Genomic DNA, 101813 nt, shown 5'->3' on the forward strand with positions numbered 1-101813 from the left:
AGCAACTCGGAATAAGTGGGAAGGTTCATGAATTACTTTCATATTAAGATGTTCTGGAGAATTTGACTTGGTAGCTCAGATATGGAGATAGTTAAGAGGTTTTCTTCTTAACCTTTTCCTGAAGTATAAGTGTTTCACCCTCTTACTTTGTTCTCGTATATCCGTTCTCATACACATTATTCTCTTGTACTTGTTCACGTACAACTTCTTTTTTTGTACATTTTCACGTATATCTTTTTTCTATTACCTTTTACTTCTTATTACATCCAATTACAGTAACGGTTACTCACATTAATATTCTTCATAATAATGTCATTCATTAGGCGCATTAAAACTTATTCTTGAGTAATCGTTACTTTTAGTACTATAGATAGAGCCTCACAATTCATTTAAAGGGGCTCTTCTCTCCCTAAAAGGGCTAACACATTCTCCTCCAGAGCTTCTCTCTCTAAATTCTCTCTCTAATTCTCTTTTATTTCTTAATTCTCTTCTTATTGTTTTTCACCTGCAATAACACTCAATACTTCAGAAACTGCTCTAATATTCCTTTTCGTCACCTCGTGTGCATCCTTTTACTTGTTTACAACGCTTCCTTTTACTATCACAAGAACTTTTTTTACATGTGTCATTTGATTTTTACTAATTTGAGATCAAATTAAAAAATAGACATGAAATTAGGTAAAATCAATAATAATATTTTCTAAAATATTTAACTATATCTATAACTATACATGAAAGGAAGTCTTTTCATGCCTTATCTTTGCGCCATGTGGAGTGATAATTTTGTGCCGTGAAGAGCTCCAATTGATTGACATGTGAGCTAGTTGAGTTTGGAGGCTTCTACGCATGAGTTTGGTCCTTTGGTCTTTTGCTCTAAACGTGTGGGCTTTGTGTTTTTCCTTGCCTTTTACCTCAATCACATTTTTTTTCTAACTTGTAAGGGTTATAGGCTTTAAGATATGGGACAATAGTAGAAGTTGGATGGATGCATGGCCTGTCAACTTGATAGTCACAACTCTTTTGCATGCATGTGGTGTATAGTACTTTCATCATCTGCTCTGTATTCTTTGGGTAAATTATCTTCCTTTCCTTTGGATGAAAAAAAGTTTACAGTAATTAAATTGATTAAATTTGAGTTAATAAGTGTTTATAGATATCAGTTAAACATGCTCATATCTGAGTACTTTATTTAATAATTAGTGCAATACAATCATTCATACGACCCTTAGCTCTTATTCACTATTAGTTTATAATTATAGTAAGCTTTAATTTTTTAAAAAAATTTCTATCTCATCACTTTTTTACCATAACATTAAAAAATATAAGTATTTTATCAATTGTGTAAAATATCTAAAACCTATATTTATATGTATTATCATTGAAATATTTTTTATTATAATTATTAGTAAAATTTATTCAATTTATAAATAAAAAATTTAATTGCATTGAATGGTTTCATTACAAAATATATTTTTATTTTAATAGTATTGAATTATATAAATACTAATTTTTAAGTTAAAAATTTTTTAAATTAAATATTAATAGTCATCAAATTTATATTCCTAAACTTGGTATAATTTTTTTTTTGTTCTTTGAAAAATGTCTTACGCCAAGCGTAAGCGTAAGACAATTTTTGTGATTCTTGGCTGTTTTTTTCATTAACTCGTAAAATATTTTACATTTAAAATAAATTTTTCATGTTTCCAAAACAAACTTAAATTACTTTCATGCTCCTTTGCTAAGAGAAAATGTGTAGAGATGTGAGATGTACCAACCAAGTCCAAAGTGATTGTTAATGCATGGACAATTGGAAGAGATCCCAACTCTTGGAATGGCATGCAATTTGGTGTGGCTGTTTTTGAGCTATCCCTTGCACATTTGCTGTTCCATTTTGATTGGGAACTCCCTAATGGGATGAACATGAACGCTCCAGATATGATTTGAGGCCTTCGGCTCTATTGTCAAAAGAGAAAGAGATCTGTATCTGATTTCCCATTCCCTACTGTGCACCATGGGTGCAGTAATCAGTAGCTTGAAGAAAAATATCAGACGATCACGTGGTAAAGCTAGTGACAAGATTGTCAAATCACATTTCACATGGCAGCTTTCGCTCCTGATGTTGAGCTCTAAAGTTCCACTTTGTACCGTAACCATAACCATGTTTATGCTACTTTTATTAATTCCTTGTAGTTTAGAGCATTTTAATAAAGACTAGTCTGATGTTTTTCAATTATTTGAGGATCTACCAAGACTGAAGTGACTGAGCTTGGTTGGGGAGCATTGGAAGTGTAAAATTGCTTGGAAGTGCTTACATTCAATGTCCTGGACCCAAAATAAGCAAAGAGGGAAAAGGACAATAATGATAGAGAGTAAAGAAAGCAGAGAAGATAAGAAGGACATGAGACATTGACACCATTGTCAATCACATTTCTCGAAGGAGAATCAGAAATTGATGAGCTTTAACTGCCAGTTTTTAATTGTTTTTGTTATGCTCAAAACCTCTTTCCTGTGACCACGTTTAAGTCATGGGCTCATGGCAGTTTCTTTGGGCTTCTTGCTCAATTTTTTTGATGACCATTTCCAATATTTCAGTTTTGACTTCATCCGCAGAGAAATAAATAAAATTTATTATCACTCAGCCTAGGCTTACACTAACAGACAAAACTATGTTTCAGAAAAACATTATCTTGTGTGAACTCAATTGTAGTTTAAGACAGACATGAGAATCTGGTAATATTAAGATGCCATTGCACTAGGAAACAAACTGAAGTCAATGGAGAACAGTTTCCAACACATCACCTACTAATTAGAATTGAATGGAAGGCAACTTCAGTAACAAAAACCCATTAGTTTCTCCAATTTTCTACATTGATGGACCACCCTTTCTTCTCCTTTCCAATGCTGTTCACTTCCATTATCTTTCTGTTCATGTTGCTGAAACTAGGGAAGAGATTCAGAACCAACAACTTGACTCTAAATCTACCACCAGGGCCATGGAAGTTGCCTGTCATAGGGAACATGCACCAACTTGCCGGCTCTCTGCCCCATCATTCATTAAGTGATCTGGCCAAGAAATATGGCCCCTTGATGCACCTTCAGCTTGGAGAGGTCTCAAACATCATTGTTTCTTCTCCAGAAACTGCTGCAGAAGTGATGAAAACACATGACATCCTTTTTGCCAACAGGCCGTATCTGCTTTGTGCAAATATTGTATCTTATAATGCAACAGACATTGCATTTTCACCTTATGGAGCCTATTGGAGGCAGCTGCGGAAAATTTGCACGTTGGAGATGTTAACTTCAAAACGTGTGCAATCATTCAGTCCGATTAGGGAAGAAGAGGTATCAAAGCTGGTTAGAGCAATTTCTTCCAAAGCAGGATCACCAGTCAACCTTAGTAAGATGCTATATTCTCTCACATATGAAATTGTTTCAAGGACTGCTTTTGGTGGGAAATGCAAAGATAAAGGGGAATTCACATTACTTTTCAGGGAAGCTATAAAGTTGGGTGCAGGATTCACAGTTTCAGACTTGTTTCCTTCAGTCAAATTGCTTCAGTTCCTCAATGGGTTGAGGCCTAAACTTGAGAGGCTGCACCAAAAAGTTGATAAGATTCTTGAAAATGTCATCAATGAACATAAAGCTAGCAAGGGAATGGCAAAGAGTGGTGAGGGTGAATCAGATGACCTTGTAGATGTTCTTTTGACTCTTCAGGAGCATGGTAACCTAGAATTTCCTTTAACAACTGACAACATCAAAGCGGTTCTGTTGGTTAGTAAGTCTATTTTTCATATATTTTTACATATTGCAGTGCACAATTCCTTGATTGCTTTATGATCTTCTGAAGTTACTCCTGACCATGATCCCAAGTTGTATCCCTTTAGCAGTGGGAACAACCGGACATATAGCTCAAGAATGGAAATTATTTTAGTCTTTTTATTCATGTAGAACTTGTTTAATACTATTTCAGGATATTTTCATTGCTGGGAGTGATACATCATTCACAGCAGTAGAATGGGCAATGTCAGAAATGCTGAAAAACCCAAGAGTTTTGCAGAAGGCTCAGGCAGAGGTGAGGCAGGTTTTCAATAGAAAAGGGGATGTTGATGGTGAAGGGCTTCATGAATTAGAGTACTTGAAGCTTGTCATCAACGAAACTTTGAGGCTGCACCCTCCTATTCCTTTGCTACTTCCGAGAGAGTGCTCTGAGAGATGCAAAATTAATGGATACGATATACCAGTCAAGTCCAAAGTCATCATTAATGCGTGGGCGATTGGCAGGAACCCTGACTATTGGACTGAAGCTGAAAGGTTTTATCCAGAGAGATTTCTTAACAGTTCAATTGACTATAAAGGGGCTCATTTTGAGTTCATCCCATTTGGTGCTGGAAGAAGGATGTGTCCTGGCATGTTGTATGGTATTGCCAATGTTGAGTTACCTCTTGCACAGCTGCTGTATCATTTTGACTGGGAACTTCCAGGTGGGAGAAAGATAGAAGATCTAGACATGGATGAGGTTTTTGGGGCAGTAGTTAGAAGAAAAAATGATCTGTGCTTGGTTCCAATCCCTTATTGTTCTCAAACAACTGAATAAAGGCTGCCTGGAGGCAGTTGTTTTCTATAGTTGGTCAAGAACACAAATATCTGATGTCTAGTAAGCAGAACTACCAAATGCCACTATGTCATGATTCCTACTTATTTGAGTGCTATGGATTTCCTTATTAGACACTTTTTCCCCAATAATTTTATGTTAATTGGCTAGATATTCCCTCCCCTCTCTTTTTTGCCTTCAATGCTGCAAGGTTGTGTAATTCCCTAAGTGGAATTGAATTGAGACAAAGGAGCTTTGTCATCAGAGCTAGACACCAAGGAAGTATATATCATGGCCCAAACAGTGCATAATATCACTAATATTAATTTCTGAACAGTACCCAAGTAAGAAATATCCAAGTTCAAAAATATCTGTGAGAGCTTGACTTTCAATTTCCAATATGAGATCTTGATTGTTTATGTTCGTCAGGTTAACTGGTATAAACTGAAGGTATGCTCTCATTTTGGTATGAGTGAAATATATAAATATTTCCAAAATCTGTAGAACTGCAACAAGTGATTTAAAAGAAAATGAAAGCCTGAACCCTGTGAGGTGAACTGGTGATGTTTTGGATGTATGCAGCAAAGAGTTAATGTGTGATATAATAAACCTGATTCGAAGCATTGTGAAAATCTTTGATGAGAAAGATGGTTTGGCATCTTGTGGTTTATTTAATTCCTTTATGCATCATTTGTTCATTTAATTAGTGAGAGAGATTGGTTGGCTTTCAATTTCCAATGCAACCGCTTTATTTACATAGCCAAACCAGATAAATTTGTAGAAAAATAATAGGATACTGAAAACAAGAACAATCTAGCTAAAAAGAATTCAGGAATCTTTTTGAAATCTTAACCCAATCTGTTTGTCAGAAAGCTGTCTTTGGGTACATTCATAATATTCTACTTTGAACTATGACAAAAAAGCAACGAGAAAACTAATCTCTAAACTGAATCAGAGCTTTATCTTCACATATAATATATTCCATGAATGAGTTTTTATATGGCATCATCTGCAATGTTTTACACAAAAAGAGACCCTTACAAGATCAGGGAAGATCTGAACTCTGATGATCTATTTTTGTTTTCTAGCCCAATTGCTGGGCCATACAACGTGCCTATCATTTTTTTTGTGAAAAGCCATACAACAGGCCTATCTAATCTCATCCATCATGCAACCAGGCCTGTCCTTCCGATTCCTTGTAAAGGTCTGCATACCCTCATTCAAGATCTAGACATCACCAAGACCTTTGGCTTGATGGTTAGGAGGAAAAATGAGCTTCTCCGAATGCAGTGGCCGCCAGGGAAGATTATTATGCTGTGCATTATTGTATGTCATATAGGCCACTCGCCTACTACTATAGCTGAAGAATGTTCAGTTCAGTAATATTACCTTTTTATGTTTGAAAGAGTCATAGCTGCAAAACGAAGAAGTTACTAAAAAATGATTATGGAGTTTCAAACTTAACTAAAAGAAATAGTTTGAGAAAATGATTCAGAATCTGAAAATCAAAGTTTTGATTTTTGGGAAAATATGTTTAGTTAAATACATATATACAGCCTTGACAGCATCTGAGAAAGAATTGAACTGATATCAGTTCCCACTTTCCATCGATTTGATGATCATGAAATTCATTTCTCAGGAATTAATTAGGTATAGATAACACAAAGATTAATCAGCTTAAGGAAACCACCCTGTAGTATAAGAAGGGTTCAATCTATCAGAGAATGGTCTTTCATGGGGAGTATACTCTTCAAAGCAAACCCAAGGTTGGTGAGAGAGGCAGGTTTTTGAAGCAAAAGGAAAATATAGACGAAACAGCTATACATAGATGAACACAAGTATTTCAAAGGTGGTTGTTGAAGAAACAATGGGGCTATACCCTGTTGTTCAGTTCTTTGTGAACATAATACTAATGTTGCATTTGTGATTGTTAGGAAGTCGATTGTCAGGAAGATAATATTACAACGTTTGGTAAATTTGAGAAATTACTGATTAAAATCCTGAGAAGATAACATGATAGCATTTAGTTCACAAGCACTGCTAGTTAAGTTCTTGGTCCCTGAATCTTGAGTTCCTGACTGCTATTTTGGTGAAGGATTTACACTAGAACTACTGTTAAGGATAACAACTTCTACAACACAAGTTTTGCAAGAAGCTAAACAACAACTCTTGGTTACCATGGGAAAAGGGTTACACTGGAAGTACTGTTAGAATTGGTGGCTTAGACCAACTGTGCCAGAATTTGGATTTGTAATGTCATAGTTTGACTGGAAGAGTTTGGTGTCAATTTGCACATAGAGAACTTAACCATAAGAAAATAATTAATCATCATGAATTCTATACCAAAAGTCACACAAGATAGAGTAAATTAGTTAGAATCAAAGCAGCCTTTAGTAGTTTGTTGATTCTACTGCACTAATTAAACTTATTCTCAATCAGAGACAGACAGATCTATATTCAATATCTTTGGCTAAACCTTTCATCTGACTTAAAGCTAGCAGCTATTTGGGAAAATTCTGATAGAAAGAAGTACAGTACACATAGCAAAATTCAAGATGACAACAACATTTTGACCAAGCTGGCCTGTGTTTTCCTCATGATGCTATATCCATCCTTCTCAATTCTTTCCTTTGTATGCACGTGGTGCTGGAATATGGGACTATGGTGACTGACAGAGTCAGCAACAATGACTAAACCAGAAAGCTGCCTCCATAGAATATCATTTCTTTATTAGTAAATTTCACTTGCTACTGTTTTTCTGAAATTAATTTTTTTTCCATGACATCTTGTGATTTGAATTGAGAATGATTTTAGTAGACAAAATTAACCGCAAAACCACAAAAAATATAAGTGGAGTATTGTAGCAAACAGTCCCATTTCTCATGTAAGAATTGTCAAAGGACCGTAAGTCCAAAATATGGACATGGGTTCTGATAAACTATGTAGACTAAATGCATGCAGTTGTGAATGAAAACAAACATCTTGGTACCATGGAGAGTGAGAAATTTGCAGAGACCTTCTGTTCAAATTGTTGGAATTTAGCAGAAGAAAACAGTAAGCATTCAGCAAAAGTTTGCTGACTGTGACAATGTAGATAAATTTTAATAATGAAGTCATGCTGTCACCTTTGAAAAGATGATCACACTATTTCAAGTTGGTCATAGATTTTGAGCTCATGTCTTTGGACTGACCAAAAAGCTAATTTTGGGTTCTTAGATGATCTGAAGCTTACACCCATATTGACTTATATTTCTTGGGAAAAAACTGATGACTACCACCTTTGCCTACCAAATACTTAGTGAAGCCAGAAATATTGAATTATACAAATCAAAATTATTTTTCAATCTTGTAAATTTGGTATGCATTGTCACGATTCATAAAATTTGAATTTCGAGATATCTAAATTAAAATTTCGACCAAATGAATACGATATTTAATGTTAACACTTTCCATATATAATCACTTTGTTAAAATTTACTAATTAAGTTAGCTATCGCATCTTAACTATATTTTTTATGCACGTCGGAATATAAAAATAGATGAAAATTCAACTTAAGTTAATGTTCTATAAAGGGGGTCAACATAAAATGTTGAAATTGGACTCAAAGGTATATTTATTTAAATCTTTCAAAATGATGATCCCACCAAAATTGGATGTGTCTCTCTGCTCTTGTACTAGGAGAGTTCTATAAATTTACAGCAAGGGATGTTAGCTAACACTCATCCATGACAGACAGAAGCTGATAAAAATCTGCTTTAGTGTCATTCTCTTTCAGTCAATACATCATGGAGCTTCATCTGCCTTCCTTCCAAGTTATGTTCACCTTCCTCGTTGTTCTCATCATGATAGTCAAGAGTTTAAAGAGATCGATCAAAAGGCAAGAATTCACCCCAGAAGTCCATTCCAGGGCCAAGGAAATTGCCTGTGATAGGAAATTTGAACCAAATTGCCAGTGCTCTACCCCACAAGACCGTGAGAGACTTGGCCATTAAACATGGACCCTTGATGCACCTGCAGCTTGGTGAAGTCTCGACAGTAATCGTTTCTTCACCCGAAGTTGCCAAAGAGGTCATGAAAACTCACGACATCAACTTCTCTTACAGGCCTGCTCTTGCTGTTCCCAAGATCACTACTTATGTCTTCACAAACATTGCCTTTGCACCTTACGGAAACTACTGGAGACATCTGCAGAAAGTTTGCACGACGGAGCTTCTGAGTGAGGCCAGGGTCCAATCGTTCCGATCGATAAGAGAAGAAGAGGTGTTGAATCTCATCAAAACGATAAACGAAAGTAATGGGAAGCCTTTCAATCTTGGTGAGAAGATTTTCTGAATGACATATGGGATAACAGCAAGGGCAGCGTTTGGTAAAAAATGCAAAGATCAAGAAACATACATTGCCATTATTACAGAACCCACGAAGCTCGTATCTGGTTTCTGTTTAGCTGATTTTTTTCTTTCAGTGAAAGTGCTTCAGCTTTTCAGTGGTCTAAAGCAACAAGCTGAGAAGTTCCATAAGGAGAATGATAGGATTGTGGAAAACATCATCAAGGAGCATAGAGAGAAAAGGGCAAGAGCGAAAGGGGGTAATGAAGAAGCAGAGGAAGATCTGGTTGACGTGCTCTTACGGCTTCAAGAGCAGGCTGAGTTTCAGTTTGAAGACAAAAACCTCAAATCAGTCATCTTGGTTAGTAAGCTGTTATTTGTTACATAAATTTTGCAGTTTCAAATACCCTTTTCTTCCCATTGAATTCTTTACATAACTAGAGAACTTATATTATCGTTTTCAGGACATTTTTGGTGCTGGAAGTGAAACTTCATCAACAACAGTAGAGTGGGCACTGTCAGAAATGATGAAAAACCCAAGGGTGATGAGGGAGGCCCAAGCTAAAGTAAGGCGAGTCTTTGAAGCAAAAGGAAATGTGGATGAAACTGGCCTCCATGAACTCAAGTACCTGAAGGCAGTGATTAGAGAAACATTCAGGATGCGCCCTTCTATACCATTGTTGCTTCCTAGAGAATGCCACCAGGCTTGTGAGATCAATGGCTACGAGGTTGCTCCCAAAACTAGAGTTCTGATCAATGCCTGGGCACTCGGAAGAGTTTCTGATTACTGGAAAGAACCTGAAAAGTTTTACCCTGAGAGGTTTCTCAATTCTTCAGTCGATTACATGGGCACAAATTTTGAGTTCATCCCATTTGGTGCTGGAAGGAGGATATGTCCAGGCATACTGTTTGCATCACCCAATTTATAGCTGCCACTTGCTCAGTTGTTGTTCCATTTCGATTGGAAGCTGCCAAATGGAATGAAGCCTGAAGATCTAGACATGACTGAGGTCTTTGGCATGACAGTGAAGAGGAAAAATGACCTTGTCCTAGTTCCAACTCCTTACCATGGTTCTACCGTTGTGCAGTAGAACCAAAAATGAAAGAAAATCTTTGGATCCCTTGAGCTCACCACGGAAGACTGTTGGATTAATGACTTGTTTCCTAATAGCTTATGCTCTCATCTCATGCATGTAATCCCCCATAAAATAAAGCTGAGGTTGTCATGCAGTGGAAAAAGAATAAGCTAGTGCTGTCATTTTCTTGCTTGAATTGCATGGTGAAATGTTGAACTATTTCAAAGATTCAATAGCTAAAAATATTAAATCAAAGAACAACAAATTCTTAGAGACGTAAAAAGTATAAATTTGACTATTAAGTTAAATTGTATAAAGTTTTACTAAATAAATTTGTCAATATTGATGCAAAATCTTTATTTTTTTGCTCTTAATGTGTTAAAGTAAAACACTTTAGACCAACTAAACTTAAATCAACCCATGCTAGAATTTGGATGATCCAATTTTTTTTTCCTATGATGAAAGAAGCTTTTACGTACTATGTCTATGTTTAAATCCTTTTAAGCTTCCCTTATGGTCCAATCCATCTCCTCCGAAAAGGCTCAATGACTTGACTTTCTTTGGGAACAGCAATGCACCAAAAAATTCAAAGTTTAGCCAAATTGTCCGTCATTGGAAGGCAGATAAGGTACCAAAATTTAGTACCAAAAACACGAAAAGTACAAAAAGTTTAGCCGACTTCCAATTCAAAGCACCAAAAGTCAATTGCACATTCAAGGTTCAAAGTGAAGCCAAGCCTAACCAGCATTAATGGATTGTGATAACGTATCTTATGTAATTATTAAGATTTATATAATAATTTAAATTTATTATTATTAGTAACTTGAACTTGAGTTCTTAATGATCACGTAGTTTAAGCTTAAAAAATTACTGATCAGTTCTTGAAGTTGAGTCGTTACATGAAGGATGTCTAAAAATCTCATTTTCCTTTATCTCATCAGTGAATATGCCCTAAGCATGGCCATGAAACTGAGATTGACAAAGAGCTTGCACATAGCCAACCAGATTAATGGGACTTTAAATCTCAAATTAAAATGAATCAAAATTCAACATATCAAATTGCATCTTCTGTATCATGAAGGATGATGGAGAAACTACTTTTCAAGTTATAGATTTTATATATGAATTCTATATATACAGATTAATCCTTTTGATTAATATATATGAAATCTATGCCTAAAGCAAGCAAAGCATTCCATGACAGAGAGAAACCAGGACGGTCAACCCTCTCATGAAAATGGTCATCAAGCTCCCACTAATCCACCCTTTAGCTCACAGAATCTAATTTTTTTTAGCATATATGTAACATATAATATAAATTTAATCCCTATATATCCCAGTTAATGCGAATGGGGGAGTAACCCCTTGGCTTGAAATTGTTATATATATACTCTTGCTTCCTGAAGATATACCTTTAAATAAATATTTCACCTAACAAAAACACAAATAAATAGTTATGTAACCTTAAAAGTTGTATTTGAATATTTAATTCAATCATGTATGTAAATATCTTTTACTCAAACATCAAGTTCAAACCTAATTTTTTTTCGATAAGAACACAATAAAACAATTATTATCCCTGCGGGTAGATAGGTTTGGTGGCATATGTGCCCTATATTATAAATTTTTTAATCTGATATCTAAGAATGGTCATGAAAACTAAGGATTAGATTAGAAAGAAAATATCTTTCTAAGCTTATAAATAATTTGCCTGCTACAGATAGCCCCATCAACTTTTTATTTTCCAAGGGGACAACAAGTTAAGGTTGTATTTCCTTGAGTTCCATGGAGCTAGGATTTTCCTCTACACTTTTACTTACTTTCTTTTTCTTGTTCATCATTGCTAGAATATTGAAAGGAAAAGAGGCCAAAAACACCACTGTAAAGCTACCTCCAGGACCCTGGAAACTACCTCTTATAGGGAACTTGCACCAGATCATAAGCCCTTTACCCCATAAAAAGCTAAGAGACTTAGCCAACAAGTATGGACCTCTGATGTGGTTAAAAATGGGTGAAGCTCCTACCATTATAGTATCATCACCAGAAATTGCAAAAGAGGTTTTGAAAACTCATGGTGCTAAAGTTTCCCAAAGACCTCTTCTTTTTGCCAGAATCAGGGCATATGATTTTACTGGCATTGTTTTTGCACCACATGGAAACTATTGGAAACAAATTCGGAAGATTTGCATGATGGAGCTTTTGAGCACAAGCCGTGTCCGATCATTCCAACCAATCAGGGAGCAAGAGGTTTCAGCTCTGATCAGAACCATGTTCATGAATGAAGGATCCTCGGTCAATGTTAGTGAGAAAATATTTTCATTGACATATGGCATAACAGCAAGAGCAGCCTTTGGCAAGAAAAACAAAGACGAAAAGGAGTTCATAAGGATTGTTTCGGAGATGTCGAAGCTCGTAAGTGGTTTCTTCTTGTTTGAGCTGTATCCTTCTAACAAGTTTTTTAACTTGCTTAGTGTCTCAAAGTATAAACATGAGAAATTACATCAAGCTTCCAACAAGATACTTGAAAACATTGTCAAGGAACACAAAGAGAGGAGAAGGTTACAGACGTCAAACACTGGAAATGAGCATGTAGAGGAAGATCTGGTTGATGTCCTTCTCAAGCTTCAACAGATTAGTAACCTTGATTTTCCTCTAACAAATGATAACATAAAAGCAATAATCCAGGTTTGTTTTCTTTATTTATTGTTACATTACTTGGTCATGGATTAAAACTCAAAATGACCAAATATTGAATTTCTTTTGAAATATTAAAGGGTTTTTAGTTGAAAATTTATATTAGTGTATTTTACTCATTTAAGTAATCATGTCATGAGTAATTCATAGCCGAGTAAATCAAAGAAAGATGCTAATATCATGAATATGATATTCTTAGGACATTTTTGCAGCTGGAGGTGAGACTTCGTCAACAACTGTAGAGTGGGCGATGTCGGAAATGATTAAAAACCCTAGAGTGATGAAGAAGGCACAAGATGAAGCAAGAAGGGTTTTCAATGAAAGAGGAAGAGTGGATGAATCAGGGATCCATGAGTTGGAATATCTAAGCTTAGTAGTTAAAGAAACCTTGAGATTGCATCCTTCCGGTCCTCTTTTACCAAGGGAAATGTAGTGAAGATTGTGTGGTTGATGGGTACGAAGTACCTGCTGGGACCAAAATCATTGTAAATGCATGGGCAATCGGGAGAGATCCTAGGCTGTTAGGAAATTGCGGAATTATCTCTAAAGAATTACCCAAGATCTAACCCAATCAATAGAATAAAGAAAGAAAGAAATCAAGCACACCCACAAGAACACAAGAATTTACGTGGTTCAGTCTTTTGATGACCTACGTCCACGGGCACAACAACAGAGAAAAATTCACTAAGAGAAAAATCAGGAGATTACAAGAACAGTCTCAAACTCATAACCCTTATCCCACGTACACCTAAATCACTCTCTCTAAATCTAGGTGATAATTATTCTTTAACCCATAGGGTCCTTTTATAGTGCCAAATACAATAACCTTATCCTAATATAATTAGGAATCTTATCCTAATAGAATTAGGAATTGTTATTCTAATCTAACTAGATTTAAAGACTATTTTATAAGGTATACTAATTTAATTAGAATTAAACAATCCTAATTAAATCACAATTCAAGACTATCCTAACAAATCTCCACCTTAGGCTTGAATTCACCAAGCTCCACCTTACGAACCAATCTCTGTCGACACCGCCACTGCCCCAATGAGCCTCAAGCACTACGAACACCGATCAAGTCCAAGCAATGCTTGAACTTTATCCCAGAAATTGACTTAGTTAGCATATCTGCCGGATTTTCATCTGTAGCTATTTTCTTTACTACAATCTCACATCTAGATTCTTGTCCAAAACAAAGATCACTAACCAAGTCTCGAAGCCATAAGGCCTCCTTCACAGTCTCGGTCACAGTCATATATTTAACTTCAGTTGTAAACAAAGCAGCTACTACTTTCCAACTGATCGCAGACCCTGAGAGAGTGAACACATACCCCATTCGAGATCTTTTACTATCTAGATCACCAGCAAAATCTGATTTGGAGAAGCCAACCACATTACGACTAATGTTTGCACCTCCTTCACACACTAAGCCAACTTCAATAGTAACTTTAGGTGTTTTCACAAGCTCCCATGTTTGATCCCAGTGTAGAGACTCAATCTTCTTAGAAGACTCGACATATATAATTTTCTCATGATAAAAGTAAGGCTCATCAATCTCTACTTCCACAAATAAAACATAAGAATCAAAATCACCATCAATACAAGTAATGCTTCGTTGAGATACCAATTCTTGTACCTCTTGCAATTCTTTCTGGATTTCACTATCATCTCGCACTGTCACAAGAGCATTGATTTCAAGCTCCACCTGCTTGCCAACTTCTTGGTCTGATGTGTTTGCAATTCTAGACTTTATCCCACAAAGTAATGCAGACTGTCAAAGGTAACATCCCGACTCACAATAAACTTGGGGAACTTACAATCAGTACACCACAACCAATAACCCTTCACCCCATATGCATAGCCTAGGAATATGCACTCTGTCGCCCTCAACTCAAGTTTACCATCACTCACATGAACATGAACAGGACAACCAAATACTCTCAATATAAAGTAATCAACGGGCTTACCAGACCAACCTTCCTTGGGAGTCTTAAATTCAATTGCAGTTGATGGAGACCGATTTACCAAGTAACAAGCCTTGTTGATAGCTTTTGTCCATAATACTTTGGTTAGGCCAACATTAGAGAACACGTATTTTGCTCTCTCCAGAAGTGTTTTCTTCATCCATTCTACAATACCGTTTTGATGTGGTGTTTTGACGACAGTGCAATGTTTAATGATTTTTTCATTATTGTAGAATAGACCAAACTCACCTTTGCAAAATTCCAAACCTTTGTTTGTTCGAAAGCTCTCGATCCTTTTCTTAGTCTGCTTCTTGATCAATACCTTCCAATGCAAAAAGGTGGTTAACACTTCACTCATAGCCTTTAGAAGATACGTCCACACCTTTCTTGAAAAATCATCAATAAAGATCCACATGTATAATGATCCACCTTTTGATGCCACCGGATAAGGATCCCACAAATCTAAATAGATGTAGTTTACTGTACTCCTGGTTTGATGAGTTTTAGTGCTAAATTTCACTCTATGTTGCTCACAAAAATCTAGTTTTCCACTCTTTTGACCACACAGCAAACTACGCTTACTTAGTTTTCTAATCCCTTTCTCGCTCATATGACCAAATCTCATATTCCATAAACGTGTTACATCATCTTCAGGATCATTAGATGAGACCACAGAAACAGTTTCAATGACCGTGTTTCCCACTAGACAATAAAGGTCACCGGATAACTTGCCCTTCATGATAGTTAAGGCTCCTTTAGATACATTCAAGACACCATCTTGGCCACTATATTTGTAGCCCTTCTTATCTAACAAACTCAAGGATATTAAATTCTTTTTCATGTCAGGGACATGTTTTACCTCAAGTGTTCTTACCATACCATCAAACATCTTGATTCGAATTGTGCCAATCCCAACAACTGAGAGAGAGAAATCATCTCCTAATTGTACAGTGCCCGTATCAACAGATTGATAAGTTGTAAACCAATCACGCCTAGGACATATATGAAAGCAACAAGCCGAATCCAAGATCCATGTATCCATCAGGTTACAATTTGTAATTGCAAGAACATTATCAGTTTCCTCAAAAGTATCAAAGTCATCTCCAACCACGTTTGCAGTATTCTCAGACTTATTGAACTTTTCATCATCCTTGAATTTGGTACAGTCTTGACGAAAATGCCCTTTCTGACCACAATTCCAGCAAGTTTTCCCTTTTGCTCTAGATTTACCTTTTCTGTCTAAGCCTTTCTCTTTACCTCTACCTCTATTTACAACCAAACCTTCTGCTTGATTTTCATTCCGAATACCACCAACTTTCTTATTTAATTCCTTGGAATTTAAAGATGCCCTTACATCCTCGAAAGTGAGAGTGTCTCGGCCATATAGTATAGTATCCACGAAATTTTCATACGATGGAGGCAAAGAACATAAAAGAATTAGGGCTAAGTCTTCATCCTCAATTTTAACATCGATATTCTTTAAATCAAGAATAACTCTATTAAATTCATCAATGTGGGTATTAACGGACGTACCTTCACTCATCTTGAGAGTATACAATCGTTGCTTCATATAAAGCCGATTCGTCAAGAACTTGGTCATATAAATACTTTCGAGTTTAAACCACACTGCAGCAACAGATTCTTCATCCGTGACTTCTCTTAGCACCTCATCAGACAAAGCAAGGAGAATAGCACTATGTGCTTTTTCCATAAGGTCATCTTTCTCACCATCAGATAAATTCGAGGGAAGATGTTCTTTTCCCTTCAGTGCCTTCAACAGTCCTTGTTGCACTAGCAATGCGCGCATCTTAACACGCCACAGGCTGAAATCGTTTCTTCCATTAAACTTTTCAATCTCATACTTGGTCGACGAAGTTGTCATAGCGAGATTCAGATTGACCCAAGACCTTGAAGCTCTGATACCAGTTTGTTAGGAAATTACGGAATTATCTCTAAAGAATTGCCCAAGATCTAACCCAATCAATAGAATAAAGAAAGAAAGAAATCAAGCACACCCACAAGAACACAAGAATTTACGTGGTTCAGTCTTTTGATGACCTACGTCCACGGGCACAACAACAGAGAAAAATTCACTAAGAGAAAAATCAGGAGATTACAAGAACAGTCTCAAACTCATAACCCTTATCCCACGTACACCTAAATCACTCTCTCTAAATCTAGGTGATAATTATTCTTTAACCCATAGGGTCCTTTTATAGTGCCAAATACAATAACCTTATCCTAATATAATTAGGAATCTTATCCTAATAGAATTAGGAATTGTTATTCTAATCTAACTAGATTTAAAGACTATTTTATAAGGTATACTAATTTAATTAGAATTAAACAATCCTAATTAAATCACAATTCAAGACTATCCTAACACAGGCATTGGAAAGAAGCTGAGAAGTTCCATCCTGAAAGGTTCTTGGATACTTCTATTGATTTCAGGGGATTAGATTTTGAACTCATCCCATTTGGTGCTGGAAGAAGGATATGTCCAGGAATATCATTTGCTCTGCCTAATATTTTGTTGCCACTGGCACAGTTGTTGTATCATTTTGATTGGGAGCTCCCAAATGGAATGAAGCATCGAGATTTGGATATGATTGAAGAATTTGGCATGACTGTGAAAAGGAGAAATGATTTGTTCTTAATCCCCAATTCTCGTTATCATCATCCCTTCTGAAGAGACTATGCTATACTATTAAGCTAAGGTTTGGCTGGTTTGCTGATGATTATTGTAATATGATACCATATGTTATAGACTACCTAGAAAACTTTCAAAGTCAAAGATGTAAAAGGCTAGAGCTGCCAAACCTATCCCTTAATAATGGGTACAGATTTGTACCATATATAGTTATGAAACTAAAACATTTCAACCTATCCATGGGACCTTTTTTTTTTAATTTTTGAAAAGTATAGGAATTTGATTAATGAGCGATTAACAAAAAGCTACCCTATGAACTGGTAGTGATACAGGATTAACATCGAAAGAGACATAACCCTCTTCTATGTTTCACCTGTTATGATCACTTCATTTAAAAAATAAAAATCGAAATCCGGTTGCAATGGGATCAAATAACAACTCACGAAAGAGTAACCAGATACTCCACGCAAAAAGCAGAATGGTGCAAGAGAAACGTACAAAATCATCCCACTGCAACCAGAAAACATCCTTCCTGTGTACAGTTGGAGTTACCATCCATGGAATGTTGGTTAAAGGAAATCTCATCACATTGTTTAGATATAGGCATAATTAGTTCATCGATTTTGAATAGATTTTAGTATAAATTCTCCCTCTCGACTCTAATGTCATGTGTTCATAACTCGATCCATTATCTATTCATTTGTTTACATAATCACTAACCTAATCATATGACTATTTTTATTATATATATACACACACAATTTAAAATTTTAATAATAATACATAGTTATTGAACTCTTTCTTATCAGCTTAATATTTTTTACATAATCACTTACCTAATTATATGAATATATTTATTTTTATATTAAATTGAAGAATTTTTCTTGATTTTTTTGAATTTTGTTTGTTTATCATTAAAGACAATATCCTAATTGTAAATTGCAAATAAAGTTTGTAATTGAATTTAAAAATCACATTTATTTTTCTATAATAAATTCACAAACTCCATTAATTATTGGCAGCCAAAAATTGAAAACAACACTGCTGCAAATTAAGAGCCTTTACTCAATGTTTTTTGTAATTTTTTTCTGAGAGGCAATAAGAAAATTCATTAGAAGAATATAAGATCATACAAAACCCTGCACCAATAAAACAACCTGCAGGAGATGGAGTGCAAGCCCAGATGAACAAAGCAACCTATACAAGAAAGGCCAAAAGAAACCAACAGTGCATGGAAGCATTTTATACAAATTGAGATCCAAGCACAAAAGTCGGAAATACTACCAAAAACCAGGCCTCATAGTCATTGAGAAAGTCAAAAAACAATGGCCCAAGAAGAAGAGAGCCATCAGAAACCTTTACTCAATGTTAAATATGGTCAATTAAGTATATATGGTTTAGTCATACGCTCAATTCAATAAAATTGGAGGTCGAGCCCTACCTTTATCCGTATAGGAAAGGTTAAGTACTCTATATTTAGCCCCTTAAATATTATTCAAAAAATCACCTAATTTGGCATATGAAATCTATTATACATTAATATATATTAGTATAGATAAATATTATATAAAATAAAATTTTATTTTCTTGCATAATTAACTTAGAATTTCAGTAGGGTTATGTAAAAAGCCTTGGTACCGAGCATAGAACAAGTATGATTCAATCAACCATAGTAACGATGTAGCTATTTATTTTTGACATAGCAATAAAATAAGTCCTGAAACTATAACGGGTATTGAGAAAATTAGAACTAGGAAAAGATTTTCACATCAGTGATGTACTCAAGAAAATGATTTCGGAAAACATTATAATAAAATTAGTCCGACATTTTACATTAAATTTGAACTTATACAATTCAATATCTTGAACATTACTCTCCAACTACCTTCCATATATGGACTTTGGGAACATCATATATGTCTAGACAGCAACAAGTCGAGGATAGTTGGCATTTAGTGCCATAAATTCGCATGCTTCCCACCTAATATATCCATCTTTTTTTCCCATTTTTCTAAAGGTTTTTGAAGCATGCAGGTCTCAAACTCTCAAGCAATAATTTAGTTCAATAATTTAGTGATACAGGATTAACATAGAAAGAGACATAACCCTCTTCTATGTTTCACCTGTTATGAATACATCATTTAAAAAATAAAAATCGAAATCCGATTGCAATGGGATCAAACAACAACTCACGAAAGAGTCAATTTTTGTTTTGCTATGCTTAATCAAGGATTTTGCTTTTATATATATATATATATATATTGAGAAACTGAGCTTTGCTTAGTAAACTCCAGGTGCTTGAACTACCCTGTTTCCAACTTGGCTTAACCTTGGACCATGTTGAGAACAACACTATGCATAGTTACCAAATCTACTTGCCATGGCTTCACACTTACAACTTTGACTGGCCATTACTAATGGAGCCAAAACTTTCCCATGATTTCAGTTGTTCATAATAAAAGTGTTGTTATTTTCAAATTCAATTCATAATTCATTTTTCCGCTAGTATTCAGTTGGACTGGAGTACGTTGGCATAATTAATAAAGCATAAACATTTGAACCTAGAAGGTGATTGTCTATTTCTCACTCTATTTCAATGTAAATGCAATTGGAAAATAAGGGGAAAATTTTGAAACTAGAAGTATATGGTATAAACAAAATGCAAAATTGGCTTTGTTGAAGGAAATTCTAATTAATATAAAAGTAGTTTCATTTTTGTGATCCTAAACATAATAATGTCTTCTCTATACAATTTAAAAAAACTAAATCTTTATAGACCAGTTGAAAGCAGAAAAAAAATTCAACAAGCTTCCTTTGAGAGTTTTAACCTCAGGCTGAAGCTCATAGAACTTTGATGTATCTTATTTTAGCTAGTATAATTCGTGAAGCTAAACAATTTACTTAAAGACTACCATTCGTATGCAAACAGACAATTTTACGAAACCAGTCACTTGTAATCTGCAATCAAAATTATCATTATTCAAAAAGGCAATTAATCTGTATTCAAATTTATGAACGTAAAGAATGAATGAATAAAGTCGAAATTAATATATTATTTGATTAAAAAAGAAGAATAAAAGAGAGGAAGATAGAAAGAAAGAAAACAAGAATCACGTGGAAGAAAGGGCCCCAATTAACATCTTTTTGCCATTATTTCTTTATAAGTATTGGTTTAATGTGACAATTTGGGATCAATACATTAATCTGAGACACATATTTCACGTAAGAATGACAACCTTTACTTACGTGAAAGCAAATTATGCCAATAATAAATTGATGCATGAAATGATTGATATGTGAATTAGCATAAAGTTTTCCAATCGATTCAAATATAAGAGCAGACGTCGGAAGGAGATTGTCTATTTCTGACTCTATTGCTATGATTGATTTTTTTTGTTAGCATATGACTCAACTGTTTCATCGCTTGGAGACTTATTTATCAGTTATTACGCAAACATAAAAATTGTGCAAGTAACCCAACAAGGTTATGAAAATTTTAGCATATACATAATCATTTTCTCCCATCACAATCTCTTCTATTGATTACTTAATTGTCATGAGCCCTTCAATAGTTTACTTTCTAATTGGAAATCTCCATTTTGCAATTGACAAATGTAGGAAAAAACTTACAATTGAAAAATGTATAGGAGACGGGAGATCATGGGACAGTTAAAATAAGATACAGTTGATTGAATGAAGCCTGCATATCAAATACTTGTACAGAGGATAGCAGGTCAAGGTTTGAAGAAGAGAAGGCATAGGCAAGCAGACGATACGCACCGTTTAAATGAATGCCTTGCACTACTGAAGCAAAGTGCACCGTTTTGTTAATAGTGTTTTTAAAAGTTAGGTGAAGTTTAATTGTTAGTTAGATTGGCGTTAGTTGTCCATTCTTTTCTCTGACTTAACAGAGATCCTACGTATAAATACAATGGTAAATATTCTTTCCCTGTAGAGAGAATTGACTGACATTCTCTAACTCTCATGCGTCGTCCCTTTCCTTTCTCATGCTTAGCATTTGTCAAGACGCTATTTCATTTTCCTGGCTGCTGCATGGTTGACCGTTGGCTCGAGTACATTTTCAGGGGACCGTTGCCTTGAGATTTTGTGTGGATTTTTGTTTTTCATTCCTCTTGTCTAGGGGCTGTTTTGCTGTCTTTGAGAGGGGTGTGTTCTGATGAGTCTGGACTTTTTGTTAAGAATAGCGAGCTCTTTTTGTTAAGCTCAGATAGGCAAGGAACTGCTTCTATCTTGAAGCTGCTTCTTAATGCAAGTGTACAGCTCTCTTCTTCTGCATAAGCTGGAGATTTATGCCAAAAAAGTCTTTAGCAAATTGCTAGACTTTTTCTCCAATCTCAATCTTATGTATTATTTATTTAATTGTCATGAGCCTTCATTATCTTACCTTTTAATTGCAGATCCCCACTTTGCAACTGGAAAATCTAGGGAAAAAAATGCACAACTACAATTTTTCCACACAATTATTTCAACACGTTGAAGATCATTAATTTACAGAATTAATATAATAAAACCTATCAATAGACATCAAATATATATAAAAAAATAAGGTAATAATAATTGAATAATATATAGGAGTCTTCAATTCTCTAAACGCCAATCTAGTTGACTAGATCACGGGAAAGTATATCTGTAAACCAATCGAAAACGAAGGTTTTCATGTTGAATTCAAATCCAGCACTCTCTCAAACTCAATTATCAAGGAAAGAAAAAGTAGAAAGCTCCTTAGAGACCACTTGCATGTTCCTCCAAAAAGCTCTTCGTGGCTGCTATCAATAATTTGTACTAGTAATTAATAAGGAAGATATTGTTGATGAAGTTTACAATAACACCTCAATGCTCGTGGTAGTCCACAAGATGGATTGGCTCTTCTTGTGCCCGTGTTATCAAAAAAACTAATTTTGCTTTTGTTCTTCCATGGAGTTTTTTTGTTGGGGGATCAACTCTCAATCTCTTTGTTGGGGAATAAAGAAGGCAGGATCGAACAGATTGCCAACAGGGGAAGGGAACGCTTGATGGCTTTAATATTTAGTTAAGCAGTAGAAAACTTTGCAGAGCAGACAAGAGATGATGGGACAGTTTGAATAGGAAATACATTATTATTCAACTGTTGTTTACTTTGAAAGTTTGAAGAAGCACAGGAAAAGGTCAGAGAGACTTGGTAAACGAATTTGTCTTAAATGCACCGATGCGAAGTTTGAACACTCCATGCAAAAAAAAAAAAAAAAAATGGTGCAAGAAAAACATACAAAATCATCCCACTGCAACCAGAAAACATCCTTCCTGTGTACAGTTGGAGTTACTATCCATGGGATGTTGGTTGAAGGAAATCTCATCACATTGTTTAGATATAGGCATAATTAGTTTATCGATTATGAATTGATTTCAGTATAAATTCTCCCTCTCGACTCTAATGTGACATGTCCATAGCTCGACCCATTATCTATTCATTTGTTTTCATAATCACTTGCCTAATCATATGAATATTTTATTATATATATACACACACGGTTTAAAATTTTAATAATAATACGTAGTTATTAGGCTCTTTCTTATCAGCTTAATATTTTATACATAATCACTTACCTAATTATATGAATATGTTTATTTTTATATTAAATTGAAGAGTTTTTCTTGATTTTTTGGAATTTTGTTTGTTTATCATTAAAGACAATATCCTAATTTTAAATTGCAAATAAATTTTGTAATTGAATTTGAAAATCACATTTACTTTTTCTATAATAAATTCACAAACTCCATTAATTATTGGCAGCCAAAAATTGAAAACAACACTGCTGCAAATTAAAAACCATGATAAGATATAAAAATCATATTAAAAAATATATATTACTTTATTTACGTTTTAATTGTAATTAGCTAATATATGTAAATTAAGATTGAAGTTTTATAATAAACTTATTAATATTTGTGCTTAAAAAATATCATTTTATTATATCTATGTATTCATGCAAATCTGACCGAGAGCTATAGAAAATATATATAAATATATATATATATATATATATATATATATATATATATATATATATAGATAAACAAGTATGATTTAAGAAAAAAATCGATTAATAATTGTATTAAAATTAAAGTACAAGTTATATTTTTTAATTGAGATATCTTTATAACTGAATATATATATATATATATATATATATATATATATATATATATATATGAGATATATTAAATAAGGGTCTACATATATATATTAATATATAATTTATGTAAGATTATAGTAAATTTCATTTAGATGATTATAATTATTAATGTAATAGGATCCAAATCATACATATATATATATACACACATTTTATAGTTACTATAACTTGTAATGTCCTTTAAAACATACACTTTCTATTATATATTATGTTGCTATTACTTGTAATTACTATTATATAAATGAATTACTAAATAATATATATACCTTTGTTTATATAAATTTACAATATATGAAGTTAATTATCTAAAAAAAAGTTGTGAGATTAAAATAGTTTTGAAACTGAACTATTTTTTTTAAATTTCATGTAACTAAGAGCAAATTCACATAATTAATAAAATTATAATTATTAATTAAATTGTAATATCTTTTAATATCTATACTTTATATACATTGGGTTAATTTAAAAAGAATATAATTACGGTTTTCGTATATACACTATAATACTTATAATATATATATACTTTATAATATAAAACTTGTAATGTCTTTTAACACATACATTTTATATTATATATTATGTTTATTTATAAAAAATATAATTACTATTGTATTATAAAGTAATTACTAAATAATATATATACTTTTGTTTATATAAATTTATAATATACAAACTTAATAATTTAAAAAGAAGTTGTGAGATTAGAATAGTTTTTTTACTTAGCAATTTTTTTTAAATTTCATGTAAATAAGGACAAATTAATTCATATAATCAATAAATTTATGATTATTAATTAAATTATAAGGTCTTTTGATAACTATGTTTTATATATATTCGATTTATTTAAAAAAACATAATTACTATTTTGTATATACACTATAATACTTTTAATATATATTTATTTTTTATTTTATATTAATACTATGAAAATGATAATTTTAATACTTATAAAATTTATATAGCAAAATGTGTTTTTTGCACATTAATCCAAATGTTAAATGTTTATGTAATAGTAATTGATGTTAAAAAAATAAAAACCCTACCCACCCCCCGACCCCTCTTTTTCCTTTCTTTCTTCTTTTCTAATCGGGTGCCACTCCTTGCCTCCTTTAGCCTAGTCCTTCATTTGGTGTTCTTCCCAGACCCCAGCAACAAGCGACCTGCAGCTCTCTCTCTCTCAACTCTTTCCTTTTTCAGTCGGCGACACTAGCCAGAAGCCCCAGTTCTCTCTAGAACTGGTGGCACAGTAACCCAGATCTTCTCTCTCTAGCTTCTTCCTTTTCCAACCGATGATACAAGCCCGAAGCCCCAGCTCTCTCTAGAACCGACGGCACAGGAACCCAGATATTCTCTTTCTCGCTTCTTCCTTTAGCCGGCGGCAAGCTCGAAGCCCCAACCCTCTCTCTAAAATCGACATCACAAAAAACCCGAGGCTCTCTACCCTTTTTTAAGTGATGGCACAAACCCCAAACTCCCTAAACTCCCACCGACGGTTGGCAGCCCTTCACCCAAAGCTCTCTTTCTCTATGTATATATTATTTTAATTCTTTTTTTTGGTATTGTTTGGTATTTTTTGGTTTGTGGATTGAGGTTTTTGGTTGGTAGACTAGGGATTTGATTTTGGCTTTCTGTATTTTTGGGTTGCTAGGGATTCTTAAGAATTTTTTTGATTCAGTTTTTGGCCCCTGGATCCCCTGTGCTACAGTGGCCTTTTATATTTGGTTGTGGTCTCTGCGAGGCTTCGTTCCACTACTCTGCCAGACGCGAGTTTTTCGCGTCTGGCACTATAGTGGTGATATTGGTACTGGCAGGGTGTCCGCGGAACAAAATTTTTTATATTGGTACTGCCAGACTATAATTTTTCGTTGGAAATTTGCAAAGAAATTTTTTTCCAACGAAATTTTGGTTGGAAATTTTCAACGGATTTCTAAAAAAAAGGGGCAAAATTTCAAATTTTCAACGGAATTTCTGTTGGAAATTTTCAACGGATTTCTAACGGAATTTTTCATTGGAAATTTCCAACGGAAAGTATTACCTACAAGGCTTGTACCGACGGAATTTTCAACGGGACTTTTCGTTAAAAATAAACATTTTCAATGGAAAAAGGCCTATTTCCAACAGAAATTTTCGTTGAAAATAGCCAAATTTTTTGTAGTGATATGTATTTAAATCTCTAACAACTATTTTATCTCTATAAGGACTTTGGGAACATCATATATCTCTAGACAGCAACAAGTTGAGGATAGTTAGCATTTAGTGCCATAAATTCGCATGCTTCCCATTTAATATATCCATCTTTTTTTCCCATTTTTCTAAAGATTTTTGAGTCAAACTCTCAAGCAATAATTTACTTCAATTAGATAATGACAAGTTGATAATATCGTCTGAAACTTATAATTTGCTGGAAATGGACTCGCCAAGTTTCTTCTGCCAACTGCTTGCAACCGCATTAAATATCCATTACTCCATATTGTTTAATTATTCCAATTTTATCTCTAATTCTCTAAAAATCAAGCTGGATTTTTGTACTTATCAATTACACCTGCTCATAAAGAGTTCAGTCAGAAACATACCATGGAGCATACCCACCAAACCCCCCGCCGACCCCCCCCCCCCCCCCCCCCCCCCCCCCCCCGATTTAGACGTTAGAACTACTATAAAAAGGACTTTGAAATTAATAATTAAATAAGTTACAGATTTCCTTCCTTTTGATTAATATAATATGAATTCTATGCGTAAACCAAGCAAAACATTCCATGACAGAGAGAAACCAGCAGGGTCAACCCTCTCATGAAAATGGTGATCAAGCCCCTACTAATCCACACTTTAGCTCACAGAACCTAATTTTTTTCTAGCATATGTGTAACATATAATATTAAATTAATCTCTATACATCTCAGTTAATGCAAATGGGGGAGTAACCCCTTGGCATGAAATTGTTTTTATATATATATATATATGAAATCTTGCTTTCAGAGGATATCCCTTTAAATAAACAATTCACCTAACAAAAACACAAACAAATAGTTATGTAATTTAAAAGTTGTATTTGAATATTTAACTCAAGGATGTATTTATATATCTTTTACTCGAACATTGGGTTCAAATCTAATTTTTTTGATAAGAATACAATAAAACAATTATTACCCCGGTAGATAGGTTGGCGGCTTATGTGCCCTATATTATAAATTTTTGAATCCGATGTTTAAGAATTGTCATGAAACCTAAGCATTAGATTAAAAAGAAAACTTCATTCTAAGCCTATAAATAATTTGCCTGCTACCAATAACCCCATCAACTTTTTCTGTTCCAAAAGGAGAAGTTAAGGTGGCATTTCCTTGAGTTCCATGGAGCTAGGATTTTCCTCTACTCTTTTACTTGTTTTCTTTTTCTTGTTCATGATAGCTACAATATTGAAAGGAAAAAAGGCCAAAAACACCACTGTAAAGCTACCTCCAGGACCCTGGCAACTACCTCTTATAGGGAACTTGCACCAGATCATAAGCCCTTTACCCCATCAAAAGCTAAGAGGCTTGGCCAACAAGTATGGACCTCTGATGTGGTTAAAAATGGGTGAAGTTCCTACCATTATAGTATCATCACCAGAAATTGCAAAAGAGGTTCTGAAAGCTCATGATGCCAAAGTTTCCCAAAGACCTTCTCGTCTTTTTGCCAGAATCATCTCATATGATTGTACTAACCTTATTTTTGCACCACATGGAAACTTCTGGAAACAAATTCGGAAGATTTGCATGATGGAGCTTTTGAGCACAAGCCGTGTCCGATCATTCCAACCAATCAGGGAACAAGAGGTTTCAGCTCTGCTCAGAACCATGTTCATGAATGAAGGATCCTCGGTCAATGTTAGTGAGAAAATATTTTCATTGACATGTGGCATAACAGCCAGAGCAGCCTTTGGCAGGAAAAGCAAAGACGAAAAGGAGTTCATAAGGATTGTTTTCGAGATTTCGAAGCTCGCAAATGGTTTCTGCTTGGTTGACCTGTATCCTTCTATCAAGTTTTTTAACTTGCTTAGTGCCACAAGGTATAAACTTGAGAAACTACATCAAGCTTCCGACAGGATACTTGAAAACATTGTCCAGGAACACAAAGAGAGGAGAAGTTTACAGACGTCAAACACTAGCAATGAGCATGTAGAGGAAGATCTGGTTGATGTCCTTCTTAAGCTTCAACAGAATGGTAACCTTGATTTTCCCCTAACAAATGATAACATAAAAGCAATAATCCAGGTTTGTTTTCTTTATTTATTGTTACATTACTTGGTCATGGATTAAAACTCAAAATAACCAAATATTGAATTTCTTTTGAAATATTAAAGGGTTTTTAGTTGAAAATTTATATTAGTGTATTTTACTCATTTAAGTAATCATGTTATGAGTAATTCATAGCCGAGTAAATCAAAGAAAGATGCTAATATCATGAATATGATATTCTTAGGACATTTTTGCAGCTGGAAGTGAGACTTCGTCAACAACTGTAGAGTGGGCAATGTCGGAAATGATAAAAAACCCTAGAGTGATGAAGAAGGCACAAGATGAAGCAAGAAGGGTTTTCAATGAAAGAGGAAGAGTGGATGAATCCGGGATCCATGAGTTGGAATATCTAAGCTTAGTAGTTAAAGAAACCTTGAGATTGCATCCTTCCGCTCCTCTTTTACCAAGGGAATGTAGTGAAGATTGTGTGGTTGATGGGTACGAAGTACCTGCTAGGACCCAAGTCATTGTAAATGCATGGGCAATCGGGAGAGATCCCAGGCATTGGAAAGAAGCTGAGAAGTTCCATCCTGAAAGGTTCTTGGATACTTCTATTGATTTCAGGGGATTAGATTTTGAACTCATCCCATTTGGTGCTGGAAGAAGGATATGTCCAGGAATATCATTTGCTCTGCCTAATATTTTGTTGCCACTGGCACAATTGTTGTATCATTTTGATTGGGAGCTCCCAAATGGAATGAAGCATCAAGATTTGGATATGGCTGAAGAATTTGGCATAACTGTGACAAGGAGAAATGATTTGTTCTTAATCCCCATTTCTCATCATCATATCCCTTCTGAAGAGACTATGCTATACTATTAAGCTAAGGTTTGGCTGGTTTGCTGATGATTATTGTAATATGATACCATATGTTATAGACTACTTAGAAAACTTTCAAAGTCAAAGATGTAAAAGGCTAGAGCTGCCAAACCTATCCCTTAATAATGGGTATAGATTCTCCCTCTCGACTCTAATGTCACATGTCCATAGCTCGACCCATTATCTATTCATTCGTTTACGTAATCACTTGCCTAATCATATGAATATATTTACTATATATACACACACGGTATAAAATTTTAATAATAATATGTAGTTATCACGCTCTTTCTTATCAACTTAATATTTTTTACAGAATCACTTACCTAATTATATGAATATGTTTACTTTTATATTAAATTGAAGAATTTTTCTTTATTTTTTGGAATTTTGTTTGTTTATCGTTAAAGAAAATATCCTAATTTTAAATTGCAAATAAATTTTGTAATTGAATTTGAAAATCACATTTACTTTTTCTATAATAAATTCAGAAACTCCATTAATTATTGGCAGCCAAAAATTGAAAACAACACTGCTGCAAATTAAGAGCCTTTACTCACTTTTTTTTTTTTTTGAGAGGCAAGAAGAATATTCATTAGAAGAATATGAAGTCATACAAAAACCCTGCACCAATAAAAACAACCTGCAAGAGATGGCGTGCAAGCCCAAATGAACAAAGCAACCTATACAAGAAAAGCTAAAAGAAACCAACAGTTCATGGAAGCATCTTATACAAATTGAGATCCAAGCCCAATAGTCAGAAATGCTACCGAACACCAGGCCTCGTAGTCATTGAGAAAGTCGGAAAACGATGGCCCAAGAAGAAGAGAGCCATCAGAAACCTTTACTCAATGTTAAATATGGTCAATTAAGTCTATATGGCTTAGTCAATAATGTACGCTCAATTCAATAAAATTGGAGGTCGAGCCCCGCCTTAATCCGTATAGGAAAGGTTAAGTCTATATTTAGCCCTTTAAATATTATTCCAAAAATCACCTAATTTGGCATATGAAATCTATTATACGTATAATATATATTAATATAGATAAATATTATATAAAATAAAATTTTATTATCTTGCATAATTAACTTAGAATATCAGTCATAGGAGGGTTATGTAAAAAGCCTTGGTACCGAGCAAAGAACAAGTATGATTCAATCGATTATAGTATCGATGTAGCTATTTATTTTTGACATAGTAATAAAATAAGTCCTCAAATTATAATGAGTATGAAAAAAATTAGAATTATGAAAACATTTTCACATCTGTGATGTACTGAAGAAAATGATTTTAGAAAACATTATAATAAAATTAACCCAAGATTTTACATTAAATTTGAACTTATACAATTCAATATCTTGAACATTACTCTCCAACTACCATCTATATATGGACCTTGGGAGCATCATTTATGTCTAAACAGCAACAAGTTGGGGATAGTTGGCATTTAGTGGTATAAATTCGCATGCTTCCCATTTAATATATCCATCTTTTTTTCCCATTTTTCTAAAGATTTTTGAGTCAAACTCTCAAGCAATAATTTACTTCAATTAGATAATGACAAGTTGATAACATCGTCTGAAACTTATAATTTGCTAGAAATGGATTCGCCAAGTTTCTTCTGCCAACTGCTTGCAGCCGCATTAAATATCCATTACTCCATATTGTTTAATTATTCCAATTTTGTCTCTAATTCTCTAAAAATCAAGCCGGATTTTTGTACTTATCATTTACTCCTGCTCATAAAGAGTTCAGTCAGAAACGTACCATGGAACACCTCTCTCCACACCCTCGCCGCGCCCCCCCCCCCCCGCGATTTAGACGTTAGAACTACTATAAAAAGGACTTTGAAATTAATAATTAAATAAGTTACAGATTTCCTTCCTTTTGATTAATATAATATGAATTCTATGCCTAAACCAAGCAAAACATTCCATGACAGAGAGAAACGAGCAGGGTCAACCCTCTCATGAAAATGGTGATCAAGCTCCAACTAATCCACACTTTAGCTCACAGAACCTAATTTTTTTCTAGCATGTGTAACATATAATATTAAATTAATCTCTATACATCTCAGTTAATGCAAATGGGGGAGTAACCCCTTGGAATGAAATTGTTTTATATATATATATATATATATAATCTTGCTTTCAGAGGATATCCTTTTAAATAAACAATTAATCTAACAAAAACACAAACAAATAGTTATGTAATTTAAAAAGTTGTATTTGAATATTTAAGACAAGAATGTACTTATATAACTTTTACTCAAACATCGGGTTCAAAATCTAAGGATGTCAACAGGTCGAGTACCCTATAATTTCAAGGTATCCGAACCTTAACTCTATTAAAAATTAACTATCCTAACTCTATTAACTACCCGAATAATTTAAAAATTACTACTCTAACCCTAACCCTAACCCTAACCCTAACCCTAATACATTCCTACTACCCTATAATTACCCTAATCTGTTTAAATACCCGATTAAATAAAAAAATTATTAAAATTTTTTTCATGGATACCCAATTATCCAATTAACTTTTTTAATCTTATAACTTCTCTTTAGATTTATATATTATAAGTTTATATAAACAAAAGTATATATACTGTAATTAATAATTTTATGAGTTATAATTTTTGCAATATTAATACAAAATAAAAAATAAATATATTTATATTTAAAGTACATATATATATACACACAAATAAAAAATATTTTAATATACAAAATAGTAATTATATATCTTATAAATTAACACAATATATAAACTATACAAGTTAATTAATAATAATAGTTTCATGAATTAATTTAATTAATTATAAGCATTTGTTCTTAATTTCATGAAATTAAAAAAAAATATTTAGGTTCCAAAACTATTCTAATATCAAAAGCTTTCTTTAAGTATATATATTATAAGATTATATAAATAATGGTATATATATTATAATTAATAATTTTATAAGTCATAATTTTTGTAATTTTAACAAAAAATAGAAAGTAAATATTGTTTATTAAAAGTATATATATAATAGTAATTATATTTCTTTATAATATGATATAATATTCAAATTATTTAAACATAATTAACAATCTAATAAATTTTTAACTTAAATATATTAATGTCATCATATTAATAATTAGAGTAACCATACATTTCATATATTTGTTAGTTTTTAACAAAAAAATTACTCGTAACGTTGATAGAAATTGTAAATTTTTAATTTAATTATTAAAATAATAATAAAATATTTATAAATAGTAATCGGGTTCGGGTAACGGGTACCCAAGGGATGGTACCGGAACCCTACCCGAATTCGATTCGGGTAGTAAAATCACTATTCGAACCCTACCCGAACCTTTTTGTGGAGTACCCTAACCTGGTGTAACCGGGTAGGGTATCCGTTGACATCCCTATTCAAATCTAATATTTTTGATAAGAATACAATAAAACAATTATTACCCCGGTAGATAGGTTGGCGGCTTATGTGCCCTATATTATAAATTTTTGAATCTGATGTTTAAGAATTGTCATGAAACCTAAGCATTAGATTAAAAAGAAAACTTCATTCTAAGCCTATAAATAATTTGCCTGCTACCAATAACCCCATCAACTTTTTCTGTTCCAAAAGGAGAAGTTAAGGTGGCATTTCCTTGAGTTCCATGGAGCTAGGATTTTCCTCTACTCTTTTACTTGCTTTATTTTTCTTGTTCATGATAGCTACAATATTGAAAGGAAAAAAGGCCAAAAACACCACTGTAAAGCTACCTCCAGGACCCTGGCAACTACCTCTTATAGGGAACTTGCACCAGATCATAAGCCCTTTACCCCATCAAAAGCTAAGAAGCTTGGCCAACAAGTATGGACCTCTGATGTGGTTAAATATGGGTGAAGTTCCTACCATTATAGTATCATCACCAGAAATTGCAAAAGAGGTTTTGAAAGCTCATGATGCCAAAGTTTCCCAAAGACCTTCTCGTCTTTTTGCCAGAATCATCTCATATGATTGTACTAACCTTATTTTTGCACCACATGGAAACTTCTGGAAACAAATTCGGAAGATTTGCATGATGGAGCTTTTGAGCACAAGCCGTGTCCGATCATTCCAACCAATCAGGGAACAAGAGGTTTCAGCTCTGATCAGAACCATGCTCATGAATGAAGGATCCTTGGTCAATGTTAGTGAGAAAATATTTTCATTGACATGTGGCATAACAGCAAGAGCAGCCTTTGGCAGGAAAAACAAAGACGAAAAGGAGTTCATAAGGATTGTTTTCGAGATTTCGAAGCTCGCAAATGGTTTCTGCTTGGTTGACATGTATCCTTCTATCAAGTTTTTTAACTTGCTTAGTGCCACAAGGTATAAACTTGAGAAACTACATCAAGCTTCCGACAAGATACTTGAAAACATTGTCCAGGAACACAAAGAGAGGAGAAGTTTACAGACGTCAAACACTAGCAATGAGCATGTAGAGGAAGATCTGGTTGATGTCCTTCTTAAGCTTCAACAGAATGGTAACCTTGATTTTCCCCTAACAAATGATAACATAAAAGCAATAATCCAGGTTTGTTTTCTTTATTTATTGTTACATTACTTGGTCATGGATTAAAACTCAAAATAACCAAATATTGAATTTCTTTTGAAATATTAAAGGGTTTTAGTTGAAAATTTATAGTAGTGTATTTTACTCATTTAAGTAATCATGTTATGAGTAATTCATAGCCGAGTAAATCAAAGAAAGATGCTAATATCATGAATATGATATTCTTAGGACATTTTTGGAGCTGGAAGTGAGACTTCGTCAACAACTGTAGAGTGGGCAATGTCGGAAATGATAAAAAACCCTAGAGTGATGAAGAAGGCACAAGATGAAGCAAGAAGGGTTTTCAATGAAAGAGGAAGAGTGGATGAATCCGGGATCCATGAGTTGGAATATCTAAGCTTAGTAGTTAAAGAAACCTTGAGATTGCATCCTTCCGTTCCTCTTTTACAAAGGGAATGTAGTGAAGATTGTGTAGTTGATGGGTACGAAGTACCTGCTAGGACCAATGTCATTGTAAATGCATGGGCAATCGGGAGAGATCCCAGGCATTGGAAAGAAGCTGAGAAGTTCCATCCTGAAAGGTTCTTGGATACTTCTATTGATTTCAGGGGATTAGATTTTGAACTCATCCCATTTGGTGCTGGAAGAAGGATATGTCCAGGAATATCATTTGCTCTGCCTAATATTTTGTTGCCACTGGCACAATTGTTGTATCATTTTGATTGGGAGCTCCCAAATGGAATGAAGCATCAAGATTTGGATATGACTGAAGAATTTGGCATAACTGTGACAAGGAGAAATGATTTGTTCTTAATCCCCATTTCTCATCATCATATCCCTTCTGAAGAGACTATGCTATACTATTAAGCTAAGGTTTGGCTGGTTTGCTGATGATTATTGTAATATGATACCATATGTTATAGACTACTTAGAAAACTTTCAAAGTCAAAGATGTAAAAGGCTAGAGCTGCCAAACCTATCCCTTAATAATGGGTATAGATTCTTCCACTCGACTCTAATGTCACATGTCCATAGCTCGACCCATTATCTATTCATTCGTTTACGTAATCACTTGCCTAATCATATGAATATATTTACTATATATACACACACGGTTTAAAATTTTAATAATAATACGTAGTTATTAGGCTCTTTCTTATCAGCTTAATATTTTTTACAGAATCACTTACCTAATTATATGAATATGTTTACTTTTATATTAAATTGAAGAATTTTTCTTGATTTTTTTGGAATTTTATTTGTTTATCATTAAAGACAATATCCTAATTTTAAATTGCAAATAAATTTTGTACTTGAATTTGAAAATCACATTTACTTTTTCTATAATAAATTCACAAACTCCATTAATTATTGGCAGCCAAAAATTGTAAACAACACTGCTGCAAATTAAGAGCCTTTACTCACTTTTTTTTTCTTTGAGAGGCAAGAACAATATTCATTAGAAGAATATGAAGTCATACAAAAACCCTGCACCAATAAAACAACCTGCAAGAGATGGCGTGCAAGCCCAAATGAACAAAGCAACCTATACAAGAAAAGCTAAAAGAAACCAACAGTGCATGGAAGCATCCTATACAAATTGAGATCCAAGCACAATAGTCGGAAAAACAACCAAAAAACAGACGTCATAGTCATTGAGAAAGTCAAAAAAGGATGGCCCCAAAAGAAGTCCAAGAAGAAGAAAGCGATCAGAAACCTTTACTTAATGTTAAGTGTTGTCAATTAAGTATATATGGCTTAGTCAATACTGTACGCTCAATTCATTAAAATTGCAGGTCGAGCCCCACCTTAACCTGTATAGGAAAGGTTAAGTCTATATTTTGCCCTTTAAATATTATTAAAAAAATCACCTAATTTGGCATATGAAATCTATTGTACATATAATATATATTAATATAGATAAATATTTTATAAAATAAGTTTTTATTATCTTGCATAATTAACTTAGAATATAGACATAGGATGGTTATGTAAAAAGCCTTGGTACCGAGCAAAGAACAAGTATGATTCAATCGACCATAGTAACGATGTAGCTATTCATTTTTAACATAGTAATAAAATAAGTCCTTAAACTATAACGGGTATGAAGAAAATTAAAATTATGAAAAGATTTTCACATCGGTGATGTACTCAAGAAAATGATTTCGAAAAACATTATAATAAAATTAACCCAACATTTTACATTAAATTTGAATTTATAAAATCCAATATCTTGAACATTACTCTCCAACTACCATCTATATATGGACCTTGAGAGCATCATTTATGTCTAGACAGCAACAAGTTGGGGATAGTTGGCATTTAATGCTATAAATTCGCATGCTTCCCATCTAATATATCCATCTTTTTTCTCATTTTTCTAAAGATTTTTGAGTCAAACTCTCAATCAATAATTTGCTTCAATTAGATAATGACAAGTTGATAATATCGTGTGAAACTTATAATTTGCTGGAAATCAAGGCAGACTCATGGATATAGCCACCCAAGCAAGAGCTTTAGGCCTCCAATTTGGAGAGGCCTTATAATTTTATAATATTTTATTATATTAAAAATATATAAAAATTAAAAAATATAAAAATAAAAAATAATTGATAAAATTACCTGTTTTCTCACTTTGTTAATTATGTGTTTAGTAAATCTTAATTTTCTATCACTTTCTAATTTCTAAAGTACTATATTATTTTCAATCAACTAATTCTTATATGTATTTAATCATCTCTAACAACTATTTTATCTCTATATGGACTTTGGGAACATCATATATCTCTAGACAGCAACAAGTTGAGGATAGTTAGCATTTAGTGCCATAAATTCGCATGCTTCCCATTTAATATATCCATCTTTTTTTCCCATTTTTCTAAAGATTTTTGAAGCAAGTCTCAAACTCTCAAGCAATAATTTACTTCAATTAGATAATGACAAGTTGATAATATCGTCTGAAACTTATAATTTGCTGGAAATGGACTCGCCAAGTTTCTTCTGCCAAATGCTTGCAGCCGCATTAAATATCCATTACTCTATATTGTTTAATTATTCTAAAATATTATATTATTTGCAATCAATTAATGGTCATATGTATTTAATCATTTTCAACAACTATTTTTTTCTCACTTATTTCTCTTATTTCCAATCAACATATTTAATGATTTTTAACAACTACTTTTTCTCCTATATATAAAACAAATTATTTTTTTTCAATGTATAATATCTACTTTTGAATTCTTCTTTTCTCATTTTCGCTTTCTTCCTTCTTCCTTTAACTTCAATTTTCCTTCAAAGAAAATACAAGAAGTCCGCTATATTATTATTTTTATAAAGCCGTAAACTTCATTTGTGGTTTGTAATAAGTATTCAACAATTAAGTACTATTGTTCTAATAATTACAGACTTTTTTACTTTAATTTTTAATTTATATTATATTGTTATATTACTTTTATTTTATGTGATAGGTGATTTATTTGAGTTAAAACTTTTGATTGTTGATTTTGTATTAGTCATTTAAAAAGTATAAAAATTTTGCATCTCAAAAAATTAGAAAAATAAAAATTTAATAATTTTTTTAATTTCAATAAAAGAAGATCTCATTGAATATTTCGTTTTAGGCTTTTGAACTTATTGAGCCGCCCCTATAAAAATGGATTGCCAAGTTTCTTCTGCCAATTGCTGGCAGCCGCATTAAGTATTCATTACTCCATATTGTTTAATTATTCTAATTTTATCCCTAATTCTCTGAAAATCAAGTTGGATTTTTGTACTTATCATTTACTCCTGCTTGTAAAGAGTTCAGTCAGAAACATACCATGGAAACCCCACCCTACCCCCCACCCCCCCCCCACCCCCCCAAGATTTAGAGGTTAGAAGTACTATAAAAAGTGCCTTGATTTTACCTCTGAGGAAACAAGTTTAACCCCTTTTTGAGCTCTCAACTAGAAGTGAAAAAAGTGTCATGATCACCTTGAGCTTCATGGAGCTTGGATGTCCCTACTTCATCACCTTGTTGCTCACCTTCTTTCTGTTGTTCTTAGTAGTCCAACTTGTTCAAGCTCAAAAACCCAAGAAATCTTTCACAAAGCTTCCTCCAGGGCCATGGAAGCTACCTCTCATTGGTAACTTGCACCAGCTTGTCAGCACTCTACCCCATTACACCCTGAGAGATTTGGCCAAGAAGTATGGACCTTTGATGTGGTTAAAGCTCGGGGAAGTTCCAACACTTGTAGTTTCATCCCTGGAAATGGCGAAGGAGGTTATGAGAACCCATGATGTAACATTTTGCCAAAGGCCTTACCTGCTAGCTGCTAGCATAATGGGATACAATTTCCAAGACATCATCTTTTCACCATATGGAAATTATTGGAGACAGATGAAGAAAATTTGCATGACGGAGCTTTTGAGTACAAACCGTGTCCAATCATTCCAATCAATCAGGGAACAAGAGGTGTCAGCTCTCATGGAAATCATATCTTCGAACGCAAGATCCCCAGTTAATCTCAGTGAGAAAATTTACTCCATGACGTATGGCATAACAGCGAGAGCAGCCTTCGGGAAGAAGAGCGGAGACGAAGAAGAATTCATAAGCATTGCCATAGAGGTTTCGAAGTTAGCAGGTGGTTTCTGCTTAGCTGATATGTATCCTTCTAATGAGATGCTAAAATTGATCAGTGGAATTAGGCTTAAACTCGAGAAGTTACATAAGGCTTCAGACAGGATACTTGAAAAGATAATCGATCAACACAAAGAGAGGAGAAACGGAATGGCAAATACAAAAACAGGAAATAAGAAAGACGAGGAAGATCTGGTTGATGTCCTTCTTAAGCTCCAACAACAAGGTGACCTTGACTTTCCTTTGTTAAAGGATAACATAAAAGCAGTCATCCAGGTTTGTGTGCTTAAATTTTGATGAATCACGGAGTCATGTAATTTCTAACCGATTCCACTTTATATACTTGCAAACGACTGAAAATTCTTCCAATTTATAGGATATTTTTGGAGCCGGTAGCGAGGCATCATCAAACACAGTGGAATGGGCAATGTCCGAAATGGTAAGAAACCCGAAGCTAATGAAGGAGGCGCAAGCTGAGGTGAGAAGGGTCTTCCATGGAAAAGGAAAAGTGGATGAAGTAGGGCTTGAGGAATTGAAATTCCTGAAGCTCATTGTCAAAGAGACCTTGAGGTTATACCCTGCTGGACCTCTTTTAATACCAAGGGAATGTAGTGAGGATTGTGTTATTGGTGGATATGAGATACCTGCCAAGACGAAGGTCATCGTGAATGCATGGGCAATAGGAAGAGATCCAAGCTATTGGAAAGAAGCAGAAAAGTTTCAGCCCGAAAGGTTCATCGATAAACGGATTGATTTCAGGGGAACAAATTTTGAATATATCCCATTTGGTGCTGGAAGGAGAATGTGTCCCGGAATTTCCTTTGCACTACCCAATATCGAGCTACCCCTTGCCAAATTGCTTTATCATTTTGATTGGAAACTTCCAAACGAAATGAAGTGTGATGATCTGGACATGACTGAATCATTTGGATTAACTGTTAGAAGGAAGAATGATTTGTTTTTGATCCCTATTCCTTATCGTTCTTCAATCCAAGGAAGCTAAACTAAGTTCCAGACTGCTTTGAAGCATACTTGGTGTTATTACGCTCTCTCCTATGGTCTTGATTTTGGCAGTGAAAATGGTATTTAATCCAGTTATGTTTAGTCCTTCTGTACTGTGTTTTGTTAACTTCGTAGCAGTTTTGTGTCAATTTATTTTACAGTTCTGATTCCTATTATAATGTGTAATGTAATTAGCTTTCGTTAGTTAAATTCCTGTATTGTTGGCGTTAGGTTAATAATAATTTTTATAGTTCTCTTTTTGTACGTTATATGCAATGCCAGTTTTGGTAACATTATCCATGTATCAAAATAGGGTGTATATACAAACCAAACCAATAATTCCCTCAATTGTTGACCAGACCAGTTGATGAATTGTAATTCTCATAATGTTTTTTTTTTTTTTTGAAAGGCATAATGCTCGTATAGTTATTAAAATCCTATGAGACCACCAGATTGGGGTAAGATTTATTGAACTGATAACCCAATGATATGATCGGTTCATTTTTATGCTGAATTGGTTTATTTTTTGTTTTTGGATTGGATAATTAAATAATTTGATCAAATTCATAATTTTTTTTATTAACTTGATATTGACTTAAATGGTTAAATTAATTTTGACTTGATTTCTTTTTTATTTTGGAAAAGCAATATCATTTGTTCTTGGAGAACATGTGAGTAATCAGAATCCAGGCAGAACATGCTTTAGGTGGCAAGACTTTCTGTTCTGACTTATCTGTCAATGTTGTTTATATTTCTCTGGATGGAATTGATAGACTAGTAAGACGTTTTAGTTAACTGTACTACTGTTTTACAAGTTACAATTTTTTTTCCTCAAATTTTTTGTCTCTTAGATTGTTAATTATTTTTATATTGAAAAAAAAATTTCAGCTCTAGTAGATAAGTAAAAGAAATGGAAATAATATATGTATATTTACACACATGTATTTATATGTTAAGAACATATACTATTTGCTACGTTGATCATCAGAATTTAAAACTGGGTTTTGAAAGATATAAGGTATGATCATAAAACTACTGAAAGATAGGTAAAGGTTTAAGATTTTACCTTTATAACAGAAATATAACTATAATTATTCATGGTGATGGAAATTTGCGTTTGGGACATCTTTTCCATGAGGTTGGGGGTTGTGGAGCCAGTTATGGAGCCAGTTACATCTCATGAGGTGAGCAAGTACACGTACGGTGTCACAATCTAAGAGTTTGGACCAAGCTAGACAGCTCAGTAGACAGCAGCCAGGTTCGGCACATGACATACAGCACCAACCAATTGAATTGAATTGTTGAAAATATTTATGATAGAGATATATACATTTATTATCGAATAAATTGTTTGAATATTTTATAACAGAATATTAAACAATGAGTGGTGTGGGACTGAAAGTACAACCTGATCATGACAGCAATGTGTGGCATGTATACTTCAGTTTGATTTTCTTTGTAGTCTAACTCATGAATCTGGTGGCAATGTTACTATTTACAGTCTTCCATAAGGATCAAGAAATTTGTATTTCTTTATAGGAGAAATTGTCTAAGGAAGGAGAGAATTTGAATTTCTAAACCTCATCAATTTTTTTTGGAGAAATTTATATAGTAACTCTTAGTTAGATCAAGTCTTAATTGTTTAAATCGATTGGTAATAAATGAACATTAATTTAATTATAGTACAATTTTGTGATAGTAAATTTAGGTAGGTAGCATGGAAATTGGTTTTCGACCACACGTACAAGATGGTACACATGGAAAATATCCAAGGTGGCTCCTCCCGTGAACATTTTTGGAACATTGTTTTGTACTCACAGACGACATGTTAAATATTAATGTGGGTAGGCTCTTGCACTGAATTCACAGACAGGAACTTGATGTTTTCTTTTTTTAAATGTAGAAAATGATCTTGCTTTACTTTTACTGATGCGGGTTGTTTTACTGAGGGTTTTTTTTTTTTTGCTTTTTTTGTTCTATGTACATAGAAGGCTAGGAACATCTTCTTTCTTCTTCTCTCTGGAGCATCAGGCCATCAGGTCTCTCTTACCTGAAGCAATGCCTGTCCCCATCCTTGGGGACTCTTTTGGTACCTCCGCAAGTCTCCCTGGTGTAAGGAAACTATGGGAGAAGACAAATTTGTTGAATTATAACAGAGCAAAAAAAACGATAACAAATTCTGCTCTGGTAAGGAGAGGTAAAAGCTGATAAAACAGAGAGGAAAATAAGCTGAAAGTTCTGCATTTCTTTCATTCAACTATATGCAAAATATTTATACAAATTATATAAGCTTAACAGCTGTTAACACAAGAGACAAGTGTTAAGCTGCATCAAAGGATAAGCATGCAAGATGACACATCATAAACACCTGTGCAAAACACTCAACAACCAGAACAACGAAGCAAAGCCATAATAGACAAAATGATAAAGTCAATGCATGCTTCAGCTCTAACACCTGGGACCTCGCTTTTAGCTTCTCCTTGTGAGAATTTATCAGCAATAATATTCTAGCCTTTCAAAAAAAAAAAAAAAAAACTAGAAGTGAAAAAAGTGGCATCGTGATCACCTTGAGTTTCATGGAGCTTGAATCTTCCTCCTTCAACTTGTTCCTCATCACCTTCTTTCTGTTTTTCACGGTAGTCCAACATCTTAAAGCTCAAAAAGCCAAGAAATCTTTCACCAGGCTTCCTCCAGGGCCATGGAAACTACCTCTCATTGGTAACTTGCACCAGCTTGTCAGCACTCTACCCCATCACACCCTAAGAGATTTGGCCAAGAAGTATGGACCTTTGATGTGGTTAAAGCTCGGGGAAGTTCCAACACTTGTAGTTTCATCCCCGGAAATGGCGAAAGAGGTTATGAGAACCCATGATATAACATTTTGCCAAAGGCCTTATCTGCTGGCTGCTAGCATAATGGGATACAATTTCCAAGACATGATCTTTTCACCATATGGAAATTATTGGAGGCAGATGAAGAAAATTTGCATGACGGAGCTTTTGAGTACAAACCGTGTCCAATCATTCCAATCAATCAGGGAACAAGAGGTGTCAGCTCTCATGGAAATCATATCTTCGAATGCAAGATCCCCAGTTAATCTCAGTGAGAAAATTTACTCCCTGACGTATGGCATAACAGCGAGAGCAGCCTTCGGGAAGAAGAGCGGAGACGAAGAAGAATTCATAAGGATTGCCATAGAGGTTTCGAAGTTAGCAGGTGGTTTCTGCTTAGCTGATATGTATCCTTCTAATGAGATGCTGAAATTGATCAGTGGGATTAGGCTTAAACTCGAGAAGTTACATAAGGCTTCAGACAGGATACTTGAAAAGATAATCGATCAACACAAAGAGAGGAGAAACGGAATGGCAAATACAAAAACAGGAAATAAGAAAGACGAGGAAGATCTGGTTGATATCCTTCTTAAGCTCCAACAACAAGGTGACCTTGACTTTCCTCTGTCAAAGGATAACATAAAAGCAGTCATCCAGGTTTGTGTGCTTGAATTTTGATGAATCACGGAGTCATGTAATTTCTAACCGATTCCACTTTATATACTTGCAAACGACTGAAAATTCTTCCAATTTATAGGATATTTTTGGAGCCGGTAGCGAGGCATCATCAAACACAGTGGAATGGGCAATGTCCGAAATGGTAAGAAACCCGAAGCTAATGAAGGAGGCGCAAGCGGAGGTGAGAAGGGTCTTCCATGGGAAAGGAAAAGTGGATGAAGTAGGGCTTGAGGAATTGAAATTCCTGAAGCTCATTGTCAAAGAGACCTTGAGATTATACCCTGCTGGACCTCTTTTAATACCAAGGGAATGTAGTGAGGATTGTGTTATTGGTGGATATGAGATACCTGCCAAGACGAAGGTCATCGTGAACGCATGGGCAATAGGAAGAGATCCGAGTTATTGGAAGGAAGCAGAAAAGTTTCAGCCCGAAAGGTTCATCGATAAACCGATTGATTTCAGGGGAACAAACTTTGAATATATCCCATTTGGTGCTGGAAGGAGAATGTGTCCTGGAATTTCCTTTGCACTACCCAATATCGAGCTACCCCTTGCCAACCTGCTGTATCATTTTGATTGGAAACTTCCAAACAAAATGAAGTGTGAAGATCTGGACATGACTGAATCATTTGGATTAACTATAAGAAGGAAGAATGATTTGTTTTTGATCCCTATTCCTTATCGTTCTTTGTTGAAGATGAAAGTCAGAATGCATTCAGCTTCCTATGGCGTGAAAGGATTTAAATGTTTTGGTAAAGTGAAGGCGTATCCTCTTCATGTGTTGAGCTTTTAGTCACCAGATGTGTTTATGACGTGCTGGTCTTTATTACTTTATTTATTTCATGTTTTTCCATTCGGTTGTTATTTTGCTTTGGTTTTGTAAAAGGTCATGTGCCTATAAATGTTTTGTTTTGATGGATGTTAAGGACCACTCAACGGCATACAACTGTGTGGGTCCTCTTCTATTTTCCTAAGCAAGTTGTTATGCAAAACATTATCGTTTTGCTTCCACAGCCTTAATAGATGTGGTCTTCCTCAAATATTTTCTCTAGTTTTTCTTCTTGGTTCCTTTAAAAACCATTTTGCAGCTTCATTTTCCTAAAAAACATTAGAACTCTAACGTGGTATGTGACGTTATCACTGTTTTGGTTCTCATCTAACTGTTGATTGTTTCAGCTGTCTATCACTTCAATGGCATCGTTAAGTTTCAATATTTCTGCCCCTCCCATATTTGCAGGACAAAATTACCCTATTTGGATGATGAAAATGGAAGCTTACTTGAGAGCATATGACCTATGGGAGATTGTTGAATCTGGTGATGATCTCCTTGTGTTGAGGGTTCCTAATCCGGCCATAGCTTAACTTAAACAACATAATGAGGATTATGTATACAAAAGCTTTCAACTGAAACCATAATGAAGATTATGTATACAAAAGCTTTCAACTTAAACCATAATCCTCATTATGAGCTTTGTATTCATTATGTTGTTTAGACATAATCCTCATTATGAAAGAGCTTGGTGCCTATAAACAAAGCTCCTTCATGTATTCATTCAGATATTTTAGACTTTATTTTTTCTAGAATCATGAACTGTAAAGCATCTACGGAAATTTGGGATAAGCTGAAAGTAGAATTTCATGGGATTGATAAGACTATATAGATTCAAGCTTTGAATCTTTGGAGAGAGTTTGAAATTTTGAGAATAGGAAATGATGAATTGGTTCAGGACTATTCTGAAAAGGTTCTTAAAATTGTGAATTGATTGAGGCTTTTGGGTGAAAGTGTTTCTGAAAAAAGAATAGTGAACAAGCTATTGGTTAGTTTACTAGAGAAATTTAAGGGTAAAATCTCATCTCTAGAGGATTCTAAAGATCTAGGGGCCATTTCTGTCACTGAGTTGTTAAATGCCCTTCAAGCTCGGGAAGAAAGAAGGGCTTTAAGGTAAAAAACTCATGTTGAGGGAGCTTTTATGTTTAGGAATGCAGACAAAGAACAAATAGTGGTAGTTAAAAGAAATCTGGGAATAAGAGAAAAGAAAAAAGGAAGAAAGATAGTGACAACAAGAAAGGAGATCAAAAAAGAAACTTTCCTCCCTGCTCATATTGTAAGAAGACAAATCACACAGAGGGATATTGTTGATACAGGCCAAATGTTAAGTGCAGGGCCTATATCCAACAAGGGCATGTTGAAAAGGTTTACAAGAATCGTGGTGCCAAGGTGGAAGAAAAAGCTATTGTTGTTGAATAGAAAGATCAAGTTGATGAAGAAGTTCTGTTTATGGCAAAAATGACAAAAAAAGAGAAGAGAAAAGACACCTGGCTGATTGATAGTGCTTGTTCAAACTATCTAACTAGATGCAAGCGGATTTTTATTTATTTGAATGACAAGTATAAAACCAAAATGGAGATCGGCAATGGAGAATTCTTGCAAGTCTTTGGAGTTGGAATAGTGAGAGTTGAAACAAGTAGTGGTTTGAAAACTATTTCAAATGTGTTTTATACTCTAGAGGTTAGCCAAAATCTTGTTAGCGTTGGTCAACTTGTGAATGATAGCTATGAATTAATTTTCAAGGACAAAGCGTGCATAGTAAAGGATCCTGCTGGAATTGAATTGTTTATTGTTGGCATCTGAGACAAGTGCTTTCCCTTGGACTAGATGAAAGTAAATCATGCAGTTTATAATTAATGTACCTTGACTGATGCAGAATTGTGGCACAAAAGGTTTGGCCATGTGAACTATTTTTAATTTATGTGAATGGCCTCGAATGAGATGGTTGTTGGTTTGCCAAGATCTCAAAGTTAGATACAGTTTGTGATATATGTCAGTTTGGTAAGCAGAAACGCATACCATTTCCCAAAAACAGAAGATGGTATGTAACACAAAAGCTGTAGCTGCTCCATACTGATCTTGGAAGTCCTTTAAAAACTACATTAGTCAATGGAAGTAGGTACTATATACTCTTTATTGATGACCTTACTAGATTTAGTTGCGTCTATTTTTTTAAGCAAAAATGTTTATAAAATTTAAATCACTGGTAGAAAATCAGATGAGTTTAAATATAAAAATGCTAATAAGTGATAATGGGATTGAGTACACAGCAAAGGAGTTTGAAAGTTATCTAAGTAAGTTTGGAATTGTGCATCAACTAACAGTCACATATGGCTCTCAGTCGAATGGTGTGTTAGAAAGAAAAAAAATAGGACCCCAATGGAGATGGCAATGTGTCTACTGTTCGAGAAAGGTTTACCAAAGACTTTGTGGGTAGAGGCAGTCAACACAACCAACTATTTACTTAATTTATCACCACTAAAAGCCTTGACAAGTAAGACCCCCTATGAAGCATGGCTTAATGTCAAACCAACAGTGGATCACTTGAAAGTGTTTAGTTGTATTTGTTATGCAAAAGTACTAAATAGAAGAAGAACAAAGTTGGATGAAAAATTAGTCACTATAATACATTTGGGGTACAGTGAAACTTCAAAAGGATATAGGTTGTTGAATGTTAAAACATTGAAGTTATTTATCTACAAGGATGTTATGTTTGATGAAAACATGAAATGGAACTGGGATACAAGCACCATAGAAAGCTCACAAAATCATAAAGTTATTGCAGACTATTTTCAAAAGTTTGATGATTTTTTTGACACAGATGAGAATGTTCATGAAATACCTATAAAAGGAACAAGGTCACTCCAAGAGATTTATGCTAGGTGTTATATGATCTTGGCAGAACCTAGTTCATATGCTGAGGTTATTGTTGATTAAAAATGGAAACAAGCCATGGAAGCTAAGATGGCTATGATAAAAAAAGAATCAAACTTGGATTCTAGTTGATAAACTTGATAAGCAGAAGATTATTGGAGTTAAATGGGTGTATAGAACAAAACTTAACTCAGATGGCTTTATCAATAAACACAAAGCCAGGTTAGTTGTGAAAGGTTTTTCTTAGTTATATGGTGTGGACTTTTTTGAAATATTTGCACTAGTAGCCAGACATGACACAATTAGGTTATAGGTGGCACTTGCCTCTAAGGAGGGATGACAGATTTGGCATCTAGACATCAAATTTGCATTCTTGAATGGGACCATCAAAGAAGATATCTATGTGGAACAACCTAAAGGCTTTATTGAACCTAGATATGAAGGCAAGGTTTACAAGTTGATAAAAGCACTCTATGGGCTAAAATAGGCTTTGAGGGCATGGTACATGGTACGAGAGAATGGATAATTACTTGAAGGATCAAGACTTTATTAGAAATGACAGTGAGCATACGTTGTGTATAAAAGTTCAGATAATCTTATTCTTTCAATAGTTTCACTCTATGTTGATGATCTATTCGTCACTGGTCGTGATGGAAGCTATGTAGATGATTTCAAGATTAAAATGCAACAGGAGTTTGATATGAGTGACCTAGGAAAAATGTCATACTTTCTTGGCTCACAAATTGATTAGAGAACATACTAATATTTATACATCAAAGGAAGTATGTCGTTGATTTACTAAAGAAGTTTTGAATGAAAAGTTGCAAAGCTACAACAACACCACTGGTTGCTGGTAGCAAGTTTAGCAAGGATGATGGAAGTGTAGAGGTTGATGAAACACATTACAAAAAACTTATAGGTTGTTTTCTTTACATATTTGCATCTTAGCCAGATATCATATATGCCACTAGTTTATTGTCTAAATATAGGCAAAAGTCCTTAGAAGTACATCTGAATGCAACTAAAAAGATCCTTAGATACTATAAAAGAGGGTTCTTATGATAAGGAGAGGAAGCGTTGAAAACAAGTAAAAGGATGCATCGAAGGCAATGGAGAGTAAGATCGGAACAGTTCTTGAAATACTAAGTATAGTGGTAAGTGGAAGAGAACAAGAAGAGAATAGGTGTTCTAAGTGAGAATAGGCTAGAAAGAGAAGCTCTGAGTGAGAGTAAGGTAGTTTTGAAAGTGAAAAGTCTCCTCTTTGAATTGTGAAGGTCCTATATATAATGCCAAAAGTAACGATTACAAGAAAAAGTTTTAATGCATGTAATGAATGATATTATTAAGGAGAGTTTAATACTAGGTAACCGTTACTAAAAGTTAATGTCGAGTAACGGTTAGTAACCCCTTATGTGACTGTTGAAGTAATTAGATGCAATAAGACTTGTTCTCGAATAGAAGCTAACAAAGAAAAGCTGTATATGAATAGGTATAAGAGAAGAAATTGTATTGAATAGATATAAGAGAAGAAGCTGTATGTGAACAGGTACAAGAGAATAAGGTAAAGAGAGAAACACTTGTACTTAAGGAAAAAGGTTAAGAAAGAAACCTCTTAACTACCTCCACATCTGAGCCACTAAGCCAAACTTTCTAGAACATCTTAAGATGAAAACAACTCATGAACTCTGCCACTTATTCTAGATTACTTTCACTATCATCTAGATGAAGTGATTATTCTATAAAAAGTAGTAGTTCTATTTATATTAGTTGCTCTACATTGAGTAATGCTCCACTTATTCTAATTGTTTCATGTGAAGTAGTAATTCACTTATTGTAGTTGTTCTGCTTGAAGTAATGCTTTACTTGTAATGTTTGTTCTCATTATTCTTGTACAATATTATGCTATAAAGTAATTCTTTAGAGAATAAGTATTAACCAAAGTCGACTATCTACAGATACATTAAAGGAATCTTAAGCTATGGTTTAAAGTTTAGTAGACTTGTGAACCAAAAACTTTGAGGATTCTCAAATAGTGACTAGGTAGGAAGTTGAGAGGATCCCAACAGTACCAGTGGCTACTGTTTCTCTTTTGGAAGTCGTGTTGTTTGCTTGAAATTCTAAAAAGTAAGAAATTATTGCTCAATCCTCAGCAGAGGCTAAATATTTTGCTGCAGCCTCTACTACAAATCAAGCACTTTGGCTCAAGAAGACTTTGTTGGATTTGTAGGTCATTCAACAAGAACCAACAGTTCTTTGGGTGGATAACAAATCAACTATTGCAATAACTTCAAATCCAGTCAATCATGGAAGAATAAAACATATTCGAATCAAATTTCATGCTATAAGAGAAACAGTTAAAAATGGAGAAATTTTAGTCATGTAATGTAGCACTGAGAACCTATTAGTAGATATTTTCACAAAAGGCCTTAGCGAAGAGAAGTTTGAAACTCTAAGAGACAAGCTGGGAATTTGCAGTTCTGACTTGCAAGGGATGTGTTGAAAATGAAAGTCAGAATGTATTCAGCTTCATATGGCGCGAAAGGATTTAATTGTTTCGGTAAAATGAAGGCTGGTACTCTTCAAACGTTGAGCTTTTAGTCACCAGATGTGGTTTTCACGTGCTGGCCTTTACTACTTTACTAGAGTGTAACCCGCGCGATACGCGTGGCAAGACAGGTAATTTTTTAAGTAAATTGAAATTGATATTGACAAGTCTTGTATTCAATGGACATGTAAATAGTGCTATTTGATAATAATTATATACAAAGCTTTTTACTCCAATAGTGTATTAAGTGAGCGAATTAAACAAAGAAAATGATAAAAACTAACCAAAAGAAAACAAATCCAACACGAAAATGAAGAACCCAAGGAGAAGAAAGAACCAACAATAGAGAGCAGAAGACAAAACAACAGACCAAGTAAAAAGAAGAGAAAGCAGCACAATTAAGTGAGAGAAGAAAAATTTGAAAGAACAAATAAAAGGAGAAAATACCCAAAAAGCTCGACAAGAACTCAAAAACCCCAAAGCACCCCCAACATCTTATTTTAACCCAAAACTCTACATCTAAAACAATCAAAACAATTCGAATAATACCAACCATGTCTGAAAACTCCAAAACGACCAAAACAAATTGAATAATACCAGTCATGTCCTGGACGGGTGTCAACAAGGGACTTGCCTCGGGACAGTTTAACTATATGCTATAGATTTCTTTCTTTGTTTAGGCCATGTGCTTATAGACGTTTTGATTTGATGCATGTTAAGGACCACCCAACGACATACAGCTGCATCGGTCCCCCTCTTATTTTTCCTAAGCAAGTTGTTATGCAAAGCGTTATCGTTTCATTTCCTCCTGTTTGCAGCCTTGTATAGGTAGCCTCATTACCGTTAATAGATGTTGTCTTCCTCAAATATTTTCTCTGGTTTTCCTTCTTGATTCCTTTAAAAACCTTAGAACTCTAACATTCTTCAATCCAAGGATGCTAAACTAAGTTCCAGACTGCTTTGAAGCATACTTGGTGTTATTACGCTCTCTCCTATGGTCTTGATTATGGCAGTGAAAGGGTTTTTAATCTAGTTATGTTTAGACCTTTTGTTAACTTCGTAGCAGTTTTGTGTCATTTATTTTACAGTTTTGATTCCTATTATAATCTGTAATGGAATTAGCTTTCATTAGTTAAATTTCTGTATTGTTGGCGTTACGTTTAAAGAGTAAATTAACTCTTCACTATATAACATTTATTTGTTAATACATGTATTTATACAAGAGTTGAATTGAGATACAAGAGTTGGTTGAGATCGGCTAAGCATTTCTAAAGGGATTGGCTAACCTATCGGCTAAAGAATTTGAGAAGATATGTACATATCAATTTGAGAAGATAAAGGAGAGAATTAAGGAGATATGGGAAAAGATAAAGAAGGAGAGGATTAAGGATAAAGGAAATTGCAATTGTTAGCTTCATTACTCCCCCTCAAGTTGGAGTGTGAAGAGTTGAAACACCTAACTTGCTAAGTAACTCATGAAAACGGTCACGCCCAAGTGCCTTAGTAAAAATATCTGCTAGCTGAAATTTTGAAGTGGTAGGTCGAGGAATCAAAGTTTGAGACTGAATATGCTGGTGAACAAAATGACAATCAATTTCTACGTGTTTTGTACGTTCATGAAAAACTGGATTTGCAGCTATGTGGATGGCAGCTTGATTATCACAAAAAAGTGGTACTGGATTAGAACAAGGCACTTGTAGGTCTCGTAGTAATCGTATTAACCAAATGATTTTGGTAGAAGTAGTGGCCATTGCTCTATACTCTGCTTCTGCAGATGAGCGTGAAACAACTGTTTGTTTCTTCAATCGCCATGAGATTGGTGATGACCCAAGAAATATAATGTAGCCAGTAGTAGATCGGCGGGTGGTAGGGCATCCTGCCCAATCTCCGTCACAATATGCCCGAAGAGACAATGAATTATTGGAAGGTAATAAGAGTCCTTGACCTGGAGCATTCTTGAGATATCGAAGCTCACAAAAAACTGCATTTAAGTGTGGTTGCCGAGGATTGTGCATAAATTGACTCAATAAGTGCACAACATAACTAATATCTGTCCTTGTGATAGTGAGATAAAGCAGGCGTCCAACAAGTCATCGATAAAGCTCAGGGTTAGAACAAAAAGGCCCAGTGTCAGATGCAAGCTTGTGTTGTTGGTCTATTGGAAATGATGAAGGCTTGCTGCCCATTAAACCACATTCGGACAAAATATCCAATACGTACTTGTGTTGGCTTAAAACTATGACAGAAGGAGAACGAGCAACTTCTATGCCAAGAAAATATTTCAATTTTCCAAGATCTTTGATGCGAAACTTCTTATCCAAATAACACTTTAGTTTGACAATACGGTCCGAATCATTCCCTGTGATTATCACATCATCTACATATATCAGAATAGCAATGAAAGCTGGCCCTCGATGAAACAAGAAAAGCAAATGATCTGCATCAGATTGATAAAAACCAATGGCTAACAAGGCTGTAGTGAATTTTTTATACCAATTTCTCGAGGCTTGTTTAAGTCCATATAAAGATTTCTGCAACTTACAAACACGTTGTTCCCCCTTTCGAGTGAATCCTTGTCATATAAACTTCCTCGTTTAGGTCTCCATGGAGAAATGCATTATTGACATCCAGTTGATGTAATTCCCAATTCTGTACTGAAGCTACCGCAAGCAAGCATCTGACAGTCACCAGTTTAGCCACCGGTGCGAAAGTTTCATGAAAGTCTACCCCTTCTATTTGAGTATAACCTTTAGCAACCAGACGAGCCTTATATCGTTCCACACTTCCATGTGGGTTGTACTTAATTTTGTACACCCATTTAGAATCGATTGCTCACTTCCCAGGTGGTAACTTACTCAAAACCCATGTTTTATTTTCTTCTAAGGCTGAGATTTCTTTTGCCATAGCATCCCGCCAATGAGCATGTTTTATTGCCTGATAAAAATTAGTTGGCTCATCGGTTGAAAGGATGGCCGCCAAAAAAGCATTGTGATCACGTGAAAATCGAGAATAAGAGATGAATTGTGAAAGAGGATATACCGTTGAGTTGGCCTTGGGTGTGGGAGTGTGCGTTGAAAGGACGATGTGAGAGAGGGAGGCAAGACAAAATCATAATCTGCTAGTTTTCGAGGAATCTGACAAGCTCTTTTTCCTGTCATCACTGAAGTATCTGCTGTAACAGTAGTACCAGTAGCAGTACTTGGTTGCTCTATTTATTGCCCAAGTGACCCATTTGAATCAATGGTACACTCTTCATTGCTTAATGAATGACGTTGCCCAATCTCGTCCAACGTGCCTATATTATTTAATTCGCCAGATCTAGCCGTATCATATGACTTGCATGGCTCAGTTTCAACATGGCTCCCACTGTCTCCGTGTGACTCGATCATACTCGATCCTTGCGCTAATTTATCAGATGGGTTCAGATAGGAACACATGAATGATTCATCAGAAGTGTGAACTTGGATATTAGGATCTGTTGAAGTCCAAGATGCCGGTATGTGTGTTGTTAGAGACCCATCAATTCCATTGCTTCCTTTGGTCAATGCACTAGGGAAAATATTCTCAAAAAATTACACATCATGCGAAGTATAGATTTTCTTATCTTCAATATCGAATATTCGATACCCTTTTTGTCCATGAGGATAGCCCAAGAAAATACCTGGTTTGGAGCGAGGTGCAAATTTGTCGCGTGACTTGTTGGTGATGAGTCCATAACACAAGCATCCAAAAGTTCTGAGATGTTGGTAGGTTGGTGATCTTCCAAACAAGATTTCGTATGGGGTTTTGTTCTTCAAAACTGATAGTGGCATTCTGTTGATTAAGTATGCAGCTGTTAGGACACATTCACCCCAAAATTTTATGGGTAGATGTGCTTGGAATCGTAGCGCTCGTGTAACTTCTAACAAGTGTCTGTGCTTTCTTTCTACTCTCCCCTTTTGTTGTGGTGTGTTTGTGCAGCTTGTTTGGCGTCAATTCCATTCTCATTGTAGTAGGTAAGTAAATCATTGTGTTTGAATTCCATCCTATTGTCGGAACGCACAATTTTCACCTGTGTATTAAATTGAGTTCGTACCCATTGGTAAAAATACAGTAAGTAATCACGTGTTTTTGACTTATACTTCATCAAATATACCCAAGTGGCCCAACTGTAATCATCAACAATGGTTAGAAAGTAAAAAGCCCCAGATAATGACGGAGTTTTATAATCTCCCCAAATGTCACAATGAATAAGTTCAAAAATTCGACTAGATTCATAAGTACTGGCAAAAATAGGCAAACGATGTTGTCGTGCTCTGCAACAAGCATCACAAAATTTATTTTCCTTAACATTAATAGATAAATCCCCAATAAAAGATAAGCGATTCATTGGCAAATGCCCCAGTCTCCAATGCCACATATCTGCATGCCTCATATTGCTTGCCATTAGTGCCTTGCCCTCTCTTATTGGTTCCAAGTAGTAGAGTCCATCACGCACCCTACCCACTCCAATCGGCCTCCTCGAAGGTAAGTCCTGTATAACACAAAATGTAGGCCAGAACGTGAGCACACAATTCAAATCCTTGGTTAATTTGCTAACAGATAACAAATTAAAATTAAAATTTGGAATGCCAAGGACTTGGTCCAAGACCAATTGTTTATTCAATTTAACATGGCCTAAAGCTTGTACGGGGACCATTTCTCCATTGGGTATTTGGATTGGAGGAAAATTGGGATTGGGCTTGTGCTTGACATTAGTGAGAAGGCCCAAATCCTTTGTAATGTGGTCTGTGGCCCCACTGTCTATGACCCATGGATCATTGTGTCTCTCTTTCTTACCGGCATTCTGATTGGTGATATTGGCTGCCTATGATGCCGATTGAAGGTTTGGTGTATTGCCCACACCCAACGCAGCAAGCACTTGAAGAATTTGCTGTTGTTGTGCCTTTATTCCCGAAGTTGGGATCGAGGAATTGCTATCTCCAATTGTGGCTGTAAGAGCCGAATTGTTGCTACTCTGATCCACGCGTCTTCCTCCTCGACTTCGACTCCGATCTTATGGCCGACGATTTCAATTTTCTGGGTAACCAATAATTTCAAAACATTGCTCTTTTGTATGCCTGGGCTTTCCGCAATGAGTGCAATGCACTGGTTCTGTTTTCTCCTCAAGACGTCGATTCTGGCTTCTCTTGTTGTTTGCAATAGCATGCCTTGACGTCATTGCTTGATCTCCGGTCACTTGTCCTGCCAGAAACACAGCACCTTCAATAGTTGGGACTTGATTTGCTACTACTTGTCTTTGTTTTTTCTCCTGCGCTGCTATGGAGTATGCTTTCCCCAAACTAGGCAATGGGTCAACGCTAAGTATCTAAGACCTCACGATGCTGAAGGTGTCATCTAATCCCATGAGAAAATCAAATACTTTCTCTTGTTCTCGCATATCCTCCATTTTCTTTGCTGCTCCACACGTGCAACCACATGTACATACAGGGATAGGATTAGAAGCTTGTAATTCACCCCAAATAGTTTTGAGCTTACCGTAATAAGATGAAATTGATGACTTTTCTTGTTGCAATAGTGCAATCGCACGCCTCAATTCGTATATAAGTGGAGCTATTCCTTGTGTGAATCTTTCCTGCAGATCTGCCCAAACCTCATGAGCTGTGTCTGCATGAGCCGCGCTACTTTGGATCTCCTTTGCAAGCGCATTTGTTAACTAGGAAAGCACAATGGCATTGCATTGGACCCATAAGTCGTAATCTTGGGAATTGACATCCGGTTTGACTATGGTCCCATCTACGAATCCTGCTTTGTTTTTGGATCGTAATGCATTTAGAAAGCTGCGCCTCCAGGTAAAATAATTTTCACCATTCTCGTTAAGAGGATGTGTGACAAAAGTTAAGCCAGGATGATCTGATGAATGCAAAAAGTATGGGGACTTAGTATCAATTGCAATGTTGTGTGATGCGTTTGCAGATGATACCAAGGCCACATTAACTTGATTTGCTTCATTCTCTGCCATGACTTAAAAAAAAATTATGTACCAGGCTTTGATACCATAAAGAGTAAATTAACTCTTCACTATATAACATTTATTTGTTAATACATGTATTTATACAAGAGTTGAATTGAGATACAAGAGTTGGTTGAGATCGGCTAAGCATTTCTAAAGGGATTGGCTAACCTATAGGCTAAAGAATTTGAGAAGATATGTACATATCAATTTGAGAAGATAAAGGAGAGAATTAAGGAGATATGGGAAAAGATAAAGAATGAGAGGATTAAGGATAAAGGAAATTGCAATTGTTATCTTCATTAACGTTAATAGTAATTTTTATACTTCTCTTTTCGTAAGTTACAGGCAATGCCAGTTTTGGTAACATCAGTGAGTAGGCAGTTAATGCCAAGAAGCCACAGTCATCATCCATGAGTCAAGAAAGCATGCATACACAAACCGAACCAATCATTCCCTTAATTGTTGACTAGACCAGTTGATGAGTTGTAATGTTCATATAGTTTTTGTTTTTGAAAGGCATAATGCTCATATAGTTATTAAAATCCAATAGGACCACCGGATTGGACCTGGTAGGATTTATTGAACTGATAACCGGATGATAGGATCGGTTCATTTTTATGTCGGATTGGTTCGGGTTTTGTTTTTTGGAATGGATAAATAAATGATTCGATCAAATTCAATCAAATTCGTGAGTTATTTTTTATTAACTTGATATTGGCTTAAATGGTTAAATTAATTTGGACCTGAGTTCTTTTGTTTTGGAAAGCAATGTCATTTGTCATTAAAAGCCAGAAAAAATATAGAAAATTTCGACTTGAATTTGCTGTCCTGAAACATATCCACTGCAGTTCGATATGGCATTATAAAAACCCCAGCATACAAAGGCGGAGAGAGAAGGGCTACTAGGGGCTTTTGTCAGAGATTTCACATCGATAAGAGATAAGGTGGGTTTTTGGTATATAAATATGAGCTTTCCACTATCTATTAGACATGTTTTTTGGATTAGAAATGTGGGCTCGTAATTTATATGCTTGATTAAACTTCATTTTTAGAGTTTAAGGCCACATGAAATTGGGTTTAAGTTCTGACTCATGAAAAATGGTATTAGAGTACTTGAACCTTCACTGATGTGGGTCCCATAGAGATACAAGGGTCGAGGTAGACTCGAACTAGTGTAAGAGTCCCTATCCTCTATGTGCAATGAAGGCGTTGCACAATTAGGTTGGGTAGTATGTGACAAATCCCACATAAGTAAGATATGGGGTAAGTTTTTGATATATGAACAATGGCGCAGATCCCACATCAATAAGAGATGAGGTGGGTCTTGGGTGTATAAATATAGGCCTTCCATCACCTATTAACATGTTTTTTGAGTTGGGAAGTTGAGGTTGTGATTTATGGATTTATTTAGGCTCTATTTTTAAAGTTTAAGGCCACACGAGATTAAGCTTAAATTTTGACCTGTCACACCCTCACCCTTCAAAGTTTCAAAAGTTTATAATTTTTTCCTTGTTTTGTTTCAAATATTTATAATTTTACCCTTATTTTTAAATTTTTTTTTATAGTTTCACCTGCCAAATGTTGAATTTTTTTTTTTTAACCCCTCAAACTTAAAATTCTAGCTCCGCCACTGCTAGCATATCACATAGGATAAGCTTACTACTTCCCAAAGAGAATTTTGACTTGATTTGATTCATATTTCTGAATTAGATATTTTTATCAAATATTAAAAAATATCGGATATTTTTTTCAAATCAATCTTATAAACTATACTCGTTTACAACAGTCAATTATGGACAGTGTAACCTCAATAAACAAGTGCACTTGTTGCATGTTTAATTTGTGAAACTACAGTCTTAATTCTTAAGAATAAACATTCATTTGTCTACTATAAAATCACAAACTCTAACATCCAAATTAAAACAATAATTTTGGAATTATGATGCAAATCAAGAGCCTTTACTCAATGTTAAATATGACAAGCAACTGTGGAGCTTAATTTTGAGTCCTTGGTTTGAAGAACGATAAGGAAAAGTGATTAGTTACAAATCGTTCTCCTCCTACCTAGTGCCTACATATTGTTCATGATAATTACTTCAGAAGTTTGGTTGGTAGGAAGAGATATTTTTCCACAAGCTGCCTGTTTCCTTTTCTTCTTTTTATTTACCTTTTGAGATAAAACAAAAGCACGATGGGAAGTAATTATTGGAATTACTCGACAACTTGAAACTTTACCTACAAGAACTTTTCAATAAAAAGAATCAGTTGCTGCTTAGTTCTTGATCAATAATGGAGCTGCTATTCCCCTCCTTGTCAATCTTGCTTTCTTCCTTTCTCTTCTTGTCAATAGTTGTTAAAGTTGTGAAGAGACTGATAACCTCAGATGGAAACATCAAGCTGCCACCAGGACCATGGAAATTACCCTTCGTAGGCAACATGCACCAGCTACTAGGCTCACTACCTCATCACATCCTGAAAGACCTGGCCAATCAACATGGACCCCTGATGCAACTACAGCTTGGTGAAATTTCGACCATCGTTGTTTCTTCACCAGAAATTGCCGAAGATGTCTTGAGAACGCATGGTATTGTCTTTGCTCAGAGGCCTCAACTGCTTTCCATGAGTATCATTACTTACGGTTTTAGGGACATTGGCATGGCACCATATGGCGATTACTGGAGACAAGTAAGAAAAATTTGCACGGTAGAACTTTTGACAGCAAAACAAGTCCAGTCATTTCATTCAATCAGACAGGAGGAGGTCTCAGCTCTTGTGAAATCCGTATCTTCAAATGAAGGATCGCAAATCAATCTTAGCAACAAAATTTTTTCCTTGACATATGGAATCACATCAAGAGCAGCATTCGGTAACAAATGCAAAGACCAGGAAACATTTTCATCAACTATCAGAGAAGTAGTGAAGCTGATTTCCGGATTTAGTATAGCAGATATGTACCCATCATTTCGAGTGCTTCAACTGATTAGTGGACTGAGACAGAAACTTGGGACTCTGCATCAGAAGAGCGATAAGATACTTCAAGGCATCATTGATGAACACAGAGAGAGAATGGAGAGTGGAAAAATAAGTGAAGGAGAAGCAAAGGAAGACCTAGTTACTGTTCTTTTAAAGATTCAGCAGCTTGATTATCTTGAATTTCCTCTGACTGACAACAACATCAAAGCAGTCATCTGGGTTAGTATGTCAGCTTTTGCTTTTAGATCATAATCTTACACAAATTAATTGCTTAGGGTCTCAAACAGCGTGTAGTTCATACTGAACTTAGAAGTTGGAACGTATTTTATTTTCCTGTCTCAAAGCCAAGTTACATCAGAACTCAGATTTTGCAAGTTTCTATACTGAGATTGTCTATGTTATTATTATTAAAAAAATTAATTGTGTGGCAAAAACAATTAGCCTTTTTGTTCAAAGGTATTAAATATGTTCCCATGGCATCTGCAAGTGAATCAGATTAATGATTTGTACCAGACAATTTCAATTCTAGTTTTGTTTGGCTTCATCCGGATGATTGTTAAGCATGTTTTACTGAAAATTTTTTATTTATGATGGGATTTTGTATTGGAATTGTTCAGGGAATACTTTCTAATGCGAGTATATTTTGATTTTGCGCAGGGAGAGTGAGCAAGACCCTCCCAATAGGGATATTTATTGTCTTGCTCTGAGAGGGTTATGAAATTTAGTAACCTTCTTTTTAATGAAATTCACAATTTCATGACTTATAAAAAAAAAAAACCTAATCTATCATTAACTTGAACTGATGTTGGGTTCACAATCTGTCAGGATATCTTCAGTGGCGGAAGTGAGACATCGTCAACAATTGTGGACTGGGCAATGTCAGAAATGCTGAAAAATCCAAGGGTGCTAAGAAAGGCACAAGACGAGGTAAGGCAGGCCTTTCATGGAAAAGGGGATGTGGATGAAGCAAGCATACATGAATTAAAATACTTAGCATCAGTAATCAAGGAAACCCTGAGGTTACACCCTTCTTTGCCTCTGTTACTTCCAAGAGAAAGCCGAGAGAATTGTGAAATTATGGGATACCAGGTACCTGCCAAGACCAAAGTCATAATCAACGCATGGGCAATAGGAAGAGATCCAAAGTATTGGAATGAACCCGAAACATTTTACCCTGAAAGGTTCCTGAATACTTCCACTGATTTTAAAGGAAAAAATTTTGAGTATATCCCATTTGGCGCAGGAAGAAGGATGTGTCCAGGCATATTGTTTGCACTCCCTAACATTGAGCTGCCTCTGGCAAAACTGCTCTACCATTTTGATTGGAAGCTTCCTAGCGGAATGAGGCATGAAAATCTAGACATGACTGAGACCTTTGGTGTGACTGCCAGAAGGAAAGATGATTTAATCCTAATTCCCACCACTCATAGCCATTCATCTGCTGAATGATAATTTTCTCTGGACTGCATATTAGTTATAGAAGTAGAGATGTTTTCATGATCTCAATAAAGCTCGGAGAACATGTGAGGTAGATTCCAGGCAGAACATGTTTTAGGTTGCAATATATTCTGTTGTGACTTATCTGTCAATGTTGTATATATTTCTCTTGATGGAATATCATCACTCTTGGCAAGGACTTGCTGGACCATTATTGCCCCATTGGCTGTTTATTTTGTCCTACTAAAATTGTTAATTTGTCATTATTTTAGAATCCAGATTCTGCCAAATTTGACGAATTTCCAAGAATTGATGTCCAAATTAAAAGAAAAAACAATGAGAATTCAGTCTGGAAGGTGCACAACCTAAAATAAAAATCAAGTATATGCTGGCTAGTAGTTTATGATCTTACTTTTAGATGTTAATCATCAGGAATACTATTAATCATACAATAAAAGTAACATTATGGTCACTTGAGTCCAGCTGGTGCGTAAAAGGGAGTAGGAAGAGAAATTAAAACATCGTGCATGAGACTACTGCAAATAATCAAGGGCCAAACCAGCTAGCAGCTGGTTCTTTTGAGTGATTAACCATGACTTAAGTGGTAGACTTGTGTTGAAGGGGAAATCAGCTCAGCAGATATTGGCACGAATAGTTTAAATGAATTGGTAAAGTGACTACCATGTGCTGGTTTTTACATTCTGTTTGGCCTTTGTTTATATTTATTTCTAATTAGTTTGCTGTGCTGGCCACGTGCCTTATTTTCATTTGAGTTGTTGAATCAAAGGATATCTGTGTGGGGTCCATTTTTATTCCTTCAGATGCTATGTATTGAAAAAGACCTTTGTGCTTCAACCTTGGTTTTCTTTTCCATCCGAGTTTTTACCATTTTCATTTTTTGTTCCTTTAAGAATCATTTTGATTTTTCTTAAAAGTGCAACATGGTATCAGAGCATTTAAGTGTTCTTGAGGGACTGCGGTAAGCTTCCAAAGAAGAGGTGGCAAAGAGGTATAAGGCTCAGGATTGATATATACATACATAGCTCAGATCCAGAAGAGACCGCAGAGGGGCTGGGGCTGTACTGTCAGAATATTTATTCATTTTCTGGGATTCATTACATCTTGGATTTTGTTTTCTACTTGCTTTAAATATCGAAATTTCCCACATGATTGCTGCCAGGATCACATGATTAATGAATTCTTGTCTCTGACTGAGAATTATTTAGTTATAGTAGCGTCCTCAAGCTACATATTGTTTTCTTTTCTTTTTAAAATATAGCTACCTAATCATGGAGGATAGGGTAAGGCTACATATTGTTTAATTCTGCCTAAGTTTCTTTCTTAATGATTATCACTCTAATTTTGAATTGACCCAAACTACATCATTGGCACATCTGTGTAAACTTCCAATTTTTTATCTTTATTAGCAAAAAGAAAAGAAAAAAAAAATAAAAGCTATGAACTGGATTGACAGCTGATATAAATTTTGTTTATTTGATTAGTTGACTTCAAGGTTTCTTAGTTTAGCTTCATTTTCCTTTTCATGTGTAATCTATAAACGAAATTCCACTAACAAAAACTCATCAACAATGGAGCTGCAATCCCTTTCCTTGTCAATCTTGCTTTCTTCTTTTCTCTTCTTGTTAATAGTTGTTAAAGTTGTGAAGAGAGTGACAGCCTCAGATAGAAACATCAAGCTGCCACCAGGGCCATGGAAATTACCCTTCATAGGCAACCTGCACCAGCTTGTTGGCTCACTACCTCATCGCATCCTGAGAGACCTGGCCAATCAACATGGACCACTGATGCACCTACAGCTTGGTGAGATTTCGACCATCGTTGTTTCTTCACCAGCAATTGCCAAAGATGTCTTGATAACGCATGGTATTGTCTTTGCTCAGAGACCTCAACTGCTTTCTATGAGTATCATTACTTACGATTTTAGGGACATTGGCATGGCACCATACGGTAACTACTGGAGACAAGTAAGAAAAATTTGCACGGTAGAACTTTTGACAGCAAAACAAGTCCAGTCGTTTCATTCAATCAGACAGGAGGAGGTCTCAGCTCTTGTGAAATCCATATCTTCAAATGAAGGATCGCAAATCAATCTTAGCGACAAAATTTTTTCCTTGACATATGGAATCACATCAAGAGCAGCTTTCGGTAACAAATGCAAAGACCAGGAAACATTCTCATCAACTCTCAGAGAAGAAGTGAAGCTGATTTCCGGATTTAGTATAGCAGATATGTACCCATCATTTCGAGTGCTTCAACTGATTAGTGGAATGAGACAGAAACTTGGGACTCTGCATCAGAAGAGTGATACGATACTTCAAGGCATCATTGATGAACACAGAGAGAGAATGGAGAGAGGAAAAATAAGTGAAGGAGAAGCAAAGGAAGACCTAGTTACTGTTCTTTTAAGGATTCAGCTGCTTGATGATCTTGAATTTCCTCTGACTGACAACAACATCAAAGCAGTCATCTGGGTTAGTATGCCATTTTTTTTTTTTGTTTTAGATCATAATCTTACACAAATTAATTGCTTATGGTTTCAACATGGTGTAGTTCATGCTGAACTTAGAAGTTGGAACTTGTTTTAGTTTCCTGTCTCAAAGCCAAGTTATATCAGAACTCAGATTTTGCAAGTTTCTATAGTGAGATTGTCTATGTTATTATCATTAAAAGTAATTTTGTGGCAAAACCAATTACCTTTTTGTTCAAAGGTATCAAATATGTTTCCATTGCATCTGCCCAGTGAATCAGATTAATGATTTGTACCGGGCAATTTCAAATCTAGTTTTGCTCGGTTTGATATATAGATATCCAATGTATCATCAACCTGAACTGATGTTGGGTTCACAATCTATCAGGATATCTTCAGTGGGGGAAGTGAGACATCGTCAACAATTGTGGACTGGGCAATGTCAGAAATGCTGAAAAATCCAAGGGTGCTAAGAAAGGCACAAGATGAGGTAAGACAGGTCTTTCATGGAAAAGGGGATGTGGATGAAGCAAGCATACATGAATTAAAATACTTAGCATCAGTAATCAAGGAAACCCTGAGGTTACACCCTTCTTTGCCTCTGTTACTTCCAAGAGAAAGCCGAGAGAATTGTGAAATTATGGGATACCAGGTTCCTGTCAAGACCAATGTCATAATCAACGCATGGGCGATAGGGAGAGATCCAAAGTATTGGAATGAACCTGAAACATTTTACCCTGAAAGGTTCCTGAATACTTCCACTGATTTTAAAGGAACAGATCTTGAGTATATCCCATTTGGCGCAGGAAGAAGGATGTGTCCAGGCATAATGTTTGCACTCCCTAACATTGAGCTGCCTCTGGCCAAATTGCTCTACCATTTTGATTGGAATCTTCCTAGTGGAATGAGGCACGAAAATCTAGACATGACTGAGACCTTTGGTGTGACTTCGAGAAGGAAAGATGATTTAATCTTAATTCCTACCACTCATAGCCATTCATCGGCTGCGTGAGAATTTTGTTTGGACTGCATATTAGTTATTGTTTTAGAGATGTTTCTATTGTCTCAATAAAGCTTCGAGAACATGTGAATCAGATTCCAGGCAGACATGTTTTCGGTGGCAAAATTTTCTGTTGTGGCTTATCTGAAAATGTTGGCAACCCTCTTGGGATTGTGAAGGTTTTAACGTTTGATAATATCAGTTATATATTATTTGTTGAAAAATTGTGACAAAATTAGGTTTTTAGGCCTAACATTCCCACTAGGCTAAAAGTCCATACTTTTTTCAAGCCTATCTATAACTATTTTAAAGGAAGCCTTCCTTACTTGACACTTGATAATGTTGCCTAAAAGAGAAAAACCCCAAATTAAAAGGCTTCCTTCTTTTTATTACTTTTTTTTTTTAGTTTTTCAACAATTATTATTAAATATGAATTCATATTTAATAAATATTAATATAGTAATTGAAATGTAATTATCTTTTCTTTACGTTAAACGTTAAAAAAGATTTGAATCCAACTATTTACTTAAAAAATATATACATGTCAATTATTGAATCAAATTATATAATATAATTTTTTTTATCAAATTAAAATATACAGCTGTTTGTTATATTTAAAGGAAGTCCCAAAGGGGTTTCTTACTTGACATTTGACAATATTACTCGGAAGAAAACTCCAAAGGCTTCCTTCCTTTCATAAGATTATTACTTTTTCTTATCTTTTTTTTTCAACGTTTGGGATTGTCAAAGTTTCCATATCTTCAAATGAAGGATCGCAAATCAATCAGACAGGAGGATACCTGGTAATCAACGCATAATCAACGCATAGAGCTGCCTCTGGCAAAATTGCTCTACCATTTTGACTGGAAGCTTCCTAGTGGAATGAGGCATGAAATCCTAGACATGACTGAGAGCTTTGGTTCGACTGTCAGAAGGAAAGATGATTTAATCCTAATTCCCACCACTCATAGCCATTCATCTGCTGAATGGTAATTCTCTTTGGACTGCATCTTAGTTATAGAAGTAGAGATGTTATTGTCTCAATAAAGCTTGGAGAACATGTGAACAAGATTGCAGGCAGAACATGTTGTAGGTGGCAAAACTTTCTGTTCTGACATATCTGTGAATATTGCTGTATCTATTTCTTTGGATGGAATTGATAGACAAGAAACATGTTTTAGTTAATAGAACTACTGTTTCACTACTTACAATTATTTTTCCTCCAATTTTCTTTTCTTTGATCATTGATCATGAAGCTCTTTTATTTCAAGATGATTAATTAAATTTTTTTACGTTCAAAAACAAAAAAACTTTTTGACTCTAGTAGATAACAAGAAGAAGAAATAATAACAACATATGTACATGCACACACATGTATTTGTATATCAAGAACATACACCGTTTGACACTTCGATCACGAGAATTTAAGAGTGATTTTGAAAGATGTAAGGCATGATCATAAAAATCATGAAAGATGAGTAAATGTCTAAGATTTTACTTTTATAACAGAAAAAATGAATTGAATTGTTGAAAATATTTATAATGGGAAATTTCCTTTTTATGATTTGAGATAGAAAAAAAAAAGTTACCAATTTGGCTCTTTTTGAACAGAGGTTATATACATTTATTATGGAATAAAATGTTTGAATATCTTATAATAGAATATTAAATAATGTGTGGTGTGAGATTGAAAGTCTGACCTAATATTTCATTGCAATAATGTGTAACACGTATCTTTCAATTTGATTTTCTTCATAATTGAATTCATGAATCTCGTGGTAATGCTACTGTTTACGGTCATGCGTAAGGATCAAGAAATTTTTGTTTTTTTATAGGAGAAATTGTCAAAGAAAGGAGAGAATTTGAATTTCCAAACCTCATCAATTTTCTTAGAGAAATTTAATAGTAACTCTTAACTAGACCATGTGTTAATTGTTTAAATCGAGAAATCAATTGGTAATAAATGAATATTAATTTAATTATAATATAATTTCGTGATAGTAAATTTGAAATTAATGAAATAAGAAAGTACACGTAGGTTGCGTGGAAATTGGTTTTCGACCATACGTACAACATGCTGTCCCCTGTTGTGTACTCAGACAAGACATGTTGGGACACTTAATCTTGGTTTTTTTCTTTTATTTTGTCCTTTTTTTTTTTATAATGTAGAAAGAAAATGACACAACAACTTCCAATCTCTTGCACAATTCTATCAGTAATAATGAATGCTCTCTACAATTTCTTCCTCGCAATATTCTTCTTCTTAGTACTTTTCAACTTTGAAATCTATCTGGTTAATTAAAAATTGCAAGCAATAGATCTAATTAGAGTTTTGTGGTGCAGAATAAATATAAATACATGTGAGATATATCAGGAAGAGGAGATAAAGGTCGACATCAAATCCTTGGTTTTAATTATGATTGAACATATATCATAACTCTATATCACCCCAACAAAGAGAGCCAATTTAATTTGGATTTGACCCTTAATTTCCATTATTAATTTGCTTGTCAAATTCGAGAGTTAGAAAATCCTACTCGCATGCTTTGATGATTGGTTCTACATCTGTACACATGTTGGTGTGAAACTATTGACTAAGACCAGTAGTTTTTCCATGGAAGATTAACAAAATGACAACCATATATATATACTTGCATAATTCTCATGTATTTTTGCTTATCACAAAGCTGTATCTTCACCATTTCAATACAAAAAATGGAGCTTGAGTTTCCTCCATTCTCCATCCTCCTCACCACCCTCCTCTTCCTATCCATGATTGCTAGAGTGGGCAAGGCTTTGAAAGATAAGAAACCATCCCAAAGGCTGCCTCCAGGGCCATGGAAACTACCCTTCATAGGAAACATTCACCAGCTTGGTGGCTCACTACCCCATTGCACGTTAAGAAACTTGGCACTCAAGCATGGCCCCTTAATGCACCTACAGCTTGGAGCAGTCTCCACGGTTGTTTTATCTTCACCTGAATTTGCTGAGGAAGCAATGAGGAAAAACGATGTTACCTTTGCTTCCAGGCCGTATCAGCTTGCTCCCGGGATCATATCTTATGATTGTACAAACATTGTCTTCTCCCCTTATGGCAGTTACTGGAAGCAGCTTCGAAAGATTTGTGTGATGGAACTCTTGAGTTCACAGCGGGTGAAATCATTCAAAAGAGTTAGAGAAGAAATGGTTTCCAGTCTCATCAAGACAATGTCTTCAAGCCAAAGTTCACCAATCAATCTTAGTCAAAAGATTTTCTCGTTGACATATAGCACAACAGCAAAAGTGGCCTTTGGTTCAAAATGCAAAGGACAGGAAACATTCGTATCTGTCATCACTGAAGTTAATAAGCTGGCAACAGGCCTCACCCTTGCAGATTTGTACCCTTCAGTTAAAGCACTTCAGATGATCAGTGGAATCAGGACAAAGCTCGAGAAGCTACACCGAGAAGCTGATGGAATACTTGAAAATGTCATTGCTGAGCATAAAGAGAGGCCTAGAAAAGAAAATGGCAGCGGTGGAGACGAGAAAGACATAGTTGATATGCTTTTAGACCTTCAAGAGCACGGCAACCTTGACTTCCCCCTATCTGCCAACAACATCAAATCAGTCATACTGGTATATAACTATTTCTTGTCATTTTTGTTATTTCAAGCTTCAGCAATTAATGCAATAACTATTCATTTGGCACCATAACTAAAAATTCATTATCCACTTTCAGGACATATTTGCTGCAGGAAGTGAAACATCATCAACAATTGTTGAATGGGCGATGTCAGAACTGCTGAAGAATCCAGGATCAATGGAAAAGGCTAAAGCTGAGGTGAGAGATGTCTTTAAAGGCAAAGGATATGTGGATGAAGAGAGCTTTCATGAACTAAAGTTCCTTAAATCAGTTATTAAGGAAACATTAAGGCTGCACAATCCTGTGCCTTTGATACCAAGGGAATGCCGTGAGAACTGTAAGCTTGGTGGATATGAGATACCTGCGAAGACTAAAGTCCTGATCAATTCATGGGCAATTACTAGGGATCCTAGACACTGGAGTGAACCTGATAAATTTAATCCAGAAAGGTTCCTCAATAGCTCACTTGACTTTAAAGGAACAGATTTCCAAAATATTCCATTTGGTGCAGGAAGGAGGATATGTCCAGGCATATCATTTGCTCATGCTAATATTGAAATGCAACTTGCCCAATTCTTGTACCATTTCGATTGGAAGCTCCCCAATGGAATGAAGCATGAAGAACTGGACATGACAGATGCGCCTGGTTTAACAATAAGGAGGAAACACGACCTGTTCGCGATTCCAATTCCTTATCATCCTTGTCCCTCTTGAATAAAACAAAGTATCAGATGTTCATTTGGCTAATATTGGTTTAAGCCATTGTGATATATAGTGTTAGTACTACTAAGGTCTTTATTCTGTTAAATTATGGCATAGTCTGTAAGGGTTAAAGCTTGGTTGTTGTATGGTAAACCGTAATGAATTAAGGTTGATGTCTTGCAAAAGTAAAGAGCTCTTCTATTGTTTGGAATGCAAGAATATATCTGGAACGACCCAACTTCGATCGCTACCAGCGTCCGAGACCTCCTGGAGATCCTGTCAAGTCTAGAATAAGCCTTTATGAAATTCTCGAGACATTTATTAAATATGCTCTCACGTATGTAAGCGATTAATAATAAAAATAATTGTACTACAAATTTTCCCATTTCAAATAATGACAAATAAGTGTCAACCACAAGGTTTTTAACAATACATATTCATGAATTAACAATAATTCACAACATCTAAAAATCTTATGTAACTCGACCCTAGACAGCGGAGCTACTCGGATAGAATGCTATGAGATGCCTTTACCTATCCATGGTGGACCGTGCGCGTCGATGATTTCACGCTAGGCTGATCTCTATCTGTAAAAAGGGAAAAATGAGGGGTGTGAGTCTCATAGACTCAATGATCATCAGCTCTGTGAGTAGAGCGTAGATGAGAAACAGGCAATAAGATAGAGATTTTGAATAATAAAAATTGCAAGAGTAGATAAAAATATTTAATTCAAACGAAGAAATTGTGCCTTATATATATAAGAAAATATCGAGAATCTCTTGTAAGTCGTAATCAACCATAATGTATATCAAATCAAGTAAGTAAACTTTTGTGCAGCAAGAAGGTTAATAACCATTTTCAAACTAAATCAGTAAAATATCATTTTAAACCTCATGTTTGTAAAAGATCTCTGCAGTTGAAATTATCTCATGTAATACTCAAATCAAATCAATAAAGTTGGGCAAGCTCCCGCAAAACCAAACAGTAACTAGGTTTATACACAGTTCGCAAATCGCCTCGCACGCGAGGGTAAAATTCATATAACAATAAATCCAGGGGGAGTTGCAGGAAATCGTATAATTTCATTTTCACCATGCATGAAATAAGAGTTTGAAAACTCAAAGAGATTTTTTGTCTCGAGTAGGAAATCAAATAAGATCTGTGGTCCCGCTACCACGTAATAACATCCGGGAGCCTCGCTCCACTGGATCCTACATGCCATGGTAGTCTCAACGATGTTGGTCGACATCGGAGAATCAAGTGGTTGCAACCGCGTAATCATCTGGTGGCCTAGCCACGCATACATATATCACAGGTCGTGGTCCCCGCCACGCCTAACAGCCTGTCGACGACCCAAAGGTTCTCTAGCTAGAGCTCACTCGTGCACGAGGGTCACACTTAACCAAAGTGACAGCCAACCTATTCTCGAATCTCTCGGTTTATTAAACCATTTTAGAAATCACTTTATGTCCTTGAAATCTCGTTTCAAAATTATTTTCAAAGCATTGAACATAGGGTATGATAAAATCTATCATCATTTCCATAAAATAGAATTTATGCATGAATTTCGAAATAACATGTAACGACCCAAGTCCAACCACTGGTCCAGTAGCTTTTTGGGCCTAAACCACGTTGCCCTCAAAAGTTCAAGCTCAAGTTGCTAGTAGTGGTGGGCTTGGATTATTGTATAGGTCTTAACAATCACATTCACATCAGATGTGAGATGTTGGGTATCACACAACAATTCACATGGCAAAAAAGTATCATAATCATGTATGCACACTGCACAATGATAAGGCACAGATTTTGATGTAAAACAGTGTGAAGGGCTTGTTTCCCGATTTTCAAAACACTTTACATATAATTTATACATATATATTCAAAATAATTTTTGAAAATAATTTGCATTCACAATTTCCTAAAATGTCTACCAGCACATGTTATCCATAATTTTCGAGTTTATAATAAATCATACGTATAGGTATATATTTACGAAAATTTTAAAATTGACACCCCCACTCACCTAATGATAGCGGGACACTACATCGCTATTTCTACTTGCCGGTCACTCGTCACTTGCTTCGGCACGTCGCTATAGTACACTATCTTACTTTGGACTTCCAATTTGGGTTGGGTCGCCTAAGTCTCCACTTTCTTTTTCTCTTTTGGACTTTTCTTTTTCTTATATCCATTGGGCCTTTCTCATGGGCTCTTCCCATTTCTTCTTATTGGGTTATGCCCATTTTTTTCATTTCTTTTTCTTTTCTCTTTTTTCTTCTTCTTTTTTTTCTTTTTTTTTCTGTGTTTTTCTTCTTCCTCCTTCCCATTGGCGTCACACCTTTCTTTCTCCTTCTTTCTTCTCCTTCTTTCTTCTCCTCCAATCGACCCTCTTTCTCTCTTTTTCTTTCTTTTCTTCTTTTTCCTTCTCTCATTCTCCTTCCTTTCCTTTCTCCTTTCTTCTTTCTTTTTCTTTCTTTTCTCCTCGGCTTGACAGATTTTCTTTCCCTCTTTTCCAGCAGACAGTACCAGCTTTTTCTTCTTTCTCTTTCTTTAAGCTCTTTTTCTTTTCTCCCTCTTTCTCTTTTTCCTTTCTTTTCCTTCCTGGTTTTTGGCCGACCCCTACCAAAAGTTTTCTATCCATTTGGCTTGCCCCACCACCATCATTTCTTCTTTCTTTATTCATTTCTTTTCTTTTTTTTTCTTTTGTTCAGCCGGCCCCCTTACATTTCTTCACACTGGGTGTTACAATCTCCCCCACTTAAATAGAATTCGTCCTCGAATTCAGGTCAATGTTGATTAATTAATTCCACTCTAGGCTCCTATTTCATTCCTTCCTTTATAAGGAATTTTGGTTTATCCACCTTGTTTACCTTTAATTCAATTAGTATACTTCATCTATGGCTATTATTATCTTTTAGAATCAAATTAGTGGTACCTTCCACAATCATTTTGCTTATTATTAAAATGTCGAGCATGCCTTTATCTCCATCATTAACTTTGAACCATAACTTTATCTCAATCATCCCAATTTTGATCACATATTACATTTATGTATACCTAATCACCCTCTTATTACTTCGTTCCTTGTCAAACATCTCGACATCCATTCATTCATTTCATCCCTATACCATATTAGATAGCTTACAGCATCATAAACATGCCATATTCATCCTTGTACGCATTCTCAACGTTGGGAGAAAATTAACGTCTTCAATTATCCCCACATACCTCATGTTTATCTTACACTTATGCACTCCAATCATCTCCATCTTTTTGTTAATTACACGTTCGAAGATTCACACTTCTACATCATTCTTAATTTAATACAGTTCAAATTGTGTGGGAAGGTAGTTCACTCGTCAATCTTTATCCTTAAGTATAATTCTTTCGTTCACCATTAAATTCTTTTCAATAGTTCTAGTCCTTCATGCTTTAAAATATATTATCCTTATTATGCTCTAAAACTTTTTGACCATCCTTGACAAAATTAGATCTCATCTTTCTTACCCAATTCGCCAATATTCACCTTATAATACTATCACCATTTGTTCTTCATCTAACACCTTGTTGCCACATAAAGAATTTAACATAATTAGGAAATAACACTTCATTTATTCTTGCCTCTCGATTATATCATTTCATCTTGACTCTTATTCCGTGATTCTCTTCATTTCCACATAGTTCAATTTTTCTGATGGTATCTCTTATCATTGTACCATTTATGGAACTCTTCAAACATATCATTTTCAAAACTCAAATCACTAAAAATAATTCTTCACTTCTACTAGTTACATATGAAACTCCACATATACATATGTATATTCATTTAAACATCAACATCCATCACCGTGTGTAGGGACTCCTGACAACTATATTCAGATTAAATTCCCTTTTTACTTTTCTCATTTTCGACCTTTCTAGTTTATCCTTCTATTTCACTTCCAAAGATCATATTTAATCCGTAAATATTAGATTATAATCAATTTCCAAATTACTCTTTGAACCCTTAAGTTATTATTCAACTTACATCCTACCATACTTTATCCTTCATATGGTCCATATGAATTCACATTATGCCTATGCACAACTTTACGCACTTACGAACTTAAGCTTTTCTCTTATCATTTCTAACCATATACATAAGTTTCATTACATTGTGTATCCTTACATCACAATGTCATTACTCACATCTCAATCACTAAGTATCACTTTCAGCAAATTATAATCCGGTATCCGTGTATGCTTTACGATCTTATTGATCCTTCAAGTTTATCTTTACTGGATCTCTGCATTTTATGCAATAGCACAATTCCTAAAAGTCATCTTTGTTTCTCCTTTACCTTTTATACTTCCATCATATATGTCCTTATTCATTTCAATATTAGTTAGTCACTTAAGATTTAGATTCATTGGAGTCGTGTGCACCTCTTACATTTTGAATTACAATTTCCACATTAGGGGATTCTCATTAACCGGCTTCATTATCAAAATTACCTTCAATCATCTTATACTATTTCTTTACACCAATATGCCACTATTTTCCTTTTAGCAGCTACCCAATCAATGCTGGTAATTGCAAAACTTGAAATAGAATTCTACTTAAGTACCTCTTAATATCATTGCCAATATCCATTTTCAAACTTACATCACGTGACCGCATAACCCATGGTTTAGCCATTAGGCTCCTTGACAATTCCAAATACTACACTACCCCATCATGTAGGTAAAATATTCCGAAGTACTATTACCCATCTTTCTTGGCACTGGTGCTTTGATGTATTTTTTTTTAATACACCACATAATTGACCTTGTCTTATTACTAATCTCTTTTCTTTCAACTATATCAAATAAGATTGCAACTCCTCCTAACGATACTATAAATTAGCTCAATTGTTATGCCAACCTTATAATTCTTCATTCCCAATTTCCTCACTTGATATTGGCAGCCCTTTATTTCTTAAAATTCATCTTTAATTAACTTAATATTCCTCTCAATTCTTTACATCGTAGTTTATCCCCATAACTTTCCAACTTCCCTTTTTCTGACATGCCACGATATCTAAGTCCATGAAGAAACCTTTCGGTTCACGTAATATTCTCCAACTCTACGTCATGTCTCATTACCAAATCTTTACTCGTATATGAGTATTTGAATTCTCAAATCATCATCTCGTTTCTAAATAGATCTCTACAATTCCTATACTATATTTTTATTCCCTCACCAAGAGTAGTATCATTTAATCAAACCATATCACCCTCGTTCTCTAAATATTTATAACACAATTCAACCTTTGCCTACCCTTATCAGGCACTTTACTTTGATAATTACTCAAAATAAATTGAAACTGGTGGGGGCAGCTCGTTTCACAATTTATGCCTTGCATCTACAAGTATATCGAGACCACAACCTCATCGGGTCTACATAATGGCAAGATAATCATTGCCTTAAACTAGTATTCCCAAGCATCCTTATAATTGCAACACATCTTTATACTTATGTGACATATTAGTCACGAGCCCCAACTTGACTACATAGCCATTTGCTCTTTAAGCTTTAATGTTTCCACATTGTGAGAACTCTTTCGAATTATCTTACCAAAGTGTTCACAAAATGGATACAAACCCATAACTTATGGTTTAATGCCTAAAATAGTGAACACTATCCCATCATTAGAGTTCTACCCTTATTTACCAATCATAACTCCCTAGCACATTTACCTATACATTGCTTGGTTATTCACGAGCCTCTCATGGTCATCGCATTTCAACCTCTAACACTCCCTATCCAGTACTTAGACCGAATCCCCACAAAAAACAATTTTGTCTTTAATTACTTGGTGTAAGAAAACAAACAAAAATTCAAGCTATGAATTCTTTATTTTATTTGAAGCAAAGATAAAATGAAGAAGGATCAAGAAAACAAATAATAAAGAACTATCAAGGCAATAACATATGTTATTCGTCACAATGAAAAGTACTGCAAGTACTCTCCTTCTTTCCTCATCTGTTAAGCTATTCAAAGCTTGATACCCACTACTTAAATCTTATCCAAAGGGTCCAGCATACAAATTTATAAAGATGTAGGTAATAGATTAATATTATTCTTGACAATAATTAAGATTAAATCGCATGTCTTAAGAGGCCAGGAATGTGAATGTTCATCATGTAATCCTCCCAATCAATACTCTTGGAATCAAAGTCAAATACACCCATATCAATGCCTCTCCCTTGAGCCACCATTCGCAACTTGTCTAAATTTGTGTCACTAAAGCTGTATAGGGAGAAAAGAACATTTAAAACAATTTGATTAGTGATTAAAAAAATTAAATTGTTAAGCCAAATGCAAGAATTTTGAAGTAATTAATAAACACATGTACATACTTACTTGCCCTTAAAGAAGGCATAAGGTTTGTAAAATTCTGCCAACCGCATTGCAAACTTGATTTTGCGATTAAGGTCCATGTAAACTTGCCTAAAATACTGGCAACTAAGGATGTTCACCAAATACAATACCTTTACAAATTAGAAACATAAAAAATAAATTATAATAAGATATGAGAATTTATTAATAAATTATTCTAAAAAATTTAAATAAATATTTATTTTTCTATTACATATAATCAAGTCGTTATACTATTAATTTGAGTCAAATAGATCCTTATAGTTAGAGAGTAACTAACTGCCATTAATCAAAGCGTCACACGTTGTTTTAAGCCACATGATGCTGACATGAAAAATAACATATAATCATGCCATCATAGTATATCAATATGTTACGTCAGTATTTGTTATGATGCATGTCTGTGATGTCAACATAATGTAACATAAAATTACATCTAACGTTTAACTAATGATAGTTAGTTAACCATTAGTTCTAAAATCTTATTTGGTCCAAAATAAAAATTTAAGTGTTTGATTGAATACAAAGTATAATAAGTTATTTGAATTTATCTAAATAGTTCAAAGACTCTTTAGATAATATGCCAAAATAAAAATTAAGACTGTGACAAACCTTTAATAGGAACACATATTTAATCCACATGTATAGAAAAATTCCATTGACCGTGCTCAAGAGTGTTACTTTACGAACTTTAACTCTTTGTCTGTTTCTATTAATCCATGGATTTCAGTGAAATAACAATATAAAAATTTTTAGTGAAAAAATTTTTAGTGAACTTCAACACGTTATTTTAGTATGTCATGTCATTAACTGTTATGACATGTCAGCATATTGTGTCAATACTATGTGATATAAAAAAACATGTAATGTTTTAAATAATGACAGTTAATTAACCATTAGTTCTATGGACTTATTTGACCCGAAACAAAAGCATAACAGTTTGAATGAATGCAATTAGAAAAAAAATAATTGATTTGAATTTTTTAAATAGTTCAGAGTCCTTTTAAATATTATGTCAAAATAAAAATTAGGAATGTAACAAACCTTCAATGGAAACACATATTTAGTCCACATGTAGAGAAAATATCCATTGATTGTGCTCAACACTGTGAGTTTACGAACTTTAACTCGTTGTCCGTTTCTATTAGACCATGGGTTTTCAGTGAAATAACAGTGTATAAATTTGCAACAATCCCCGAGTTTTAAAGGATTTTTCAATGAGGAGCTAACATGGTAAATGGTCTGACAAGATTGATTACTTGTGTGAACTGACATGGCCACGACCATTGCATTTACCACCATGTCTGCAGGTATCTGCATAAATTTTGAAATTCACGTTTTTCACTTGCAATTAGACCCAGCTATAGGAAGAAAATGGTATATGTTATCCAGAGATTAAAAATTCTCACCACATCGAGGGCAGAGTTAGGATAGCCAGGAAAACATGTTAATTTCCCCTTGCCATAACTCACAATGACGCTATCTATAGTTCTGTAGTAACACAAATATTAATGAGTCATTATTCCAAATATACAATGTTAATGAAAGCAATAAATTGCATTAATGAAATATAATAATAATCCTAAATCAAATACCATAAAAATTTGAAGTTACAATTTGGTCATGATAATTACCTCACACCTTCAATCCAGCCAGGGAAGGGTTCTTTATAAGTGCTTGCAATCATGGTAGGGCGGATAATGACAAGAGGCAAATCTCCTTTAAAGTTCCCTAAAAGCATCTCTCCCATTGCCTTTGTAAACACGTATGTGTTAGGCCACCCATACAATTTTGCCCTGTATTCATAAGAAACAAGGTTTACCACTGTTTTCTTTTTACTTTTTTTTTTTTTTAATTTAAGATATCGTCCATACAATTCAAGGTGAAGTGAAAATGATGACGGTGAGAGAGAAACCTTTTGAGGCCGAATTCCTTCATTTCTGATTTTATTACTTCGTTTGGGGCATGTTGGAATCGCAATTCATCTAATTTTTCCTCTACAATTCTCTTCTCTTCAATAATGTCTAATTTACATGTTTTCAACAATGTATCATCCACGGAAAATGGTTTTTCTAATATAATTCCTGCTTCTTCACCGCACACGTAGGCTAAAAGAAAATTATAATAAAAAAGCATGATTGTCAATCTTAATTTATCTCCGATATATGTTCTGAATGCACTAAAATTTAACTATGTATATAACAAATATCAACCACTAATTAATCAAGAACGATCAATTAATTTCATATTTACCAGTTGATGTGTGGAGAAACAGCTTTATCTTATCACATTTCTTCGCAAAGCTCAAAACGTTAAGAGCTCCAAACGTATTGATGGCCAATGCAACATCATAGCTTGAAAATTAAGAGGAAAGAAGAAAAGAAAAGCGGCGAATTATAGGCAAAATTATGTTCTTAAGACATACTCCTACAATTCAAATATGAGGATTCTAAATTACCTTTCATTGAATCCTGTCGTGGCAGCAACATGTACTACAATTTCTATTTCTTTCAACATTTGTTCCCTTAATTTTGATTCATTCACCCCCAAGTTTTCGGAAGAAATATCGCCAGGCACTGCTATCACCTTGGTTAATATAAAGGAATCAAATTCCGAACCCCAATTGTCTCGAAGAATCGTAAACAATTCTGTATCTATAATCTACATAAAAATTAAGATGTGTAAGTTTTTTTTTTTTGTGAATTTGAAATTGAATTTTATATCACGTGTAACAAATTGGATTGAAATAAAAATTTTAATTTCAAATTTAGTATGAATCATATGATAGAACAGTAGTAATTACGAATATGACTTTCATGATTATCGTAAAATTGTCTGAATTATGGAACTTAAAATTCATTATATACCTCACTATGCAGGCGTTTTGTGGCAGATTTAGCATCTGCAGCCTTCAAAAGAAGATAGAGCTTATTCACATTTGGTTGAATCCTTAATATCTTCTCGACAAAGACTGAAACCGGAGTTCAGAATTAAATGATTAAGTAAAACTAAAATGATTAATTATATTGTGTTTTAAATGAAATCATCATCCTTGGCTTCGTAAGAGAGAGAGAGAGTACTCTTTGCCAAAAATCCAGTTGCACCAGTGACTAAAATAGTTTTGCCTTGAAGAAACTTGACAACATGATCCAACTCCATATTCATGTCTGAGAACCCAAAAAGAAATCAAATAAAAGAAGTAACTTTTTTATAATATTTATTGGAATAAGATTGGGTAAAATTCAATATTTGATAGAAGAAAAGATAAGATAAATGTATGCTTCCCAACATCTAAATTGCAATGTTTAATGATAATTTGGAAGTATTGAAAATAATAGTAATTAAAGTTGAAAAATAATATAACATGTGGCATCACCTTGATTTTGGAATTTCTTTTCCCCTGTTTTTTTTTTCTCTTGTTCTTTTGCCTGTTCTTCCTCTTCGTCTTTATGTGAGTTCTAAAAGGTATTTATAGGGGAGAACCAGAGCTGTCGATGGAAGGGGAAAACCCCCATTTTGGTGCCCTTAGGCCACAGCTTTTGTGCAGTGAATGAGTTATGGCATTGATAGAGGAGAACCAGAGCTGTTGATGGTAGTGGAAAACCCCCATTTTGGTGCCCTTAGGCCAAAGCTATTGGTGGTCCTATTTCGTGTATCATATCCCATCTTAATTGAATGTGAATATGATTGTTAACACCTTTATAAGACTTTAGGTTAATCACTATTAGTAAATTATGTTTAAACTTTTAAAAATTATGTAATTTAGATCCGAAAAATTACTAGACTGGTGATGTTTGCATCAGGATCATTACACTATGTGGTTCGGAGTATGCATGTTAGATTACAGCTAACTGAGGGCAGAAGCTGGAAGCAGGATTAACGACCTAAATGAGGAAGGCAAAGGAGAGACGTGTCAAGGTCAAGGATGGATTAGTAGGAGGGATACCTTCCATCTCTGCTCTCCTCAAACACTTATATTTGCTTTAAAATGATATGGAATGTGGACAAATAAATATTTTTTTAGTACAAAAAAAAAAGAATAGAAGGTATGTTTGAGATTTCACTTAATGACAATTAAGTGATTTGGTGTAGCATTGCTGTAATGATCTACAATAAGGGATTGATAATTTCACACCTATTGAGGAGAAATTTATATGCTGGTGGAGAAATTATCAGTTTGATTGCTGTTGATGTTGGGAGGGTTGGAGAGTTTAACTGGTGTTTACATGGTCTACGGATGGCCCTTTTGCAAGTTGTACGGAAATCTTGGTTTTTCCTAACTTGTGGCTTTTGCTGCAACAGTCTTGCTAATTAATGCTTGCAAAGCTTCCATTAGGCAAATTGCAATGGAAGCTTCAGGACAAATTGATGGATTCAAAAGGTAAAAAGAATGAAGGCAACATCTAAGGTTTTAAAGAATATGAGAATTCTGAAGCTTCAGGGATGGGAAACGATGTTCAATTTGAATTCAAAAGAAGAATTTTAATTTCATATTACAAATTAACATGATTTTCATGATTATCATCAAATTGTCTGAATCATGTTAACGAAGTGCGGAACTTAAAATTCATTATATATCTCAGTATGCAAGCATTTTGTGAGAGATTTAATATCTGCAGCCCCTACAGAAGACAACTTATTCACCATTTGGTTGAATCCTTAATTAATATTACTCTTTGCCAAAAATCCAGTTGCACCAGTGATTAACATAGTCTTGCCTGGAAGAAACTTGACAACGTTATCCAACTCTATATGCATGTATGAGAATCCAGAAAGAAATCAAATTAAAAAAAGTAATTTATTTATTGTATATATTGGAATAAAATTGGGTAAATTTGAATAATTTAATAGAGAAAAGATCAGATATATATCCTTCCCAACACTTCACCAAGAAATTGCAATGTTTAATGATAATTTGGAAGTATTGAAAATAATATTAATTAGTGACTTGAAAAATAAGATAACATGTGGACACCAACTTGATTTTGGAATTTCTTTTCCCTTGTTTTTTATTTTCTTGTTCTTTAACCTGTTTTCCTCATTTTGCGAATTTGAGTTTAAGAGGTATTTATAGGGGAGAACCTGAGCTGTTGATGGTTCTTGTCAAAAATACCTCTCATACATAATGTGCTTTTTTAAAATAGCTCTCTCTATAATTTTAACTATTTTTAGTCAAGAGAAATTACTTTTGGACTAAATTACCTTTAATGAAACAAACCCATATGTTTAGGTCTGCGCCTCAAACTGACTCATATCCTTTGATCTTTCCTCATCAGACCATTTATCTCTGGAGTATTTCTTACCAGAAAGAAAAACTTTTAAGCATTTTGAGTATTTTAGAGTGATTTTTTATATACGTAGAAAACTTTTGAGCGTTTTGAGTATTTTTAAGCATTTGGAGTCGTTTTTGATACATAAAGAAAAACCTTTGAGCATTTTAAGCATTCTTCGACAAGTACGCATATTCGTTGATTATATTGTTAAATAGAATATGGTATATTATTTGAAGTTGTTGATTTTGTTAAATGAAATTCAGTAATTTTGGTGATTTTTAGGCCTTGGGTAACCGATATTTGTGCATTGCGTGACTAGTTTTTAGGCATTGCATTACTAATTTTTAGGCATTGCAGGATTGATTTTTAAGTATTATGTGACTAGTTGATATGACATTACCTAACAGATTGATAGACATTGCGTGACTGGTTAGTAAGGCGTTGCATAACTAGTTAGGAAGACCTTGTGTGACTTAGGCATTACCTAAAAATCAGTCGCATAATACCTAAAAATCAATCACACAATGCCAAAAACCAATCACGTAATGCCTGAATATTAGAGACGTAATGATTAAGGCATGCAATGCCTAAAAACTAGTCTTACAATACCTAAAAGCTAGTAAAGCAATACCTAATAACTAATTGATTTACTTGCTCGCAGTCAGGTTTAAGTTGCCAAAGTCATACAGTATTCTAATTTTTTTTTTTTATAATTGGGGGAGAGGGGATTCAAACCCTGCTCTTTAAGCAAGGCGATAATGCACCAACCAATGAGCCAAATGCTCTTGAGTCATACAATGTTCTAATTTATAGATATATCTAATCAATTTCAACCCCCTCAACTATGGGGTTCTATGAATAAATCAATAAACCCAATAACTTAAAACACATACCTTGATATCATCTCTGCACTTTGGGGTGGCAAGAAAGAGCTGGACGACGAGATAGACAGTATTTGCCAAGAGAGAGAAATCGGGATTTGATTTTGAAATTTTTGTCTGGATGGTGACATAAAGAAAACTGAAACCATTTTAATTTGTCTGAAATTATTTAAAGGGCATTGTTATCAAGTCATGTCAAAAATTGACTAAAAATAGTTAAAATTATAATGAAGGATATTTTTGAATTACGTTTATGAGAAGGATTATTTCTCATAATTTTCTCTAGTAGAAAACACCCCATTTTGGTGCCCTTAGGCCACTACTTTTGAGCAATGAATGAAGTTATGGCAACCGATGGTCTTATTTCATGTAATGGCCTTTCCTTTCTGAAATTGGGTACTTCAATCCGAACATAAAGTTAGGTTTAGTTTCTACCAAATTTAGGGGCATGCTAGAGGGAAGCCCCAGCCGAAAGAATGTGGAGGTGGATTCCAATGGGTTTGTTAAGCAGGTGCAGACATTGCTATCAGTTTGTCCAGTTTGGCTCTCAGAGTCAAAAAAGGTTGCTCTCTAACAATCCCTATCAAGGTCTTAGACTGAACCCCACAAGAAATATTTGGTCTTTAATTACTTGGGGTAAGAAAACAAACAAAAATTCAGACTATGAATTCTTTATTTTACTTTGAAGCAAAGATAAAATGATGAAGTATCAACTACACAAATAAATGAAGAACTATCAAAGCAATAACATCTGTTATTGGTCACAACGAAAGTAATGCAAGTATTCTCCTTCTTTCCTCATCCGTTAAGTTGTTCAAAGCTTGATGCCCACTACTTCGTTTTTTTTTTAAGATTTGAAGAAGGAGATTCAAACTTTACTCTTCAAATAGGAAGATTATACATCAGCTAATGAATCAAATATTCGTGTGTGCCTTCTATGTAAATTTTATTCAATTAATTTTATTTTTTAATAATAATTAAGATTTAATCCATGTCTTAAGACGCCAGGAATGTGAATGTTCATCATGTAATCCTTCCAATCAATACTCTTGGAATCGAAGTCAAATACACCCATATCAATGCCTCTCCCTTGAGCCACCATTCGCAACTTGTCTAAATTTGTGTCACTAAAGCTGTATAGGGAGAAAAGAACATTTAAAACAATTTAATCAGAGATTAAAAAAATTAAATTGCTAAGCCAAATGCAAGAATTTTGAAATAATTAATAAACACATATACATTCTTACTTGCCCTTAAGGAACACATAAGGTTTGTAAAATTCTGAGAACCACATTGCAAACTTGATTTTGCAATTAAGGTCCATGTAAACTTGCCTGAAATACTGGCAACTAAGGATGTTCACCAAATGCAATACCTTTACAAATTAGAAACATAAAAATATATATATTATAATAAGAAATGAGAATTAATTAAATAAGAGAAGTTCTTATAAAAAATACAAGACATAATGTTTTAAGAAACCCTTAATTATTCAATACCCTTAACTTGGCTTCGTAAGAAACGTGACCAAAATAGTTTTGGCCATAATTTCAGGCAGGTTTATTAATATTCAAAATGATTAGTTCGCCCCAAAAGAATATTTTTCGCTAGACGCTTAAGTCCTATCATTAGTCAATTGCTAATGTTTCCAGTATTTGATGACATGGCAATATTTTAAGGATAATTTTACCCTTCATTATGTCGTAGCGTGCAAGAATCGAAACTCGACTGCTACGCTTGCAAAATTTAGGGAGTCGCCATCAAATTATTTTTTTATTTAGGTGCGATTGGCTACATATTAAGTTTGTTCTTCTCAACGAAATCTTAAATTAATTTTAGGATTGCTTAAAGAACAAGACTCGGTCTACGTATTTCAGAGTTAGATTCGGAAGCACAATTATACACGGGGAAAGATTAGTAGCCGCATGACGCCCGTTCTACGAATAGTACCACTTAATCATATGCTACCCTATTAACCTTAACTTTTTATTTTTATTTTTATGTTTCCCTAATCTTTATTTATTTATTTTATCTTTTATTTTATTTACAAATTAAAACATTTTTTTCAACCTTACGAGTGAGACATGCATATGATGCAATTGTGAAATACATGACATAAAATCTAGATAATGTCAACAAAAACCATTTATTGAGTGTACTTTTCAAATCTGTCCATCACACTAGTGAGATTCGGGAGCATTCTCTCACCTAGAGAAATATCCGAAAAACTAGCATTCGCAAGTTTAACGAGAAAATCCCATCATCGGGTAGTTGTTTGCACGTAAAAACTATATTTTAATAAATGCAAATCTTAATATGAGCAGAAACTTTTTATTAAAAATATTTTTCGAGCCCTCTCATCGTACTGGTGGGACTCGAAGGTATCCTTTCACCTAGAGAATAGTTGGTTAAAAATATTTGTTTACACTATGTCCATGAGCACTTTTATCTTCTAGTTGCCCCAAATTTGTTTCTGTTTCTAGGTGCGTGTATGCTTATATGGGAATCCCGTTGCAATCAAGTAATATCTCATCTGCACTTGCAACATTCAGGATGCTTGAGGAGCCCATTTATAATCTTTCCGATACAATCTCAATGACTGTGATTAGACTAAAAGATCCCTGAATAGAATATCCTCATCATTTCTAAACATGATGACCTGCCAGCTGATGTCATTCAGAAGCTTCCTAAAGGAAGTACTGACATAGCAGTTGATCAGAAGTCCTTCCACCAGTTCCTTGGTTCTTTTGCTCTATCTTGGCACATTCGATACTCTTTTTGTTCTTCATTCTGGACTTTTCACCTAACCAAATTCTCTTGTATTTCAGGAACTTTTCTTGAAGCTTTTGAGTAAAAACATTTATATATGCTACTCATCAAATAGAACTTTAATTTTACCAAATGCGAATCTTATATATCCTAGTGAGTGATACATATAGTTTGAAACAGTAACTCATCTTTTCTAGGAAAATAAGATATCCCCTACCTCTACATTCCTTTTAATGGTAACGAGTTTGTCGTAACATACGGGTCCGGGAACCCAACCGTCAGACGCGAATGTGAAAACTCACTAAAAAATTAAACTAAGAGTCGCCACCAATCTTTTTTACTAGGTGCGATTGGCCACCTATTGACTTGATTCTAATCGATGAAAACTTAAATTAATTTTAAGCCCACCGAAAAGAACCTTAAACTGGTCTACGATTTTCTAGATCAAGGCTCGGGAGTACGGTTACGCCCGGGAAAAGATTAGCACCCACGGGACGCCCGTTCCATGAACGGTTATCATTCTTAGATTATCCTATTAGGCTTTAATTTTTAAATTAGCTATATTTCCTTAGTTATTGTTCACTTATTTTTATCTCCTATTTGACTTAAAATGGAATGCAAATATGAGGCAAGATGCATGGTGTGAAAAAAAAGCCGAATGAATAACTTTTTATCGAGGATATTTTCTCAAATCCGCCCATCATACTGGTGGGACTCGAGGTATTCTCTCACCTAGGGAATTATCCGAGAAATTCGCCTTCGCAAATTTGACGAATAATTCCTATCATCGGAGTTATCGCACGTTTTCTTTAAAAATAATGTTTTCGTGCATAATGAACCTAATTCGAGCAAAAGCCTTTTATTAAAGATGTCTCTCGAGCCCTCCCATCATACTGGTGGGACCCGAGGATAACTTTTCACTTAGGAAACTTTTCGAGAAATACTCGCCTTCGCAAGATCCTCGAAAGATCCCATCATCGGGGCTTAAACTCGAAAATAGAAATATTTATATGCAATGATATGTATGATGCAATTATCTATATTTTTTAGTTATTATTAATTAATTATTATTTTTATTTTATTATATTTTTTGTTATCATATTTTCTATTCTTATTTCTTATTATTATTTTTTTATACTTTACATTTTTTGTTCTAAGTTCTTATGTTTTTCATTTATAATTAGACAAATTGTTTATAATTCTATGTTATTTTAGTGAACAAAAATTTTATATATTTTTTTTATTATACTATTTTTATTTTATATATTTTTATATTTTTATTATTATATTTTTTCATAAGCAATCTTTTATTCAAACCTAATACCTAAGATCTTATTTTTTTTATATATATATATATATATTTACATTTTTTATAGTTTATGCCACTTAATATTCAATGCTTAATTTTACATTAGTTATTTTTTATTATTTTTTTATTTTTTTATTTATTTAATGTCATGTATATTGTATTTTCACAAATTAATTATTTATTATATGTTTGAATTATTATTATTTTTTATCATTTATTATTTATTTATTATTTTTATCAAGTAATTTTTTTGGTATAGTCAAACTCTTTATTTATTACGAATTTCGAAATCTTGAAATCGAGGCTCTTCCATCGTACTGGTGGAGCCTTGATTCGGATTCCGAACCTAGGGAATATCGGCCTAGGATTACGACTTCTCGTATCCCGACCGATTATCCCATCATCGGCAATGTTTACTTATCGAATAACTCATCACTTTGTCCCATTCTCATTCTTTTTCATTTATGAAACTATCTTTTTAAATACTTTGACAATTACATATTTCATTCTACTATATTTTCTATTTCTATTATTTTATTATTTTTTCTTATCCTTTTCCATGTACAATATCCCTCTAAGACTATTTACCATGTTATTATTTTTTACTTAAATGTTCATTTATTTTCCTACTCATTTTTATTTTTGGATCTATTTTTAAAACTAACCCTTCTCTTCCCTTTTTTTTTTACCTAAATTTTGCTATTATCTATTATATAATTAAATGTATAGATTCTTATATTTTTACCTTATCCCATTTCTTGTATATAAAATTTTAATTTCATTTTTTTAAAAATAACTAAAATAAATAAATATATAAAACAAAAATAAAGAAAAGACAAAGCATTCACAATAGGCATCAAGGATTCAAGCCCAATAATTGTAGAGCCCAGAACATACCAAGGTCGGGCTTGGACTAGCCCAAAACTGAACCCACAGATGCCCACAATAGCTCCAGAAGCCCACTCCTCCTTCAGCCAAAATGCACCGTTTAGTGCCTTGCTTCAGCTGCCTCCTACTAGCCAAAACGACGCCGTTTAATGCTTCAGCCCTAGCTATTTAAACTTCTTTTCTTTCCTCCCTTTTCATTTTCCCCTCTCACTTTCTCTCTCTACCACCAGATCTCTCTCTTTTCTCTCTCTAAAAATCAAACCTAACTTTAAAAAGAACCCTACTATCGGCGTCAACTTCTCTCTCCAAAACCCTTCGCCGACCGGTCGCCTAGATCTATTCTTTCTTTGCCCAACCGATTCTCTCTCTCTTTGTTCCTATGCCCACCGTTTGAATCTCTCTCTCTCTCTCGATGATCGGATCTCAGATCGATTACCCTGAAATGACCGATCGGTGACAAACGAAAGTCAGCTCTCACTTCCTTCCTCGCCGGTGATTCAGATCTAAGAAACCCGAATCCCTCTCTTTTCTTCACTGCCGTCGTCAGTTTCCTTTCACCGATGGCACAACAAACCAAGCCTCCTATCCAGTGACAGCAAAACCCAGACTTAAACGCCCCACAAACATTACAAAGACCCCAAACTCTCTCTCTCTGACCAGCGACACAACCTAAACCTCAAAATCCCTTTTTTTTGTATCTTTTTTTTTTTGTTATGGATTCCCCGGTTGCTAGTGAATATAGGGTATTTGTTGTGGCTAGGTATTTGGGTTGCTAGAAAGTTAGGATTTTTTATTTTTTTTGTTGTCTCCCCCTTTTTCGATTGCTACAGTGCCCCCTCCCCTTTATACCCGGTTCCTGGGCACTGGGGAGGGGGCACATTCCACTACCTTGCCAGACGCGAATTTTTTGCATCTGGCAGGGTGAGGGAGGTGCCTGGCAGGGTGCGTCCGCACCCTGCCAGTCGTACCTTTCTCCCCCCTTTTTTCATTTCTTCTTTATTTTTTAATTTTTATTATTTTTATTATATTTTTTTAATTCATTTTTTCGTTTATGATTTTAGTGTCCACAACTGCCCCTCTTTGCGCATTCCGGAAATTCGAAATAGTGCAAAGACGTAGACACTGTATTTGACTAAATTCTTTAATTCTCTTACCAAGTTTTTTTTTCTTAAATGAATTCCTCAAAATTGAGGCAATGCGACTTTTAAAAATGAACTCTTCAAAACTGAGGCCACGAGACTTTTAAAATAAACTCCTCAAAACTGAGGCAATGGGACTTTTAAAATGAACTCCTCAAAATTGAGGCAACGAGACTTTGAAAATGAACTCCTCAAAACTGAGGCAACGCAACCTTTTAAAATGAACTCCTCAAAATTGAGGCAACGAGACTTTAAAATGAAACTTAAAATTGAGGCAACGAGACTTTAAAATGAACTCCTCAAAATTGAGGTAACGAGACTTTAAAAATGAACTCCTCAAAACTGAGGCAACGAGACTTTAAAAATGAACTCCTCAAAACTGAGGTAACGCAACCTTTTTTCCTTTTTTGGAATGGTGAAAAATAATCAACTCCTCATCTGAAGTTCTATGATTTTAAAGATGAATTTTCCTCTTTTTCAATTGTTTTAAAATTGTGGACATGGCAATTCATCTTCATCAGTTTCCTTTTTTTTTTGGGTGTTTTAAAGCCTTCTCTTTAATCAATGGGGGATGAATCGATCACGCTTCTGATCTCTCGTCTTCCCCAATTCATTGCTCATAACTGTTTTCTTCCTCTATCATATGCATGGTCCAATCATTCTTCACATTTTTACTATGCTCCATTCTATTGCTATTTCCATTTCTTTCTTTCTTTTCTTAGTCTTTTCTCTTTTCTTTTCTTACATTACCAGACTCCATTTCATTCCTTGTCAATTACGATCCTTTTTCAAAATATTGCAAACATTTCTTACTTTATCATGCTCTTTATTAAGTATCATTCCAATTTTATGACAAATGCAATGCAATGTACTCATATCTCCTCTCTTGGCAGAATGGAAATGATGGCATTGTTGGGAGCAGAAAGGCTACTTTTCATTAGAAAAAATGGGAGTTTCTACAATCAAGCATAATGACAAGGAACAGGGGAAAATTGATTAATACGAAAGGGATACAGTTCTTTTTTATTGACTGTTTCGATAGATATTAACAGTAGTCTTGAAATTTTATCCCGAAACAGGCACATTTGTCAGCTCCCTTATCTTTTGTATAAACATCTCGGATCATGATCTTCACCCTTTCTGTGTTAAGCTTTTGTAGTACTTGGACCTCCTTCGTGTCTAGACCGCCCTTTCGGGTTTTCGCCCTAAACATATCTCCCAAATTCAAGCCGCATTTTCAGGTTTTCAACTTGAAAAATTTTTTTTTTATGCAAAATATTTCTTGAGAGCATCGGCATTCACCGGGTTGGAAAACTCCCTTCCGTCCATCTCCGCCAAAATTAGTGCTCCTCTTGAAAAAGCTTTCTTCACCACAAATGGTCCTTCCCAATTCGATGTCCATTTCCCGCGAGGATCATGCTGGTTCGGGAGAATTCTTTTCAATACTAATTCTCCTTCTCGGAACTGTCGAGGATGTGCCTTCTTGCCATATGCCCTCATCATTCTCTTTTAATATAACTGCCCATGGCAAAGTGCCGTCAACCTTTTTTCTTCTATGAGATTCAATTGCTCATATCGAGCATTAACCCATTCGGCTTCTTTCAATTGTACTTCTTTAAAGACCCGAAGGGAAGGGATTTCTACTTCAATTGGCAAAACTGCTTCTATCCCATACACCAAAGAGAACGGTGTAGCTCCCGTGGAAGTTCGGACTGTTGTGCGATAAGCATGCAAAGCAAAAGGTAACTTCTCATGCCAATCTTTGTATACATCTGTCATCTTTTCAATTATCCTTTTGATGTTCTTGTTGGCTGCTTCTACCGCTTCATTCATCTTTGGGCGATAAGGCGTTGAATTGTGATGCTTGATCTTGAACTTGGCACAAACCTCTTTCATCATCGAACCATTGAGGTTACTAGCGTTATCCGTGATGATCCTTTTTGAGAGACCATAGTAGCATATTATTTCTTTTTGGATGAACTTACATACCACTTTCTGGGTCACACTAGCATAAGATGCTACTTCTACCCACTTAGTGAAGTAGTCAATTGCCACCAGAATAAACCGATGCCCATTTGATGCCTTCGGGGTTATCAACCCAATCACATCCATGCCCCACATTGAGAATGGCCATGGTGATGTCAATACATGTAGTGAATTAGCAGGAGTGTGGATTCTGTCTGCGTATATCTGACACTTGTGACACTTTCGAGCGAAATCTATACAATCCGTTTCCAACATGAGCTAGTAATACCCTACTCTCATGACTTGTCTTGCCAACATATGCTCACTTGCATGTGCCCCACAAATTCTTTTGTGGACTTCTTCAACTATTCTCCGAGCTTCGATTGAATCCACACATCTCAAAAGCACTTGATCTCTACTTCTCTTATATAAGATGTCCCCATCCAAAACGAAATTCATTGCCAACCTTCTAATGGTTTTCTTGTCATTTTCTGAGCTTTGTTCCGGATACTGCTGAAACTTTAGATAATGCACAATATCATGGTACCACAGTTTCCCGTCTACTTCTTTCTCTACACTGGAACAGTGTGCAGGGCACTCTCGAAGATTAATCATGATGGGTTGAATCTTGAAATCGGTACCAACTTTGAACATTGCTACTAGCGTAGCTAATGCATCAGCCATTTGGTTCTCCTCTCGAGGCAAATGGGTGAAGCGAATCTTATCAAAATTTTCAATCAGCTTTGAAACATACTTATGGTACCGGACTAACTTCAAGTCGCGTGTCTCCCATTCTCCTCGCAACTGATAAATGACCAAAGCAGAATCCCCGTACACTTCCAAAACGTGAATTTTCCTCTCGATTCCTGCTTGAAGACCCATGACACAAGCTTCATATTCGACCACATTATTGGTACAATAGAAGTTGAGTTTAGCTATGACGGGATAATGATCTCCTTCTGGTGACACCAACACGACCCCTATGCCATGCCTCAAGGCATTTGAAGCTCCGTCGAAAAACATCTTCCAACTCTCTTTCTCTTCTGATTCTTCCTCATTTGTTTGACAAATCGACATCAGGTCCTCATCTGGAAACTTAAACTCCATTGATTCATAATCCTCATCTACCCTTTCAGCCAGAAAATCAGCGATTGCACTTCCTTTGATAACTTTTTGGGACACATATACAATATCATATTCAGACAACAACACTTGTCATCTTGCCACTCTTCCTTATAAGGATGGTTTCTCGAAGATGTATTTAATAGGATCCAACTTCGCAATGAGACAAGTGGTATGATATAGCATGTACTGCCTGAGTCGATGCGTCATCCACGCTAAAGCACTACACATTTTTTTCAACGAGGAATACTTAGACTCGTACTCAGTGAACTTTTTACTTAAGCAGTAAATTGCCCTTTCTTTCTTACCAGTTTCATCATGCTGTCCCAACACACATCCCACGGATCATTCATTTACTGTCAGGTATAAGAGGAGGGGTCTCCCAGCCACAAGTGGTACCAATACTAGCGAACTCAACAGATATTTTTTAACCTTGTCAAAAGCAACTTGGCACTCCTCATTCCATGCCCCAGGATTATGTTTGCGAAGGAGTTTGAAGATCGGGTCACATTTGAGTGTGAGTTGTGATAAGAACCGGGCTATATAATTTAATCTTCTCAAAAATCCTCTAACTTCTTTTTGAGTTTTGGGATGAGGCAAATCACGGATTGCTTGAACCTTATCCGGGTCAACTTCTATTCCTCTTTCACTGACGATGAAACCTAGTAGCTTTCCTGAAGTGACTCCAAAAGTGCACTTTGCTGGATTTAATCTAAGCTGAAATTTTCGTAATCTCTTGAATAATGTTTCAAGATTGGTCGCATGGTCCTCTGTTTTGCGAGCTTTTACAATCATATCATCCATATACACCTCAACCTCTCTGTGCATCATATCATGGAAGAGAGTCACCATAGCTCGCTGATAAGTTACCTCGGCATTTTTCAAACCAAATGGCATTACCTTTTAACAAAAGGTCCCCCACATAGTTATGAAGGTAGTTTTCTCTCTATCCTCTGGTGCCATCTTAATTTGGTTATACCCTGAAAAGCCATCCATAAAGGAAAACATGGAATGGCGAGCAGTATTGTCAACAAGGGTGTCAATGTGGGGAAGAGAAAAATTATCTTTTGGGCTAGCTCTATTCAAGTCTCGATAATCCACACACATTCTCACTTTCCCGTCTTTCTTAGGTACTAGGACAATATTTGCAACCCATTCAGGGTACTTAGCTACTTCCAAGAATCCTGCATCGAACTGCTTTTTCACCTCTTCTTTAATTTTCAACAGCATTTCAGGTTTCATTCTTCTCAACTTTTGCTTAATCGGTTTGCATTCGAGTTTCAAAGGCAGTTTATGGGCTACAATGTCTGTATTGAGTCTTGGCATATCTTGATAGGACCATGCAAACACATCTACATATTCATGGAGTAGCTTTATTAGTTTTTCTTTTTCCATTGGCACCAACGTCATACCAATTCTAACTTCTTTCTTATTTTCGTCATTTCTCAAATTTATCGTTTCAAGTGTCTCTTTATGTGGGACAATTTGTCTCCCCTCCTGTTCTACTAGTCTTAACAAGTCCAGAGTTAAATCATAATCCTCCACGTTTTCTGTATCGTCAAGTTCACTAACACTTGTACCTTTTTCGAAATTAACTTCAAAACCAATGTCATTATCATCTTTGCATTCATTATTTGGAATCCTGGAAGGTAAAGGGGATTGAAATATGTAGAGCTATTGTATAGATAAACAGTTAAAATAAAAGGATGAAATGACACGAATGGAAATGGTTAATCATGAGAAGAGATATGAGAAATGTACTACGCATGTCCATTTATTAGAATGATAAATGATAAAAAAGCCTGATACATAAAATTCCAATGCTTTTGGGCATAAGCATGGATGTTTAGTTTGCATTACTTTGAAATTGAATCACAAGTGACTAGTAAACTCATGGTGGTCCAGCTGCTCAACTTTAGATTCGATGGCCCGAGGTATGTAGTAGGAATCCCATCCACATTTCCTGACTGTTCTTCAGCTTCCTCTGTTGCACATATTGATAAATCAGAAAAGGCTTCCCCTAAAGCTGACACTGATTCTCGGCTCCCAACGGTGGGTGATTCAAGAAAGATGCAACCTCCAAATCGGAATGTCTCGTAGAGATGAGGATATATGTCATTCCTTGGATTTCCAACTCATGCCTCTTAAAGCGAGCCAACCTTTCTTTTCTTCTTTCGGCTATCATTTCTTCTCTTTCCTTCTTAGTTGGCTTATACCCCAGGCCAAACCTTTCTTCATTTTTGGTAGCACGTATGGGCCTTCTAATACCTTGTAGTTCTTTTCCCAATCCTGCCCCCGCTCGGTATCCTGTTCCTACTATCTGACTGACAGCCATCTTAGTGGTTTTGGAAAGCCTCGAAATAGGCGGTGTGGTTCCTTCTCCAACATATGTGGTGTTAACAAACTCGAAGGATCGAAAGGAACATTCAGGCACTTCTTCCGCCGTTTCCACGTAAGGAGTATCTGTTGGCTTGCTTATGAGTAAGTCCTCTTCCCCGTTAACACAGACAATCTTCCCATCTACGATGAACTTGACCTTCTGATGAAGAGATGAAGGTATGGCCCTAGCCATATGGATCCAAGGTCTTCCCAACAAATAATTGTATGAAGGAGCGATATCCATAACCTGGAATTCAATGGTAAAGGTACACGAGCCAATTTCTACCGGTATCTCAATGTCCCCTACTACTTCTCTCTTTGTTCCGTCGAAGGCTCTCACGATCATTTGACTCTTTCGCATGTAGGACATGTTGATGGGTAAACGGGCCAAGGTCCTCATGGGCATCACATTTAAGGACGATCCGTTGTCAAACAGTACCTTTGCGACGGTACAGCCTTTACACTTGGTAGTGATATGCAAGGCTTTGGAATTTCTTCTACCTCCAGAAGGGATTTCTTCATCGCTAAAGGATATTATGTTACCCACCGAAATGTTTCCAACGATGTAGTCCAAATTTTCAACTTAGATATCGTGATCCACATATGCTTAGTTCAGAATCCTCATCAAAGAGTTCCTATGTGGTTTCGAGCTGAGAAGCAAAGATAGTAGTGAAATACGAGCGGGCAACCTGTTCAATTGCTCGACCACATTGTACTCACTATGTTTGATAAACTTGAGGAACTCGGCAGCTTTTTTTTCCGTCACCAGTCCTTTTGAGCCATCTGTCGATTCCGGAGGTTGCACCTTTTCTTCTCTCGATCTTTGCTCTTTTTCCTTTCCTTTCTCATTCTTGAGATTCTCCAATGCTTCCGGTGAATAGCAACGTCCGTTGTGTCCGCACCCTGCCAGTCGTACCTCTCTCCCCCCTTTTTTCATTTCTTTTTTATTTTTTAATTTTTATTATTTTTATTATATATTTTTTTAATTTATTTTTTTGTTTATGATTTTAGTGTCTACAGAGTTAGCATTTGAAAAATGGCATTCTTGCTATTAGATGAATCGATCCTGGCAATCGCTTTCTTAATATTTGCTGTCAGAGAAGATGGAGAGAATTGGATCGTGGGGCAGAAGCAACCACTAGTCTGTACAAATGGATAGCCAGCTAAAAAGACAAGGTTCACCATTCAGTTGGGGGTAAAAAATTCCCCTCCACTTTTTTGATGAACCATTCATTTCTCGAAGGTGTTTAACAATGAATAATTCTTTATTTTATTTGAAAGCACAGATGCTATCAAGTACACAAATAGTCACATATTGAAAGTAATGCAAGTATTCTCCACCTTTCCCTTATCTGTTAAGCTGTTCAAAGCTTGATACCCTCTACTTAAATCTTATTCAAAGGGTCCTGCATACAAATTTATAAAGATGTCGGTAATAGAATAATATTATTCTTGACAATAATTAAGATTACATCGCATGTCTTAAGAGGCCAGGAATGTGAATGTTCATCATGTAATCCTCCCAATCAATACTCTTGGAATCGAAGTCAAATACACCCATATCAATGCCTCTCCCTTGAGCCACCATTCGCAACTTGTCTAAATTTGTGTCACTAAAGCTGTATAGGGAGAAAAGAGCATTTAAAACAATTTAATTAGTGATTAAAAATATTAAATTGTTAAACCAAATGCAAGAATTTTTAAATAAATAATAAACTCATATGCATACTCACATGCCCTTAAAGAAGGTATAAGGCTTGTAAAATTCTGCCAACCGCATTGCCAACTTGACTTTGCGATTAAGGTCCATGTAAACTTGCCTGAAATACTGGCCACTAAGGGCATTCACCAAATACAATACCTTTACAAATTCGAAACATAAAAATATATATTATGATAAGAAATGAGAATTAATTAAATAAGAGAAGTTCTGATAATAAATACAACACCTAATGTTTAAAGAAACCTTTAAATTATTTAAAAAAATTTTAAATAAACTTTTATTCTTTTATTACGTTCAATTAAATCTTTGTGTTTTTATTTTAAGTCAAATAGATTTTTATAACTAATGGTTAATTAACTGTCATTAATCAAAACGTCACATGTCATTTGATGTCAAGCGATGCTAACGTGGCATTAAGGTGGAGGGTGAAAAATATCACATGGCCATTTCATCATGTCACTATCTATCATAACATGTCAGCATACCATCTCAACACCACATGACATAAAATGAAATGAAATGTTTTGACTAATTATAGTTAGTTAACCGTTAGTTTTATAGACTTATTTGGCCCAAAACAAAAATATAACGGTTTAAATGAATGCAATAAAAAAATAACATATTTGAATTTGTCTGAGTTGTTCAAACACATTTTTAGATAATATGTCAAAATAAAAATTAAGATTGTGACAAACCTTCAATGGGAAGACATATTTAATCCACATGTACAGAAAAAATCCATTGACTGTGCTCAACACTGTTCCTTTACGAACTTTAACTCTTTGTCCATCTCTATTAATCCATGGCTTTTTAGTGAAATAATGATATACAAATTTATGAAGATCCCCGAATTTTATAGGATTTTTAAATGAGGAGCTAACATGGTAAATGGCCGGACAAGATTGATAATTCGTGTGAACAACCATGGCCACAGCCATTGCATTTACCACCATGTCCGCTGGTATCTGCATAAATTTTGAAATTCACGTGTTTAATTTCACTTGCAATTATACCCAGCTATAGGAAGAAAAGGGTATATGTTACCTAGAGACTAAAAATACTCACCACATCGAGGGCATAGCTAGGATAGCCAGGAAAACATGTTAATTTCCCCTTGCCATAACTCACAATGACGCTATCTATGGTTCTGTAGTAACGCAAAAATTAATGAGTCATTATTCCAAATACACAACGTTAATGAAAGCAATAATTTTTTTTAAAAAAAAATTAATGAATGCGATAAATTGCATTAATGAAATATAATAATAATCCTAAATCAAATACCATAAAAATTTGAAGTTACAATTTGGTCGTGATAATTACCTCACACCTTCAATCCAGCCAGGGAAGGGTTCTTTATAAGTGCTTGCAATCATGGTAGGGCGGATAATGACAAGAGGCAAATCTCCTTTGAAGTTCCCTAAAAGCATCTCTCCCATTGCCTTTGTAAACACATATGTGTTAGGCCACCCATACAATTTTGCCCTGTATTCATAAGAAACAAGGTTTGTCATTGTTTTCTTTTTACTTTTTTTTTTTAATTTAAGAAATCGTCCATACTATTCAAGGTGAAGTGGAAATAACGACGGTGAGAGAGAAACCTTTTGAGACCGAATTCCATCATTTCTGATTTTATTACTTCGTTTGGGGCATGTTGGAATCGCAATTCATCTAATTTTTCCTCCACAATTCTCTTCTCTTCAGTAATGTCTAATTTAAATGTTTTCAACAGTGTGTCATCCATGGAAAATGGTTTCTCTAATATGATTCCTACTTGTTCACCGCACACGTAGGCTAAAAGAAAATTATGATAAAAAGCATGATTGTCAATCTTAATTCATCTCCGATATAAGTACTGAATGTACTAAAATTTAACTATGTATATAGCTAATTTCAATTACTAATCAATCAAGAACTATCAATGTCATATTCACCAGTTGATGTGTGGAGAAACAACTTTATCGCATCACATTTCTTTGCAAAGTTCAAAGCGTTGAAAGCTCCAAACGTATTGATGGCCAATGCAACATCATACCTTGAAAAATAAGAGGAAAGAAGTAAAGAAAAGCGGCAAATTATAGGCAAAATTATGTTCTTAAGACATACTCCTACAATTCAAATATGAGGATTCTAAATTACCTTTCATTGAATCCTGTCATGGCAGCAACATGTACTACAATTTCTATTTCTTTCAACATTTGTTCCCTTAATTTTGATTCATTCACCCCCAAGTTTTCGGAAGAGATATCGCCAGGCACTGCTATTACCTTGGTTGATATAAAGGAATCAAATTCCGAACCCCAATTGTCTCGAAGAATCGTAAACAATTCTGTATCTATAATCTACATAAAAATTAAGACGTGTAAGTTTTTTTTTGTGAATTTGAAATTAAATTTTATATCATGTGTAACAAATTGGATCAAAATAAAAATTTTAATTTTAAATTTAGTATGAATCATATGATCGAATAGTAGTAATTACGAATATGACTTTCATGATTATCGTAAAATTGTCTGAATTATGGAACTTAAAATTCATTATATACCTCACTATGCAGGCGTTTTGTGGCAGATTTAGCATCTGCAGCCCTCAAAAGAAGATACAGCTTATTCACATTTGGTTGAATCCTTAATATCTTCTCGACAAAGACTGAAACCGTAGTTGAGAATTAAATCATTCAGTAAAACTAAAATGATTAATTATATTGTCTTAAATGAAATCATCATCCTTGGCTTAGTAAGAGAGAGAGAGAGAGAGTACTCTTTGCCAAAAATCCAGTTGCACCAGTGACTAAAATAGTTTTGCCTTGAAGAAACTTGACAACATGATCCAACTCCATATTCATGTCTGAGAAGCCAAAAAGAAATCAAATTAAAGAAGTAATTTATTTATAATATTTATTGGAATAAAATTGGCTAAAATTCAATATTTGATAGAGAAAAGATAAGATAAATATATCCTTCCCAACATGTAAATTGCAATGTTTAATGACAATTTGGAAGTATTGAAAATAATATTAATTAAAGTATTAAAGTATGGAAAACCCCCCATTTTGGTGCCCTTAGGCCAGAGCTTTTGTGCAATGAATGAGTTGTCGCATTGATAGGGGAGAACCAGAGCTGTTGATGGTACTTTCATTATTACTATGAGAATGATATTGCCATCACATTGCTGCACACAGTTTCGTAAATTTGATTGTGACGTCGAATATTAATTTTTGGCACTGGGACGAAAGTGACTGGAGGGAAGAGGGAGGGGGACCTGCCATTCGCTGACCATTTGGCACTGATTGGAAGAGATAATTAAGGCCAACTAGGTTTTTTTTTTTAGTTTATGAAATAAAAGTAAATTCATTTATGTGGAAATAAATGCATAAACACGTTTCAGTGGGTGAATTCAAGCCAATAAACACATAAAGCTATGAATCTATATTGATCAAACCGTAGTCATTTTCCAATTAGAACTCGTTAAACATAAAACATTTACCTCTAAATACCATTGGCTGATCAATTAGGTGAAAAACAAGACTAGTTGAACTGTGTACTAGCTAGTTTTCTTTCAGAGGAAACTGTCCATATATAGTCACATTTTACCGTTTCAGGCGTTGTTCCATCAAGTAAAATCACCAGCTACTAGACGTACCCGGGCAGAGTTAATCAATTTTTGTTAGATAAATCAAAAACAAAGTGAAATAAAAGTTTAAAATTTTTTAAATTAATACATTGCATTTAAACAACAATCAAAAGTTTCATCATAGAAAATAATTTTATATGACATAAATTGAAAAAGATAAGAAAGAAAAACTAACAAAAAAGTTGTGCTCGATGATACTTTCTAGATTCATAAAATATAATGCATAAAATATATATAGTTAACTATGATATATAAAATTTCACACAATAATTAAATAATATAAATAGAAAGAAATGTGTTAGTTTACAGTATTCAAGTTCACAAGATCATAACTACGATATACACAGTAAAGAAAACTTTACTGTATCCAAGTTCACAAGATCATAAATCTCTCTTTTAAATAATGAAATGTGTTTCAGTAGTTAATTACATAAGAGAGAGTAAAGTAAAATAAAAGAACAAAAAGAGAAGAGAAAGAGAGGGAAAAAGAGGTGTGAATAAACTTAAATTAGGGTAACGTTAATTAGGATTTGTAGAGTCATTTTTTTTTTAATTGGGAGAGGGGGATTAGAACCCTGCTCTTTAGGCAGGGGGATTATGCACCAATCAATGAGCCAGGTGCTAGGATTTGTAGAGTTATTTTATTATTTATTATTTATATTAATTATTAAATAAAAAATTATTTTGAGGAATATTAAAAATATATAATAAAAAAATATTTCAAAATTTTTGAAGGGGTCACAACTTCCTTAAATATACTACTCTCTAAGATTATTAAAAAAATATATAATCATTACAAATTTTCAAAAATTTTCTTATAACAATATCACTCTCTGCCCCTGAACACACCGATTAACAACAAATGATATTTTGTGAACTATGATGTTTACATATATAACTATGCATAGCATTTCTTTAGGGTTAAGAAAAAATATTTTAGTAATTCTACTTTTAATTCAAACTTACATATATGATGTTTATCACTATTAGCAAATTACGTTTAAACTTTTAAAAATTATGTAATTTAGATTCGAAAAATTACTAGACTAGTGATGTTTAAATCAGGATCGTTGGTTCGGTGTATGCTTGTTAGATTACAGCTAACTGAGGGCAGAAGCTGGAAGCAGGATTAACTACCGCAAATGAGGAAGGCAAAGGAGAGACATGTCAAGGTAAAAGATGGATTAGTAGGGGGGATACCTTCCCTCTCTGCTCTCCTCAAACACCTATATTTGCTTTAAAATGATATGGAATGAGGACAAATAAATATTTTTTTTATACAAAAAAATAATAGAAGGTATGTTTGAGATTTCGCTTAATGACAAATAAGTGATTTGGTGTAGCAATGCTGCTATGATCTACAATAAAGGATTGATAATTTCACACATATTGAGGAGAAATTTATATGCTGATGGACAAATTATCAGTTTGATTGCTGTTCATGTTGGTAGGGTTGGAGAGTTTAACTGGTATTTACATGGTCTATGGATGGCCCTTTTGCAAGTTGTACGGAAATCTTGGTTTTTCCTAACTTGTGCCTTTTGTTGCAACAGTCTTGCTAATTAATGCTTGCAAAGCTTCCATTAGGCAAATTGCAATGGAAGCTTCAGGACAAATTGATGGATTCAAAAGATCAAAAGAATGAAGGCAACATCTAAGGTTTTAAAGAATATGAGAATTCCGAAGCTTCAGGGATGGGAAATGATGTTCAATTTGAAATCGAAAGAAGAATTTTAATTTCATATTACAAATTAACATGATTTTCATGATTATCATCAAATTGTCTGAATCATGTTAACGAAAAATGGAACTTAAAATTCATTATATATTTCAGTGTGCAAGCATTTAAATTGTGACAGATTTCATATCTGCAGCCCCAACAGCAGACAGAGCTTATTCACCATTTGGTTGAATCCTTAATATTAATCTTTGCCAAAAATCCAGTTGCACCAGTGACTAACATAGTCTTGCCTGGAAGAAACTTGACAACGTTATCCAACTCTATATTCATGTGTGAGAATCCAAAAAGAAATCAAATTAAAAAAAGTAATTTATTTATTGTATATATTGGAATAAAATTGGGTTAATTTGAATAATTTAATAGAGAAAAGATCAGATATATATCCTTCCCAACACTTCACCAAGAAATTGCAGTGTTTAATGATTTTGGAAGTATTGAAAATAATATTAATTAATGACTTGAAAAATAATATAACATGTGGACACCAAGTTGATTTTGGAATTTCTTTTCCCATGGTTTTTTATTTTCTTGTTCTTTTACGTGTTTTTCCTCATCTTGTGAATGTGAGCTTTAAAAGACTTGAAAAGTAATATAACATGTGGACACCAACTTGATTTTGGAATTACTTTTCCCTTGTTTTTATTCTCCTGTTCTTTTACCTGTATTTCCTCATCTTGTGAATTTGAGTTTAAGAGGTATTTATAGGGGAGAACCTGAGTTGTTGATGGTTATTTTCAAAAATACCCCTCATACATAATGTGTTTTTGAAAATAACCTTATCTATAATTTTAACTATTTCTAGTCAAAAGAAATTACTTTTGGATTAAATTACCTTTAATGAAACAAACTCATATATTTAGTCTGCAGTTCAAACTGACTCATATCTTTTGAGCTTTTCTCGTCAGACCATTTATTTTTGGAGTATATTTTACCAGAAAGAAAAACTTTTAAGCATTTTAAGCATTTTAAAGTGATTTTTGATATACATAGAAAACCTTTGAGCGTTTTGAGCGTTTTTAAGCATTTGGAGTCATTTTTTATACATAAAGAAAAACCTTTAAGTATTTTGAGCATTCTTCGATAAGTAGGCATATTCGTTGATTATATTGTTAAATAGAATATAGTGTATTATTTGATGTTGTTGATTTTGTTAAATGAAATTCAGTAATTTTGGTAGTTTTTAGGCCTTGGGTAACTGATTTTTGCGCATTGTGTGACTAGTTTTTAGGCATTGCATTACTAATTTTTAAGCATTGCGTGATTGATTTTTAAGTATTATGTGACTAGTTGATATGACATTACGTGACAGGTTGATAAGCATTACGTGACTGGTTAGTAAGGTATTGTATGACTAGTTAGGAAGGCATTGTGTGACTTAGGTATTGCCTAAAAATCAGTTACGCAATACCTAAAAACCAATCACATAATTCCAAAAACCAATCACGTAATGCCTAAAAATCAGAGACGTAATGATTAAGGGACGCAATGCCTAAAAACCACTCCCGTAATACCTAAAATCCAATGACACAATACCTAAAAACCAGTAAAATAATACCTAATATCTTCTCGACATTTGGTTGAATCTTTAATATCTTCTCGACAAAGACTGAAACCTGAGTTGAGAATTAAATCATTAAGTAAAACTAAAATGATTAATTATATTGTGTCTTAAATGAAATCATCATCCTTGGCTTTGTAAGAGAGAGAGTACTCTTTGCCAAAAATCCAGTTGCACCAGTGACTAAAATAGTTTTGCCTTGAAGAAACTTGACAACATGATCCAACTCCATATTCATGTCTGAGAACCCAAAAAGATATCAAATTAAAGAAGTAATTTATTTATAATATTTATTAGAATAAAATTGGCTAAAATTCAATATTTGATAGAGAAAAGATAAGATAAATATATCCTTCCCAACATGTAAATTGCAATGTTTAATGATAATTTGGAAGTATTGAAAATAATATTAATTAAAGTCGAAAAATAATATAACATGCGACATCACCTTGATTTTGGAATTTCTTTTCCCCTGTTTTTTTTTTTCTTGTTCTTTTGCCTGTTCTTCCTTTTCGTCTTTATGTGAGTTCTAAGAGGCATTTATAGGGGAGAACCAGAGCTGTCGATGGAAGTGGAAAACCCCCATTTTGGTGCCCTTAGGCCACAGCTTTTGTGCAATGAATGAGTTATGGCATTGATAGGGGAGAACCAGAGCTGTTGATGGTAGTGGAAAACCCCCATTTTGGTGCCCTTAGGCCATAGCTACCGATGGTCCTATTTTATGTGTGATATCCCATCTTAATTCAATGTGAATATGATTGTTAACACCTTTATAAGAGTTTACGTTAATCACTATTAGTAAATTGCGTTTAAACTTTTAAAAATTATGTAAATTAGATTTGAAAAATTACTAGACTAGTGATGTTTAAATCAGGATCATTACACTATGTGGTTCGGTGTATGCATGTTGGATTACAGCTAACTGAGGGCAGAAGCTGGAAGCAGGATTAACTACCGCAAATGAGGAAGGCAAAGGAGAGACATGTCAAGGTAAAGGATGGATTAGTAGGAGGGATACCTTCCCTCTCTGCTCTCCTCAAACACCTATATTTGCTTTAAAATGATATGGAATGAGGACAAATAAATATTATTTTTTTGTACAAAAAAATAATAGAAGGTATGTTTGAGATTTCACTTAATGACAATTAAGTGATTTGGTGTGGCATTGCTGCAATGATCTACAATAAGGGACTGATAATTTCACACATAGTGAGGAGAAATTTATATGCTGATGGAGAAATTATCAGTTTGATTGCCGTTGATGTTGGGAGGGTTGGAGAGTTTAACTGATATTTACATGGTCTATGGATGGCCCTTTTGCAAGTTGTACGGAAATCTTGGTTTTTCCTAACTTGTGGCTTTTGTTGCAACAGTCTTGCTAATTAATGCTTGCAAAGCTTCCATTAGGCAAATTGCAATGGAAGTTTCAGGACAAATTGATGGATTCAAAAGATAAAAAGAATGAAGGCAACATCTATGATTTTAAAGAATATGAGAATTCTGAAGCTTCAGGGGTGGGAAATGATGCTCAATTTGAATTCGAAAGAAGAATTTTAATTTCATGTTACAAATTAACATGATTTTCATGATTCTCATCAAATTGTCTCAATCATGTTAACAAAAAATGGAACTTAAAATTCATTTTATATCTCAGTATGCAAGCATTTTGTGACAGATTTAATATCTGCAGCCCCAACAGAAGACAGAGCTTATCCACCATTTGGTTGAATGCTTAATATTACTCTTTGCCGAAAATCCAGTTGCACCAGTGACTAACATAGTCTAGCCTAGAAGAAACCCTTTTTTTTTTTTATAATTGAGGTAGAGGGAATTCGAACCCTGCGCTTTAGTCAAGAGAATTATACACCAACCAATGAGCCAAGAGCTCCGATGCTCTTACCTGAAAGAAACTTGACAATGTTATCCAACTCTATATTCATGTATGAGAATCTAGAAAGAAATCAAATTAAAAAAAGTAATATACCCATTGTATATATTGGACTAAATTTGGGTAAAATTGAATAATTTAATATAGAAAAGATAAGATATATATCCTTCCCAACATTACACCAAGAAATTGCAATGTTTAATGATAATTTGGAAGTATTGAAAATAATATTAATTAATGACTTTAAAAATAATATAACACATGTGGACACCAACTTGATTTTGGAATTTCTTTTCCCTGGTTTTTTATTTTCTTGTTCTTTTACCTATTTTTCCTCATCTTGTGAATATGAGTTTTAAAAGACTTGAAAAGTAATATAACATGTGGACACCAACTTGATTTTGGAATTTC

At 34.5% G+C, this 101813-nt stretch overlaps 10 protein-coding genes and 2 pseudogenes across 13 annotated transcripts; 10 read left to right on the top strand and 2 right to left on the bottom strand.

The window, feature by feature from the left end:
* The first annotated feature begins 2787 nt into the window (after window positions 1–2787).
* LOC18593317 (cytochrome P450 71D9-like) lies at window positions 2788–4855 on the top strand. The gene is made up of 2 exons (XM_018124085.2): window positions 2788–3771; window positions 3971–4855. The coding sequence occupies exons 1-2, from the start codon at window positions 2872–2874 to the stop codon at window positions 4592–4594; spliced, it is 1524 nt and encodes a 507-aa protein (XP_017979574.2). The 5' UTR covers window positions 2788–2871; the 3' UTR covers window positions 4595–4855.
* Window positions 4856–8377: 3522 nt separating this feature from the next.
* On the top strand, window positions 8378–10161 carry LOC18593318 (cytochrome P450 71D10-like; annotated as a pseudogene). The gene is made up of 2 exons (XR_016027433.1): window positions 8378–9278; window positions 9382–10161. The product of XR_016027433.1 is annotated as a cytochrome P450 71D10-like (transcript).
* A 1586-nt stretch (window positions 10162–11747) lies between these two features.
* LOC18593319 (cytochrome P450 71D9-like) lies at window positions 11748–17533 on the top strand (annotated as a pseudogene). The gene is made up of 3 exons (XR_016027321.1): window positions 11748–12678; window positions 12887–13204; window positions 17043–17533. The product of XR_016027321.1 is annotated as a cytochrome P450 71D9-like (transcript).
* A 9285-nt stretch (window positions 17534–26818) lies between these two features.
* LOC18593320 (cytochrome P450 71D10-like) lies at window positions 26819–28796 on the top strand. The gene is made up of 2 exons (XM_088807812.1): window positions 26819–27748; window positions 27957–28796. Exons 1-2 carry the CDS (start codon window positions 26846–26848, stop codon window positions 28593–28595), a joined length of 1542 nt encoding a protein of 513 aa, XP_088663938.1. The 5' UTR covers window positions 26819–26845; the 3' UTR covers window positions 28596–28796.
* Window positions 28797–32227: 3431 nt separating this feature from the next.
* On the top strand, window positions 32228–34156 carry LOC148761368 (cytochrome P450 71D10-like). Its single transcript, XM_088807827.1, has 2 exons — window positions 32228–33158; window positions 33366–34156. Exons 1-2 carry the CDS (start codon window positions 32256–32258, stop codon window positions 34002–34004), a joined length of 1542 nt encoding a protein of 513 aa, XP_088663953.1. The 5' UTR covers window positions 32228–32255; the 3' UTR covers window positions 34005–34156.
* Window positions 34157–37122: 2966 nt separating this feature from the next.
* Window positions 37123–38871, top strand: LOC18593321 (cytochrome P450 71D10-like). The gene is made up of 2 exons (XM_007020491.3): window positions 37123–38034; window positions 38135–38871. Exons 1-2 carry the CDS (start codon window positions 37123–37125, stop codon window positions 38759–38761), a joined length of 1539 nt encoding a protein of 512 aa, XP_007020553.3. The 3' UTR covers window positions 38762–38871.
* Window positions 38872–41336: 2465 nt separating this feature from the next.
* LOC18593322 (cytochrome P450 71D10-like) lies at window positions 41337–43410 on the top strand. Its single transcript, XM_007020492.3, has 2 exons — window positions 41337–42248; window positions 42349–43410. The coding sequence occupies exons 1-2, from the start codon at window positions 41337–41339 to the stop codon at window positions 43060–43062; spliced, it is 1626 nt and encodes a 541-aa protein (XP_007020554.3). The 3' UTR covers window positions 43063–43410.
* A 12894-nt stretch (window positions 43411–56304) lies between these two features.
* LOC18507181 (cytochrome P450 71D10-like) lies at window positions 56305–59118 on the top strand. Of its 2 annotated transcripts, XM_088808602.1 has the most exons (3): window positions 56305–56313; window positions 56808–57704; window positions 58311–59118. In XM_088808602.1, the coding sequence occupies exons 1-3, from the start codon at window positions 56305–56307 to the stop codon at window positions 58932–58934; spliced, it is 1530 nt and encodes a 509-aa protein (XP_088664728.1). In that variant the 3' UTR covers window positions 58935–59118. The 2 variants fall into 2 exon arrangements, with proteins under 2 accessions (XP_088664728.1, XP_017980074.2); XM_018124585.2 differs by lacking the exon at window positions 56305–56313 and having other exon boundaries at window positions 56787–57704.
* A 1389-nt stretch (window positions 59119–60507) lies between these two features.
* On the top strand, window positions 60508–62615 carry LOC148761369 (cytochrome P450 71D10-like). The gene is made up of 2 exons (XM_088808329.1): window positions 60508–61414; window positions 61799–62615. Exons 1-2 carry the CDS (start codon window positions 60512–60514, stop codon window positions 62420–62422), a joined length of 1527 nt encoding a protein of 508 aa, XP_088664455.1. The 5' UTR covers window positions 60508–60511; the 3' UTR covers window positions 62423–62615.
* A 2510-nt stretch (window positions 62616–65125) lies between these two features.
* On the top strand, window positions 65126–66924 carry LOC18593325 (desmethyl-deoxy-podophyllotoxin synthase-like). Its single transcript, XM_018124128.2, has 2 exons — window positions 65126–66025; window positions 66129–66924. Exons 1-2 carry the CDS (start codon window positions 65126–65128, stop codon window positions 66744–66746), a joined length of 1518 nt encoding a protein of 505 aa, XP_017979617.2. The 3' UTR covers window positions 66747–66924.
* Window positions 66925–72854: 5930 nt separating this feature from the next.
* LOC18593326 (putative fatty acyl-CoA reductase 4) lies at window positions 72855–76293 on the bottom strand. The gene is made up of 10 exons (XM_018125260.2): window positions 76215–76293; window positions 76002–76105; window positions 75593–75795; window positions 75388–75488; window positions 75050–75242; window positions 74769–74930; window positions 74544–74625; window positions 74179–74448; window positions 73120–73247; window positions 72855–73005 (listed from the first exon to the last, which is right to left on the bottom strand). The coding sequence occupies exons 1-10, from the start codon at window positions 76291–76293 to the stop codon at window positions 72855–72857; spliced, it is 1473 nt and encodes a 490-aa protein (XP_017980749.2).
* Window positions 76294–92286: 15993 nt separating this feature from the next.
* LOC18593327 (fatty acyl-CoA reductase 1-like) lies at window positions 92287–95421 on the bottom strand. Its single transcript, XM_088808393.1, has 10 exons — window positions 95343–95421; window positions 95128–95231; window positions 94722–94924; window positions 94517–94617; window positions 94184–94376; window positions 93906–94067; window positions 93648–93729; window positions 93278–93547; window positions 92593–92720; window positions 92287–92478 (listed from the first exon to the last, which is right to left on the bottom strand). Exons 1-10 carry the CDS (start codon window positions 95419–95421, stop codon window positions 92328–92330), a joined length of 1473 nt encoding a protein of 490 aa, XP_088664519.1. The 3' UTR covers window positions 92287–92327.
* Window positions 95422–101813: the final 6392 nt, after the last annotated feature.

This window comes from Theobroma cacao, chromosome 7, assembly GCF_053813885.1.
Source record: "Theobroma cacao isolate CCN51 chromosome 7, ASM5381388v1, whole genome shotgun sequence".
NCBI classification, from domain to species: domain Eukaryota; kingdom Viridiplantae; phylum Streptophyta; class Magnoliopsida; order Malvales; family Malvaceae; genus Theobroma; species Theobroma cacao.

Excerpts from the sequence above, each read along its gene's own strand:
- LOC18593317 (XM_018124085.2), top strand. The coding sequence starts at position 2,872 with ATGGACCACCCTTTCTTCTCCTTTCCAATGCTGTTCACTTCCATTATC. Across the intron at positions 3,772-3,970 it reads ACATCAAAGCGGTTCTGTTG|GATATTTTCATTGCTGGGAG; the intron begins GTTAGTAAGTCT and ends ATACTATTTCAG.
- LOC18593320 (XM_088807812.1), top strand. The coding sequence starts at position 26,846 with ATGGAGCTAGGATTTTCCTCTACTCTTTTACTTGTTTTCTTTTTCTTG. Across the intron at positions 27,749-27,956 it reads ACATAAAAGCAATAATCCAG|GACATTTTTGCAGCTGGAAG; the intron begins GTTTGTTTTCTT and ends TGATATTCTTAG.
- LOC148761368 (XM_088807827.1), top strand. The coding sequence starts at position 32,256 with ATGGAGCTAGGATTTTCCTCTACTCTTTTACTTGCTTTATTTTTCTTG. Across the intron at positions 33,159-33,365 it reads ACATAAAAGCAATAATCCAG|GACATTTTTGGAGCTGGAAG; the intron begins GTTTGTTTTCTT and ends TGATATTCTTAG.
- LOC18593321 (XM_007020491.3), top strand. The coding sequence starts at position 37,123 with ATGGAGCTTGGATGTCCCTACTTCATCACCTTGTTGCTCACCTTCTTT. Across the intron at positions 38,035-38,134 it reads ACATAAAAGCAGTCATCCAG|GATATTTTTGGAGCCGGTAG; the intron begins GTTTGTGTGCTT and ends TCCAATTTATAG.
- LOC18593322 (XM_007020492.3), top strand. The coding sequence starts at position 41,337 with ATGGAGCTTGAATCTTCCTCCTTCAACTTGTTCCTCATCACCTTCTTT. Across the intron at positions 42,249-42,348 it reads ACATAAAAGCAGTCATCCAG|GATATTTTTGGAGCCGGTAG; the intron begins GTTTGTGTGCTT and ends TCCAATTTATAG.
- LOC18507181 (XM_088808602.1), top strand. Across the intron at positions 57,705-58,310 it reads ACATCAAAGCAGTCATCTGG|GATATCTTCAGTGGCGGAAG; the intron begins GTTAGTATGTCA and ends ACAATCTGTCAG.
- LOC148761369 (XM_088808329.1), top strand. The coding sequence starts at position 60,512 with ATGGAGCTGCAATCCCTTTCCTTGTCAATCTTGCTTTCTTCTTTTCTC. Across the intron at positions 61,415-61,798 it reads ACATCAAAGCAGTCATCTGG|GATATCTTCAGTGGGGGAAG; the intron begins GTTAGTATGCCA and ends ACAATCTATCAG.
- LOC18593325 (XM_018124128.2), top strand. The coding sequence starts at position 65,126 with ATGGAGCTTGAGTTTCCTCCATTCTCCATCCTCCTCACCACCCTCCTC. Across the intron at positions 66,026-66,128 it reads ACATCAAATCAGTCATACTG|GACATATTTGCTGCAGGAAG; the intron begins GTATATAACTAT and ends ATCCACTTTCAG.
- LOC18593326 (XM_018125260.2), bottom strand. The coding sequence starts at position 76,293 with ATGGAGTTGGATCATGTTGTCAAGTTTCTTCAAGGCAAAACTATTTTA. Across the intron at positions 73,248-74,178 it reads AATATGTGTTTCCATTGAAG|GTATTGTATTTGGTGAACAT; the intron begins GTTTGTTACATT and ends TAATTTGTAAAG. Across the intron at positions 73,006-73,119 it reads TATGCCTTCTTTAAGGGCAA|CTTTAGTGACACAAATTTAG; the intron begins GTAAGTATGTAC and ends CTCCCTATACAG.
- LOC18593327 (XM_088808393.1), bottom strand. The coding sequence starts at position 95,421 with ATGGAGTTGGATCATGTTGTCAAGTTTCTTCAAGGCAAAACTATTTTA. Across the intron at positions 94,925-95,127 it reads CAAAACGCCTGCATAGTGAG|ATTATAGATACAGAATTGTT; the intron begins GTATATAATGAA and ends ATTTTTATGTAG. Across the intron at positions 93,730-93,905 it reads GGCTGGATTGAAGGTGTGAG|AACCATAGATAGCGTCATTG; the intron begins GTAATTATCACG and ends GCGTTACTACAG.